Genomic DNA, 144179 nt, shown 5'->3' on the forward strand with positions numbered 1-144179 from the left:
CCCCTTCTCTCCTGACCTTCCGAAAGGCCCTGAAGACCTGGTTCTGCCATCTCATCCGGGGTGGGAAAGGGAATAACCATTCTTGGGGATGGCTCGCACCCTAGAGTCCCTCCCACCAGCCTGGATTTTATACCTTTCTTGGATTTTATTTATTTACTGTATTTTATTATAACTGTTTTATGTGATTTTAATGTTTATATTTTGTGCTGGATTTTACTGTAAACCGCCCAGAGTCCCTCTTTTGGGGGAGATGGGCGGTGGCTAAATTTGAGCAATAAATAAATAAATAAATAAATAAATAAATAAATAAATAAAAAGGGGTCAAATCCTCTTTTATTAGACATCACATTCCATTGACACAATTATTGTAATTGTCACAATTGTTTCCATAGATGCTAGAGTTCTAGTGTATTTTGATCCTAATACTGTCCATCCAACCAAAAGTTGCCCAAACTGGAAGATTAACACCAGTTTTTGATTTCCAGTATTTAATACTTGACAATAGATAAGCATGATGATATAGCTCCAGATGCAGAAAACTGAATCCTCCCCCATTAATTGGTAATTGCATTTTCTCTAAAGATATTCTCGGAATCAAAGAACCCCATAGAAAATTTCTAAACAAAGAATTTATTTTCTGAAAATATTTTCCAGATATATTAACTGGGATTCCTCTCAGAATATAAATTAATCTGGGAATAATACTCATTTTGAGACCATTCCCCTTTCCCCAAAGGGTGAGGTTTAATTACTCCCATCTATCTATATCTAAAGAAACCTCTTTACATATTTTATTTATATTAGATGGTACTGAGTTATATCTTTGGCATGCACATACCTAAATATTTAATGGATTTGGTACAAATATGGAATTAATATTCCTTAAATGGATGGGTAACTAGATTTTCACCTACTGGCATCCAGTTAATAAAATATCCTGCTATTATACTAAATTATGATCAACACTGGAATAGTAGTACAAGGTTTAGTAATGAACAAAAGAATGTCATCTGCAAATAAAACCAATTTGTGTTCAACTGAATTATGTACTACTCTGTAAATCTCCTTATGTTGTCTAACAGCGCAAGCCAAGGGTTCCATGCAAATATTGAAAAGGAGTGTCATGACCTCGTTGCAAGGCACAAAGAGCCTCACAACGTGGATCATGATTATTAAGGAAAAGGGGGAAGAAGATAATCCAATCAGGGATTAACACAAGCACCCAAAGACACCCACACCCATGATCCCATAAACAACTGAAAAGAAAGACGTCAGAGGAGTAAAGATAAGGAGCACATGGTGCCCCGGAGAACACAACCGTTGCAGGGAGACAAAGAAGACACCGGGGAAAACGCCCACGCAGCCATCAAGGATCCCATCAAGAGGGATCAGGGCACTGAGGGGTGGGGAAGCCCGGGGCAATACAGGAGGGTATAAAAGGGGCACCCCCACACTACCTACCCCGTTCCCGTTTTTCGTTCTGTCAGCTATCATTCCAATAAACCAGAAATCCTTAATATCCATTAAGTGAGTCTGTGTCTTATTGCGAAGCGAGGCTGGCCCTGACATAAAAACGGGAACCCCAAAAAAATTTTTTTCCACCTGGTACCTATCCAACAAGTTTGTGAGGGACCCAGCCAGGCATGGAGAACCAGGAACCGAGGAGGCGCAACCCTTCGGCGCCCGGCGACGAAGCCCCGCTCTCGCAGGGCGGGATGCAGCTGAGGTCCGGGCGATGCAACGCCCCGGTAAGTATGGGACCCAGCTGGGGGGAAGCAGCGGGGGAGGGACCCACCCCGGCGCCCCGGAGCCCGCGAGGCACCGGGGGCGAGACGAGGGGACCCTCTCCAAGCCTACAGGCAACCCCGGAGGAAGCGCGAGACGAACCGCCACCCTGGGCGCTCGAAGGCGAGGGCGCGCCTGGCACCGCGGCGGGATCGAGGGACGATCCGTCCTCTACCACGGCCAACGGCGAGGGCGAGCGGAGCGGCGAAAACCTCGGCGGGAAGCCGGGGACGGCGGAGAGGCTCGACGCGTTGGAGGAAGGGATGCAGGCGGTGCGGCAGATGCTCCAACAGCTGACGGCGGCACAGGGACTCCGCGACGGAGGCGGCGCAGAGGCACCCCCGGTCGAAAGGAGGCAGGGCGAGCGGGGTGGCGGTGACGGCGGAACCCGACCCAAGGAGCCCAACCGACGACCTGAGGCGCACCGGGAGGCGAGACGGGGTGGAGACCCAGCGGACGGCGGCGACCACGGCGGGACCCGACCCCAGGAGGCCACCCAACGAGCGGAGGCGCGCCCGGACGTGAGACGGAGGGACGACCCGGCGGGCGGCGACGGCGACGGCGGAGCCTGGATCCAGGAGCCCGACCGAGGGAGAACACCCCGCCCTCCCCCCCGAGCGACGGGACGACGACCTTGCGAGGAGACCCAGAGAGAGGCACCAATGCCGCAAGAGAACCGGAGACACCCCGACCCGCAGCAGCTCCTGCAGAGCCCGAGGCACGACGCAGAGGGGGCCAGGAGCCAGACCAGGACACCCGCCAAAGACTTTGGCATAAAGTTCGATGGGGACCCCTCGAAACTTTCCTTCTTTTTGACTAACGCGAGGTACTACCTCGAAGAATGGGGTCCCTGCTTCAGAACTGAGCGGGGCAAAATCAATGCCCTGGCCATAAAATTAAAAGGGCGGGCCGCCGATTGGTACGTCCAATTGTGCCAATCAGGCGCCCGGGCGCTGCAGGACAGCACTGAATTCCTGCAGGCACTAGAAAGGCACTTCAGGGACCCCCTGGAGCAAGAAAAGGCAAAAAGGGCGCTAGAGACACTTAGACAAAGCCCGCGCTCTGTGGCTGAGTATGCCATGGAGTTCCAAGCCCTAGCCGGAAAAGTGGACACTTGGTCTCAATCGACACTGATTGAGAAGTTCAAACATGGACTCAACTTAAACGTCCTCCGGTGGGCACTTGGCCGCGACAACCCCAGCTCCCTCACGGGGTGGATCCAGCTGGCAGCGGAAGCGGAGAACGCCCACGACACGTTCCTCCACGCAAGGAGGGAAACGCAACAGATGGAGACAGTGAGACCCCCACGCACCAACGCAAGGCAGGTGAGGGCGAGACCCCAACCCTGGAAGGAGGAACGGGACAGACGCTTCGCTAAAGGGCAATGTTTCACGTGCGGCAGGGAAGATCACAAAGCAGCCGCATGCCCCAAAACGACGCCCAGAGAGAGCCCAAGGAGGGCACAAACAGCACCAACCCCAGCGCCAAGAAAGCGACCAGCAGCAAAGGGGGAGTACCGATGCAGACACGGCCCCTACAGTTCAGAGGAGGAGGAAAGCAACCCCGATGAGGCGGCGGGAAACGACAACCACCTGGCCTAAGGGGCGCCGAAGGACAGGTGGAGGACACTGACAGGCGCTTCGACAAAGGGGTGAGTGAGGAATGCCCCACCCTCTACGTCCGTGTCACCCTCACCCATCGAAATAAAACCGAAAAGGTCTGGGCACTCATTGATTCGGGTTGCTCCAAAAGCCTCATGCACCCTGACCTGGCAGCCGCACTCGACCTCCGCTGCTATCCACTTCAGCACCACCTGGTGTTCTCGCAGCTCGATGGATCTGCAGCGGGAGGGGGCCCGGTCACCCAATACACCGGAGAAACCGCGCTACGGCTCGGCAGCCACGAGGAAAAATTGGCTTTCATCGTGGCACCGGTGGGGCAACCCCGACTCATACTGGGGATCCCATGGCTCGTGCAGCAAAACCCAGTCATCAACTGGAGAACCAGAGAGATTAAGTTTGCTGACGGGCGCTACCAAGCACCTTCAGGGAACAGGGTTCCCCGAGCAGCCATGGGGGGGGCGACGACGACTGTGGAACACAGAGAGACAGCACTGCCAGAGGGACTGCCAACCAAATACGGGGATTTCGCCGACGTTTTCGGTGAGAAAGAGGCGGACAAACTCCCCCCCCACAGAAAGACGGACTGCACCATTGAACTGGTCCCGGGGGTACCCCTACCCAAACCAAAAATATATGCTATGACCCAGCGAGAGCTAGCTGCATTAAGGGACTTCATAGACAAAAATCTGGCGAGAGGTTTTATCGAGCCAGCAAACTCTCCAGTGGGAGCGCCAGTCCTCTTTCACGAGAAAAAGGACGGGTCATTGCGGCTCTGTACAGACTACCGCGGATTAAACGCAGCAAGCATTTCAAATAAATACCCCTTACCCTTAATAAAGGACATTTTGTCCCACTTGGTAAAGGGTAAGGTATTCTCCAAACTGGACATAAGGGAAGCCTACTACCGCATACGGATACGGGAGGGGGATGAGTGGAAGACTGCTTTTAATTGCCCATTGGGGGCGTTTCAATATAAAGTACTCCCATTCGGATTGGCAGGAGCACCGGGGGTATTCATGCAGTTAATTAATGAGGTCCTGCGTGACCACCTTTTTAAGGGGGTTTTGGTTTACCTGGATGATGTATTGATCTACACAGAAACAGAACGTGAGCACGAACGCTTAGTAAAAGACGTGCTCAAGAAACTTCGCAAGGCAGAGCTGTTTGTAAAGCTCTCCAAGTGCGAGTTTCACAAAAAACAAATTGACTACCTAGGGTATAGGATTTCTGCTAAAGGGATAGAAATGGACCCCAGCAAGGTCCAAGCCATCCTGGCGTGGGAACGCCCACGCACGAGGAGACAGCTGCAAAGCCTCCTGGGATTCACTAATTTCTACAGGGGGTTCACGCCCAGGCTGGCAGAGACTATATTGCCCCTAACTAACCTGCTAAAGACTAAGGGCTTGGGGGACACGCGCAAATCGAGGAACCCGGGGGCACTACTGAATTGGACAGCTGACTGTCAAACGGCTTTCGAGAGACTGAAAACCCTCTTCACAGCTGAGCCAGTGTTACAACACCCCGACCCCACCAAGCCTTTTGTGGTGCAGGCAGATGCCTCCGACTTTTCCATCGGAGCCATCCTGCTCCAAAAGGACTCCGACAACCACCTAAAGCCCTGCGCCTACCTTTCCCGCAAATTCTCCGAAACGGAGCGGAGATGGCACGTATGGGAAAAGGAGGCGTTTGCAGTGAAGACAGCCTTGGAAACGTGGCGACACCTGCTGGAGGGGGCCTCCTGCCCCTTCGAGGTCTGGACGGACCACAAGAACCTGGAGGCACTCAGCACACCAAAACGACTCAGCCCGAAGCAGGTGCGATGGGCTCAGTTTTTCAGCCGGTTCAATTTCACGCTGAAATTCATACCGGGCAAGAAAAACTTCTTGGCAGACGCCCTTTCCCGACGACCACAGGACGACACGCAAGCCTCCGACATCGTAGGAACAGTATGGACCGAGAAACAGCTCGGCTGCCCAGCTGTCACGCGGAGCCAGACAAGGAATCAGCGCACGCCAGCACAAACGGCGGGGAGCGATCGGAGCCGACGCTCAATTTCACCGAACTGGCAACAAAGACTCACACAAGCACTACAGCAAGATACATGGTTGCAGAATAACCAACAACATGTATCTTTCAAAGACAACATCGCCTGGAAAGAGAAAGCCTTGTACGTGCCCGAATCACTGCGGGGGGAAATCTTACACAGAGCGCACGATGACAAATCTGCAGGGCATTTTGGGTTTGTAAAAACCCTCCACCTAACGAGGAGGCAATTTTGGTGGCCAAACCTCAGAAAGGACGTAAAAGACTACGTAGGCAACTGCCCCATATGTGCCACCACCAAACGTAAAGGAGGAAAACCCCACGGGCTGCTACAGGCGGTAGCCAGCCCCTCCCGGCCATGGGAAGAAATTTCCATGGATTTCATTGTGGACCTCCCACCCAGCCAAAGAAAAACTGTGATATGGGTGGTAAAAGACTATTTCTCGAAACAAGCACACTTCATCCCGTGCGCGACTATCCCCTCCGCACAACAGCTGGCACGTTTATTCCTAACACACATATACAGGATCCACGGCGCCCCCTACAGGTTGGTGACCGACAGAGGCACACAATTCACGTCAAAGTTTTGGCGGGAATTTTTAAAACTAATCGGAACCAAGCAAGCACTGTCCACTGCGTGGCATCCAAACACGGACGGATCAACAGAGATCCTAAACTCAACACTTGAACAGTTCCTGAGGGCATTCATAAATTATCAACAGGACAACTGGGTAGACCTACTACCTTTTGCAGAGGTGGCCTATAATAACGCGGTACACCAGAGCACTGGCCACACCCCTTTTAAGGTGGTCTATGGAAGGGACTTTGTACCGATACCAGAATTGCCGCAACCTGAAACCCTGCCCTGCTCACCAGACGATTGGGCGGCACAGCTGGCAACAACCTGGCCAATCATCCAAACGGCCCTAGCAGACGCACAAACAACGTACAAAAATTATGCGGACAACCACAGGGCGGAGGCACCGAACTACAAAGTGGGAGATAGGGTCTACCTCTCCACTAAGTTCATAAAGACCTCGCAACCCTCAAAGAAATTGGCACCGAAATTCATCGGACCTTTTACAATCATACAGGTAATCAACCCAGTTACGTTCAAACTGGAACTGCCTTACAATTTGAGACGGGTCCACCCAGTGTTTCATTGTGCACTACTGAAACCAACGAGCACATCCAAATGGCATACGGAAGAACCTCCACCCCCACCCATAATGATAGACAACCAACAACATTTTGAAGTAAAAGAAATACTGGACTCAAGAAAGCAAAGAGGAACACTACAATACCTCGTGAGATGGAAACATTTCTCACACCCAGAGTGGGTCCAGGCACGACACGTCATGGCTAGACAACTAACAAGACAGTTCCATGAGGCATACCCAGAGAAACCAGCACCATAGAACATCTTTGGGGGGGCAGCATGTCATGACCTCGTTGCAAGGCACAAAGAGCCTCACAACGTGGATCATGATTATTAAGGAAAAGGGGGAAGAAGATAATCCAATCAGGGATTAACACAAGCACCCAAAGACACCCACACCCATGATCCCATAAACAACTGAAAAGAAAGACGTCAGAGGAGTAAAGATAAGGAGCACATGGTGCCCCGGAGAACACAACCGTTGCAGGGAGACAAAGAAGACACCGGGGAAAACGCCCACGCAGCCATCAAGGATCCCATCAAGAGGGATCAGGGCACTGAGGGGTGGGGAAGCCCGGGGCAATACAGGAGGGTATAAAAGGGGCACCCCCACACTACCTACCCCGTTCCCGTTTTTCGTTCTGTCAGCTATCATTCCAATAAACCAGAAATCCTTAATATCCATTAAGTGAGTCTGTGTCTTATTGCGAAGCGAGGCTGGCCCTGACAAGGAGTAAAAGTGGACATTCTTGTCTAGTTCCTCTAAATAATGGGAAAGTGGCAGAAAACATACCATTTTTACTTTAGATGTGAGTGACTCATATAATATCTTGATCCATTTTATGAATTCCAAAGGAAATCCAAATCTATTTAATATGGCAAACATGTACTATTATACTTAGCATTCTTTTATCTATAAGACCTCAAACCTTTCTAGGCAATATAAACTCTTATTTCTCCTCTGCAGTTTATCCTGTTACTGAGGGAACTGGATCAGCTAACCAATACAGCTGAGGGCCCTCTTCAACACTGTAGAAGGAATAACATCTGCAACAGAGACATGGCTCCTTGCTTACCTATGTTATATTTGCATCCTCAATCAAGGAATGAGGTCACTGTTTCTATTGGCTGAGTGTGTCCTGCATTTGTGATGGAATACCTGAAGGTTTCTTGGGGCAAAGGGGACTGGTTACTAATCAACATTTCCCTGACACTGCCAATGTTGTCCTGTTGTTGTTGTTGTTGTTGTTGTTATTGGATTGTGGGTCAAATTGTTATTTCATCATGGCTTCCATCACAATATGTTCAAATGTTCAGTTGTATGCACTGTTCTTTAGCTCTTCTTTTATTTCAGTGAATTCATATCATTCAAATACTTTATTAGTATTTCTAGGGTTTCTTACATTAAAACAATATAAACAAATTAAATTATTAAACATATTAAATACATATAGAACAAAACATGTATCAAAAACAGCCATCAATAAAAGAAAATACAAATGGGAATATATACATTTATATTATAACTATCTGTTACTCTCAAGGAATGATTATAACTTAACAATAGTGCATAAAAGTTTGAAATTTGAACTGTTTTGAATTTGAAATACCCTGCTTCAAGTTCAAAGCAGTTGTTCCAAGTTTGAAAGAGTTGCTTTGCCTTCTGTTTTGACCTTGACACACTTCCAGAATAGGAGAGCCAGCCTGTTTCAATGGGAAACAACTGGTTCAGCCCTTCCCAAAGCAGGGCAGAGCCCTCCAGAGCTCTGGAGCAGGGTCTCCAAGAGTAAACACAGCAATGTCTGCTGAAAAAAGAAAGTTCAGGATTCTAAATAAAGCCAGATAGTGAAAATGGGATATGAGGTTGGCCTCTAAAAGAAAATCTGGAATTTAGTTTCTATAATGAATAAGACTTATTAATGTTTGGGTTAATTTTTTAAAAATTATCCATTCTAATGTTTTTATGTATCTTTGTATAATCTTGCAGTTTGCAGTTTTGGTCTATTTTATATTTCTGGCCTTTGGCCATAATATAAAAAAGCTTACTTGTAACAGTTTTTAAAAATATGTTTTAAAGGGAATAGTTACATTCCCTTTAGAAATACTATCTAACAAAGAAGTCTTCTGTCTACATGTTATTTGTTTACTTCCTTTGTTTGCTCTGTCATAATTACAAACATGTAAATAAATAAATTTGTTCATTGAGCATATTTTTGTTTGGTCTCGTGGTTAAGGCACCGGGCTAGAGACCATGCGACTGTGAGTTCTAGTCCCACCTTAGGCATGAAAGCCGGCTGGGTGACCTTGGGCCAGTCACTCCCTCTCAGCCCAAGAGCCAGTCAGGCATTGTAGGAGACTTCTAGTCCCACCTTGGGCACAAAAGCTGGCTGGGTGACCCTGGGCCAGTCATTCCCTCTCAGCCCAGCTCACCTCACAGGGTTGTTGTTGTGGGGAAAATAGGAGGAGGAAGGCATATTAGGTATGTTCCCCACCTTGAGTTATTTATAAAAGTAATAAAGGCGGGATAGAAAACAAATTAAATAAATAAACAAACAAACAAACTTCTAAACCGCTAGCTAAGAACTTAACATAAGTTCTTAACATTTTGACACCTCTTTAATGTATTTCTTTGCATAGTCAAATTCATGAAATATTTTTAAAAACACTATCTTTATAAAGCACATTTGATAAAACAGGACAGAAAATTTAATAATAAAGCAATAAATATTTACCAACGTTATAGAATGCTGTAAAATCGCACATGCTATTTTGATGAAGCTTCTTGTCTCTTTCTCCCTCTGACTAGCAAAACAGAAACACCAAAGGCTGGCTGAAAGGTGGCAGGGTGAACTGTTTTATATATACTGCTTTCCACTGTAAACGACTACGTTTATAATTATGCTCTTTCTGACATCTGGGGGACTCCTGGGAAAACAAATGTCACCTCTCCAAGGAATATTCTCCATTTTTATATAAATAAACAAGTTAGGCCAAACTGCAGCTTTGTCCTAGAGTTCTCTTATAGATTCTGGAATTTGTGTTTTTTATCTCATGTACATTTTCCCTTCCTCATCTGCAGTTTCTTCAGAGTCCCTCAAGGGCTAGTAAAGTTTTACAAAAGCAACACAAGAATCTTTTGGAACTCTCAAAGAAGACAAGCGTGTTTTATGTCGACCTGCAGTGGAAAAGGAGATTGTAAGCAGAAAATGTTAATCACTGGAGAAGACATGGACAGGCACTGGAGAAGACATGGACAGGCATTAGATGAAGGCTTGTCCAAAGAAAGTCCAGGGTCAACTGGGACAGGGTCAACCCAAGAGTCCTGCACCCAAGCTGCCCTGATGCCCCCAACATGGATGATGTCCTGCTCAGGCCCACAACTAGGGTCTGTGTCACCCAGGGCAAACATAGATTCCAAACCCATTTTGGTGCCCCCCCCAGCACTCATTTTGGTGCCCTCCCAGTGCTCATTTTGGCATCCCCCCAGAGCGGCACCCGGGGCATATGCCCTGCTTGCCCCCCCGCCCCCCAGTTGCAGCCCTGGTCCAGCTAACACAGAGAGAGACACCAACGCCAGTGTTCAAAATGATACAGAACCCTAAAGAGCCATCTTTCTCCCTGCCCTTATGCCCAGAATAGTTGGTGAACCAAGTTCTTGAATCATCACTGCAGCACAAATCAGCAAATGTCTCTTTTTTAAAAAAGTAAAAGAAGTGGATGAGCAAAATAATTTCCTCATGCTGAACATAATGTGCAAAGGAGAAATCACATTTGAACATTTGGAACACACTTTGGATGTAGATGGTTTTGGGCTCAGCTCCTAACATCTTCAACTAAATATGTGGCAGGCTAGAGAAGAGAGCACAAGAGGTCCATAGTGTTTGCTGAAGGTCCATTTGTCTAAAGTCAAGTCCAGCTTTACTCACAGTTAATTGCCAAAGCCAATGGGACAATCCAAACAAACAACATCATTTGAGGAGTTTAGATCTTCAGAAATCCATGCTGACGACAGACTTCAGATTCCATTTTGACTACAATATGGACAGGTTGGACAAAAAGACCCTTGAGCAAGATACTGAAGGTACTATGCTGCTGAGAACTCAGGAAGAAACAGATTATCTAGACCCATTCCATCTCATTTCAGGCTGAGATTTAGTGCTGAGTCAGCTTTGGTCACACTTGTAGATGATCTGTGGTAGAGCCAGGGTGGAATTGGTACCTATAATCCTTGTGCTCCTTGATCTCCCAGTGGGCTTTTGATACCATTTTATGTGGTTCTCTTCCTTTCTCTGGGGCCAGTTTCAGTTGATGTTAGTTGTGGGAGACAAATTGCTCCATAGGTCCTCCTTTGTGGGGTTCCATTTACTCTTCCCACCTTTTGAACTTCTACATGAAACCATCAGTTTGGGGCTTGGGATCATCAGTTTGCTGATGATACCCAATTATATACTTTGACCCGAGGTTGGCCAAATGAGGTCAAGGTTCTGTCCCAATGCCTGTGCAGGTTTGGATGGGGAGGAATAATCTCTGACTCAATCCTACCAAGATTGAGGTGTTTAGGCCACCCACATCTGGATATATTCCATCTTTGACCTTGGATAGGTAGCACTTCCCCATTCAAGAGTGGTGCTCCATCTGGGGTCTTCCTGGACTTACAGCTTCTGCCTTTTAAGCAGGTGGCAGCTGTGGCACAGCTTCATCTGGTGTGCCCATTGTGCCCTTTCCTAATCAGAGGGCCCTTCAGACAGTCACTCACACTCTGTTCACTTCACTATTTCTTTTGTTCCTGAACAGTTTTTTGTCACTCTTTGCATCTTCACTGTTTACTTTTATCTACTGTTGGGGGGGGGGGGTTCCCTTTTACTTTAACGTTTTTATTCATAACCACCCAGAGTCGTTGGGAGCTGGGTGGCATATAAATTAAGTAAATGAATGCTCTAACCCTCCATGCCAGGGACTTCTAAGGCCTGTTTTTGGTATAGGATACACCAAGTTGACAGACAGGGGGAAAGGCATTGAGTATTACTCTGTCTCAAGAGTTCTTTGCTCCACATGGTCACAGAAGCAGAAACCAATCTCACAAATCTGCTGTCCTTCTGAGAAGTATCCTGGCAATTGCTTTCACCATGCAAAGTTTATTTGGTATGGGACAGTCACACTCTTTGGGCACCATAAAGTTAACTAAATTCCTCCATTTTGTTACACAATACTGTAAAGCAGGGTGGTTATTATCTGTGAAAATTATGGGAATTGGTGTTCAGCTGTCACATTGGCTATCTGCTTCCAATGAAAATGATTGCATTTGATTTTATGGGAAGCAAAATGAAAATCATGTCTGTGGCTTTATATCATAGATGACCTACTGAAATTCATAGGTTAGTGGAAAACCAGCAGAAGTTATCAAGCTTTTATATTTTCTGCATTTTTAAGTAGTCACAGATGGAGTTTTATTTATTTTATTTATTTATTTATCTATTAAATTTTTATCACCGCCCATCTCCCCCCACAAGGAGGGACTCTGGGCGGTTAAATCAAGGAGACAGCTGGATTGCACATTAAATCAACCTCGTCAAGCAAACCCAGATGAAAAATCAAATATTTCTACTTTTCATAGAAATCTACATTGATATTATTTCTTTAAATATTATAGGATTATAATTAAAAGATCACTTAAGATATCTGCTTTTCCCCTTTTGCGACAACAACAACAACAAAAATCAGCTGCTTGTTCTCTGCTGTCCGCTTGTTACATCTAGGACTATCTGCTGAGCAAAACAAAATACAGAAACACCAAACGGCAATTGGCAGTATAGAACGACATTCCTTCTTTGCTTTGCTCAGGCATGGTGCCATAACATTGAAAATGATTCTTCCACGAATTACATTTGAGCAGAGCTTATAAATCAGGACAGTTTCGTGTGTAATGAATAAGAATGTATGTTTTTCCAAAATGTCCAAATTAAATCCTTTGAAATACACTAAAAGAACTTCACAGTTCTCCTGACAGCCATAAATGAAGTTAGTAACACTTGTTTTGATGGAGAAAAGTCTTTGACATCTTGCCTATTTTTAAATAAAATCATCCTATAATTATCATCTGGTGCTTAAAAAAAAGTCAGAGCGATGAATTCAGGCATTATGTCACCCTAAACCATTCTGAATGGGAAAAAGTGCACAGACTCACAGACTATGGTGTTCATCTCCCAGCCACAAAGAATTAAACTGAGATTAATTAAAGAATTAAAGTGAGGGAACCTTTGGATCTTCTTCCTTTTTCTTTCATCACACAGCTCTGGTGACCACAGGCCCATGGCGGGGATGCTACTGTTACACCGTGTGTCTTTATCGCAGGGGCTGGAAATATTTAAAACCCAAATAAAGCACTTTTTCAATTATTGCTTGATTTTAAGTGGCCTTATGACAATGGAATCAGATACTTTTATTATGTCTTTTCTGTGATACATTTTAATGTATGTTATTATTTCTACTGCTTTTAATGCTTTAAATAATGTAATCTCCCTAGAGAACTCTGATTATTGGGGAGAAAAGAAATTTAATTTAAGAAATGGGATCTGCAAAGACTGCCCAGTCATCTTCAAGAGCAAATCTGGACCTCTCGGGATTGAGGCTCAGTCCCTAGATCCAGGGCGTAGCTCAGAGGGCTGCCTGGTCAAAAGGTCTGGGTGGAGGATAGGCCACTCATGTTGCTGGCTTGAATCTTCTTCCTCCTTTTAATCCCCCTCAGGGTGTTTTAGGCAAGCCCTGATTTCTCTTTCTGTTTTTGATATGGGTATTTCAGATTGGCAATTTGCAATCTATTGAAGCTCTGGAACAATAGCATCTGAACCAGATCTCTACAGAGAGTTTCGATTTGTAATAGCACAGTTGTGCCTGGGATGAGCAACAATCTAGCCTGCATTACCTTAAGCTGCCTTAGAATTCAAACTTCATTCAAACCTGGAGCACATTCAAGGAGAAAAAGAAGTAGAAGAAGGACCAGGAGGAAGAGAGGAAGAAGAAATCTGCATTTTGCTCTCAACAAGATGTTTGTCCCAACAGTTATTTTTAACCCACAACATTCCAGTGTCTGCAACTATCTAGGAGAAAATGGGTACAGTATTTCTATTGCTCATACTTCCAGTTCCTAGAAAAATAAAATTTGTGTTTATTTTTCAAAATTCCAAGGGCAGTTATAAAACAATTATTGGGTATTGTCCATATAGATAGCAATGAAATTTAAAAAAATTGCTTGCCCAGTTTTGTGTTAGCTTCACTTAATAGCAGCTAAACAACTTGTTGCCATCATATAAATACTAATTAAAATTTGACAGCAAATAAGTAACTGAAGGGATTCTATTTATTTATTTAAATCATCCAAGAATGTGCTTTTGCCAAGCACAACTTCCTGTGAAAGCAGAGGAGGATGGAAAAATGAGGCTATGCTGGCAGAAGATAGTGCTCAAGGGACAAGCCAAGTCCAGATCAAGACTCAGTCTTGTCCTTTCCTTCAGGCCATTTTATTTCTGCTTACTGCCTGCTCATCCCTCTGATTCAAGGCCAAACTAGGTGAGGATTGGGCAGGGGTCTAATTTTTAGGAATGTGTTACTTGGAAACCCTGTATTATTCCATGTAGATCAGCCTCAGGTTTTTACACTTGGAGGGATCAAACAATAGCTCTTGTCTGAGGCTAACCTTAAAGATCTGTGGCCAAAAACTGACTCCTCAAATGCTGTAACAAATAACAAGGCCATGACCATTCTTCTGCATAAATCTGAGAGTTCACTGCTCTCTAGGTCACCTCAGCCTTCCCTGTTTAGTAGGAAAATAGACGTCTTCTTGACCAACTGCAGCTCTGAGAGACGTTGGCAGGCCAGGAAGGCATCTCCTCGATGGCCTTGGCTTCATATGATCGTAGGAGGAGAGCCAAAGTTTGCTACAACTTAAAGGGTCAGCAAGGGAGGACAGCCTGCCAGGTTTGGGGGTCCTTCTGGTTTTAATAATATTTTGATGATGTTTTTATTGCTGCTACAGCAACCCTAAAGTACTTTATTGTTCATTTTGTATCTGCTGAGATTTGTTTTCCCGTAAGTTTGATTTTCATTACATTTTATTGTTTTCAGCAGCCTTTGAACTGTACAGGGAAAAAAGCAGTTTACTTTTTTGTAACACATTACAGGTACTGGTTCTAAGTTAGGTATTTCTTTTCAGCATTTACAGTAGATTGTTCTAACAGTTTCTAACTTTATCAATAGATGATACCAGACGCTTTGGATAGACAAATGAGAATTTGGAAACCAAATCTTATTCTTGACTTTTCCCAAGCTGGAATGTCATCCCACAATAACAGTCTCAACTTCTTCCAAAAGAAGAAGAATTTATATTGGGGATTTCCTGGATAATATACATAATTGAAGTGCAATGAGAAACTGACCTAACTTGGCCCAAACTAGTAATTATAAGGTAATATAATTTGGGTGTACCAAAAGCCAGGCCCACAGGCCAATCAAAATAGGTTTTATTAATTATTTTTCCCAGAAAATATGTTATTGTACTTAGGAATGTTCAAAGATCATGCATCAAATGAGTAAGGAAGTATTTGGAAGAAAATGGCAGCCAATTTGAATTTTTAATGTCATTTACAGTATATAATAAATTGTCCTGGGGAGCTGACTTTTGCTACACCCGGTATAGTATATAACATAATAAGGTACAATAAAAATGCTACTGTTTCCTCTCAGGAAGAGCTCAATGGTTTTCAAGAACATGCAGTAATTAAGACCAAACAACAAACGAACAAACAAAAGAATCGATTTCCCCCAATTTAAAATGAGCTGCAAAACGGTCTCACTGTCATCCTTGCCATTCACTGGAAGGAACGGGACCAGAGAAAAAATCAACTATTAGGCATCTGTCAGTCTTACTGTACTAGCATCTTGCCCTAAAACCAGTGAGAATGCTCAGCTCCTACTTTCCACGAAGGAGACTGTTTTATACATGCTGCTTTTCTCCATTTTCCAAGCGTCTCTACCCATCTTCAATCTTCACATTGTTGCTGAAGACTTTGATTACTCCTGCCAGCATGTCTACCCCCAAAAGATCTGTTAATTAATAATATAAAATAATAAAGAACCTAATAAATTCCAAAGGGTGAACACTGCCTGGACAGTTCAGATAGAGAGAGCTTCTGAGGGAGAATGCCCTGAGTTTTCCCATTACAAAAGTCACTTTTTCTTAGTGTTTCAAAGATCAAATCAAACAGATGGGAAAGAAGGCTTGTAACACAAATTAATTACTTTTGCAGAATCCAGTAATGATTTCCATGCATATATCTATATACCCATCATGCTATTCCCTTTTGGGTTAAGCAGTGTGATGGAGAGAGCAGAAAAGGAGTAAAAAATAATAAGACAAAGAAATGAGTCATGAAATGAGAAAAAGAAAAGGAAACATTTTTAAAGATTAGTTCACACCAGCACCATTCTCTGTATCTTTTCCACATCTTGCTCTCTTTGCAGACCATCCTTGTTGCCACCCCATCCATAAACCACTTAATATCTTGCCCTTTGTTCTTTAAACTTTTCACCTCTCTCTTTTTCAGGATCTCTCAGCTCCACCCAACCATGACTTAACCTTGGACTTCCTCTTCTTGTTGACCCTTTCACTGCTCCTTCATTTTTTTTAGTGATCCAGACCTCATAAATTCTTTCTATATCATCAGGCCACCTCAATGTGCTTCTTTCATACTGGCCATTCATTTTGGATTCAGTCCACTTGAACACCTTATTGCATCTTCTATACCACACATACTTCTTAACTATCCCATTCCCACTGCATTCAATGTAGTTTTATTTATTTTTTATTTTATTTATTATTCCAATTTCTATCACTGCCCATCTCCCCCTGAAAAGGGGGACTCTGGGTGGTTTACAATAAAATTAACCATTTAAAAGCATCAACGTATAAAATTACAAAGTAAGCAACTGAGATAAGCAACTCTCACCTCCAGGGGCAGAATGTTCCACAGGGTGGGCGCCACTGAAGAGGAGACTATGGTTCTTCTGACATACCCAATGCTTACTTTCAAAAATAAAGTGGGTAAAGCACCATTTTCTCTTCTTTCAACAAACATTCATTCCTCATAACAGACCACCTACTACTGTACATTTCTACCACCATTTGCATGTCTTAAATTTCTCTATCCCGTTTCCCATCGCTAATAAACTTTCTACAAAGCTGCATAATCTATTTGCTCTAATCTAGTTTTTCACCACATATATATAAGTGGCAATTATTTACTTCATTTTCTGACATTCTTTCAGACATACTCCTTGTTGCGTCATACCCCACATTCACTGCAAACCATTTGGGTTCTCACCCAACAACACAGCATCGTCCATGTACAGAAGAACATGTCCATTCATGTCCCAAACCAACACATATCTAACACTACAAGGATTCCTTATATATTTTTCCATTCATACATTAAACAACAGTCTTTCAACCTTTCCCCTTGCATAAAGACACACTGGACTTCCCAAACTTCACTCATTGTCACCTCTTGTATCCTTTCAATCAGAATTGGCCAGATACCTTTCCAGGGACGCTTAAGACACACTAAACAATCCCCCAGTAGTTTGGGATTCAGATTTGTTATCTTTTCCTTTGCACAAAGGAACAATAACAGCATTCTTCCAATCATCAGACATAGTTGCAGTTTTCACACACACACTGAACAAGCTGCACAGTCACTCCATAGACAAGCCACCCTTGGAGATAAACTATTAAAACAACTATTTAATTTGCATCGACTAAAGACCGGTCAGAGCCCATATTTATTCTTCCTGAGAATCTGTGTTTTTGTTTTGTACCTGTCTAATATGCATGTCTATAAGGCCCACAGACCTAGATGGAAAATTCCCTTAACTTTCATACGGAAGCACTGTAAGAACATGAAGATGCAGCATATTGAGAATAAGACTTTTCTTAACTCTAACAAGAGTTTACTTAGTAGTTTCACTAATGCACATGGGATGATAAGGTGGTTTCGGAAAGATTAATAATTTGCAAATTGTCCTTTCTTGTCAGCCCCATCAGGTAGACCAGACCAGGAAACGATCTCCACAGGATGGCTAAAACTACTTTTATTGAGACTGGCTCTCATAATAGAATCTTGCAAGTTTGATTGTGCTGAACCTCCTCCTCCTTCTTATAATCCCTAAGCAATTTTCTGAATCCCTTTGTAACAAAATAGCCCCAATAGAGGAGTCAGAAGCATCAACTTGGACCACAAAGGGGCATTCAGGATCAGGGTGCTGTAGAATAGGCTCAGCAGTGAAAAGGGTTTTTAATTTCTCAAATGCTGCCTGGCATTCAGGCATCCAATTCAGCACTGCCCCAGGGTTTTTTACTTTGTGTGTCTCCCCCAAGCCCTTGGTACCGAGTAAATCAGTGAGGGGCAGAGCAATCTCAGCGAACCTCTGGATAAATTGCCAATAGAAATTCCTGAACCCTAGGAAACTTTGTAATTGCCTCCGGGTGCAGGGACATTCCCAACTTAGAATCGTCTGAATTTTTGCAGGGTCCATTTCTATACCCCAGTCAGACACTCGATAGCCCAGATAGTCAATTTGGGTTTTGTGAAACTCACATTTGGAAAATTTGGCATAGAGTTTGTCATCTCTAAGTTTGCGTAACACCTGTCTGAGGAGGGGTTCGTGTTCCTCCTCGGTTTCAGTGTAAATGAGAACATCATCTAAATAAACCAGGACCCCTTTAAATAAATGATCATGTAATACTTCATTAATCAATTGCATGAACACTCTGGGTGCCCCTGCCAACCCAAAAGGGAGGACTTTGTACCCCCCCCCCCACTGTTGAACCATCCAACTGTGTGAAGATCAAAGGATGCAGGAGGGGGAAAGTAGGCAGTTCCAAAGCAGCAACCAGATCAGGGTGAATTAAACACCTGGAACACCCAGAGTCAACTAAAGCCCATACCTCTGTAGTCTTTGTGCGGGAGCCCAATATCACTTTTACTGCTAAAGTGGGACAGTCAGCACTCACCATAGCATCTTTGCGCCCATCCTCTTCCACCTGCCCACTGGCACCCTTCATGGCAGGTGGCTGGTGTTTCCCAGGCTCCTTACAGTCATCTTCCCCCTCTCCAGAGAAGTAGATTACTTCTTCAGCATCGGCTGTTCCTTTGGCTGCTGTCATTCGCCACGAGGGGGGGGGGGGTGATTTGGCCAGCAGCTTCCCTGCTTGTCTCCGGCCTTGGCTTTTGGGCAATCAGCTGCTTGGTGGCCCTCCTTTCCACATCGGAGACACTGACCCCTCGCGTAGCACCGATCTCTCTCCTCATCCCAGGCTCTATAGCTTGGCCGGGCAGCAGTCACAGCACTTCGGGGTCTTCTCATGGTGGCGGGTGGTTTTTCAGATTTTCTAGTTTGCATGAAGGTATGCTGAGCATGCTCAGCCTTTCCTGCCAGACAGATCCAGTCGTACAATGACTCGGGGTTGTCTCTACACAACGCACAACGCAGGACATCTCGGTTGAGTCCCTCTTTAAAACGCTCTATTAGAGTTGACTCAGACCAGTCAGTGATTTTCCCAGGCAGAGCTTTAAACTCTAGGGCGTAATCAGCTACTGACATTTGGCCCTGGGTAAGATCCTTCAGCACCTTCTTAGCTCTTGCCTTGGCCAGAGGATCTTCAAAATGCAGCTTTAACGCCCAGATGAAATCATCGAAATAATCAAGTGCAGGGGGTCAGCATCACTTAATTGAACATACCAGTCAGCTGCTCAACCCTTCAACTTGGTGGCAATGGCAGTTATTTTAGCCTCTTCGGAAGGGAAGCATGCCCCAAACTGTCTCATATAATTCTTAGCATTAGTTAAAAAGAAAGATAATTTTGTTGGATCCCCATCAAATTTGACAGAAAAGTCTCTCACTCTGCCTCCGGTTGGAGTGGAACCAACAGGCGCTTGAGTGGTTTGGCCCCAGGTTACAGTAGCTTTCCCTTTATGGGGTGGGGATACTGATGGTCAGGTTCTGCGGGGTGGAGATTCATCCCGGAGTCGTCTCTGGCCCCGTTCTGCCGGCGGTCTAGGTGGGAGGATGGGGGAGGATTGTGGGAAGCTGGGATCTCCTCCATGTCTCCCCTGCCCCTCCAGTGACAAAGACAGGTTTTTCAACGTGTACTCCATCGATTCTATTTTGGCTTCCACCACTCTTAGTCTGTCAGGGGTTCGAGAGTCCCCTCTCCTTCACGTGCCCAGTTTCCTCTCAGTCGACACCATAGTAGATTCTTTGTCTGGGGTTAGTGGGAACAGATACTTCCATGACGTCCTCGATGTCCCTGGCTGGGGTTTCCCCACTTCATCCAAGGTGATCAACTCTGTGAGCAATTTGCTGGGTGCCAGTTGCTTTGATTCTTCCCCGTTGTCAGATTCCTCTGAATCAGAATTGGAATTCGATTCGTCCCTTGATAGGTCTCGGGATTCTGAAGGTTCTGGGGTGAGATTCAGTTCTCCACTCTTGACCGTCGGCTCGGGCATCAAGCTAGCCATCTCCTCAAGTCCCCCGGTCATGGATTTCAACTCAGCCATCGTTAACTATTTTCCCTCACAAGAAATTGATCTTGGTAGGAGCTAACGGTACAACTTTGGGGATTCTCAGCTTTATGTAATGGTTGCCTATTCTAAAACACCATCAGACTCATAAGTAGGAATTCAAAGATATCTGATTTATTAAAAGAACAGCATGCAGGATCACAAAGAAAGCTGAGAATGATGAAAGTGCGCCAAATTCAAACTAAAAACCCTCGGTGCAAATGAAATCCCTCCCCCCGTAGAATCTTCTCAAGTCCACAATCCCAGGTGCTCCTAACAGTTTCTGATGGTCTGCAGGAAAAGGCCTTGAGCAGAGAAAATAACCCAAACACATTCCATTGTCCTGATTTCACATACAGAGCTTGGTACAAGATTTCACAGCAGCTCCCTCCCAGACAGAAACGCGCGTCAGCGCCATAGCATGTGAAACGTTACAATGTTAGAATTATATTGAAGCAGTGAACATGACAGCTGGGTGAAGAGCCAGGTCTTCACAGCTTCTAAACAGCAGCAGAATGGGGGCCATCCAGATCTCGGGGGGAACCTCATTCCAGAGGGCAGGTGCTGCTACAGAGAAGGCATGTTTCCGGGGTCCTGTGAGATGACATTGTTTAATCGAAGGACCCCGGAGCATGCCAACCCTGAAGGACCAAATTGGTGGGGAAATGTTATGGGAGACAGGCAGTCCCTCAAGTAACCAGACCCTATGCCATGTTAGTTAGTTAGTCAGTTAGTTAGACAGCATTGTATCTCCAAGTAAAATGTGTAGATTAACAGAAATGCTTGCTATGTTTATGTATGTACTTCTATGTATGTCTATGTAGTGTTTTGGAATAGCTAAAATTAATATTATTTGATTTTTCAGCACTTAATGACTGGGTCCAAAGCACATATTTCAGGCACGTAATAAGCATAAATATGTGCTAGCTCATTCACATGAAGCAGTAACCACAGTGCTACAATCATCAAATGATAATGTGTTTGTATGAAACAGACACAGAGTTTGAGTCTGTTTGATTTCTGTTCCTGTCCTAGCCAATCACGAACATTGCTTTAATCCCTACGGCTCTAGTTCATTAAAGTGGATGTCAGTGTTATCGAAAGAACGAAAAGTAACTTCATCAAACCACTTCATTCAAAAGACCACATGCTTAAAAAACACGATAGACACATTTCTTCTCAATGCTCAGTTTCGTTGGTTTTCTGTTATAGATCTTCCAGGCAAAATCTTTAAAATCTAATCGGACGGAAGAGCAATACTGTAGTCCTCTTAGTATTTTGTTTAGGAAAAGGTCTCTGGTATAAAACAGATGGCAAGAGCATGATGTCAGGGGGAGGCCTGGGGTTAGGGATTCTGTTGGGATTCCTTGGCATGGGCAAAACTCCTCAAATTGAAGCTTCCATCCCACTCAGCTGAGTCTTATGAGCTCAGAGGTTTCGTTTGTTTCTCATATTATTCGTAGGTCTATGTAACCGTGAGATCAGAAGACTTCTGCCTTTTCCTTTTAAACATGTCCAATAAGAGGTCTGTTATATTTCTGTTGGTGGTAGCATATTAAGTTACCTTTCAAGTCTGTGCCAACTGGGAGCTCCTTCAGTGAAAGAGGAACCTAGAATTTGCTGCAGGCTACAACTTAGCCCTAATCATGTTGTTTTAAGAATCTCATTTAGACTTTCTGTAAATTCAAAGTGTTGAGTTAGCCACACTCTGTTTATTTGTAGAATATTTTCTGGCACCTTGTTACACAATTAATCTACAACCTCTTTAATGACCTTGCTCCTAAGATCGGAGGTCTAACAGACAGATCCCTTGCCACCTGTAGAATCACACAGTTTTTACATCAGACGGAGGGTCTTTTTACTGTATTAGACCCACTGCTTTTTGTCCTAGACTCAGTGAATAAATTGAACAATAGCCATCACTCTTCTTCTGAGTGGCTTTGAAAATTGAACAGGATCAATGCAGAAGTCCTTAATATTTCTTAGACTTAAAGATCCTCAGTTCTTTTGTCTTTTGGCCAACTGATTTCCCTTGTAGACTTTTTAAGAACCTGACAGGGATGCTATAACATCCCTCTTTTGGGGGGTCCCTCTTTTGGGGGACAGGGGCAGTAATTAAATTTGAATAATAAATAATAAATAAATAAATGCTTATCTACATCCTGTCAGGTATGGCCACACCAGAAACTAGAGTGGGTGCCTTCCAGCCAGACACCCCTGCAGTTTCATGCTGAAGGAAGATTCTGCTCCATCAACCAGAAAGATTGGAAGCCACTTCATTTGATTAATTCTGGGCCAATCCAGCCTAGTGGTTTTGAATTTCCTAATAATCACATTATTGTTTCTGCTCCTGAATCAAACCCCATAGGTAGTTTTTTAACTCTGGGATCCAGAGCTTCTAGGAGCAGTGAAGAATGGGGTGCTGTAGCACAACAACCAGAAATGGGGAAACATACATTAAGTACTTAAAAGAGCATGGCTTCCTTTAAAAAAAAATAGTGCTTGCAAAAATGACTTGTAGAGATATTCAGTATGGATGGCTGATAACTGTCAGTTATACAGAAAGTTGACTTTTGTGGAAAAATGATTATTTTTTCAAACAAGAAGAATTTTATTTATTTAAATACAAATGAAACACATAACTCACAGACAAAATAATTAACTAGACTGTAATAGGCATTAGTCAGAAACCACTGACCTTTTCAGATGATGGTAGAGCAAGGAAAAAAGAAGTCAGTATTCCAGGATTTTTTACAACAGTATGTCAAAGTTCTGGTGGCTTTGACAGGAAATTAGCCCTTTTATGTCTAATTGCCAGTGTTTTTAGCTTATCTAAGTATACAGTGAAACTGTGATCCTTCAACTGTGATGTCAAATCCTTGACTTCACCTTTAAATTTTTCCCAGGAAAGTTTAAGTGCACTGCAGAAACTCTATAATTTTAATTTCAATCCAAAGTGAAATAGCTCAGCTGAGACCAGTTGGTGTGTACATAAAAGGGAAATCAGGTTGAAGCATAATATATAAGACCATATGAGGAAATTTCATACAATTGCCAAAACTGTCTCTAAAACTCAAGAAGCTATACAGCTGAGGTTGTATTTATTACATTATTTATTACATTTATAACATGTCTTTTCTCTTTCCCATCACAAAACTGAACTGACAGTTTTAACTGTCAATTGCCAATCTAAACTAAGAAGCATCTCAAAAGACAGGAAGCAACCAGGAGGTCCATCGGGTTTGGTTAAAAAGGTCAAGATGGCGGCCACAGCAGTTTTTATGTACCCAAATGCAGAGCTTCAGTTGCACCATCACAGCAGTCAACCTGACATTTTTCCCTTTCTCTGTGGACATCCATGAAAGCAACGTAACACACACACCCATGGGGCACACACTCTTTTATATAACAGCTTAGTTCAAAACATTAAAGTGCATACTATACATAGAATATTTGCAAATGTATTCAGTAAAAGCATGCAACTATTATAATATTGTCTTTTCTTATTTTGAGCAGATTTATTCATAATATGGGAATTTCCCAGGTTTTATGTCCACTGCTTATATGAAACTGTTTATGCTCCAGAGAGACTGAATCTGCCTTATAGTTTGGTCTCGTGGTTAAGGTGCTGGGCTAGAAGCCTGGAGGCTGTGAGTTCTAGTCCCGCCTTAGGCACGAAAGCCAGCTGGGTGACCTTGGGCCAGTCCCTCCCTCTCAGCCCAGCCCACCTTACAGGGTTGTTGTTCTGGGGAAAATAGGAGGAGGAAGGAGTAGTAGGGATGTTCGCTGCCTTGGGTTATTTATAAAAATAATAAAGGTGGGATAAAAATTAAATAAATAAATAAATAAATAATTTCCCACATGTCTAGAAGGAAAATGATTCAAGCACATAATTGTATTGATCTTCATACTGTACAGGTATACAACATTTTCACATTTTTCCAATATTCATTTGCTTTAGATACTCCCACCACATATATTAAAAAAATAGCTGTCTCACACTCACTGTCTCTGTCTTGATATTTGCAGCAAACAGGCTTGTCATTATTATTTATTTTGTATGGATTTACTTTAAAATTAGGATTATATTTTAACTGTATTTACTTTTAATGTGTCATTTTGTCAGAATATCTTAATAATTCTTCATTAATACCATGTTTCTAGAGAATGTGTTCTACAATTTCACCCAAATCTCATAAGACTAAGGGGCTTCCCCCCCGCTCCCAATCTATACGATCAGTAAATCTGAACATTATCAGAAATCATGCCATTTATACACTTATTGTGGAAGGAACAATCAACAAAGTTAGCAGATTCTGAGGTCTTCAAAATGTAACTGAAATGAAAATTGACTTGTAGGCAATCAGGTATGTTGTTGTTGTTTATTCGTTTAGTCGCTTCCGACTCTTCGTGACTTCATGGACCAGCCCACGCCAGAGCTTCCTGTCGGTCGTCAACACCCCCAGCTCCCCCAGGGACGAGTCCGTCACCTCTAGAATATCATCCATCCATCTTGCCCTTGGTCGGCCCCTCTTCCTTTTGCCTTCCACTCTCCCTAGCATCAGCATCTTCTCCAGGGTGTCCTGTCTTCTCATGATGTGGCCAAAGTATTTCAGTTTGGCCTTTAATATCATTCCCTCAAGTGAGCAGTCTGGCTTTATTTCCTGGAGGATGGACTGGTTGGATCTTCTTGCAGTCCAAGGCACTCTCAGAATTTTCCTCCAACACCACAGTTCAAAAGCATCGATCTTCCTTCGCTCAGCCTTCCTTATGGTCCAGCTCTCGCAGCCATATGTTACTGCAGGGAACACCATTGCTTTAACTATGCGGGCCTTTGTTGTCAGTGTGATGTCTCTGCTCTTAACTATTTTATCGAGATTTGTCATTGCTCTTCTTCCAAGGATTAAGCGTCTTCTGATTTCCTGACTGCAGTCAGCATCTGCAGTAATCTTTGCACCTAGGAATACAAAGTCTTTCACTGCTTCTACATTTTCTCCCTCTATTTGCCAGTTATCAATCAAGCTGGTTGCCATAATCTTGGTTTTTTTGAGGTTTAGCTGCAAACCAGCTTTTGCACTTTCTTCTTTCACCTTCATCATAAGGCTCCTCAGTTCCTCTTCACTTTCAGCCATCAAAGTGGTATCATCTGCATATCTGAGATTGTTAATGTTTCTTCCAGAGATTTTAACTCCAGCCTTGGATTCCTCAAGCCCAGCTTGTCGCATGATGTGTTCTGCATACAAGTTGAATAGGTAGGGTGAGAGTATACAGCCCTGCCGTACTCTTTGCCCAATCTTAAACCAGTCCGTTGTTCCGTGGTCTGTTCTTACTGTTGCTACTTGGTCGTTATACAGATTCTTCAGGAGGCAGACAAGATGACTTGGTATCCCCATACCACTAAGAACTTGCCACAATTTGTTATGGTCCACACAGTCAAAGGCTTTAGAATAGTCAATAAAACAGAAATAGATGTTTTTCTGAAACTCCCTGGCTTTTTCCATTATCCAGCGGATATTGGCAATTTGGTCTCTAGTTCCTCTGCCTTTTCTAAACCCAGCTTGTACGTCTGGCAATTCTCGCTCCATGAACTGCTGAAGTCTACCTTGCAGGATCTTGAGCATTACCTTACTGGCAGGTGAAATGAGTGCCACTGTTCGATAGTTTGAACATTCTTTAGTGTTTCCCTTTTTTGGTATGGGGATATAAGTTGATTTTTTCCAGTCTGATGGCCATTCTTGTGTTTTCCAAATTTGCTGGCATATAGCATGCATTACCTTGACAGCATCATCTTGCAAGATTTTGAACAGTTCAGCTGGGATGCCGTCGTCTCCTGCTGCCTTGTTATTAGCAATGCTTCTCAAGGCCCACTCAACTTCACTCTTCAGGATGTCTGGCTCTAGCTCACTGACCACACCGTCAAAGCTATCCCCGATATTGTTATCCTTCCTATACAGGTCTTCTGTATATTCTTGCCACCTTTTCTTGATCTCTTCTTCTTCTGTTAGGTCCTTGCCATCTTTGTTTTTGATCATACCCATTTTTGCCTGGAATTTACCTCCGATGTTTCTAATTTTCTGGAAGAGGTCTCTCGTCCTTCCTATTCTATTGTCTTCTTCCACTTCCGCGCATTGCTTGTTTAAAAATAATTCCTTATCTCTTCTGGCTAACCTCTGGAATTTTGCATTTAATTGGGCATATCTCCCCCTATCACTGTTGCCTTTTGCTTTCCTTCTTTCCTGGGCTACTTCTAGTGTCTCAGCAGACAGCCATTTTGCCTTCTTGGTTTTCTCTTTCTTTGGGATGTATTTTGTTGCTGCCTCCTGAACAATTGTGCGAACTTCTGTCCAGAGTTCTTCCGGGACCCTATCTACTAAGTCCAGTCCCTTAAATCTATTCTTCACCTCCACTGCATATTCCTTAGGAATATGAGTGAGCTCATATCTAGCTGATCTGTGGGTCTTCCCTAATCTCTTTAGTCTGATCCTAAATTGTGCAAGAAGAAGTTCGTGATCTGAACTACAGTCAGCTCCAGGCCTTGTTTTTACCGACTGTACAGATGTCCGCCACCTTTGGCTGCAAAGGATGTAATCAATCTGATTTCGGTGTTGTCCATCTGGTGAAGTCCATGTATAAAGCCGTCTCTTAGGTTGTTGGAAGAGAGTGTTTGTTATGCAGAGTGAATTGTCTTGGCAAAATTCTATCAGCCTGTGTCCTGCTTCGTTTTGTTCTCCCAGGCCATGCTTACCTGTAATTCCAGGTGTCATTTGACTGCCCACCTTATACCTGCAATCAGGTATAGGCAGAGTCATTTCTGCAGCATTTACAGTTTTTGTATGTATATAACCCCTTATGAATAAAAAACCGTAATAAGACTATCTAGGGAAGTGGAACTAAGGTTTTCATTTCTAGTGTTAAGTTCATGAGCCAAAAGATGAAGGATAAATTGGAATCACAATTCCAAAAATCCTACCTTTCAGCAACAGTTGTATGTATCCTGTGACCATGTAGTCTCCTTCCACCAGCTCTATTGCACCATAATAGCCCAAGGAGAAAAAACAGGAGTCATCTACAACGTACAGTGCAAGGACTGCAACAGCCACTACGTAGGACAGACAGGCAGGAGACTAGCAGAGCGCATCCATGAACACCAACTAGCAGTCAGAAGACACGATGAGAACTCCTTAATCTTACACACGTGGACAGACTCAACCACAGTCTCAACTGGGAAACTGGAAGCATCCTAGACCAAGCTAAATCCAAAAGCACTAGGGAATTCCTGGAAGCCTGGCACTCAGACAAAGCAGCCATCAACAGACACGTAGAGATAAACTACAGTTACAGACCATTCAAAAGACACAATTAAAAAAAACTAAGAAGGGAACAAAAAGACCAGAACACAGCACCCTACGCTCAGATAAAGAGGAATTAACACCAGACAATCAAGCAGAAGACAACAGCCCAATCAAGGAACCACCAAGGGGAAAACCACACCCCACCAACACTGGCAGGGCAAGCGACTGCATACGAACAGGGAGAAACCCCCACCTTCACTAGCACTGATGATGTTCCCTAGTTGGGTAATGAAGCGTCTGCAAGCAAGCAACAAGGCTCAGAGAACACCAAGGACTCCACAAAAAAGGATAATCTTACCAGCAAAGAAAGATCAGAGGGCTTAGAAAGAAAATAATGAAAATAACAATGTTCAATGCAAAGCTTAAGACTACTTTTTAAACTTCAGATTCCCAAAAGAAACAATGGTTGCTTTCCTGAGAAAGCAACATGAATTTTCAGAAGTAAATTTCAGTTCAGTTTTGGTGGATTTATCTGACAGCAGTCAGAAATTTCATTTACATTGGTTATTAAATGGTTGAAACTACAACTATGCTTAATTTTTGCAGTCGGTCACCTGCTGTCCCATAAAATCAATATAAAATTTCCCCTGCTCTCCACAATTCTTTTTGTTTTGTGCCTTTGACTCAGGCTTGACTCCTGGTGACTATATAGACGAGTCCATGTAATTTTCTGGGAAGCATTTTGTTTGAAGAGTGACTGGCCCAAGGTCCCCCAGCTGGCTTTGTGCCTCAGGGGGGACTAGAACTCACCGTCTCTGTGTTTCTAGCCTGGTGCCTTCACCATGATACCAGACTGGCTCACCACAAGACTGATGAGGAAAAACTGGAGGATGAGTTCTTGGCGGTGTGCTTCAAGCAAAGGATGGCAGGTCTGGCCTGCAAACCTCCAAGCAACCATGAGATGGCACCCTGCGTCTGCCTCTGCTGCTGTCTTGGGGTCATCCAGATCTTTGCAGACCAAATGTGGCAGCCTTTGTTCCAGAAGAGCTGCATCCTGCCTCTGCCGTGGTGGGAAGCTGGCACCCCGCGCAGTAACAGGGAGCTTACTGTGGTAACAGACCCCAGAGCATTACTTCCCCCACTCCACCCCCACTCTTTTTGTTCCTTAGGAAAACAGGTAATCAAAGCTAATAATAATAATAAAAAAATAAAAAAACAGATGTGCCCAGCAATTATTTTCCTTCATGCTAAAAGTCTCCTGTAACTATGCCATTATATATTTAAAAACCACGGTACAGTATTTGAATCCAGCTGAATGGATAACACATCACTAAGAGCAGAGCATACTCTTTAAAATACATTTTAAGCCTCTGCAGTGTCAATGGGGGAGAGGTAAAGCTACATTTAACTGGTCATTGAAATCTCTTGGACATCTCCCCAAGTTAAAATAATGCAATGCAATTATACACAGTAAAAGTGAATAAAACCATATTATTATTTTTTATGCTTTCATTTTAGCATTTTACTGTTTATATATTGTATGAATTACAGCCAGTTGTATAAACAGGCTCTTCTGTTTCTGCTATCAGTGACAAATCCCAAACAGATCATGGGTGTTTTTTAGATTTTGTTATTGAAACTAAGTGAGCAATATTTGCCGCAGTGAATTTTCCACCCCTGACTGTTCGCCTGTTACAGTATACACTGTAACAGCTGTAAGATTTACCACCCTCTGTGTTATAAACCACCAGAACATGGAGCCTAATGCAATTTCCTATGGTAATTTCCTGTGGTTTGATTCATCCAAAGAATAAGATGATGTGTGCATTTTTCCAGTTAGCAGATTAATAAGCACCATTCAACACACATATACAACTGCAACATTTCAAGTTGGTTGCTTTAGCTCTAGTTACACTTCTATTCAGCTCTATGCAGCATTCTGAATAAATGCCACTCAGACAACACACTGCACTCAAAACCTCCAAGTGCTGAGCCCTTCATCGTCGTAATTATACCGCAAGAGGAAAACTCCATTTTTCTTGCCAATTTTATTTGCGGACTTCAAAAGAAGAAATCATTTTTCATACAATTATCAGCCAATAGTGCTGGTTGCCTTGTTGTTCTGAACAAGTTAGCAGATGCAGTTTGAATCTTTGGCTTAAAAGAACCTCACTTCAGCTACTCTGGAGTAGCAGAAAATGCAGGGAAGGAAGGAAGGAAGGAAGGAAGGAAGGAAGGAAGGAAGGAAGGAAGGAAGGAAGGAAGGAAGGAAGGAAGGAAGGAAGGAAGGAAGGAAGAAGGAAGGATACTTCAGAGGGATGGGTGACAAATTCAATTCATTCCAATTTTTATAATCAATTGCCCTATTGTACCTCTGTGTTTACCTACATTGTTGTATTCACACCTCCTTTAGATATCTAAATATAAAACAAAAAGCGTACTGCACATAAAAATATTTCTATGCAATATACAAATAAATTTATATTACATTCAGAGAAAATGTTTTCAGAAAACTTACCAGGAAAAGTGTGTGCCTGCATAGGTTGGTATGTATATGATTTTTTTCCAACCAAAATTTATATAGAGGTGTAGAAAAGCAACCAGCAGAACTGCAATATTGTAATGAGAAACCGTAAAACTGAAAGCAGCACATTTCCTAGTCCTGAACTGCATTCCCTTCTGCGTGAGCACAGAAAAAGTGCAAACTGAGAAACCCAAAACAAAATTTAACATGAAACCCAGTTCTAGATTTGAAACTACTTTTCCATCATGGCTAGTAGGGTTATGTTAAAAGTGTGCAGGTGGGCTGGATAAGGTGGTCACTCTGAGGCTTCCATGCGTGTATATGTTTTTAAAAAATAATAACACAGCCTAGAAATTTATATTAAGACCTTTAAAAAAGTGACAGATTAATTGTGCGCCTTCTTCCTTAGCCCTGTTGCAGATGTTGGGACTGCTCAACACTGAATTCGAATTCAAAACGCACCCGGCCCTTTGCTTGGGCAACAGTCTTGTTCCTTGGAAGGCTGATGGCTCTGGATGATCTAAACAGCCCGACATTTGCTGTCTTTGCTGTCAGAAGAGGAGAAAAGGCAATAGGAACCACAGTGACCTCTGAATAGGGCATGTCCAGCAGTCAGAGTAGAGTTAAAGCACCCTGAGAGTCAAATGTGAAGTTTAAAGGCTGGATTTTTTTCTCCACAGGCACATTTATTTGAACACTCAACACTTTGTCAGTTTGCTGCATGAGCAATCCTTTTACGCTGGCAGGAATATCATGAAACGGGGGAAAGATTCAGCTGCATGCTGAGAAACATCGTGGGGAAAGCAAGGAGGTCATAAGAACTGAGGGCATAAATCTTGGGACCAGCTTGGCTTCCCTCCGTTGGCTTGACCGGCTCTTGCATGATGGGGGAGCCCGCCTGCCTCCTCCATCTGCGCTGAAATCATGGCAGTCCCACCTCCGTGGGGTAAGAGCATAGCTTGGGCAGAGGCAAAGTTGTTCTTTCCTGTTGATGCTCCGTGCCAGGGCCCATCACATCCTGCAGAAGAGCTGCTTTTCCTGCAGGGGGGACCTAGAAGGATTCGATCCTCCTGAAGCCACAAATGAACTCCGTTATATTTTGGAGGGAGTAAATGTTCTTTTTCATCACTTAAAAATCCAAAAGCAGGGTATAATTCGTTGATTACAAAAGTTCATCTGAATGGATTTTGTCACTAAATTAGATGCAAAAGAATCAGGCTGATAATTTTGGAAGTCATGAAAAGTGCAACAAGTTTTAACGGGTATTATTGCTGCAGTTGCCCAGCGAAGGAGAGGATGTTGTGTTAATTTCTCTCTTGAGATGTTGCAACTTTGGCACTAGGTACTTTGATTAGGAGTTCCCTGAACAGGGTTTCTGCTTAGGAAGCAAGAATATTGGACCAGACCAGTTCAGATCTCCTTCTCGGGATCCCTTCAGCCTGGGCTTCATCAGCCTGAAGGGCCAGATCCAGCACTCAGAGAGCAGCCGGAGTCACCCTGCCGGGCCCATGCAGGGAGCCGGAAAGAGCAAGACCCCCTGTTCTTTCTCGGAGGAGTCAGACGCTTGCACTTCATTCTTCTGCTCTTCAGCTAAGGGTTGGCCATGCCCCTTTTCATACTTCTTCTCTGGGCAGCCAACTGCCCACAATTTCTCCAGAGGCATTCCCTGCAGATAGGCTCAGCTGCCTTCATAACAGATCAATACTCAAAGCGGGGTCTAACCAAGGCAGAATAAAATGGAATAGTTAATTCACATGAGTTGGAAATCCTACTTCTGTCAATGCTGCCCACAATGGCGTTTGCCTTTCTTGCAGTCCTATCGCACTGCTGGCTCATACTCAGATTCCCCATTATGCAGACCTATTATCCCCCAGTCCCTAGAGAGATGAAGAAAGGCCTCTTGTTAGCTAACCAGCAGAAGGGAGAGAGGCATTTTCTGGCCACCTTTACAGGTAAGAACAACCCCACACACCCACACACCCCACCATGTCTCCCAAGCAGCATTGCAATCCTTCCATGTTCATAAAATAAACTAGCTTTTCTACACATGGATTTTCTCTCTTTGCCAATCCATTCTGCTGGGCATTTGGTTGGGTATTTTAGACTATGAAGGAAGAAGATAGCTGATCTCTCTGAGGTTTGAAGTCCACTTACATTCTGGTTGGGAGAGTCAGCTCCCAATTGTCTTACTAAGGGGTTCTGCCTTGATAGCCTTCAAAAACACTATAAAAATAAATTTTGCCCTGGGATTGCCCTGTTATTCTGGAGTGTGCCTCTTTGAACACATAGATAGGCATACAACTATGCATATTTGATTGCTAAAGTAGCATATATAATAATTAAGTCTACAATTACTTAATACTCCCCATTCTAGGGTTGGCATGTGGCTTTTCTTCCACAGAGAAAATCTTCCATTTTCCCCTATGTTTACACCATTTCTTTTGAACACTGAAATCTCATGGTGAGGACTTAAATTCTTGCCACATGACTGAAATGTAATCGTATCTTCTAAGAGGCTGCAAATTTGTTACTCTGCTTCAGTCTGAAGACGTGGGTCATCCACCAGCTGTGATGCCGCAGAGGTTTACGCTCCTGAAGCATTTGGTGGAATGTTTCAAGGTGGGAAATTTATATGAACCAGATGTGAAAAGTAATCTGTCTCTTATGTAAGTGGAGAATTAATCTTCAGCCTGGGGATAAGGTGGACCTTGCCAATAGCCCAGGAATCAACCACAGCCCCTTCTGAGATCTGCCCACCATCTAAAACCAGAAATCCACCAAATGCCATTGTTTAGTCCCAAGCTGGCAAGGCAGCCTAACAGCAAGAAAAAAATGAAGTAGGAATTATTCTTTAATCACAAAGAAGGCCAATTCATATAACTGTGTAGCAGCGTCTAAGCATCCATGTCCATATTTGTAGCACAGAGAATAAAATGGGTTAAATGGGTTTGAGCGGTATCATACTGCAAGAGGGCATAACAATATCTACTGTTTCCTACTGATATCCAGCAGTCCCATCCACGTCCACTTGGTTTATTTTCTGTGGCACGTATCATGAACAGAGTGGGAGTAATGCCTCCTTGTATGGTCGGCCTACAGACACACTCCTGGCCTCTTTCTTGTCTGTATGGCTGAGAAACAGAAACCAGGAACTTGGCCACACACATACTTCCACCTGGCTTGTAATAGCATAAGAAAGACCTATAAGAGTTAAAGCCATAAACACCTACTTTCAAGTATTGGAAGGGTAATTTCTGCTCAGTTGGTTCTCTTGAAATGAGTTGTCATGAATTTTTGAGCAGCTCCAAACTCCACCAGTTCACGTTACTGTCAAAATCTGGCAGCGTGAAGAGCTCAGGACACATATGGAGCTGGGGAGGCAGCTGGGCAGGAATGACCAGGCTGATGTGGTTCAATAGGTTAGAGAGAGATGAAATGGCCTGGATGGCTGTTTTTGTAATCTCGGGAAAGCTATAACCATCATTCAGCACAGCTGACAGTCCTGAAGGCACGAGGAAGGGAAGGGGGTTTCCAAGTGGTCTGTATCTGAAAATAGACATTTTCAGATTTGCTGTATCTGTTGACCAAATATATTCACAATTCACACAACCAAACATTAAACCCTTATGAAGTTAAGCATGTGTTTTCAAGAACTAGCCTCTTTGATATCACATGCATAGTATATAGAGTATACATTTTTCAGAAGCATACATGCATGACTAGCAAAAATAAGATTTCAATGGTATTTCTTTTCTATAGTGTTATAATGAGATTGAGTGGTGAATCAGTTTTGTTCAAAAGTGGTCTCTCCCTGAACTTCCTAGATGACTTCAAGCAAACCACTAATTTAAAATTAAACTATAATCTGTAATTCTAATAAAACTACTTTGCAGAATTATTACAAGGATTTTGAGATAGTGTATTGAACACTTCAAAGTATTAAGTATAAAATAATAATTTTAATATGAACTGCTTTATTTTGCTATCTGTAACTTCTGGGCTTTTTAGTCTGGCCATAGAGGTTGGTCTACTTGAGAAATATTTGCAGTAAGAGGCAAAATTCTTTCTTATGTATTCCTGTTTAGCCCCTCAACAAATTAAATTGGTCGTTTTGAAGTTTTTCTGTCTAGATCTCTAAACAGAGCCTCTATGGTCTTTTCTGATACACCCCATCTTTGTGTTTATAAAGTGGCAGAACTTGGGGAGCGCATCAGCCAGCTTGCCAAGGGCAGCGTATAAGTATTTCCCTGTTTTATTAGAATTTGGAAACGTTCTCCTTTGGAGGTACGTTTTCAACTGCAAAAACCTCACTTGGTATAAAATACCACAACCTTCCAGCAACTTCTGAAGCGGGCTTGCCCTCGCCTTGGCCATCCCTCTCAATCCAATGGCTCTATTCTGGCCTTCAACCCTCAGTGCTGAACTGACATTCCTGGGACGGGGCTGAATTCCTCCTCCCAAGGAGTTTACTTCTGCATCAAGACTAGAGAGGCCACTTCTACCTTTTGGAGGCTGCCAGGAAAAAAAAAACTGAAAGCTTATTTTTTTATTTGTTTATTTACAACCCAAGACCAAGTCACAAAATTTGAAGTACAGCATACCATTAATGCATACATATACAGTATAAAACGAAGGAACCCTCTGAAAGTTAATTTGAAAAATAACGCTTGACAGAAACGAGTTTCTCAGGGGTTTTTTTTAGTTTTCATGTCTAACTGGAAGCCTAATATCTCAATGTTACACATGTTTGCTTAGATGTGGTCCCATTAAGTTCAATGGAGCTTATTCCCAAGCAACGGATATGGAATTGTAGCCTAAGAATATTTTTTATAAGTCTCTTTTTTCTCCAGCAGCTCAAGGCAGTATGCATAGTACTTCCTCCTCCAAATTTTCCCCACAACTGAAACCCTGCGAAGTGGGCTGGGCTGAGAAAGAGCAATGGCCTACAGTTGTCCCCTAAGCTTCTGTGGCTGAGGGAGAGGGCTGGGCCTTCTCACACCTGGTCTAACACCTTCATCACTACACCACCTTGGCTGTTCAGCTGAGAGGAAAATCAGTGGCCCCAAATCACCAGGGAGCTTCTGTTCTTCTGGGGGAACAGAACCTGGATCTCCTCAGTCCTAGTCCAACATCAGCTGAATACGTAAGACCAGAACGTGCCATTAACCACAAGCACATTTTAGACTAAAGCACATTTGGTCCAGGAAACACTGGGATGATGTGAGTTAAAGCATTGCATACCTTTTGATAGAGTAATTTATTGGTAAAGACAGAAGTGCAGATAAAGTTGGTCATCTTTTACCTTGAATGCTTGGCAACAAGCACTGGTGCTACGAACACTTTTTCCACAAGTGGAAACAGAAAGGAGATGTTACTTTAATCAGCACTGATGGTTGGCATCTCCAACGACTGCTTGTTACTATTAATAATAAAACATTTTTATCCCAACTCTTCATATTTTTTCCTAATAAATAGAACTTTGAGGCACTGAAGAACTGGACGTCTTGGCTTGCTATCTCCACCTCTCTCTCAAGTTGTGATCTCCAGAAGAGCATCCCATGAGGCCCAGGGGCCTGGCATGAAAAGGAGATTCTTCTGCCCCAGCCCTCCTGCTTTGCACTCACAAAGGACCAGCACTGGGGTGAAGACATAGTGCTTGAACTGGTGCTGAACTGCACCAGGACTGTCCATGCCAAATGTGTCCCTTGTGTTTTGCATGAAACGGGAGGTAACTAAATGTCTCCAAAGACATTCAAAAGAATTGCTTGTTTGGGTTTTTAAAAAATTATTCTATTGGATTATTCCAAATAAATGGTGTACAAATATATATGACAGTATTAAAGGATCAACAGCTTCAGAATCAACAAGCAATCATATCATATTTTAAAGGAGAAAATGAGGAGAGAAACAGCCTAAAAAAGTATCTTCCATCAGATGCTATTGCTAAAGTAGCAATGTGGCAGATGGAATTTTGTGAGGAGAGGGTCAATTGGAAATCTCTCTCTCTCTCTCTCTCTCTCTCTCACACACACACACACACACAGTGGGTGGAGAGGTGGGCAAGGGAGAACACAGGGCCCACAGATCCCCAAGGGTGCATCTCCCCCAAAGCAGAAGAATTCATTTCCAACTGATGTACTCTTAAAAATTACATTATAATTCACCAAATCAAATCAAATAGTTGCAATCTTACATAATACTGTGATGATAAAGCCTCCCATGATGGCTCCTGAGTGAGATCTTAGGCAGAAGGAGCCACAGCTGCACAATACTGTATTTAGTGGCTGTCGGTCACCCATCCACTCACGAGGTGTTTCTCCTGGGTCCCTCAGCCTGTCACAGGCAACAGCAGGTTCTGCTGTTCCCCATAAGATGTTCCTTTACTTCAGAGTAGAGAACCTTTTCTGGCCTGGGGTGCCATTGCATGGTTCTCTTTCCTAGCACCACCACTCCCCTCCATTACCCAAACTCTTGAGAAATCATTAAATCAGCTATATGGAAAGCACTCAAACTAAAAACACATTTTCATGGATCTTCCAGCTTTAAGCACTTTTGGAAGTGAAGACATTAGCAGTAACAGTGGTCTTGAATTAAGAATATCCCAAATGATTTCAAGCAAATGTATGGTTGCTATGGCTCACAATACTGAAGCTGATATTCTTGGAGCAGATACCAACAAATCCAGCTATATATAGGATCTCAGCACCTGCTTCTGCATTTGCTTGCATACAGGGTGAACAGTGTTAAGCAGGATCACCAGGTTTGGAAAGAGGAAAGGCAGACACTGGGGTCATCAGGGTATCGTCAAAAATGTCAAGGTGGTGGCCACAAGGGCATGTTCAAAGCTTAATCTGGTTTTTAAGTGTGTTGCTGCCATCTTGACTTTTTTGGGCCATATCCTGCAGATACTTAATGAGACCATAGCCATCTGGATTTTATTATATTTGGTAGCTCTGCGAAATTGTTTTATAATGTGTTTTATATTGAAATTTATTGTGTATTTATTGCTTTATATTGTAAACCGCCCAGAGTTCCTCCACTCGGAGGAGATGGGCAGTGACAAATTTGACAAATAAATACCTCTAAATGCAATGATGCAGCAGCCAGACCCCCAAAATCAAGATAATTCCATTGCATTTCTTTCCTACATACTTGAAGAATCAAAGAATACATTATTACCCACCTTCACCAGAGACCAGTCGAAAGGAAAAGAATCCAGGGCACCAAAACATGCAGATGCGATGGGCAGCCTCTTTGGAGGTCCTCTAATCCCTCATGAGTGTTTGATTAATTTGTTTTATTGAACGGTGCCTGGTTTGGTTTGTTTGCGTGTTCGTTTGTTTTTGCAAGTTGCTGTCCTAATCTCTTCCTCTTATTCTCTCCTGCATGCTTACACTCTTTCCTTACTCCAGAAGTCAAAACGCGGGTCAACAAGCTTGCCCTTGTATGCTCAGCCTGGCCCCCTTTCCAGCCGGTTACTGTACGATCAGGTTTGTTGGCACAGCCTGGGCTTCACGGAGCTTTGCTGGCAAACTCTCACTGGGTTTCTCTGTTCCTTCTGTCTACAAATAAACAAAAGTCAATCTATGGGGTCTGTTTTCAAGAGATAATTCTCCCAGGACCAGTTCTTCTCAGACGGCGGTCAGCAAAGCCAGCCTGAATTTCAAAATTGTTCCTGCAGTACTTACAGCAAGCTAAACTCTTCTGAAAGAACCAGTCATGACTCTGGAGGACTCTGGGGACAGGTTATTAGGAGACGGGGGGCATCATGAGCTACGTGGTAATTAGAAGAGCCTGCAAAGAACTCATGATTTTATTAGAGAATGATGAAACAGAGGGGAAAACAAGAAGCACACGATTAGAATAATATGAACTTCTGTCTCTGCTATGGCCCCATGGAAGGCACACAGCCTTGGAGCAGAAAATCATGCACAGAATCATAGAGTAGGATGGTACCCAAGAGGTCATCAAGTCCAACCCCCTGTACACTGCAGGATTCACTACACCATCCCTGATAGAGAACTATCCAGCCTCTGTTAGAAAACCTCCAGTGCAGGGGAATAAACCACTCCACACAGTAATCTAACTGGCCACTCTTACTGTCAAGAAGTTCTTCCTAATGTCTACTGTGTATTGACATCCTTGAAATTTCATCCCATTCGTTCTAGTCTAATCCTCTGGAGCAAGTGAGAACAAGTCAAAACCCTCAACAATGCGAGTCTTTCAGATATGTTGTCATCCAAGAGTCTCTTGTGGCCTTCAGGGGCCCTGCTCCACAAGTGGCCGGCTGTGAGACCCTGTTCTTCAAGTTGGGCCCCTGAGAACAGTTGGGAGTGTTGCTGCTGTACCAGCCTCCCTGCCGCGTGGCAACCTCCCTGCCTGAGCAGCTCAAGGCCATCTCAGGGCTGGCGGTGGAGTTCCCCAGGCTCATGGTTCTGGGGGACTTCAACCTGCCATCCCTGGGGCGGACCTCAGAGGTGGATCGGGAGTTCATGGCTACCATGGCAGCCATGGGCCTGTCCAGATAATTCGGGACCCGACTTGAGACAGTGGCCTCACCCCGGACTTGGTTTTCTTGTCGGAGAAGTGGCAATGTGAGCTGAGGGGAGAGTTACAGCTGTCCCCTTTGTCATGGTCAGACCACGCCCTGGTGGCCCTGAGATTCTCTTATGCCACCCCCCTCTGCAGGGAGGCAGGACCCATTCAATTGGTCCGCCCCTGGCAACTGATGGACCCAGTAGGGTTTCAGAGGGAGCTGGGGGTTATACCCAGTGATCTGCTGCATGGTCCAGCAGAGGCCCTGGATGCTGCCTGGAATAGGGAAGCAGCCAGGGCCTTGGACAGGATCGCGCCTGTGAGGCCTCTCTTGTCCCATCAAACCCGGCACTCCCCATGGTTTATGGAGGAATTGAGGGTTCTGAAGAGGGTTAAGAGACACCTAGAATGCTGCTGGAGGAAGACAAAGACTGAATTCGACCAAACACCAGTTAGAGCCACTATTAAGGCCTACCTTGTGGCGATAAAAGCGGCGAAACGTCAATACTTCTCCACTCTTATTGCGTCTGCAGAATGCTGCCCAATGGCCTGTTTAAGACCACTCGATCTCTTTTGGGGAAGGTGGGCTCAGTGACCCACCTACAGGGCCATGCAGAGGAATTTGCTGAGCATCTGCAGGACAAAGTCGCTCAGATCCGCTCCAAGTTGGACACCAGGAATGAGGCTTGGTCTGGAGAGATACCAGGGGAATGGGCTTACCCAGTTATCTGGGAGCAGTTTGATCCTGTTGGACCTGAGGAAGTGGATAGGATCCTATGGACAGTAAATGCCACCACATGCCATCTAGACCCGTGCCCCTCCTGGCTATTAAAAGCAGCCGGGGAGGTGACATGTGGTTGGGTCCATGCGATGGTTAATACATCCTTGGGAGAGGGGGTGTTTCTGGCTACCTTTAAAGAGGCATTGGTGCACCCCCTCCTCAAGAAGCCATCGCTGTTCTGGACAATTTTCGTCCAGTCTCCCACCTTCCCTTTTTGGGAAAGGTGGTTGAGAAAGTGGTGGCTTTGCAGCTCCAGGGGGTCCTGGAGGAAGTGGATTATCTAGACCCCTTTCAGTGTGGTTTCAGGCCCTGTTATGGGACAGAAACTGCATTGGCTGCACTTACAGATGATCTCTGGCAGGAGCGGGATGGAGGCAGTGCATCCATCCTGGCTCTTCTTGACCTCTCAGCGGCTTTTGATACCATCGACCACGGTATCCTTTTGGGGCGGCTCAGGGAGTTGGGGGTGGGCGGCGTAGTTTTATGCTGGTTCACCTCCTTCCTCCAGGGCTGATCCCAGTCAGTGTTGATAGGGGAGGAGATATCGGCCCCACGGCCCCTTCTTTGTGGGGTGCCGCAGGGATCAGTACTCTCCCCTCTCCTTTTTAACATCTACATGAAACCGCTGGGCGAGATCATCCGTCACCATGGGATGAGGTATCATCAGTACGCTGATGATACTCAATTGTCCATCTCCATCCCAGGTGAAGTAAGTGATGCCGTGACTACCCTCTCCAAGTGTCTGGGGGCTGTGGGGGCCTGGATGGGGAACAACAGGCTTCAACTGAACCCTGGTAAGACCAAGTGGCTGTGGGTTAATGGTTCTTCTGTATCCGGGACATTAACATCTCTGGTTCTGGATGGGGTTGCACTGCCCCAGACAGACCCGGTGCGTAACTTGGGGGTCCTCCTGGACTCATGGCTCCTGCTCGAAGAGCAGGTGGCAGCCGTGGCCAGGAGAGCCTTTGTGCAGCTATGTGCTGTGCACCAGTTATGCCCCTTCCTGGATCAGAAGGCCCTTCAGACAATCACTCATACCCTTGTTATCTCTCATATGGACTATTGCAATGCACTCTACATGGGGCTACCCTTGAAAAGTATCCAGAAGCTCCAGCTGGTCCAGAATGCAGCTGCGCAAGCTGTTTTTGGTGCCCCCAGAAGGGCACATGTAACACCGCTGCTGTGCGAGCTGCATTGGGTACCAGTTTGCTTCCAGGTCCAATTCAAGGTGTTGGTTATCACCTTTAAAGCCGTACATGGCATGGGGCCAGGCTACCCAAGGGACCGCCTCTTCCCCATTACATCAACCCGTCCCACCCGATCATGCAGAGAGGGCATGCTGTGGACCCCGTCTGTAAGAGAATTCCATCTGGTGGGGTCCAGGAAGCAGGCCTTCTCCGCAGTAGCTCCCGCCCTGTGGAACATGCTGCCCCCGGATGTGAGATTGGCCCCATCGCTCCTGGCCTTTCGGAGGAGTCTGAAGACCTGGTTCTACCGCCTCACTTGGGGTGGAGAGGGGAATAGATCTACATGGGGATGGTTGCTATAGACCACTCCTCCCACACTTGGACTGTTTTAGATTCTTTCACCACCTGGATTCTTTATTTTTACTTTTATTTATATTATTTATTATTGTATTTTTATACTGTGTATTTTATGGTTGTTGTTTTTAATCGATTGTTGTAAACCACCCAATGTCCCCCGATGGGAGGAGATGGGCGGGGACAAATTAGATAGATAGATAGATAGATAGATAGATAGATAGATAGATAGATAGATAGATAGATAGGTGATAGATAGATAGATAGATAGATAGATAGATAGATAGATAGATAGATAGATAGATAGATGGATAAAATATTTGAAGACAGCTATCCTGTCCCGCTCAACCAGCTCTTCTGCAGGCTAAACACACCCAGGTCTTTTCACCGTTCCTCGTGGGACTTTGTTTCCAGTCCTTCTCTGGACTGGCTCCTGTTTTTTGATGTCTTTTTAAAACTGGGGTGTGCAGAACTGCACACAATGCTCCAAATGAGGCCTGAACAAGGCAGACAAGAACAAGATAATTATTTCCCACAATCTGGACTCCATGCCTTTCTTGATGCTCCTCAAGATGTCGTCGGCCTTTTTTGCAGCTGCATTACAGAATTGGGACATGTTGAGCTTGTGATCCACTAGTCCACGGAGTCCTTCTCCTACATGCTGCTCTTGATTTTCCCCATTCTATACATGTTTCTTTCATTTTTCTTATCTAGATTCATGACTTTACATTTATCCCTGTTAAATTTCATTCTATTTGTTTCTGCCCGCTGTTCCAGCCTAAGCTTTTTTTATTTTTTCTCCTCTCCTCCCAGTATTAGCCACCTCTCCTAGCTTTGTATCCTCTGCAGATTGGCATGCATTCCCTCAATGCCCTCGTCCATACCATTTATAAAAACACTAAATGGCACCTGGCGCAGGACAGACCGCTTGGGTAACTCATTCGAGATGTCTCTCCAGGGAAGTTTGATGCCATTTAGAACTACCTTCTGAGTATGGTCCTTGAGCAGATTGTGGATCCACCTAACAGTTGAGTTGTCAGATCAGATTCAGCATGACTTTGACTTCCACAAGGACAGGTTTGCACGGCAGAGCTCAAACCGGCAAAGATTTCACCCACTGCTCATCAGGGCAAGGTGGACATCTCCTCGGAAGTGCGTCAGTCCATGGGAGGGCAGGGGGAGGGAGGGAAGCTGTTTCTGGGTGCCCAAGAGCTTATAAAGGAGTCTATTGTGATTTATTTAGTCCGTGGTCCCTGACCTAATGTTTGCCTCTTCGGGTAAAACCTGAAGGCCAAGAGAGCATTCCCCAATGCACACACGGAAGCACAGAGTCTTCCTCCCAGTGCACCTCCCCTCCGTTGCATTTCTAGACAATGGAATTGCCCTTGAAACCAAGATGACAGCTTTTACATTAAGCAAGCTCTTCCCCCACCCCCTCCCCTCCTCTTACTTTTCTCTCTCTTGTTTATTCAATGCTTGAACTCCAGGAAACCAATTCCTAAGCTGCAATATCTCAATCCCCCAAACTGACTGAACTGGGGAAATGATTAAACTGAGAAAATATTTGCAGGATTGTTTAAAACTCTAGTTTTACCTTTACTAAAAACATCCCATTAAAAAAAATCTAAATAACATCCGCCAGAAGTATATATTGTCAAATGTAAAATGTTGCCTCGAAATGAAGTCCAGTCCAAGTTCAAACCCAGACTGCAGTTCTCTCCTTCAGACAACACTGTACAAACACACTAGTTAGATGACATCTAAACATGATTAATGACAGCAGGAGATCAAATGTTAATAGCTTAAGAATCTCCTTTGCTCTCTGTGCATAAGGAGTCCTTTAACAGGCACTATAATTTCATGTAATAAACAAGAGCTCTCACCTAAATTATCCAAGCATCATCCTTTAGTAGCCACTGAAGGGCTTTTCCAGCCTGGAGTTCTACTGCGGGGCAGTTTGGCAGAAGATTCCCATATATGGGCTCCGAGAGCAGCAGAGGGCCGAGGATGCCCTTTGCCGGGACATTTAATCCCAGCTCCTGCTCTGCTTCCTGCACGGCTTCAGAGTTAGGACAGCCCTACCTCTCGGTTCCCCTTTGCCCGAGGGAAGGCGCGCCCTGCGTCTTGCTGTAGTGAAGGATACGGAACGCCTGCTTCAACCTAGCCTAGCCTCAGTAGGATGGTTTTAATGGTGGAGCAGCGAAAGAAGTTGCATTTTATTATGTCCCTCAGATTTAAAGGTCTAGAGACAGAAAGGGGAAAGAGGGGCACCTCGGTATTTAAAACTGGAGTTGAAATGAAAGTTACAGTTAAAGTCAGAGTTATCACACAGCTGATGGATTCCTGGGGTTTCCCCATGGCTTGGTCAAAAAGGTCAAGATTATGATGGTGCAATCAAACCTCCACCTGTTTTTTAGGTGTATTATATGTGCAACATGCATAAATAAAAGTGGAGCTTTGATCACACTGATGATTCAGTATTTTTGATTTTTGTATTTTGTTTATTGGTTGTGTTGTTTGGTTGTTTTTAATTATGTGAGCCACCTAGAGTCACAAATGTGAGATGAGCAGCTATACAAATTGAATAAATAAGTAAAAAATAAATTAAAATATACTGATTTGTCCAGCTTCATCATTTTCATTGTGAATTTAATGCTATTTCTCTCAGAAATCCTTTGGCTATGCAGAAGTTACGTGTCTCATCAACTTTTCAGATGTCTTTGAATGACAACAAGCATGTGGGGAATGTCTGACCAATATTGCACTGTTGGACTTTCAAAGGGCCCTTTTTGTTGGTGTAAACAAAAATGTGGTGGCTTGATTGAGGTTGATGCCATGACTGACAGAGTTGGAAACCACATCCACTTGCCACCCCCAAAATGACTGCTTTGTCCACACTCAACTGATCATGTTTTCCCTTCCGCATGAAAGGAACTAACTAGCACCTGTGGTCCAGCTAAGTATACATAGAATCCTTGGGAAAATATGGCCTGTTATATCCCAGTTGCCTTCCACATACTTACAGAAACAATTTCAGGAATCACCAAATCACAACTTTGGAGGGGTCCCATTGAGGGTGACCCGCACTCACTGCAGGAATCCAAATGAAAACTTCCCCAGCAGATGGCAACCCAGCTTCCACTTGAACACATCCAGGTCAGAATGCTCAAGAACAAGCCAACATTCAATAGAAATCTTGTCTATGACAACCTCACCCATGGTTTTCAGTTGCACTCATGATAATACAAATAGAAAAAGTAGAAATGTAGGCAGGAAAAAATATCTCATATTTGCAAAATTTTCAATACCCATCTGATTTTTAATTTAAGTTTTTAAAATTTATTTGCCAAAATTGGTGATATCTAAGACCTTTTTTCTTTTTACCTGCTAGAGATGATTATGGTAGTGAGATGGAGCACTGAGGAAGCTTGAATTCCAAGGCCACCTTTCAACCAGAGACAGCAGCTGAGTAAGTCTCTTGCTGGTTCATGAAACGTTTTCATTATGTTGAAAGAGAAGCCCCCTGAGTGATCTCATCTGGACTGTGACCTTTCTTTTCAGCACCTCCATGACTTTCCATGTTTGAAAATGTTTTAATTTCTCACTGTTTCCTCCGTCAAAATGACTGTTTTCCTAAGACTGGGGTCTGGAGGCTGCACCACAACAGCGGAGCTGCACTCCTCCTCCAACAAAGGGACTGTCTGGGGGGTAGGGGGAGAGTGACTGCAGGAGCTGGCTATTAATGACCCTGGGATGGATTGGAATGCCCCTTTTTCACCCTTTTTTGCTTCTCCAGGCGTTTAGTGGTGGGGATGGCAGCTGCCCACTAAGCATGGACATTCTCCATCTTTAAAACTGCTCAAAAGTAGGCTGAAATTGTGCCTCTGAATCCAGCCATTTTTCCACAGCACTGCCCCGGTGTAAAGTTTTTGTATATGAAGAAAAACAGATCTGCACTTTTAAAAAAAAAATCTGGTAGGATTTTAATGACGAAAAGGGGAAAAAGGAGGGGGATTGGTCTGGATCATTTGTAATTAAGAGAATAATTAACTCCACCCTCCAAGTATGATAAATAGGGTACTTTAGAAGTCCCCTTGCAATTGTCTAAATTTTTACTGCATACTGATGTAGGAGGGCACTCACAGTGGGGTGCTTAGACAGTCTGCCCTTAATGGTTGTGATATTCAGTAACATCCCTATCAAGAGTGTTTATGTGTATAGGCAGACATTAAAACAGTGTGCTTCTTAAACAACTAGGACTGCAACTTGTCTAGAAAGATGGCCAAATTCTGTACTGTAGCAATGGTGGTCAGAAGTAATTGGATCTGAACATAAACTGGGTGAGCTGTGAATGGGCCCCTTAACTTTGTTCTTCTGTTGGTCTGTGACTGTACATTCTGCAATAAATAAGTTTCATAAACATTCCCTCATGTGCCCTGCTGTCTGATGTGGTACAATTCAATTTCATATCTACAGTGCAACTAAAGAAAATCTGCATATTGCATTTTCCACAATCCAGTTCCTTTTGATGGGAAGACATGTAACTCTCAGGGAAAGTGAACCAGGAACAAACTGGACATTCTTACAACTGAGGAAAGACTCCCGCAGCTTCCAAATATGTTGTTCAGGCAGTCCCAGGTAAAGTTCATTGCTGTGTTTGCACAGTAATTGAACAGTAGTGGTACAGTCTTGAAATGGGTCGTTCCAGAACAGTGTTGTTTTGAAATCAGACCATTTGTGGTATACTCAGAAGAGCCTATTTCAAGGTCAATGTGGTTTTTGTTTTTTTTTTAAGATTGGGCATTCTGAAGTTGGAACGCTTTGACCCCTAAAACTTTTGAACCAAAATGCCTACAGACATCTCCCTTGGTGCCAACCAGGTTTCCTGCCCCATCTGATGCTAAATTTCCTTTACTTGAAAATAAATAGATTTGTTGGGAGGCCAGCATGCTGCAAATCAAAGCACTAGCTTCAGGTATCTCCCCCAAGGCCACTGGGCCCCATATAGACCCCAAAGCATTCCTAGAAAATAAAATGATAGGTGAATATAGTCCAGTGTGTTCACTTGCTCAGGAAAGGGAGGGAGGGATTAAGCACTAGAGAACATCGTGGGAGACTAGTGGTGGTGGTGTGAATCAGTCTTATCAGTTTCCTTCTGGTAAATAGATGTCAGACATACCCATCATGGCAGCCATTTTGTGACCATGTCTATAATAGGAGGAGGAGGGAGTATCAGGTATGTTCACCGCCTTATTTATAAAAAATAATAAAGGCAGGATAGAAAATAAATGAAAAAAAAAATAAAATAAAAATGATTACAAGTTTTCAGATGTGACCAACAACTCAAAAATGTTGGTATGCAGGTCAAGCATCATTGGGGAAACACTGAACCCCATTTTTTAGACAGATAAATGAGTTGTGGAAAGCTCCAAATGAGGTAGCTGATGGAAACCAGTTGTTGGGTATACAGTATGTTGCTCCAGTAGCCAGCAGAATCAGAAGTTGGACTATCTTTAATGTAGGAGCTCTAAATGAAGCCTTCTTCTTTAAAAGAGCTTCCTGCTCTGTAAAAGCTTTTGGTGTGATGCCATCAGTTAATGTAGAATTGAGTATTCCTTTGTTGTGGTTTCAGTGCCAGAAATATTGGTCAGTCCAAGATAATCTGAACTCCTTGGAAAATAGGGGATTGGTCCAGTGGCTCATTGTTATGAAACATACATACATACATTTATATTTATATTTGTGTGTGTGTGTGTGTATCAATTTTTATCACCGCCCATCTCCCTCCCAAGGAGGGACTCTGGGTAGTTTACAATAAAATAGAATTAAAAACCAAAACAGTTATAAATACAATAAAAGTAAGAATGTGATGGAATCAAGATGGGCAAGAGTTCTTTATCAGGCCGTGAGTATAGTAGGTTCATCAGAAGTCACACTACGGCGCTGGCCATCCCCAAGTACGGCTATTCCCCCTTCCATTCCAAGCCTGCTGGCAAAACCAGGTCTTTAATCTTTTTTGAAAGTCCAGGAGAGAGGAAACCTGTCTCACCTCTGGGGGAAGGATGTTCCAGAGGGAGGGAGCTACTGCAGAGAAGGCCCGCTTCCGAGACCCCACTAGGTGGAATTCTTTTATGGATGGGGTCCGTAACATGCCCTCCCTGCATGACCGGGTGGGGCAGATCGATGTAATTGGGACGAGACGGTCCCTCAGATATCTTGGCCCCATGCCATGTAGGGCTTTAAAGGTAATAAGCAATACCTTGAACTGGACCCAGAAGCAGACCGGGACCCAGCGCAGCTCATGCAACAAAGGTGTTACATGCAAACCTTGGCACACCCAGGATTGCCCGCGCAGCTGCATTCTGAACCAGTTGAAGCTTCCAGATACTCTTCAAGGGTAGCCCCATGTAGAGCATGTATTACTTCTCACTGTAGAAGTACATTACAGTAGTCTATATGGGAGATGACCAGGGCATGAGTGACTGTTCGAAGGACCTCTCGGTCCAGGAAAGGGCATAACTGGCGCACACTAAGTTCCGCAAAGGCCCTCCTGGCCATGACTGCCACCTGCTCCTCAAGCAGAAGTCATGAGACCAGGAAGTCCCCCAAGTTACACACCAGGTCTATCTGGGGCAGCGCAGCCCCATCCAGCACTAAAGATGACAATTTCCCAGAACCCGAGGTGCCGTTAATCCACAGCCACTCCATCTTACTAGGGTTCAGTCAAAGCCTGTTCTTCCCCATCCAGACCCCTACAGCACCCAAGCACCTGGAGCGGGTGGTCACGGCATCACTTACTTCACCCGGGATGGATATATATAATTGAGTATCATCTGCATATTGATGATACCTCATCCCGTGGTGACGGATGATCTCGCCAAGACGTTTCATCTAGATGTTAAATAGGAGAGGAGAGAGAACCAAACCTTGCGGCACCCCACGAAGAAGGGGCCGTGGGCTGGATCTTTCGCTCCCTATCAACACCAATTGGGACCAGCCCTGGAGGAAGGAGGTGAACCAGCGCAAGACTACGCTGCCCACCACCAACTCCCTGAGCTGACCCAAAAGGATACCATGGTCGATGGCATCGAAAGCCGCTGAGAGGTCAAGAGGAGCCAGGATGGCTCTTGACCAGCATTCCCTCCATCCTGCTCCCGCCAGAGATCATCCATAAGTGCAACCAATGCTGTTTCCGTTCCATAACTAGACCTGAAACCTGACTGAAAGGGGTCTAGATAATCCGTTCCATCCAGGATCCTCTGGAGCTGCAACGCCACTTTCTCGACCACCTTTCCCAAAAAGGGAAGGAGACTGGACGAAAATTGTCCAATATACTGTAGTAGGGTCTAGCGATGCTTTCTTGAGGAGGGGGCACACCAGCGCCTCCTTAAAGGCTGCCAGAAATACCCTCTCTCTCAAGGATGCATTTACCATTGCCTGGACCCAACAACACGTCCCCTCCCAAGCTGCCTTCACTAGCCAGGAGGGGCTTAGGTCTAATTGGCAAGTGGTGGCATTTACAGTCCAGAGAATCCTGTCCCCTTCCTCAGGTTCAACAGGATCAAACTGTTCCCAGATAACTGAGTAAGAACGTTCCCTGGGCATCTCCACAGACCCTGCCTCATGCTCAGAGTCCAACTTGGAACGGATCTGAGCGATTTTATCCTGCAGATGCCCAGAAAACTCCTCAGCATGGCCCTGTAGGTGGACCTCCGAATCCCCTTTCCCCACAAGGGATCGGGTAATTTTAAACAGGGCCGCCAGGCGACATTCTGCGGATGCAATAAGAGCAGAGAAATATTGATGTTTCACCGCTCTTCCCGCCACAAGGTAGGCCTTAATAGTGGCTCTAGCTTGTGCTCCGTCAAGTTCAGTCAGATTTAGATTTAGAAATTATGAAACATGGATAAAGGATGAAATTAATGAGGAACAAGTACTGAAAATTAATAGAATAAATACACTTTTGTTGCCCTAATTCCACACAATTGTCAGTAACATTCGGTTTAACACCTCAGCAGCAAAACAAAAACTCAGTGTTGAAAATATAGAACGAGACAAAGGACTACTCAAGAATTTTGTGCAAGGTACATGAAGCTGAACGGAGAGTTTTGAAGCAGACTCGTGGTTCTTGATGTCACAGTAGAAGGCAATAACTTGATAATGATGTGCGTGAAAGCAGAGTAGGAGAATCCCGAATTTAATGAAAACTAGAGAGGAAGTCAATTGGAGGAATGAGATTTATTCTTAGTCAGCATGGATATTGATAGGGCTGGCCAGGAATTAAGGCAGAAGTAGGTCCAGATACCTGGAGGAAATTAATCCAAAGCTGAGTCTTTTTTTGCAAAGGGGAAGAGCAACAACCATTCTGTAATTCATAACTCAGATTAAAAGAGGACTGGAATGAAGATGCCACCACTTCTCTTTGAAATCCTTACTTCCAAAGGAAAAAGACGTAACTGACAAAGACAGAAGATTGTTTCCCTGAAAACATCCGGCAAAGAGGGTTCCCTTTCTGAAACATTACACCTCGGAGCTCAGGGTTCTTCCAGCTGCAGGACAAGAACAAAAGCCTCCATTCTCATTACAGAGGGGCCTCGGGACAAGCATCTCTTCTTACGTGTTCCAACAGTTTCTTTACTCAGATAGATTCTCACGTGGAAAACACCCCTTCAGTGAAACGTATTTGAGCCCCTCAGGGATAAGTAGGACTTGCATGCAGGTGAAAGATGATGCAGCTTGTCTGAGTGGCATAATTTCAATGGCGACTTAAAGCATTGGGTTCAAGGGAAGTGGCCCTTTGGGGTGATGGAGAGAACAATGTTGGGGCTTTACTTAAATAACTTTGATGGTTAACAAAGCCATTGAACAGGAACTCACTTCAGGGACTCCATTTTAAGCTTTATTACAAGTTAACCAAAAGTGCTCAGGCACTGAAGCTATTTAGCACCTCAGTATACAAGACACATGCACATCATGCCTTTCACTTTCAGAGAAAGCAATTTTATGCAAAGCAATAAGCAGAGTATTTTAAAGGATTTGTTGTAGTTACTTTCTTGTATCTTAGAGGTGGTACTGAAGATGACTGCACAATCTGTGAAACCTTGAAATGATGCCGAGTCTAATATTCTTGCAAGCCCTGAAGACAGATAGAGCGAGCGAGCAAAGGGCATCCAGGCAACTGCTAACTGGTCAGACGGGGGTTGCCTGAAAAGGTTCTAGAGTCAGTTCTAGAAGCAATCAGTTGGCTAGATTGAGGAAAATAAGATTGCATGGGTTTCATATTCATACCCAAACTATTTTTTTTCCTCCTTTTTGGGAAATGCCTCCTAGCTACTTAAATCAGAGGTTTGTTCTAGATGAAGTACAGTATATTCGGATTTCACTAGTCTTTTAAAGAGATCTATTATATTCTTGCTGCTAAGATGATGTAATGTAGGCTAAATACTGTTAGGTGGATTTGTAGCTCCATGATTCTTTAACAACTGAAGTAAATGTCATATCCTAAAAATCCATGGATTAAATGTTCATCATATTTATAAATGAGAACTACAAGGCCTATAGGAGAATCTATCAATCCTGCAAATAATCCAAAACTGAGAGAGCCAGTGAATACTTTAGAAGGCAAAAAAACAGAATTTAAGATTATCTTGACAGCATGGAATCTTGGACTAAAACTAACATTGTGAATTTCAAGTGATACAAAGTTGTTTTGAGTAATTATATGCAAGGAAACAGCTAAAAAGCTACCAAAATTCTAGTCTTAATTCAACAGAAGTAAGACTCCAAACTACAAATGATGATGATAATTTATTAAATCTATGTCACCCAATTCCCAGTGATTCTAGTGGTTTACAAATTGTTAAAAACATTTAAAAACAAGGAACAATACAAAAAAACCCCACAAAAATAATACAAAACAAAGGAACAGAGATGGCAGGAAAAAAAGCCCAGTTGGAAACAAGGAAAAGGAAGAAAGGGGCATCAATCACCCTCGCCAAGTGCCTGGGCAAGGAGCAATGTCTTCAGGGCCCTTGAAATACCAGTAGGGTGGGGGCCATTCAAACCTCAGGGGGAACCTCATTCCAGAGGGCAGGTGCTGCAATGGAGAAGGTGCACTTCCGGGATCCTGTTAGGTGAAATTGTTTAATTGAGGGAAACCAGAACGTGCCAACCCTGCCAGATCGAACTGGCCAGGCAGATACAAAGGGAGACAGGCAGTCCCTCAAGTACCAGGCCCTATGCCATGCGAAGCTTTACAGGTAGTGACCAGCAGCTTGAATCACACCCGGAAGCAAACTCCAACCGGTGCAGCTTGCGAAGCAGAGGTGTTAAACAGGCATACTGAGGCATGTCCATCACCGCCCACACCATTGCATTCTGGACCAGCTAAAGCTTCCAGATGGTCTTCAAGGGCAGCCCCATGTAGAGCACACTGCAGTAGTCAACCCATGAGACAACCAAGATGTGATTGTCTGAAGGGCCCCCCAATCTAGAAGAGGGCTCAACTGGTGCAGCAGAGGAGGTTGGGCAAAGGCCTTCCTGGCCACAGCTGCCACGTGCTCATCAAGCAGGAGCTGTTATTTATTTATTTATCAATCAACCAACCAATCAATCGATCAATCATATTTCTTTACTGCCCATCTCATAACGACGACTCTGGGTGGTTATCCAAGTTAGTTAGTTATCAAAGACCACTGGGTCCAAGGACGACTTCTTGAGGAGGGGACAAACCACCACCTCTTTCGAGGCTGGGGTCCATCAATCGCTGGGCCAGCTAATCGAACAGGCCCTGTCTCCCTGCAGGGAGGGGTGACACCAGTGAGCTGAAAGGCAGTAACAGCGGTGTATTCTGCCTTGGTGGGATTTCTACTGGAGTGTTTGGTCCAATTCTGGGCAACAGAGTTTAAAAAGACATTAATCCATTTGAAAATGTCAGAGGAGGCTTCCAAAATAAAATCCGTGACTTAGTATGACATAGAAACAGAAATACTTTTTAAAATGTGAATCTTTTCACCAAAATAATTGGTTACCTTTTGCACTAACAGAACTGATGTCTGAGTTTATGATTTCTAAGTAACATTTATATATGCAGAAATTCCAAAATTGTATTTGGCACTGTGTGTATTTTTTTACCCAAGCCAGCTAAACAAACATTCTAAATAGCCTTTGGAAGTTAGTGTTCTTAAATTAAATCAAGCCAAACATTTCTGCTCACCCCACTACCCCCAGTGGCTTAGCATCTACCTGTCTTCTTTAGAGCCTCTGTGGCCTCCGAGCCCATGGAAAGTCATGTTGGCCCAGTGAGGGGCAGAAGCCCCCCTCCCCAATCATAAAAGTATGGTCTTTCCCAGACTGACTGCTGGAAAGCACTTTCAGAAAGAACAGTTATGGGATATCTGTCCACAGGGGCCTAAGATTTGTCTTATAAACATACTGATATATTTATTTTTTATTTTATTTCTTTAAATTTGTATCACTGCCCATCTCCCCCAACGGGGGACTATAAATTTTATTGCAGCTAGTGACCAACCCTATGTGACCACAATACATAAAACCTCATAAAAGGTGTATACGTAGTTCTATAACTGTAGAATTAAGCAAAGATCGATGGCAACTGTAAGAAATTTTGCCACTCTTCTGGAGATGTTACGGTTGCAGTCCAGTAATATAAAACCAACAACATCGTCCTCTGAACAAATGGAACTTTTGAGCCATTCAGTTAGAAAGAACAGTGTAGGGACATGCAGGCTGGATGTAACGTTTTTGAAACCCCAGCATTAGCCTATTACTTTAAAAAAAAAAATCCTGCAATCTCCTACCAAAAGACAAAGGTCCAAGTGATAGAAAATTGGCTGCATTCAAAGGGGGGGTGGGTGGAGGGCTTTGTCTTTCACGGAACCGCAAGTTCTCACGGAACGCTCAGATTCTGCGGAACGGTTTGAGAAACCTGGGCCGGAGTCCCGGGTTCCTCCGGTACTGCAGGTGGCAAGACATGAAGGGGGGCCACCTACAGAGCTCTACCGCGGTCGGGACAGGAGACAGGGAACAGGACGTCTGCCGGTGTGAAGGGCTCCTCACTGTGTCCCCCCCAAGTTGCCCTGATTGGCCGCGGCTCCGGCTCTTCACAGCCCAGCCCCAACAGAACCCTCCCTCTCCCCACAGCCTGGCGGAGAGCACATTCTGATTCTGCATCAGCACAGATAGATAGATATTAGGAGTATTTTTATGGTCTGGAACTTCAGAGTGGGAAGAACCAGCAACCAGCAAGGAATGGTCATTTATTCTGTTTTAACAAGTGCATAATCACAGGCCAGTTTGACTAGATTTTTTTTAAAATTTTCCCTTCAAAGTTATGTTCCATGAATAAAAGTGCTAGTCGTGGGAGATGCTGTATTTCTTCAGGATGACCTGAGGTGCTTCGAGGACAGGACTGAAAACAGCTGATCCTCAACGGCAGCCCACAATAAACAGCACAAGGGTTAAAGTGAGGCTCGGCTCGGCTCTGCTGGTTATAGCACGAGAGAGGACGAAAGGGACAAAAGCGAAGCGCAAGGGCCGATATATTGTCACTGCATTGCTTTATTTCACACACCTCTTCCCATCCTGTTTAATTTACACGTGTTGCACTCACCCTTCAGACATTCTGACAATATATGTAAAAGTATCTCTATACACAATCACCCTCCTTTATTGAAGTATATGTATGAATAAGAATATGTATGTTTTCAAAGTGTGTGGTCCCAACATTTGAATCTTGGCTATTCAAAGCTGCCTGGGTAGTGAGTGAGTTTTTGAAGCTGCTAAATGCACTGCAGCCCTGTTCCCTGTTGAATCAACATTCCGGCAGCCCCACTGCCTGCGCGGGGGCAGCAGCCAAAGGAGCGCCACAGAGAAAAAGAGAGAACGCTCACTGAACTGCACACATGGAGCTCCGAGGGGAGTTAACGGTTCTTGTCGCAGGCTCCTGGCTATAGTTCACAATGTCCGCCTTCACGACGCTCTGGAGAGAGAGAGAGAGAGAAGAAAAACAGAAGAGCTTGCACAGCAAGCAAATCCAAAGGGGGAAAAACCTGCTCCAAAGTGCTAATAAAACATTTCACACAAATGACCATGCTATGAAACGTAGAGCATTGAAACAAGTCAGAATGAACACACGCTGCAGCACTTTTCTCTCAGAAAAAGTGCATAAAGATTGTGACAAAGGACAAAAATAAGAGTGACTGGAACACTTTTAGAAGTGAGCAATGGTGACATTGTGTCCTAATTCTAAGCCCTGGCCTCGTGATTCCAACTGAGGGGACAAGGGGTTCCAGCTCACACAACTTGTCCGTTTCTCAAGAGTTTTCTCCCCAAATGTTTATGAATTTTGGATTTAATCACCCAAAAAGTACTCATGGATAGTCAGAGATACCCCAGTCCTCCTGCCCTCAATTAGAGATCTTCTGTTGTTGTTCTTCAGAAACTGCAGTACCAAATTACGTCTCTTTTCCCCCCATCAGTGAGGTACCGGAATGAGGCTTCCTCTGAATTAAGGGCCAGGCCAGCAAGTTCTCACCTGCTTCGGGGCTTATGAAGCCTTCTTCCAAAAGTGATTTCCCCACGTCTCTTGTGAAGCTCCCTCTGAAACTTCAAAAGCAGGGTCCAAGTTTTCATGACCAGACTGTGAGAGCGTGCAAGTGGCCCCCAAGTTCATTCTACCTAAGTACCACTGAATTATGAATTCACTGGGATTTAAGCACATCTGATACTGGAATCAAGTACTAGGTTGCAAATCTACAGATCAGAATGGCATAGTCTTACAGTTCCTACTTCATGTGAATGAAACAGTAATAGTAATTTTCAAAAGCAGAGTCTTTTTTACTATACTACCTGAACTATTGCACTGCACAGACTTTACTTTGAGAGTTGGCAGTGCTGTGCTGCTGATTATCTTCTTCAGGATACTTCACTAGTTCTGCCCTGACAACGTGCTGCAGCAGGAGACAGAGCAAGGAGGTGAGTGAAAAAACAAAGAAAAAAAAACACACAGATCAAATACTGGCCATGGAGAAACAATACACACAAACGAACAGAGCAACAGGCAAAAGTGATCGTGCAAAGGAGCTGATGTCCCAGAGGGTGGGAAGAACCTTTGGGTGACTCTTTCCTCTGGAAAGGGGCGAGGAAGAGCCACCATACCCCAGATGCTAAGAACAGGAATTCCAATTGGAGCCTTCAGAAAAGCACTAGACGCACTTCAAAGTCTTCATGCAATTAAGTCTTCAGAAAAAGTAACTCATAACCTCCAAGTGAATCAAACCCATCTACACAAATTAAGTTCAGGTGGGAAAAGAGGAAAACGGTAGGAAAATGTAAAATAATGCTTCGCTCCTCTTTATCAGACTCAAATGATGGATTTCAAATATGATTGTACATTTTATAAGTGAGAGAGGGATTGTATTGCAATAGTATTGAATGTATTTTATTTTAAAACAATTACCAACAAAACTGCAACAGTGATTCCCGGAAACTTCTAAAAATTTAATTGTAATTCTAGGTATGACAGAAGAAAAATATCAAATACACAACTGGAGAGTAATCACGTTGATTTAAATTACATTTATTTCTAATTAATTTTAAATGTATGTTCAATTAGCCAGAATTGCATTTAGTTTTTGCAAAGCCGCATCACTTGTCTTTGGGAGTACAGCTCTCAATATACCTCTTGAAGCCCTCAACCCAGAAGTTAGGAGAAAACTGTGTGCAAAAGGAAACTGAAAATAGTTTTCGTTGGTAGTGGTACAGAGGAAACAGCTATACATCAACTCCTTTTAATTCGACTTTTCTCAAACAATCCACAGAGCATTCTTGACCTGCTTTGGGATTTAAAATATTTTAACTTCTTAATACTCCAATGGCATGGAGAAGATCAAGGAGGAAAATGATAGAGTAAATGGGCTTAGAATTTCAGCTTTAAGTCAACTTCTTTAATTGACTTCACTAGCCAATTCCAAGTGTTTCTGATGCATGAAACATCGATACATATTTTAAAGGCAATTTTTAAGCACATTTTTCAATTTGTGCACAAGTTCACCCATTCAAAGTATACCAGTGGCAGAATGTGGAGTAAATGAAAAGAAAATGTGCTAGAACAGTCTTGGAAAGTAGCTAGCTACTAAACTAGTAAAAGAATGCTAATAGAAAAGTAATTTTTCACATAGTTCTTAAAAAGCAACTTTCAATTACCTTTTAGACGAAAAATTAAATGTTTAACTTAGGATCATGGGGTTGGAAGGGACTTTGGAGGTCTCTAGTCCAACCCCCTGTCCAGCGCAGGAATCCTCTGACCATCCCAGACAAATAGCTGTCCAATATTTTCTTGAAAACTTCCAGTGATGGAGCACCCACCACTTCAGGAGGCAGGCATAACAGCTATTAAGACTGCTTAATAGCTCTCACAGTCAGGAAGCACCTCCTTATGTCAAGTCTGGCTCTCTCACTATAAAGTGTCTACCCCCTGGAACTTGTCTGACACTCAGGTGTCCTCGAGAATAAATCCACACCCTCTTCCCTTCAAGGACTGGAAGACTGCTATCCTGTCTTCCCTCAGCCTTCTCTTCTTTAGGCTGAAAACACCAAGTCCCTTTAACCGTTCTTCGTAGAATTTATCCACCAAGTCCCTCACCATATTTGTCACTCTTCTCTCTGCTCTTTCTAGTTCCTCAGCATCCTTTGTCTATTGTGGCAACCAGAACTGGACACAGGATTCCAGGCGTGGTCTGATCGGTGCAGCACAGGGCAGTACCATCACTTCCCATGATCCTGACACTAAAACTTGAAAACTAAAACTCATGTTAGTGTAATAAAAGCTACTAACTTTTAGTTTCAGTTAAGGTTTTCCTTAACTTTCTCCCTGATTGTGCTAGAGCAATAAACCAAGTAATGGGCTTAATTTCTGATTATGTAAATTGTCCACGGAAACCAGATCAATTTCAAAATTGTCAGCTTTAGCTAGATGATGTCCTATTTTTAAAATAAACAGAAATCAGTATACATTATTTGATTACTAATTATTCCTTGTGAAAGACAACCTCACTATATATTGTTCAAGATACGATCTAAAGGTAGAAGGCAAGGGGTTAGGATCTGCCCAGCTTGACTTCCAACTGAGCAGCATCATATCATCTTATCAGGGAGACAAGAGTCACAGTATGCTTTCTAGCCTAAGGTCTCTGGGTGTTGGAACAAGCAGTCAAACCCACGAAGAAGAGCATGTTATCTGCTTTGAATGCTGCCATCTAACCTTGTAATTTCTGATCTGCTTGCTGGTTCTTGCAGTTGAGGGAGGGTTTTTAGGCGCTTTGGAGAAATTATTCTTCAAAATGTTGTACACACTTGGTAGACTGGTGAGCTATGTTTAAGCCATTGCATGGCATAAGATTAAAACAATTTGGACTTTTCAGTTGAGTTCAATTAGTAAAGCACAAGCATTGCCCTTTTAATGCACAAATCATTTATACTTATTTTAGGGTTATCACAAAGATTTTGTCCAAAGCTCTAGTTTCTGTCACTTACCAGAAAGTGATCTGTACAAAAATTATACAGATGAAAGTATTAATGATTTGGGAGATTGTTTATTTGTTTGTTTATTTTAATCCATTCAATTGTGTCTGATTCTCGGAGACTGTCTGGACAAGTCCCTGCAGTTTTCTTGGCAGGGCAAGATTTTTCAGAAGTGGTTTGCTATTGCCTCCTTCCTAGGGCTGTGTGTGTGTGACTGGCCCAAGGTCACCCAGCTGGCTTTGTGCCTAAGGTGGAACTAGAATTCACGGTCTCCCAGTTTCTAGCCTGATGCCTTTAACTACTACACCAAACTGGCTCTCAATTACTCTATTTAACTTCCAACAAACAATTATATAAATTTAGGGGCTTTTATTATCATTGTTACTATATTTCAATTCTATCGATTTTATATTGGACCTAATTCTGAAAATAAGAACAGGGAAAATTATGTAAAAATTCTGTATAAATGAATACGTAAGTTAACCATATAATCACCAACAATGCACAGGAGGAGTGGTAGAAAAATGAGAAATTCCTATTTTCTATGTTAGTTTTTTTCTTTTAAATCCTAGGGAAATTCAAGATGGCACAGAGGAGGTCTGCTGATGAAAGGAGAAAGGTCTAAAATTTCACGGGGCATCCCCAAGCCTTTTGGCCACAACAGAAATGGAAGGAAGGAAGGAAGGAAGGAAGGAAGGAAGGAAGGAAGGGAGGGAGGGAGGGAGGGAAGGAAGGAAGGAGGGAGGGAGGGAAGGAAGGAGGGAGGGAGGGAGGGAGGGAGGGAGGGAGGAAGGAAGGAAGGAAGGAAGGAAGGAAGGAAGGAAGGGTCTTTTGATGGATCTGACCAAAAGCCCACACAGCCCCAAAGCCCATTTCGCCCAAGAATCCAAGTGGGCTGTCTTCTCCATTTGACCCTCCCAGCAACTCTTTTCAGAACTAAGTAGCCTGTGGAGTTGAAGGTGCCATATAAGCATCAGTCACTGAGGGTCTTCTCTGCCAGGGACTTGTCTAGGTTTTTTGGAACTCACGTGCGTCAGTGCCCTCAATTGATTCTGTGTTACGTTAAGTATATCCTTGGATGCTACCAAGTTATCTTTTAGTGACGGTCTGAAACCGAGTGCCCGTCAGCAATTCCTCATGAATGTTATTGACATTCAAAATATTCAGCTGCATGTTAGTGAACTTGGCTATTCACCCTAAGGACTCCAACACAGGGGAACTGTTTAATATGTGACTCTTTACCTGAAGTAAAAGGATACACTGTGTAGTCAGTCTTCCAACTGTGCAACAACAAAAATGCTGAATCTTTGAGTAAAATATACGCTAGTAATTAATTAGGAATATCACCTGTGATTGCTCTATTTCTGCTTTGTTTAATTTGACATCAAGAAGGTCGGCTGCAATTCTTTGAAAACACAGGAAGACCTATTTTAAAAAATGAAAGGCTTAGATGATTAGAAACAGACATCCTAAAGGTATTTCGAACATAGCACAAAATCTCTTTTGAATGATAAACAGTGAGATATGATGGGGAAATTATCTGTATAAGATATTTCTGAAACGCCTCTTTAGTCAATTGTATGCCAAATTTGTAATAATGTTTTCTTTCATTGTTCAGTTGTTTTAGAATAAATAGTGATCTGAATTATAAATTGGTATTTAATTCAGCCTCAGAATATTTGGTAAAATAATAACTTTTGCACATTTTCTACACAAATGATGCATAGAAAAACTGGACACATGCATTGGTTACTTAAAACCCTATAAAATATCAAGGAATTTAGTTTTCAGCAAATCAGGACAATTTTACAATGCTCACAGATCTATTTGTAAAGTGCTTGTGTCAGATGACTTTCTGTATTACTTTATCAAATGTAAAGTGCAATTCTCTGTGCTGTTAGTTCGGCCACCTGTTTCTTGGACTCAGGCCCCTCCTGGATCATTAAGGGGGAATGGAATGATAGTAGTTCCAGTCAGATGGGAAATGGGCTGAGTTATTCATATGAGTAAATAAAGCAACCAAAACAGGGCCCCACCAATCCTTATTCTCCCTTAATAATTCTGGGGGAATGAATTTATTTATTTATTTATTTAATATTTCAAATTTCCATCACCGCCCATCTCCCCTGAAAAGGGGACTCTAGGCGGTTTACAATCAAAATTAAAATACATAAAATTCTTGTCCAGATGCTTTCCAGGTTTTGAGTAGGGGTCTTTAAATTAATAATAATCAGATACAGGGTACTGTAAGTGAAAGAAGGCAGGAAAGGGGAAAAAATCTGAAAGAACACATAGAAGAAACAATTTGCCAGTAGAATAAAAAAATGGAAAATGGAAAAATAGTAAATTATATAGGGCCAGGTTGGGGGCCATATGAATCGCGGGGGGGGGGGGGGGATAGCATTCCAGAGGGCAGGTGCCATGACAGAGAAAGCTCACTTCCTGGGACCCACCAGCTGGCACTGTTGAATTGAGGGGACCCAGATCATGCGGACTCTGACAGACTGGGTGGAATGGGGAAACAAAACAAACAAGCAATGGGGCAGGCGGCCCCTCATGCCAGAAGGGGCTTATATAACCAGCAACTTGAATTGTACCTGAGAAAGAAATGGCAAAGAGAAGAGGCCCGCTGAAGAATTAGAAAAACAGTTAAATTCCCCAGGCAGCTTCTCCTAAGCAGCAGCTAAACTTCAAAGACATCTAATTTTGCATTAGGAAAGTTGTGGGAATTCTTTTGTTTTCATCAATTTTGTCTATTCTTACCATCTACTGTAAGATAATTCCCATCACAACCGACAGGTTTGAGGAAACTTTTTATCTTCCTATCAAAATATGGTATAAAAAAAGATATGAAATGAAGATCAATAGACTACAATTGTGCTAGCCTGATTCTGGCAATCTTCAGAAGTTTGGAGTTACAGTAATGCTATAAAATTAGTGTTCTTTTAAAATTGCATGAATAAATGTGGTTTGGAAAATGCGGATATTGTAACCCGTATCCAAAAATCTGTTTGCGTTGATAGTCAACACACCGATTGCAGAAGAAAACTTAAAATTGTAAAAATAACAAAGAAACAGTATTTTAAAATGTTCAAATGTCACCTTTGGAGAAGTATAACATTTTAAATATCTAAAATAAACAGCCCAGTTTTAAAAGTCAATACTGAATATACAATATACGTACCCAGCTCTGAAGATTCACAAAAAGGCACAATGACAATACTGCTAAAATAACAATATTTGTAGTACTTACAGAATCGCCTGTCTTTGCTGACACAAAATGGCTGCTAGAATGATTTTCCTGGCAAAATCGAAGATGTTTATCAACCTTTACGGTCCGTAGATGTTCCAAATCAACTAAAAAAATCAGTGGGAAGAAAAAAAAAATAGTATAATGAAACTCACCTACTTAACATAAGCTAAAATAGTTTTCCATTTGTTATCAACAGTGGGTTGCATTTTCTCCTAAGAGTTATCATCATTATCGTAATCATCAACATCCATCAGCAGCAGCAGCAGCTGGGACAATCTTCCATTATGTACATAAACTGTAATCAGCTGCTTCACTTATTCCTTTATGATAAAAACTGACCCATACAGCTATTAAGAAATAAGTATAAGAAACAAACTATTATTCCAGTACAAATATTCCACCTAGCTATCTGACAATAACCTGTAGCTCACCAAAAATAAATTTTTAACACAAAGAATAATTTTTCTGTGAATTGTCTCATAAAGGTTTTGGGTTAATTAAAAGTTTTAGACTACAATTTTATGCACAATTATAAGAGAGCAAATCCCACTGAAAACACGTTTACTCTGCGACTTACTGAAATGGAAGGATTAATCAGTTGTTCTCTTTGTTCTACTCAGGCATAATTTGGAAGGTCAGAACCAAAAGGGAATTGTGAAGGAATGTTTTGTGTGAACCCAGGATGGTCAAACATTTCATTTATTATTTTTAGATCATTCTTTATGTATAGGTATTTGCTGGAGTAAATATTTCTTGTGATCTGTAGACAACTGTCCTTTTATTCTCACTTGATCCTAAATCTTTCCCTGTATTTATCTTGGCTGCTTCTAAAACAGGATAGTAACTAGTTAATGATACTGACATATATTTCATATGTTTATTTTCAAACTTTTTTGAAAAGAAATTCATTTTGAGAACTGGTAAGTGCTGGTGCCAAAAAGAACAACAGTAGAAGTTGTTCAAATCTTATCTTGATCATCAGAAGAGTTCACAATAACATAGACTTTATTCACTCTTGTCTCAAGCTCCAAGATTCTAACCTTCTAGGAAACTCATATATACACATTTACCTAATACTTACATATTTGGAATATGTTACAATGAATATAATATTAATAATATATAATGTTAATGTATAATGGGTTATTGTTTGTTTATAATATTTATAATGCACTCAACTCATAGTGACTCTGGGCAATGCACATGAAAAAAAACAATGCAATACAATCCAAACCAAATGCAATGACCCAGAGATTAACATACGAAACACATTAATTAAATTCCCACAGCAGCACACACTTCCTAGCCCAACACTTGTGGTAAAAGGTCCATTTAAAGGACAGCAGAGACTGGTCAACTCGAACCTTGGATCAATGTCCTGCCGAAACACAACAGGATCTTTCTGATTCGACAACCAACCACAGGTAGCATTATAACAGCAAGACTGTTCAACTCTTAGGGCAGTAGGCTTCCTCCCTCCCTCCTTCCTGCCCTCCTTCCTTTAGTAGTGACTTCACTACAGTCAAGATCAGCAACATCAGTATCGATACACAACGTGCAAGAAGTGTAGAAAGAGTAAGCAAATCTGCAATGATACTTTGGTTAACTTCAAACACTACCACATAAAATTTGTTTTGTGAGTGACATCTGACTGTTTATTTGACAAAAAGTAAGGTTCATAAAATCATCTGAATGACCAGGAAGAAGCAACAAGAGGTAAAACTAACTTGTTAATGTACTTTGCCTACTTTACTAGTTTGGCCAAATGGCACAGGACTGAAGTAGCCCAACACATCCAACCTGAGCATTATGATCAGTGGGGAGGCCTGTTGGGGGTCTCACCGGTGGGTTTGGCTCACAGGGCAGGGAGCAGAATAGGCCCTTCTCGGGGGCAACACTCCATTGACAGAACTCTTCCACAAGAGATGTTAGAATCCTTCAGAAAACAGCTGAGGACCTTCCTGTTCCCTGGGCACCAGACTGTCTTTATGTTGCTTCTGTTTTTTAAAATGAATGTTTATTTTTGTATTTAATGCTTTTAAGTATTAGTGGCTCTCTTGCCAGTTTTATTTAATACTGCTTTGATAACTGTTCTCTTGCAAACTGGACTCCTCTGGAAGAAAGGGCAGTGTAGAAATAAAATAATCTGCTATTATGAAATTCAAATGTATTCCCAACATTTTCGCACTGTGACATTGCGTACCCACCGAGGATAGAGAAGAGTTACTGCAGAGCAGCACTTAAACTGAAACCCAACAGAACCTGTGTATGGGTTGTACTGCACCCATTCAATACCTTCAAACTGAGTCCCAAAGCGAAGGGGACACTATACTGAACAGTTCTCTTTGTACAGCGTTCCACGGCCCGTAAGGGCAAAGCTGTCAAACTATAACGCGAGAACATTTGCAAGGCTTTAAGGACAACCACGTTCTTTATGTCAACACAGGAAAAAACCCTTCGAGTGATTTCCTGAGGAAGGGACCCAGCTGACTTGTGAAAACTTGTAAATTTGCAAATCTAGTAAGTCAGAGTAATAGCGTCGCTTGATTATCAACTGGAGAAGGTCACATAAAAATGCTTTACTTAAAAATGATGCTGGAGTATTTAATTTGTAAATTCTGGAGAGTCAGTCTGCAGGATTTGAGGTTTCACTAGATTCCACAGTCCATTTATACGATATACCTAACTATGTGGGACGTTTTAGCTTTTTCTGCAAAGGGACTAAAATGCCAAAGGACTGGTGCAGAATATACAGTATGTGAAAAAAAACTGTGCTAGAACTATATTTTCTGATTCATTTTTATTGACCAATTTTACCATGAAGGCTGATCTCCAGATGATGCCTCAACTTGGACATCATTGCTAAAAATATTTCATTATCACTGCTATGGTCCATATCCAGCAAAAGATGATTAAAATTTTATCTAGAAGGGCTTTTAAGTAAAATATACTGTATATTCTAACTGGACCCCAGAGAGGAAAAAGTAATGTTCAAACATTATTCAGGCAAAGCAGTTCCTTATTAATGATCTTCTTGGCAAAGAGGTAGGCTTGTGGTGTGGAAGTGGAGAAGGTGGGCACGAACACAGAGCAGTGGAAGACAGACGGGCTACAAGTACTGCAAAAAAGGAATGAGTGCTATTTACCATACTGTACTATATACAGTTGTAATCGAAATTATTCAACCCCCATTGCAAATCAGGTTGATTGTCAAAATGTACAGACTTTCAGCTGTTTGCAATGAACAAATCAAAAGCAACTGAAATTGCTCAACACAACGAATGCTTCAAGTGGTGTCCCCAAATTCAACTGAAAATGCAACTTATCATGACTTCTCCAGTCTCAAAATTAGTCAACCCCCTGAATAGAATCTGTCACAACAGCACACATACAGTATGCAAAACAGGTGTTGTCTCAAGCACACCTGATGCGACTAATCAGGGGCTTCATTAGTTGCACCAGGTGGGCTTGAGCAGGAACACATGAAATTCCTGAACTGGCTATGGATTTGTTGAGTGTCACGTTTGACTGCATGTTAGAAATACAGTCTGGCTAAGTCAACAGGATGGTCCAAAAAGGTAAGAGAAGAGATCATCGCCCTTCGCAAACAAGGAACAGGATACAAAAAGATAGCAAAGGCACTGAATGTTCCTAGAGACACCGTTGGAAGCACAGTTCGCAAGTTCACAGTTGAAGGAACAGTGGTGACACTACCAGGACGGGGCAGAAGAAGGAAGCTGTCAGTGGCTGCAACCAGATTTCTGAGAAGGCAGGTGGAGAGAAACCCTCGAGTGACTGCAAAAGACCTGCAGCAAGACTTGGTGGCAACAGGCACTGAGGTTTCAGTAAGCACAGTAAGGCGCGTACTAAACACAGAAGGTTCCCATGCCGGAACTCCAAGACGTACACCACTGCTGACCCAAAAGCATAAGAAAAGTTGGCTCCAATATGCTCAAAATCATATAAACAAGCCACAGAAATTTGGGGATTCTGTTCTGTGGAGCGATGAAACAAAACCGGAACTTTTCGGCCCGATGGATCAGCGGTATGTCTGGAGGAAGAAGAATGAAGCATACGCTGAAAAGAACACTCTGCCTACAGTTAAGCATGGTGGTGGCTTGGTGATGCTCTGGGGCTGCTTTGCATCCTCTGGCACTGGAAGCCTGCAGCGTGTGGATGGCAAGATGGATTCATTAAAATACCAGGAAATCCAGGAGAAAACGTCATGCCATCTGTAAGGAAGCTGAAGCTTGGGCGTCCTCGGACCTTCCAACAGGACAATGATCCCAAGCATACCTCAAATTCCACTAAGACTTGGATGCAGAAGAAGTCCTGGAAGATTCTACAGTGGCCATCACAGTCACCTGACTTGAACCCCACAGAAAATCTCTGGTGGGATTTGAAGGAGGCGGTTGCAGCACGCAAACCCAAGCATATTACTGAACTGGAGGCCATTGCTCATGGGGAATGGGCTAAGATTCCTCAGGAACGCTGCCAGAAGCTGGTGTCTGGCTATGCACCTCGTTTGCAGCAGGACATAACAGCAAAAGGGTGCTCTACTAAGTGGTATCTTTGGGGATACCACTTGAAGCATTTGTTGTGTTGAACTATTTCAATTGCTTTTGGTTTGTTCATTGCAAACAGCTGAAAGTCTGTAAATTTTGACGATCAACCTGTTTTGCAATGGGGGTTGAATAATTTTTATTACAACTGTACTTCCAACTGGAAGCCTCATCTGTATAATATGTAGATTAAGTGTTAATCATGCAGGTCAGCTGTGGGCTAGGAAAGGGCCAACTAATCCTCCCTGCTAATTTTCCACTCTTAAGTCATGCCTTGCAAAATTGAAATAGAAAGCTGGGTTTGATTTTCTCACATACGGTATATATTTGGACCCTCAAAAGGTAGGGTACAATTTCATTGTCTTATCTGGGTATCTCAGTGTTAATCAGAAATTACACCTCTCCTACGCCGTGAGCAAAGACAAAGGTCTACCCATTGAGACTGAAGTCCCACTTTAACAGTCATCCCTTGGCTGGTAGTAGAAAACTTCACTGCTGTGGTTGTCCCAATGGATGAAGCTTTGCACCTTCTGGATTAAAAGCTCTACCGGTGCACAAGTGCGCCTAAGGATAGGGGGAAACTGTGTCAGCTGGCACATTTCTTTTTCCTCCAGCTGATTGCAAGGGAAGGAGTGCAAACCACAGAACCTGGACAGGAGTGCTCCACCCTCATGGACTATACACTCCTGCTCTGTGGAACTGCTGTGCTCCTCATAGTAAGAAACCTAGGGCTGCAATCCAGTGCACACTTTTCTGGATGCACAATGGGTAAACATTTTGTATTTTTATGAAATGAATTTATTATTATTAAGAAACACATGAAAGGGGTATGAAATCACAATATATCACCACAGCAAGAACTTGCCAGCTGCTGCAAAGAAAGTGCAGGTGGCACAGTGGAGAAGATGTTGGACTGGCACCAGTGAGACCCAGGTTCAAATACGAAGCTCCCTGGATTACTTTGATCCAGTTACTCTCTCTCAACCCAATCTGCCTCAACCGTTGTTATTTTGGGGGGAAATAGGAGGAGGGAACTCTATGTATACTGCTGTTGAATGAAAGGCACGCTGTAAGTCTTATAAATAAAACAAATGAATACAGTTTGAAGAAATATATGTATATATTTAATCTTCTTCAACCAAATCTTCATGATCCAACAAGTAGGCTCTTCAGAGATCAAGTCTTGGATTTTTTTTTAGATTTTTTATCCTACCTCTATTATTTTTATAAATGACAACGTGGGGAACATACCTAATACTCCTTCTTCCTCCTATTTTGCTGTTACCTTCTCATTCTCCAGCTGCCATTCAACAGTAAAAACTTTTACCCAAAGACCTATGCCAGTTACCACAACTGATAAATTCAGCAGCTACTAAACATTTTCAAAGGTTACATTATATTTCAGAATCCACTCTTCCTTTTCTTATGCACTGAACAAAAATTCCTCTCTGTATTTCCTCTCTCCTTGTTCTTCATTAAGAGCTAAGGAAGGAAATCTAATTTAACATTATTGTAAGATGGGCTGCGTATGTACCAATTTGGTTCTTCAGTTACCTTAAAACACTGAGCACTTTTACAAATACAAAAGCAGAGTGGGAGGGTCTGTGTGAAACAAACATCACATACTTCCAAACTATATACAGTTTCTAGAATTTAACCAGTTGCATCCCTAACACGCTCTGATTAAGTCAAACAGAGCAACACCACAGGGATGGAGTATGAATGGCCACTCTATACAGAACAGAATGACCCACGGCTCTGACAGAAATCAAATGTGTACGCAGACAAGTTAAGAAGCATGAAGCTTCTATGCACTGACTGGAAAGTAAGGAGTACTTCAGTTAAATTCATCCCCAACACTAGAGGTGTGCTTTAGCAGGAAAAATAAGCCGGCCATTGGCAAGTGGGGAAAAAAAAAAGATGAATTTCAAGAATAGTTGTAAATTTTTCTTTTGCCAAATTTTAAGATGCTGTTTAACAACTCCATGAATCAATTTTATGGTCATTACAAGATACAATTTTGGTTAAAGAAAAATAAAGGGGGAGAGGTTGCAAAAGTGATTTCAGAAACAGAACTGTAATTAGGTGTTTAACAGTTCAGTTAAACTGTAAAATTCACCTGCCCCAAGCATTCCTGGATTTCTTCCTACAAATGAACAAGAAATTAAGTCCTGCTGGACCTACATAGGCCCATGGGTGCAAGCCTCTAACACATTTTATTCGGTGCCCTGGGTCTATTTTTCAGAACACTTAATGTCCATTACAACCAACTGACGTTGTTACTAGTACTACCACCGCTGTAAACTTAATGGTCATTTTGCAAAAAGGGAACAGGGCCATAACTAGAGTCCTGAAGAGTTTAATTCACCCCTCTCACTTTGTCACAAAAGCCCTGGAAATTAATCCTGCTTCATAGCAATTAAGAAAAAAAAGTCTTCCCACTGAATTTATTTCCCAGTTATTCAGAGGAAGGAAGTAATGTTTCCATCTTCCTAACCTGAATCTTCCCTTTTTTCATTTATATTGATTAAGAATTTTCATATACTAAAAGATGAATCAAAAGGAAAAAAGAAAAGAAAAACAAAAAATGCAAGAAGAGAAAAAGGAAAAGGAAATAGCAAAAGGTCCACATAAGGTTTCCAGTCTTTTTTTAAAATGTTGTTTGTTCTCTGACCAAACAGGTGAGTTTTGCCATTTCTGCAAATTCTGAGGTTTTCACAATCCATGCCTCCACTGTGGGAATTTCATCATTCTTCCATTGTTGTGCATTCAATAATCTTCCTACAGTCACCATATTCAGTATCACTCTACCATGAGTTTTTCTAATTCATTTTCCATAAGTCCCAATAAAAAGGTTTCTTAGCAATATTAATATTTAAGATCCTTTGCATCGTTATATCGAGGAATTCATCGTATGAATTTGTATCCAAAATTTCTTAAGCTTTCTCACAAGTCCACCATGCATGATAAAATGTCCCCTCATGCTTTTCACATTTTCAACTTTAGTTTGAAATGCCTTTGTATGTTTTTGATAGTTTCTCTGGTATCACATACCAACAATACATCATTTTAAAATTTTCTTTCTTAAATTATGACACTGTGTAAATTTAATGCCGGTTACCGACATTCTCTCCCAAGTGTCCATCTCTATGTTACATCCAAAACTAGTAGCCCATTTATCATGCAATCTTTAATCTCTTACTCTGTTTCAAATCTTAACGAAGTTTATACATTTTTGCCATTACCTGTTCATCATTTGTACATAATTTAATTTCAAATTCCATTTTGTATTTTTTATCCATATTAAATCTTTCTTTTAACTGTGTATATGGAAACCATTGAAAACTCTTGACTAATTTTTAGCTGCACCAAAGAATATCTGATGAAAATACAGAAACATTTCGATTGAACGAGTATTTGCTTTTAAGATACTATGTGAGAAAGAAGAAATAAGGGCAACCTTGAAAACAACTTCAAATACTTTTGGTAATGCAGGTGAGAGTGCGCCAATAATCAATTACTGCTGTTGGAATGCAAAAAGAATTATGCTCTAGATTGCTACCAATTTCCCAAAAACAAAGATAATTAGTAACAATAAGAGAAGAGAAAGAATTTCTGACATGGAGCAAGACAAGACAAGACAAATTGTACTCTGGTCTTTTAAAACACAGCTATTTCACTGTTGTGAGTTCACTTTCGTAATGAGAAGTGAAAAATTTAAAGGTTAAAATTAAAGGCCTTAATGAATCTTGTACAAGTAGTCCTCACTTACTGATGGTAATTGGGACCGGGAACTCTATCACTAAGTGATGCGGTCGTAAGGCATGAGATCACATGACTGTGCCAACTTACGGCAATTAAGAGAATCCCATGCTGTCGCAGCGTCCCACAGTCACATGATCACCATTTGCAACTTCCTGCCAGCTTCCCCACTGACCTTGCTTGTCAGAAGCTGGCAGTGAAGGTTGCAAATGGCAATCACATGACCGCAGGATGCTGCAACACCACAATTGCAAGCCAGTCGCCAGGCACCCAAATCGCAATTACATGACCGCGGGGATGCTGCAATGGCCTCAACTACAAGGACCCATCCTAAGTCCCCCTTGTTCAAGCACTGTTGTAACTTTGAATGGTCACTGAATGAGTGGGTGTTAAGGACTACCTATACTTGCAAATTCACAACAGTAAAATAGCTGTGTTTTAAAAGACCAGAGTACAATTTGTCTTGTCTTGATCCTTGTTAGAAATTCTTTCTCTTCTCTTATTGTTACTAATTAACTTTGTTTATTGGAAATCGGTTGGAATCTGAATGATTTTAGGCAGAAACTAAATTCAAGCACCTCTAACCAAAAGAACTAGCCAAGTCTGCAAAGAAATACCATACAATATTTCCTAGCTTTCATCCAGTAAAAACTTCCAAATGACTTAAGAAACATGGGGATTCTGGTGTCATTGCCCCTTTTGAGACAGCAACATCTTTCCTGCTTCACTCCAGCCATAATCTCCCTGTTGCATCCGGTCTTCCCACAGCTTGGCAGATGCTGAATTTCTTATTTAACATACTCTTTGGAAGCTGCCTTTTAGAGATGTCTCAGATGTTGCAACTGGTAGAGAATGTGGTAACCAGACTACTGATGGGACAACCCTGCCATTACCAAATAATACCAATTTTAAGGTTGCTGCATTAGAAATCAATAGGCTTGCAAGCCAACTAACCATTACTTATATGATGCAGCACCAATATACTGTTTTGTTCAAATTGAATCTGCTCAGTCTGAACATCTGGAAAGGGCCTGCTGAGAGTCCCCACCCCGTGACAGTTCAGCTTGGGATAGATGGCAGCCTTCTTGGTAGTACCTCCAAACTCTGGAACATGCTTCCCCAGGACGCATCGGGCTCCCTCTCATTGCATTCAGTTAATGTGTACCATTCCAGAATGCCTTACACCCTAAGCTGATTGTGAACATACCTTAGGTATGGGTGTGTTATTAGCACAGTTGTCTATTTTGTATCTTCTTACTTTGCTTGCTTTATCCTCACATTACTGTACACTGGCCAAAGCATTAATTGGCTGGGACAGTCTACAAATACTGTAATAATAAATAAATTTTGCACTTTGATTCTACTCTCTCTTATGACCAAACTACCTTGACATACTTCTTCTTACTCATGCGCACTCTTTCTCTTTCTCACACACACACACACTCAGAGAACAACTTTTTTGCAACTAATCAGTGCAAAGATTAGTCTCACTTAATCCAAAGGCAATGCTGCTATGTTTTATATACATATTACTTAAGATTGATACTAGTGAAGGCTGCAGACTGAGATTTAGGAAAATCTAATAATGAAAACAAAACAGCTGTTATAAGGCACCCACTTAATTTTTATGAAACAATTGTATGCATTTTTAGCTCATTTCTCTCCTTGCATTGAAACAGCTGCATCACCCATTGCAGTCCTTCTGTTAACCTTTACTTTTAATTAAGAAATGTGAAAACTTTTTTTTAAAAAAAGCATCCAGCATCATTCTGGAAAAATAAGACTTCACATCTAGTCCAGAGGCTGATAAACAGCTGTCCAGGAGCCACAAGCAAAAACTTGTTTAAAGGAGAGAATGTTTAAAATATGAAATTTTCATCTATGTTTTCTCTATCCAAAACTATTTTAGCTTCACTTAATTCTTTTTAAATTATGTTTTCTCTCCCTAAAAGATGATGTTTAAGTAATGGAAAGAACAAAACCCTTGGGTTTTTTAATCTTTTTGTGATAATACAAATGATGCAGAGAAAAGAGTATCATATTCTTAATACTTTGGGGAGATGGGCAAGGACTTTAAATAAGAAACTAAGGAAATAATATTGGTACTTAATTAAAATGGATTTAACAGACAGGTAGATCATGGATCATAAAAAAATCTATCCATGATTTATTAGCCACATCTGCATTCTGCCAAATATTTTTAAGGAGTCAAAATCCTTAATGTTTTCAGTGGGCTGTATCCAAATTTAGTCATGCTTTAAAAAGAGCCCTTGAAATCAATTGGATATGTAGTTATGACTGATTTTTCATGTAGTGTAGGGGCTTTTTAAAACATGATTAGGTCTGGATTCCCCATCACCTATCCCATGTTTTTACCTTCTTGAAATGAGTTCAGGTGTTGAAAATCTATCAAGTTTTTAAAGAAATGTTATGTTTACATCTTTTATTGAACATAACCTTTATTTGTTCAGGTATTCTTAAATGTAGAGAAATTGCTGCATGGGAAAAAGAATTCACAAGAATTGACCAAAAGTTACAGTGATGAAAGCCTTCTCTGCAAGCAAAAGGAGGCGATTTTGAGGGAGGGGAGGGCAAGCGAGGGCAGGGGAGGGCAGGGGAGGGGAGGGGGTGTTTGACGCCTTCCACCCTGATCCATCTATTAATGGAACCTACCCTCAGCCATGGAAGTTCACAGGGTGAGTCTGAGTCAGCCACCTTTCTCAGACCAACATCCCTCACAGGTTTGTGTTGCAGAGAAAAAACGGGAGAGGGGAGTGCTGCATATGCCGTCTTACTCCTAAACGAACAGCAGCATATAAATGTAACAAACAAACATATAAGTTTCCCCTCTCCCCAGCTGCAATTTCAGATGTGCTTCCTTAACTGTAGAGGAAGTGACCATAGTGGAAAGTACTGTCTCCAATCTAATGCTTGTTTGCTCAAATATTTCAGCACCTGTTCTGGAGTTTTACTACCTGGCAGTTTGACAAAAGTATTAGTAAAACCAAAGAACAGCTTGTAAATACTGGGCTTCCTGAATGCGCGTCAGTACGCTGCACATGCTGTACATCTGAGCAGGCAGGCAGCAGTCCCAAGCACGAGCATGTCTGAGGCAAGGCGGCGCTCCGGCTGTGCTCAAGGCACACTGCCCTGAACATGCTAAAACTCGGTGCTGACTGCTGCCAATGGCAGAGGTGCGACTGTGGCTGGTAGCTTGATCCACACCTTGGCTATTTCAGTAGAGTGCTATATGGCCTGCAGAAGGCTGCCTCTTGGGTGTCAAGGGGACAGTGAGATCAGTTAGGCAGGGCAAAGTAATGGGTGGCTTGCCACACGTAGCAGAAGGCAACCACCAGCTGCATTGCCCCATGCCCTCCCAAGTAGGCACCGAGGGGCAGCAGATTCTGCCTGCCCCCTTCAACAGTGGGAGTGGAAGAGGCTTCTCTGTCCCAGGCCATGCCCAAACTGCCTCTTTTTAACTGAATTCCCACCTGGGAGATTGTGCCAGGTCTTTCCCCCCAGGCAGTGGTCCGCAACCTGCCCTTGCTGGGGCAGCTGCAGGTCTTGGTCCTTCAGGCTACCTTGCATCTGAGGGCTGAAATTGTCTAGGCCCCCCAACAAGCCCTCCTGACTTGGGGCATGCTCAGAGGAGGTGCACCTGCTCCCCCTGCTGCAGCTCAGCTGGGTGAGCAAACCACAAATTTGTTTTTTATCCCGCCTTTATTATTTTTATAAATAACTCAAGGTGGGGAACATCCCTATTACTCCTTCCTCCTCCTATTTTCCCCACAACAGCAACCGTGTGAGGTGGGCTGGGCTGAGAGCGAGGGACTGGCCCAAGGTCACCCAGCCAGCTTTCGTGCCTGAGGCGGGACTAGAACTCTCAGTCTCCTGGTTTCTAGCCCGTTTTATATATGGGGAGCTCACACGTCATTCCTCATTTTATCACAGCATCACAAATTTGCAGAATCCCTGAATTAATGATAGGAGTGAAACAAAAGTAAGTATCCTGCGTTTCTGTGAAATTATGAGAAAGGGAAATAATATAGTAAGTAAATGAAGATGTTCTGACTTGGTAGATTGCAGTTTATGACCACACAGAGGCAACTGAAAGTGGAGGTCAAATGAAATGGATAAAATAAAGGCAGTCCTCAGTTAATGATCACTTGTTCAGCGACCATTCAGAATTGCAACAGCGCTGAATGAGTGGTACTTACAACCAGACCTTGAAGTTCCGGCATCCCAGCACCCCCGTGGTCACATGATCACGATTCAAGCACTTGGCAACCCACTTGCACTTACAAAGGCTGCAGCGTCCTCCGGTCACGTGGTCGCCTTCTGCAACTTTCCCTGCTGGCTTCCCATAAGCAAAGTAAACGGGGAAGCCAGCAGGAAAGGTTGCAAGTTGCTCTGGAAAGTGCCCATGGCCTTCCTGCACTCGCAACATCTATCTCCAACCTTCCTGTGCTCACGCCGCGTTGCACCATCCATCCCACAGCCTTCCTGCACCTCTGCCACAACGTTCCCCCCACAGCCTTCCTGCCCTCATGCACAGCCTGCACCAGGCCTCCCAAGGCCTCCCACCCCCACACGTCTTACCTGGGACTCCTGCCGCTTCCCGCTTAACAACCCGAAGATCTTGAGATTACAATGGCAACCGAGATGGCCAGGATTGTCGTCACTAAGCGATGCTGTCATGACTACATCACTTAGCAATGGCAATCCTGGTCCCCATTCCTGTTGTAACCCAAGGATTACCTGTATACATAAGAAAGTAAGTTATTTTGAGTGCATTTGAAAGCAGGAATTTACAGTTCTTTGGAGAACAGAGATCATGGGGTGAGATATTTAAAAAATTGGTGTGGCAAAACCAGAGAATGAATGGGTACTGAATCAACATGAATCGAAGGGTGTGTGTGTGTGCGCACACATATGTAAAAGGATATGTACTTCCAGAAGCTCCACTGAGACCTTTCACAACATGTAAAACCATAGCATCCACAGCTGTATCAGTGGACAATTTCATAATTTCAGTATCAGTATAGTTTTGGAAAGAGAAATGTAAAACTACGGCTCAAATTCTTTTTGCAGTAAATGACCATAAGCTCTCCACCAATCCATGCTTATTTGTGTGTTGGTAGGATAGAATGTTTCTTTTTCCTTGTTTTGGCAAATTACAGAATAACTGTATTAATAAATATACAAAGGGGCCAGGTGGGGCAGTTTCTGAACTACAGAAAGGCACAATTACTATGAAAAAGAAGAAAGACAAAAATATTATACATTTTTATTATGAAGACACTGGTACTTTCTTTACCAAAATAGATATTAACATTAATAAATTTGGTTCTTAGCTTGGAACTCTTTCCAATTTCACTTCAAAATTACATCCAATGCTCTGTATAAACTGCAACTTTCAGATTAACATAATACTTTTATTTAAATTACAGTATATTAATTCCATTTAAGTTACATTAGTCGCAGTGCCAATTGTTCCAGTTTGATTTACTAACTGAGCCTGCTTTAATATAAAGCGGCTTTTGCAATACAGTTGTCCCAATTACATCTTGGGATTTCAAAGTATCACTCTAAACAAACTGGAGAAAGCACTGACTGTGACCAACCTCCTTGCAGCTACTCAAAATTTCTGAAAAATCTTTAGCTTGGCCTTGTCTTTATCTTGGAAGCTATAAACGCCAGAACAAGCCCACTGACTCTGCAGTTCTACTAGAAAGACAGAAAATTATTTTTCTGTGTTTTCTGAGCACTGATTGACTCAGCAGGTGGCAGCACCTAGCCGGCTGTAGCTGAACTCAGAAAGAAAGAAAAAAATAAGCAAGCTCAGCTGGTCCTGGGAAGTTGAAAAAACATACCAGAAGGCGTTGCCAAAGAACACAGACGTGTCCCTGTCGTCACCAAGAGTTGAGCATGACTCAAGGAAAGTCTTTACATCTAATGAGAAAACTGCCAGGTTGTTTGAAGTTCTGTTTACAAAGAATACTTTAAGCCACATTTTATTCCTTAAAAAAAATCTCCAAAATTCTACTCAGCTTGCTATTCCCATTACCAATCAGGTCTTCAGGTTGCATATTAGCCCAGTTTTTTGTTCCATTTCTCTCTCTATTTGCTTATAAAAGGTTTACAGGGCCTTGATCTATACAAGTTTTGCTTTGCTTATCTTCCCCAAAGATACCACTGGGGGTATCTGGAGTTATTTCTCCCAAGGGCTTCTCTGTCTGTCTGTAAACGTATCTCTGAGCTTAAAAAAAAAAGGTAAAACTGTGGAGTTCATTTAATTTCATCAGAAGTACTGCAGACAAATATTGACGGCTAGGCCCCAATACTGCCTAATTGGTTACATACAGTATATTGACTGCATACTACTCCAGTTATCAGCAGACATGTGCAAATCTATTACTATCTCACTATTCAAAAGAAGTGACAAAAATAGGTAATCAAACTACCACCTGCCTGTTGAGTCTCTTAAGTAAGCTGTTTGCTAGAAACCTTTAATATTAAATTGGTGGACTGGGTGTTGCAGGTAACTTTTATTTATTTACTTATTTATATAAAGCTTATGGCCATCTACCTCATAGCAATGACTCTGAATGGCACATGGGAAGTTAAAACTAAACAACTATAAAACTGAACAACCAATAATCCACGTAACCAAGTCTTGGGCCAAGAAAAATCATTCCCAATTTACCACAAAAAAGCAGCTATAAAACCTATTAATCAGCCAACCAACAGAATAATTTTAACATCCTGGCCCAAATGCCTGATGGAATTGCAAGCATTTAAGTACCTTATGAAAGGCTAACAGGGTGGGGAGCACCCAAATCTCTGGGGAGGATGCTGTTTAACAGGGCAGGGGCTGTGGCAGACAGAGCTTGACTCCTGGGTCCAAGAAGATGACATTGCTTGATGGAAGGGATCAGGAACATGCCCTGACAGATCTAGCAGGGCGAACAGAAACAATTAGAGACAGGTGGTCCTGCAGGAAGTCTGGATCTATGCCACACAGGGCTTTATAAGTAATAACCAGCACCTTGAGTTGCGCCCAGAAGCCCACAAATTAAGTGTGAGTTAGCAGGGCAATGTCATCATTTTAAAAAATCTAATACAATTTGATAATTCTAATGCATCAGCAAAAGCACAGATGCCAGATTATGAGAACTGATTGTATCACTTTCTCATCAGACCTCGTCTGGAGTAGTGCCTTTCTAGATACGCACTTTTAAAAAGGCACTTGGCAAAATGGAACAAGTCCAGAGAATTTTAGCAAAGCTGTTAAACCACAAAGTTCAAATTACTGGAAAGGATTCTGAATAAACATTAGGAAGAACTTCCTGATGGTATGAAGCTGTTCAACAGGGACTAGGCTGCCTCCAAAAGTAATTGACTTTTCTTGTTAGAACATTTTAAGCAGCAGTGAACAACTTCCTATCAGGGAAGTTGTAGAGGTGGATTTCCTGAATTCCACCTACTGTCTTAGCTAATAAGGATCCACATCTGTTGCAGACAGATGGCATGACTCTTCTTTCTATATCCTTAGTAAATTGACAAGATCCCTCAAGACTCTTGTCTCATACTCTATAAAATTGGTCTCAACATCAACTATGCCAAAACTAAAGATATTGTGTTTTCTAGAAACAGTGTGCCATGCACTCCTGGAACACCGATGACATCAGTACATGACAGGTTAAAGACATTTAAGTATCTCATGATTTCCTTTCCAGTCTCAAAGTTCCATAAGGATCAGACAAAGATAGCATCCACAACATCCCAAAGAATCAGAAACTCCATTCTGGATTTTGTACAATGAAGTAGCAACAACCACATCTTGGAAGCAAGTGAAGTTATAAAGCAAAACCTATATATGAGTCACCTAACTTATGGAGCTTAAGTCTGTAAACACTGCTCTGAGACCCCCTTTGAAACTGTTTACTGTGAACTGCCCTGAAGTGTGCCCAATCCTCTATTAAAGCTGGTAGTTGTGTGATTCCACAGAAGCCTGTGCATGATGGCTTAGCCACTTAAATTTATCTTCAGACCCCCTTGGCTTCCCTGTCTGAGTCAACATCACATTTCATGGTCTAAAGGAGTAACTGGGGATCTAAAGTCCTAAGGCTAACTGTTAGAATATCTGAAAATACTGGGTTCCAACTAAACCCAATCAGAGGTGAAAGAACAATGTAAAAATGGCTAATAAAATACTGAACTAATATAGAATATATAATACAGTCAAATTATCCTGATAAGCCAATTAGTAAGTATCCTAAAATGTTTTCTAATTTGCCCTCTCAAGGAGCAAGGTTATTTGGGAGTATCAGTTTAATGTGCAGATTTCAAAAGGAAAAAGCTTTGCTTCATTTCCAAAACTTGGCACCAACAAGAATCTTTAAAATTATGCCGTTAAATAGTTCCACTAGAACACTTACCCGTAATAACAACCTGAAATATGTTCCACAGTGCTGGCTTTAATTCTTTCTGAATCCTAAAATTCTCAATTCTCTTCCAAACTGTTAAAACTATCACCTTTTAAAGTAACCTGAAAATAGGGTTCGAGCACAAAATTATTCCATGTCAGCAGTCCCCTGAGCTGAGCCAAGACAGCACTGCTGAACATGTCATGGCTGTTAAAATCAGCCCCATGTGGCATTCCAGGAACATGTGGCAATCATCCAGGACAGATTGCAGTTTTTACAAAATAATAAAATAAACAGAAAGACTGATTTTTGTTAATCTATGCCACATTTAGATTCAGAAAGTTCCCAAAATAGCTTACATAAAATAATAAAGCTGGATACTTACACTATTTCTAATATTTAGTTTTCCCCCGGACAGCCCTTTTCATATAACAACATAAAAATTCCAGTTCTTATTAAGTTACCATGGTGATTATTGCAGCTGGAAATTGGAAAGGCTTTGTGGATCTTCGTACCTCCCGCCTCAGCTACAAGTCCTTTTTCAGCCAGGTGTTACAGCAGGGCCTCAGCTGAGTTGCTAATGCTGGTTGTTGCATACTGACAGCAGGATGTACTAAACCAGTATGGTTCTGCTCATACTACCCTGATATTTTCAAAATGTTGCAAGGAAGTTCCCATTCAAATGTGTATTTTAAAATGTATTTTCTCTGCAAACAAGTAATTTACCTCAGTTTTAACCAAGAACTGCACTGAAACATTTGCATCTGCAAAAACCAGGGGACACGTACACTCCAATTAAGAAAGCAGTTTAAAAGATCAGGTCAGATGATATCCAAATTTGCAGAGTAAGTTCCTGAAAAGTAAATCCTTGAAGTTCAAGTAATAAGGATTGTTAAACGAAGATGACTTTATCATCTAAAGAAAGTTTGAAAGAATTGATCACATGAACTCAAATCTCTCACATGCTTGAGACAAAGTCCTCCATGAAAATTATCCTTCTAACAACACAATCAATTCAATCAATTCTCTGAGAAATTATGTAACGAATTATTTTACTTATGAATTTCAATCAGTATTGGCCAACTGATATCAATATCTTTTACTAGTTTATTACATTTTATTGTAATTCAGTCATGGATCAAGCTATGTCATGAGAATAAATCAATTTGAAACAGGACAGACTACTGAAATATGGGATAAGCGAACAATGAAAATCTATTGTAATATAAACAAACACCCATGAGCCTAGGAGAAAGTACAATATAAAATTAAATGAACTGCCAATAATTTTCCACAAATTAAGTTCTAGATACAAGCATGCAGTGACAGATGTGTCAAACAAAATACTCTGCAAAACCTCTACAAAGCATTATTATTTCAAATCATTAAATAATAGGATATTAAGGCTTTTAATTTAGTGGTTATATAGCTTTGGAAAATAAATTATCTTCTTGTTTAAAGGTTTCAATAAAAATTATATATCTAAAAAAGGAAAATAAATGAACTCACATTCAACTCACCACAGATTTGAACAAAAACTCCTCTTTTTAATTTTATTTTTATTTGGGTTTTGGTTGTTTGTTTTTTCCTTTTTCTGAATCTATAATTAAAAAGGACTAAGGTTTGTTGTGTGTATAATACTGTTTTTTGCTTATAACTAACCAGGGTAAAACAACATGAATCCCACCAATTGTTCTGGACAAACCCCATCAATCCTGACCAACATGGCTCCCTAAGCAATAGTTTGCATTAAATATATGAAAGGTGCTAAAATGCCTGCTCTGAAAAACATTCCCGGGGTTAAACCTAAAAATAGCTGAACCATGTGTATGGCAGGAATTCTGCATTTGTGATAAATGTAAAATACAGTTGCAATGAGCATGTGCAGAAGAAAAATAGTGGGCAGGAGAATGCATTATTTAAATATTTTTTTCACTTAATACTCTTGTTTTTCTTTAACATCTTTGGCCATTTTTCCCCTGTCAGAATGGTGGCTAAAAAGAAAGGCTATTCGGGCAAGGATAAAAAAGCCATGAGCACTAAAGGATTAAATACATAATGAAAAATGTAATTACCCATGTGCCTACACACATGTGCAAACAAATAATCAAGTCAAAATGAAGCTATTTTCATTACCACTGGAATCAGTGAATCCTAAAACTGCTCAATTTCAGATAGCTTATGCTCTTAATATTTATTTATTCATTCCCTTGTATCCCTGTTTAACAGATGGAAACAAGGTAGAAATGGAATGAACTACAATTTAAACTACAATTTTAGTGAAGCCTTAAATTTATAAAATTGTTAAAATTACATTGCTATTGCAACATTGCATATAATACAGCTCATCTTTCAGCAACCTTATTAGTTTTTCTTTAAAATGGAACATTAAGACATTGTCAAGGAAAGCTATAAAATGTTTTTATAAGACCATCAGGGAGGAGTGTGCTTTGTTTCAGTTTTTTTGTCTAGCAGAAATGAAACTGTGACGCCTGATTTTAATTTGCCTGAGCAGACTGTGGTGTCTTCCTCAACCTCCAGCCACATGCATAAAAACTTATGTACAGACACCCCCACCGCACCCCACCAAATCAATAAATAAGCATTATGTTTGGTGAATGTACAGATCAGATGAATTTCCAGGATAAACAAAGCACTACACATTGGCTGTCAAAGTTTTTACTATTCTTTCTAATTTGACTCTTTTCAGTGAAAGAAACCAATTGTAAAGATCCTTAATGGCATATACCAAACAAAATTTATAAACATTCTTAAACACATTTTCATTCTTATTTCTAAATCCTACCTCAAAGCACGACATTAACATCCTTCCCACAATCATCCATTCGTTATCCTCTATCATCAGCTTCCTTTGGTGACGATATATTTCCACAGTAGCTAATGGAGACATTCCTCCAAATCAATGTACTGCAGTGATACAGAAATAAAAGCTCATTTCACTGTAATGATGCTTCCAGACTTCCCTCAAGTCAGGTGGTTACTTGCAGTTAATGATCTGTGACATGCCACACAAGTAGTCCTAAAAAGACTTATTATCCACTGCATGTGCAACAATATTTGCTTTATGGATGGCTAAATGAATGAAGACATTCAATGTAACTGTAAAAGTAGAATCAAAAGAAAACTTACAAGTAACATGTTTTCTTTGAGTAAAAGAGCTGTGAACATTTTCCATTAATACTTAACCTTTTGCTGCAACAGCACAGCCACATATAATGCTTGAATCCATAAGCCAAAGACACTATCCAGGGTTAATGCTAGTTATCTATAACCAGGCAATATGTATTTGGCTAAAATTGGAATTTATGCTGAGTTTGACTAGTAATAACCAGAACTTTTATTTATACCATGATGACAAACTTCACAAAAAAAGAGCTGTAGAATCTCTCTCTTTTACTTGATGAGTAACACTGCACCATCCTATTTTAAAGCCAAACGTTACAATCATTTTAACACAGTTTAGTCAGGCAGAGGCAAACAATACTTACACCTATCTGAAGTTGCATTCCTAAGTGTTCTGTTACAGATTTGTTTCATTTACCTCTATCATATGCCCACTCCAGATTAACTTAACAGAAAGAGCTCTTTAATTGTTCTAAAGCATCAGTAACGTTGACAGAACACACTTCTACTTAAATGCAGAAGTGTGGTTCTTTATCATGCCGGCGTCTTTTCTAAAAGGCACAATCTACTGGGAATTCTCCTGTGTGTGCCTCGCTAAATGAATGGGAAATCTGTGCGAGACTTCTTCAGTGCAGTTCACAAAAAAGCTTCCTGAAGTCTGAACCCTTCACTGGCAAACTAACACCAATATAAGAAGCTGTATTTTCTATTAGTGTTTGTCATTTTGCATGATTCTTCATCTGTGTTTTTCACTTTTCATTACCAAGCTTCTGGTTTTCCAAAAACCCAATACTCCATTATCCAGGTTCTGACTGAACTATCACTACAAATAGCTACTACTATCTCATATCCAGAATCAAACCAGAAAAGAAAGAAAATTTGCTTTGTGAAGCAGGGAAAAAGGGGAATCTGGACAGCTCCCACTTGCCCATGGGAGTTCTCTCTTCCCTTAACCGTATTATTTATTTTATTTATAAACAGCTCTTCCTCCCAAGGGAGCTCTTCAAATCTCTTCCTCTTCCTGCCATCCCAACATCTGCTCACATGTTCTGGTGTAAAATATAGGGGAAATGAAAGTATAGACACAAAGGCAAGCAAACCTCCATTTGAAACTGAATTGATGCTGATGTTGCTTTTTAAAAATGTGTATTGATTGCATTTTGAAACATGCACATTACATTTTGCTCTAATAAAAATTAAAAAATCAGCTCTTTGCTAAAGTCTCATCCAAATGAAACTGACTACATTTCACTAATATTCCTCTACTACAAAAACAAGAACCTTGAGAAACTATGAAAAGAAATACTGGGAGGCTATGAACCAGAATTTTCTTATTTTCCTCACCAAGGATATTTTTACACATTCTTCTACCAAAGAAAGGTTGGACACTTAGGAAAAACAGAAAGAAACTCCTTCAGAATTAGCATTTTTTTTTCTTCAGAGTGAGTAGCAGCTTTCTAAGGTCCAGTTTTACTCGTTCTGAATATAAAAATGAAGATTTTATGAAAAGCTATTTATATTATTACACAAGAGTATTTCTTGTCCATTTTTATATCCATATTCTTCTTTCTTTTAATATTGAGACTTGTTGTCTGTTGTGAAAGCCAAGATACATCCACCATACTGCAGCCAACCAACAGCTGCATGCCAGACAGGCTCAGATGGTCAATCCATGTCTTCATGGACAGGATGTCCTTTGACACATAGACAGAATCAGATCCTCCAGCCCTCTTCCCTTTGTTAGACAAAGCAGGCAAATGGCTTTTGCGAGGCTGGAAAGGCAGCATCATGGCCAGGGAAGTGGGAAGGGCCAAATAGTTGGAGTCTTGGAGCCTACAGATGTTGGGGCCCAGGAGAGGTATTGATAATGTTGTCAGAACATCTGTCCAAAGCCTGCTTGGTCAATTTTCTGGCCAGCTGAGACTAGCTGTGGCCTGGTGCCCTTGTTCAGGACTGTTTGGAGTTTCAATTTGGTGGAAAAATTAGCAAAGAGAACAACCAGGGCAGTAGAAGAAGAAAAGAGAGTTGGAGAACTGAGGGAAAGGGTCCCTCTCTGGAATGAAAGAACTGGAAGATATGAGCTATGGTGATTTCAACTGGATGAGAGCCAGGTAGGGGCTAGTAAGAAGGAGATGCTGAAGGGGAAACAGTAAGTGTTGGCTGCTCTGTTCTTAGAATGGTGGAAAGTGAATGTGGGTGGTTAGATTATGATGACCATTTTTATTGGGGGCTTTTATCCAACTCTGGGTGACTGGGGGGGTGCTGGGTAGCTGAAAAAATCAGAGGTGGAAGGTAGAATAACAGTAGTGGTAGGCAGGAGGCAGTATGGCAGGATTACTAGCCTCAACCTCAAGGCATGGGAGGTACAGCGAAAACTGTTTATTGGGAGACACCAGACATCGAGAAGAGATTCAGCCAAAGAGACACGATGGGGAATGCTGCTACTCTATGGTTCTCCCAACTGCATGACAGTATCTCTTCCTGAAGGGATGGTTATGGACTCACCCAGACTGTTAGTTCTGGGTAATTTTAACTTCCCTCTTTGGTTTCAGAGATGGTTCATGAATTCATGCCTCCCCAAAGAACACGGCCTTGTCCCAGGACATCACTGGCCCAACCTACAAAGCTGGCCAAACATTAGATCTGGAGCAGTTCCTTGTAGGCAAATCACTTCCTCTTAACTATGGGTTAACTGGAGCCACCAGCCTCTGCAGAAAGGTTGGCAGCCTGGTTAAGATGACTCACCCCAGATGCCCGACATCTCCAAGCAGCATTTGGAAATCTTGCCAGCAATCAGAAGCACAGTTCTTAGGCACTTCGTTAGCCTGCTGAACACAGAGATGACAGGACTGAATATTTAACAGGATTGCTCCTGAGTAGCTTCTCTCCATGCACTGGTCCCAGCCAGCTGCTTAGTTTTCTGAGGAGCTTCAGGAAATGAAATGGGCAAAGAGATACCTGGAGAGATGGCGATCGAAATCAAGAAATATGACTAGTCATAGATAAGAGCTCAAGTTCAAGGTTTCCACCTCATGCCTAGGCCTGAATCCCAACTGCAGGTCCAGATAATCTCTATCCTCCTGAGCCCTCTGTAATTACAGATCATCATGTTCTCAACAATCTTTCCCAGTAAGTGAGGCTGGAGATAAAATGTAGTTATTCATTTCCATTGGATCAAGGCCTAGCTTCCTAAGGAACATACCAACCAGCACTCCTTTCAGAGCTTCTGGAACCTCCCCTCCCTCCAGTCTAGATCCAAACCCCAGTGCTTCTCCTTGACTGCTTTCACCAGCCAATTGGGGTAGGACCTGAGTAAAATCCAAAGAACTTGGTCAATTTTTCTCAAGATCCACAGGCTCAAAAAAATTAGAGAGCCAGTTTGGTGTAATGGCTAAGGCAGTGGTTAAGAAACCATGGGTTCTAGTTCCACCTTAGGGAGAGTGAGCTGGGTGACCTTGGGCCAGTCACTCTCTCAGCCCTAGGAATCAGGCAATGGCAAACCACTTCTGAAATCTTGCCAAGAAAACTGCAGCGACTTGTCCCGCCAGAAGACAATACTGACTTGAAGGCACACACAGATGAATAACATTACTAGAGATCATTTAGTGTCATTTCAGTAGATTCTGTCAACCCAGTTGCCAATGCAGAGTGAATGCAAACTACTTTATTCTTGAAATGCTCAACCAGATTATCACAATTTATACTAATGGTTCTTCTGAGCTATCAGCTAAAGGATCTGTGACACTGAATACAGTATGCAGTTGTTGTTTTTTTATCACCCTTCTCGTCAAGAGTCCTTTGCATGATAACTGTTAATTACAATATTGTCAGCATGCAATTTCAGTTTGCATTTTTGGTTTGCTAATTTTTTTCCTGAAATTTTACTTTGTCGTATCTTCTTTACCAATTGTTGTGAAGCCAGTAAAATTCAGAAAAACAGAGGGGACTGTGTTATCTTTTTCCTACTCTACAGTATATTTTTGTGAATGGAGACCATTTACTATTATCTTAGCTTCTCCTTTATAAACACTGAATCTACATAAGCAAGTTCAGAACACAGTTCATCTCCAAAGCAGTAAGCTGATTCCAAGATTATCAAAAACTTTCTCCATATCAAGAAATAGCACAGTTGCCTTCTTTTTTTTCTGGTTTTATATTGTCAATAGCATTCAAAGTATACAGTATTACTGATATTATTATCAGTATTATATTATTACTGATACAGCTATTTGGAACAAATTCAGTTTGATCAGAATGGCTAGGAGTTGAGGCATTCCACCCAAGCTCACAGCCATAACGTAGCCTTATGCACATAAAGTTCGCTGAGCCTCATTTCTTAATCACTTTCAGAAATTGCTTTTTAACTGCTTTTTAGTTATTAGCTACCTTCGCAATGGCAAGTTTTTTAGAGCACCCTAACCCTTCAATCCCTAGAGAAAGTAGTTTTAATTACAAATTTAAGGACTTTAAATTTTTTATTATTATTATTATTTTGAATAAACAGCAAAAGGATGATTAGAACATTGATTTTGGAAAGTTACAAATGGAGTAAGGGTCCATATGGATTTGAAAAAGATTTTGAAATTAATTATCCTTCCCGTGGGAAAATACTCTTCCTTTGAATTCTTAACAAAAAACATGATAGGATGAGACTTTGAAGATTGGACACTAGAGGGAACCAGAAGAAACTAAAGATTACAATTAAAGAAGAATACTTACATTTGACTTACTAATATAGAATGGAACAAAATACTTTAACATCAAGTGTAATGAAGGAAATTTGTGAACAATGGACCCAGAAATTAATTCTAGAAATGTCTGCCATTATAGTGTTTAAAAGATGTTATGGAAAAGGAACAAGTTTTACCAGACAAAACTGAGACTGATTTGAAAAGTGGATTTAAAAATGACAGGCTACAAGAATGATATGGAAAAAGATGCTACACTGGATATATAAATGAAACTGGCTGATGTCATAATAATTAAAAGGGATATACAAATAACAAACCAAAAGAGAAATCTGGATAACTTATTTTGCTAAAGTGTCTTGTTCAAGTTGTGAAGGATTTTGTGAGAAGGGACAAAGAAAAAATGAAAAGAAGTCAAGTTCTAGGATGGTATTTGAAGGGATTAAAGATTAAGACTGCTAAAAGTAAAAGGAAGGAATATAAAGTTGGTTTATTTGATCAAGGTTAAAATAGTTATCTCTGGTAACCCTTAATGGGCTGATGCTGACCAGGATTGAACAATGAGGCTTTAAAGATTCATTTATAGATAAGAGGTGGGATAGGGAAAGAAGAAATCATTTGTTGTATTTTAGGAGAAGGTGATGTTACTAAAACTGTTTATACTTGTTGTTCTGAAGGGGGAACTCATTTCTTTATATATTTCTTTTCTTTTTCTCTATTATATTCTTATTTTTTTTCTTTTTTTTCTTTTTTTTTCTGCACTTCTCTTTTTCTTTTTTTAGTTTAGTTTGTATTAGTTTTTACCATGTTTATTAAAAACTTTAATAAAATTATTATAAAAAATAAATGCTTTACCAAAATGTCCTACTTTAGATCAAGAAGCATCAAGAGTTAAATTGATATGGAAGAAGCCCTTTAATTCCTGCTTACAGTTCGATCTGATACCTTCTTGCAGTAATAACAGTCCATTCACTTTCCACCTCTTAGGTCTAGATATTCTCTGCTTAATTTTACAATTACTGGATTATGATCTGCTACTGACCACTCTTCTATCCTTGGGTCCAATAAGTATCACTTTAAAAGATCACAGTTTTTCTTAAAAAGACTAATAGCCCATCACTAATCACTTCCAGGAAACAGGCCTTCAGAACAAATCTATAATTAGCCAAACCAAATAAGGATCAAATATACAAATGGTTGAACAGAGAGATCCAAAGACTTAGTCTGTGTTTTCAGGCCTCATCCACAGAAAGTCATCCAATAAAACTGGTCAAGGCACTACATTGGACACCTCTACTACCTGGTTTCTATCAGCCAGGGATGACAGATTCTAACGAATCCGTACAATATTATCCTCGGGTTGCAGGACAGCACAGCAGGCTTTTCAGGAATTAATGAGGTCTTTCTTCTGATCAGCCTATAAATAGGCACAAACTATCAGAAAAATATTTCAAAGATAACACTATGATGGTGGGATAAAAATTACCTGCACCAGTTTCATCCATTACCAGTTTTGGGTAAAGTACAGCTTCATACACCTTCTGTCACAGATCTTATTAATTGTCTAATAAGTAAGCAAAATTATTTAAAAAAAACTAGGACATCAAGATGTGAATAGTACCCAAAAGAAGTGATTTATTAGATACTTCAATTAAGCAAGAAATTTACAGTACCTTAAAAATAAAATAACCAATTAAATGAAACAATTAAATGAAACAATTAAATATGATTAAAGGCTGAAAGGTTAATGTGCCCTAGTTTAATGCCTTCTATTACTGTTCACTTCATTTTAAATTCTCATTAAATTATGGCCAACTCCAAAAATACAATATAGTCATTAACTTTCAAAAATGGGGAAGAGCTATGGATTCCCCATTCCCCTATTTTATGCCTTCTAACGGATCCTCAAGTGACTCATATAGGTAATAGAATAAATATATTAACTATACAGATAATAAGGCTGTGCACTCATCACAAAACTTGGTTGAGTCACCACAGAAATCAAGCCCAGCTGTTTAATTTAAATACTCCTCAATTCAACTAAAATCAATGAATGGCTATTTTTTTTTTCTGATTGCAAAGAATATTAACAATGCATCATGGATTAAACTTGCAAAACTCCAAGTACAGAGTTTTTTGTTCTAGATGCCTTTGAAGTAACTTTTTTAACAGAAAACTGATAATACATATTTAAAATTCATAGCAGGATTGGATACAAGAAAACTGGCAGAATCGAAAATGCCAAGTCTCAGATATCAGAGCTTTTTCTGAAAGAACAGCATTTTAATTTATAAACATCTACAGTTTTCCAGGTTTTACTATTGGGAAGGAGCAATTCACTCCCTCCTCATTCACTGAGTAGGTATCTTTGGGAGGCTGTGGCAGTTCTACAATGATACATATATCAAGACATTTGCTCAGATAAAAGATCTGCAAACATTAAGAAAATTGGGTATAGCAGTTAGTTAGGATGAAGGAAAAAGTTTCAGGCTATTTGCACATTATGCAGCAAAGTCACAGAAAATGCAATAGGATAACACTGGATAGCAGACGCACAGTAAAGAACAAATACCTGATGTCATATTATGTAGGTCCCACCAACCACACATACAATACCCACACATTCTTTTTTAGCAAATTATTGAGCAATTGAATCTCTGAAACACAACAAAGCTTTGCAAAAATCCAGATTCTGGCTGCCATAGAGGAACTGTATATAAAGGTAACACCTACCTTAATCCAAATCAGCATGATTCAGTTCAGAATCTGGTTGAATCTGAAGCACGCTTGTAAGAGTTAGCTACAAATCTTCTGGTCAACTAAGAGAAAGCTTTTCATAGACTTCCTGTGTAAGAACTATGTACCTTTATTTGTAAGGGTGGATAGAACCCTTCTTCATCAGTTGAATTGTGTATTTTTTATATTCTATATAAATCTCAACCACTCAAGGCTTTTTTTTTTAAATTGTTCAAAACTTTTTTTCTCTCTAAGATAGGTGCAGAGCCAACAGATGGAGTCATTACCCTTTTGAAGGTCACTTTCATATCACAAAAATCAATTGCGTATTAAACATTATTTTAAAAAGTAAATTTGAAAAATAATGAAAAGTTGCTTTGCTACTTTGTTTTAATAGTAATCACCATTCCAAAAAATATTTGTACTATCGAAGTGTTTAACAGAGTAACTTTCAAGAAACAAACTGCAGCACTACTATTTATGGCATTTATCATGTTATTTTTTAGAAGAAAAATATCTCATAGCTGACTGGCTAGGATGGCATAACATCTTTCTGCTTCTGAACTATTCAAAATAATTTAATAAAAACTGAAATATATTTTATTACTTTGCAGCCAGAGGCCAAGAAAACCCCATACAATAATGCTAAACTAACAGCCTGACCTTGCAAGAAGGTGCTGTGAAACATTACAAGTGTTATATCGAGCATAATGGTCTCAGGTTTCATTGCAGGAATTTATAGAAGTTTGCTTAATTTGTTAAAGCAGCAGAAGGAAAAGCAGTAATGGATTCCCATTCCCCTGTAACCACTGCTCCTCCAGCCCCTCATTCCCCTCTCCCTCCCACTGTATTCTTGTTATAGCAAATAAGGCAATTGACAAATTACGTTTATTTCAAGTAATTTTACCTGTTTTCAGTCAAAATAAGTCATAAAAGGAGGAAGAGGAAAAGTTTCCAAAGTTCCAAATTCTTACAAGGAGCAGCTAGTACAGAAACAGCTCAGGGAGAGGAGGAGCCAAGAAGAGCTGATGTGTCATGGTTGGGAACAGTCAAAAGCAGCTACTCTTCACAACAATTAGTCTCCCAACAGATTTATATACCTCTATTAACAGGAAACAGTCTTTTAAAAAGTGGATTGGAACAATTTTTCTATGCCAAGTCTCTTCATTTTCCTAACATACCATGTAAACTAGAAACTTCGTATTAATCCTTGCTATTTTATCTATTTAGTTTCTTTGAATAAAGCATATTTTTATAGGTGCTATTTTTGTAATCAAGGTTTAGGATATTCTGTTCATTTTAACTTTTTTTGGCATCGTGTTTTAACCCAGTAAATAGTGTGGACAGAAAAGTAGAAATCTCTAGCTATGCTAAGAATGAATTACCAATGTTAAACAAATTCTCAGGTATTTCCATGACATAAAATAAAATCACTGCATAAAAATGACACCAGATATGTTGCAGGAGGTAGCAGAACCTAGCTGACCTAGGCTGTCCCTGCCTCCACCAACTAAGCCAGGCTGGACCTAGTTCATCCTTGCAAGGGACTCTACCAGGAAATTCCAAGGATGTCAGCTAACCTTATAAGCTGAAAAGCACTTTGGAAGAAGGCTGGGGCAAGGCATGTCCACATTTTTGTCAAGAAACCTATTTGGGCATTTCCATAAATCACCAGAAGTTGTCTTTATATTTTTAATATTTGATATACTAGGTAGAATCAATACTGCAAAACCTGTGTGAAAGCTACAAGGTTAGAAATGAATGGTGGAGCCTTAGAAAATGAATATACAATGTAACTAAAGCAAGATTCAAAGTATCAAAAGAGTCAGTTGATGTTTCTGTTATAGGAGATACACACAAATATGTAGCTTTGGATCATTCCTCAATAAATCAGTGAACAAATATAATGGTTTTGATTCATTTGTTTAACTGGATTCTCTTTATCTAGTTTTAGGACATGTGGAGAACATATCCATTTTAGGCAGAAATACTGAAAATTCAAAAGGGTTCAGAAACTTTTAAGCAACACTGTATGTAAACAGAATAGAAAGCAATTTGTTTTCTATTTTTGAACTCTTGAACCAGTGAAGAGATTGAAGACCAAGAGAATAGTAATGAAACAAGTCTTAGTTTATCCAAGATGAAGAAAAAATACTTTTCCATATTAGACTTGGCAGAAATAAATCTGTTCTTATTTTTTAAGGCAAAATTAATGTTGTGCTCTCACAAAAAAGGCTGCCATGGGGGATGCAGCTTGCCATGAAGCATCCATTCACGTAGAACAGCAGGAATTCTGGTAGTTGAAGTCCACCTATCTTAAAGTTGCCAAGGCTGAGAAATGCTAACCTATAATGAACCTGACGAGGGCGCTCTCTAGTCGCCTTTAGTCCCCCAGAAGGCTCTACCACCACCACAGTCCCAACCTGCCATTGTAGTTCTTCCTTGTACCCAGGAACAGTCATGTTTTATTTTCTAACAATGCCATATAGAATCCATGTAGGGTTAGGAGTTTTTGTAAATTAAGATGATAATGGAGGTTGGGATTTTGCAGCACAGTGTTAATTAGCAAAAGCACAGAACGGTTATATATTTAATATCTGATACCCATTCTGGCTCTGTGAAAGACATTATTAGGATTACTGATACAGGCAGGGCTGCTACTGAATTCCCACTGGAATGTAAGCTGAATCAAAATCAGAGGGAACATTTTGTTCACAGCTAGTTAAGAGGAGATAATATACAACAGAACCACAGTTCTTCTGTGATTGGAACTAACATTAAAACTTTCATACATTCTCTAAATCAGAGGCAGGCAACATTCTGCAGCCACAAGCAATTTTGCCCCCCAGCAGCTGAAGACCAGGTTGCAGCAAGGCAAGAGAGACAGCAGGCACAAGTTTTGGCCCACTTTTGATGGGGAGAGACAGTGAGTTATACAGGCATGTTAAACTTAACATACCTACTTCTTTTTTTATCAAAAATTGACAGGAAACCACAGTGCCAATATCCTGCATATTAGCACCAAATTTCAGTGGAGGATAAGCTAAGTGGGTTGCTCCTCTCTACTCTAGATGAACATAGAAGTTGCAACAGAAACAAATGTAAGCCAATCCACTTTGCCTAAACATTTCCAAGGGTTTGGGTATAAATGAGGTTAAATTTTGAAGTACTGAGAGTTCGAGGGAGTTGAATGAAGGACATAATTGAGGACTATATTCCCAATGTACCTAAATGAGGGTGTTGATTGTAGCCATTATTAGTTTGAATACTGGGGTTTCTATAAAATAATGTGTGTGCATTTATTGTCTGTATGTTTTAAATTTTAATCTATTAAATATAACCTAATTTATTTTTAACCATTTTTTAAAAAATCTGACCATCCGATCCAGCCCACATCCTGAAAAAGATTATAAATCCAGGTTTTTAGATGTTTAATCTAGAACACTGACTGGCCTAAGAAGTGAGAGCAGTCAAAATATGTCTTGCCATTATCTGAATTATTTACAAAGAATCTTTTATGTAACTAGAGCAGAAGATACCATTTTTCCACATTCCCTTTTTGGGCCGTGGTTCAGTTCCACCCGCACGTGGTCTGCTGAGAGCCACAGCAGAGCAGCTGCTCAGCCAGAAGGGCACCACAGTTGCGTTTGTCCTTGGAGAAGCACAGGAGATGGACTGACTCTCTTGGGAAAAGTCTTCAGTGCCCAGGGGGAGCACCACGAGAATAGAACTTTCTGAGTCCTCAGGAAAAAACCAAGATTGGCAGTCTCAAGTGCAATTCTGTTGCTCCAGCAGTTCAGACAGTTCAATGCATTAACCTTGCTTGTTACTTTAAAATGTAACCTTTAAACTTCACACTACAGCAGTACATTTCCTGCTCCCAGACCGCACTCCAACATCAATTAATCATCACTCAGGCAAATATACCATCAACATTTTTAATTAGCGCTGATGCACTCTCTTTTCAGATCCATCTGTCACAAAGACTGTTTAAAAACCTGACTTATTGAGCTTTGCTTAGAAAAAGATCTGGTTAATATCGATGTGAAAAGACATCACTCATTCATCTACCATACACTGCTGCCTGATAATCCCTACCCTTTCTATAAATTGCTGATAAGAACTGCCCTCAGGACTTCCAGCCAGTTGTAAATCAAGTAACAGCAGCTCCCATGCAGCAAGGTTAATTTTAGGTCACTGTTTATCCAGCAGGAATGTTGACTTGGCACTTACGTGTGTTGCTTATAAATGTGATAAACGGAGAAAACACCAGTTGAGTTTGTCAGGAAGAAGAAAAAAGTAAAGCAGGTCCCTTTATTGCAAAAATATTTTGTTAATTCATAGTAGTGGTTAACTAAATTTAAATTTAAAACTAAAGGTCTTAAACCAAAGTTAATATAATTTCAACCTTGCTCTCACTAAAGATATTGGAAAGCCTAAGTGGGCAGGTGGATGTGAAGGAAGTTATTACGATTAGCTATAGACTACTGGATAATGATGACCCAACTATTACTATCTCCTAAAGTGCTACAGCAACATTGCAACAGAATGTAATGCAATTATTTATTGCACTGATTCGTTTTTTAAAAAAAATAACCAATAGGAGATGAATTACTGCCATGCTCATGAGCTGAAAAGGTTCCACCTGACTCTCTCTGGATCTGGCTTCCTCTGGGTTACTCAAGTGCCATGGGCGTGGGATGGAGAATGATAAAACATGCACTGCAATGCAGCAGTGCAAGCTCTGCCATTTTTGAATTTACATTGTGATGATGATGAGCAGTAGTAGTAGATTTTGTAAGGAAGAAAACTTTGCAAGGGACAGAGCTTCCACTGTGATGCCACAATGCACATTTCATCATTTGGACAAAAATTCCAACTGCTGAGGACATCCATGCCTTCTGCATGGATCAGCACATTACATCACTTGACCTACTCTTTTAGTCTTGGACTTACAGAGCTCTTGGCTCCTGCTGCATGATGAGGGCCACTTCACATCAGAACAATTTCTGTGCTCATCAGTTTCTGCAGCATGGCTGACTGGTTTCTGTGGTAACATGGACTCTAAGGGGAACCAATAAGAAGTACTTCTTTCAACAAGTGCACCTGTATCAGCCACCACTATAAAGCTGGCTCACTTTTTTAATTTCCTTCAATCAATGTTGCAACCCACTGACAATGTGAGTGAAAATTACTGCAGGGACTGTGAATGAAAAGAAATCAGTGGGACTGTAATACCTATATTTTTAATCTTGCTCACCTTTTCTTGCAAAAGAAAGCTTTTGTTTCACTGTGTCAATCAGGATCACCAAGAGTAGTACCTGCTTGGAGATTGAGCTGTTGGCCCAATTCACAATTAAACTATTCCTCTAAGCATGCACTATTGGCTGTAGCTTTGTCCATAAATGGGGCCCTCATTTAAGTATGCATATGCATGCATGTCTTGGTTTTTAAATGACCTACCAGTAGTGCTGTCATTCTGATGAGTCTCTGGACTGATAATACCAAGTGAGAGAGGTGTGCCTTGAACTGAAATTGGTTGCTGTTGTAGGTAAACCTGAGACAACTTGACTGTACTGATATATGATATGATATGATGGATAGCTCCACTGATATCAACAAATCACCTAGTACAATGGCCTCTGCAAAGGATCATAGGGTCTTCACCCTCATCCTTAATTATGTGATGAACCTCTTTAGGGATTTGAGGTTCAGCACCACTTTCTAATGGGATTCATCCTATGACATAAATGGCTTGAACATTCTATGGAATTTTTTTTTCCAATGAAAATTGATGGTGCAAGGACTCTGTCTCTGGGTATTCTTTGAGTCCAGGCCACATCCTAGCTGAACTGTTTCCTAGCACCCATCAGTTGGTGGCACTGGGTTTCCAGGTGCACCAAAAACATTGCAAGCTGCTGCTCACCTGGAGCTTTGCAACATCATGCTAAAATTCATCTGTCCTGGGCTCAGGGAGGGTGAGTTTTCTTGATTGCTGTGGTGGGGCCACAGGAACCACCCTGTCTGGTTCCTGATCAAGAGGTATAATTTCTTTGGTCTCTACTGTGAAAACTCAATGAGGCTACGTTCCTTGATCAAATGTCATCCTTCCTACATGCTGCAGGCCAGGCCTTCTAATGACCTTGTTCTCCATCAGCGCTGATGCGAATGGTTCGCTCCTGTTCTCAAAAGATAGTCAGGATTTTGAACCAGCCGTTCTCTTCCCAGTGTAAGTCACAGTCCCCAGCAGGGCTCTGTAGTTTTACAGAGCCACAGGTTGGAACTCAGGTTTAAAGAGCTTGTACAGAAAGGTACTCAGTGGTGCTTCCCCTCCTAATAATGGAGTCTAAGAGGGAAAAGGGTAAACTAATGAGTATCTGAGGGTGCTTCTGGTTCCCCTCCATGAGATCCTAAAAAGAGAGTGAAGTATTCTGCTTCACTAGGGAATGGAGGATGCCAGTACTGCCGCTATGATTATGCACAACTAGCTACTATGTTTGTTTTGTCTTTCCTGATATGATTAATATCTAATATTATTACATATTTCAGTTTCACCATTCTGCAATGTCGTTAAATCTGCTTTTATGAAGGGAGGAATAAAAATTTTTAAGATAAAGAAACAATGCTATAAAGCAACTTAATATTTTTTGTAATTAGCACAAATATCTCATTTACTGTAAAGTGAACCTCTTTATTGTTCTAATAAAATCAATGCTTTAAAAATATTTGGCCAATATTTTACTATTCACCATTTTGGAGGAGGAGGAGGAGGAGGATACATACACATCCTATTACTTTAATTTTTTTTTCTTGTTTCCACAATACTGCCAAAACCTAGATCCTAAGCTTTTTGAGATTTAAACCTATTTGTGTAATAAGATCGCAGTACAATTAAGCTTCTCTCAAGAGAAGTTTTATTATTTGTTACTTATTAACAAAGATAGGAAAAAAATCAGGCACAATGTGTTGATCAGTCATGGCTTAAAAATAGGGACTCTAAATAATAAGGAGCCATTTTGTATTACAAACAAAATAAGGAAAACAAATTGGCAAAATTTCCCAAGTTTTACGGGTAATGTCATGCTGCTAATCACCGAAGCAGGTTATTTCCATGAAGTGATATCCCCCAGCAGACTAAACATTGTGATTGCTGTCACAACACAGCACTCCCCATTTGGTCTAATGCATGAAATATTACATTCTACAGTTCTGGAGCCTGCCAAAACCAATGCACCATGGTGCCAGTAAAATGAAAGGGACCACACATGTACCGATGTCTGCAAGATTGGGGCTCACACCGCTGTACTGCAGAGCTGTGAACAGAGAGCGTACTGCTGATCTGCATTTTAGCTAGGTCAAAGGATTCCAGCTAAATAACAATTTAACAACTTACTTTTATTGCCTACAAGGGCCACATGTGGTTGAGTTTCTGACTCTTCATTGACCTTCTTTACAACATTATACCAATCTTCTAAGTTTTCAAAGCTCTGTTGGTTGGTTATATCATATACCAAAAGGACAGCCTGGAAAGAAAAGGCTTATGTGAAGGACAATATTAATAACAAAAATCTGACAACTAAATTGCATAAACTTAACATAAGGGTTGATGCATTAAAAAAAAAACCCCTCAATACACAGATTCTTCACAAGAGGAAAGATAAGCTTCCAAGTTCATATATGCTACACAATACAAACAAGACAAATAGCATATTCTATACAAAATCTAGTGGTTGAAAAAATTATATTGTTTTAAAAAATGGTCTTGGATTCTTGACCGAAACTGAGCTATAGCAAAAATTGTATTTATTTTTTGTTTTTGCTTATAGACTGCTTCAACTGCATCATACTGAGAATTTTATCTAGTTATTACATTACTAAACCACCACAATCAAGCAACTCTCAGTGGTGTACAAAAAAACTCACAAACATATATAACTATAAAATATCCACGGTATAATACCACCATTACCAGTTTCTTTTAAAATCTTAAGCAATATAAACATACATATAGGATTAAATAAACAAACAAACAAACAAATTTTGGAAGAGCTCCTTTTTAACCCAGTTCCAGAAGGACATCCAGGGTTAATCCAACTTCTTGGATAATAAATGAGAATAACTGAGATATTCATACTGATACTGATAGTTAAACTCAATTTAGCTTGTAGAATATCATAATCAACATTACATTTACTGCACATTCAAACCAGTATAATCTCCTGGGGCACCTTGATTAAAATAGCAGCAACTACATCTAATATGGATGATTAAGCAGATTACACAGAAGATGTCAAAGAAATGCCATACATTTCTAAATGCACTTCGTCCTTCATTTTCCTTTATGCTTCAGAATTTCATCTTAGATGGAGAAAGCAAGACCAGAGACCATACTTGAGTTATGGAACACAGAGGTGAGGAAACAGCCCTTCAGATATCACTAAAAGTGTCCTTTTCTTTGGTCATGATGGCTAAGGTTGCTGTAAGTTGCACTTCAGCAGGATTTGGAGGGCAACTGTCTAGAACACATATATCCACAAAGTTGCTAGAAATGCTGTTTTCGTGAAAACAGTGTTCACAAAATAAGTAGCAGGAAACAGGGATGGGGCGCCTGGTTGCTCCCTACATTAAAATCTTAACAAAATTAATATAAAATATGGTTAAAACTGAATCAGACTATAGTTCAAATAGTGGTTATCATTAAATTACTAGGTGGGTTTAGATAAGCAAGTATTCCCTGTTCTCAGCCTCAAATCTGCAATAGAAAGACAATTAAAACGACCTGCTTTATCACACAATTCCAAGAATCACTATAATGATTTGTATTAGATGCTATGAACCCTCAAAAACTATTTTATCAACACATTTATGCATTCAAATGAAAATAAATTCCACTAAAATTACTATTGCCAAGAAAATATTTTAGTACTGATTACATGGATAATAGACTTTTTACAATCTCACATTCTAGTATGCTCTAAACATCATGCATATAATTTATTTCCCATATAGAGAAATCCCCATGTTATTATGAGATTTAATTTTATTTTAGAGCTTCCCCATTGTATGTCAGAAATCTTGATTTGTTTCCTCAGCTACAATGCAGTTGACTTAGATTTGTTAAACATTGTGTGCAATTTCCAGTTTCCTTCATCAACAATTTTTCTTTTACATTTACTTATTACCATCCCACAGATTCATCTGGTACTGAACTATTTTCTTCATTACTCTGGAGGAAACAAAATATTTCAAAAATTGATGTCTGTGTATGTCTGTGTGTATACACATAGACATATTTATAACTCAAATTGTCTAAAACTTTGTTCTAAAAATCATGCACTGGTTATGTATGTGTTAACTACTATTATTAATTTAAGTTTCCTTACTTGTAAAAGTACTGTTTATTTCCACTATTTTGTAAAAAGATTTAGCTACTTGGTCACCTTCTGTATACTCCCCCAGAAATTCAGCTAGCTGAACAAATTTAATGGCAACAGATTGCCCTTAATTCCCTCCTTTCTCTCACCAGGAAGCATCTGTACTCAAACAGCAAGTATGCCTATTTGTATATCCATGGGGATATCTAGATAAATGTGATGAAAACTGCTATTTTTGACTGAGCCCACAATATAAAGCAAGCAACATCTGTTTCAGAGAGCTGTTAGAGATATAATAATTAATATATCTCATTCATAGAAGAAAGCATTGTCCAAGCACCCTGTCCAAAATAACTGTCTGCAAAACCAATGTTCAAGTAAGTTTCTTTCATGTTTACATTTTAATACTCATTTAAAATTATGCTGTAAACTATCATTTTTATAGTAAACATTCTAAGAAGACCACCAGTAAGAAACTGCAGTAGTTTATAATTCTTTAACCATACCTGTGCACCATAGATATATTTATCCAACATCTTGCCTCCTATTGTTTGGCCTCCGATATCCCATACTTGAAGAGTAACATTTACATTTCCTGAAAAGGGGAAGGGGGAACAAAAGGCTGATGCATGTGACATACTGAGTTATAGAATCAGATATAAATAATCTTTACAGTTCAATACTGAAACTAAGACACTATGCAATATACTTATATAAGATGTGTTCACCACTAAGTATTTCTCTTGTAAAAGATGAGTAAGATTAACAACAAGGTTTTCCAGTGCTTACAACACATGGTTGGCTGTAATACATTAAATTTAAAAGAATATTGAAGTTCATTAAGAAACTTCTCTCTTGTGTTTCTCAAGCAGCAGTTGTACATAATGCATTGACAAATTGTTTTTAAACAGAATGGTAATTTCAAATGCAGATTTATTTGGTTGCTCAGCTAATGTTTTCTAACCTACACAACTAAAATAAACTATAATATTGAAATACAAAATAATAATTAATTAAAACATTTTAAATGTTATAAAATGCAGCATAAAATTTTGCTCTTGCGATAAAAATCCCTGGTAGAACAATCCTACATATACCTACTCAGAAGTAAGCGCCAGTGAAATCAATGTGGCTTATTTCCAGAGTAAAGTGTACAGTACTGCAGTCTTAGTAACTTGAATTACCAAACACAGGTTTCATCAAAGAACTAGTAGTTTATTTGTTTAAAAGGTGAGCTATTTAAGAGACCAAGGTGAATAGCAGTATCTTCATCAAGTCCCCAAAGGATGACAAAGACTTTGGGGGGCTTTTTTGTATTCTACAACAAAGGCACCATCACAAAGAAAACCCTCTTCTCGAGATCCCACCCCCCCTCACTGCACCTGCTGGTAGCATGAGGGGCAGGGCAAGAGGATCTTCAGATCCAGCACAGTATCCACAGAAGACAATTGTTCTGATAAACTGGCCCCAAATGATTTAAAAGACTACTTTAACTGGGCCCAAAAATGAACTAGCAGCTAGGTTTGGGTTTTTTAAGTTGTTGGAGGCAGAAAAGAAGTGCTCCTAACTGTAGCTACTTCATCTGAAATAACACCCACCTCTTAAGATGCTAATATAATTAAAGGCATGGCCTGCCATACAAGCAAAAAAACCAACAGCGCACGGAGCCCCGCCAGCCTCTGTCAATGCTACAGTGAGTAATGTATGGGGGATTCCAAGGAGGACTGGCCTGCCTAACAACTCATTAGCTCAGGGGAGATTCCTGACTTTGGACAGCAATTTACACTCCGTCCTCAGCCATATCACAAATTGCTCTGCAGTGTGGTCTGATGGGCTGGTGCTCTAAAAACAAAAAAGTAAAACCCCAAATTGGCAGATGTAAAGTAGATTTTGGACCCAAGCCTATAAACAAAATATAACACAATTTTGTGAAAGTTACTGTGTCACAAAAGTATTTTCACTGTTAAAAGTCATCCAGCAAATATTCCTTGTGGGTGAAATAGTTTTCCTTTGTTAGTAATGCAATTCAAAAAAGGGATAAGCATGCATATTGTCAAGAGCAGCATTTTATTTCACTTTTCTCCACGGCATTTCTTCCTGTTGAAGTATTTTTAACAATGAAAAAGAAAGGCTTTTTTTTATTTAAAAGAAAGAAAAGCTGCACAGAAACTCTTCTTTGGAATTTCACTGTTCTCTGGAGCTACAGAAACAGTCTAAAATCCATTTGGGTTTCTTCAGCTAAAGAAACAAGCCTTCAGTCAGTGTACTGAAATTTCTTGGTATTCCACTACAGCTGAAATATATCTGTACCTGCAGCGATCAACTTAATATAGTGCAGATGCTAAAACATTTTTCCTTTATTATACATTCTAAAAACAAAAACTTTTGAATCTTCTTATGCATTAATTTTGCAACGAATTTTTAAGGACAAATCCTACTTATTTTAATTTTAACATAATTTTATGTTAATTGTAAGATTTTTATACCTGATCAAACATGACTTATCTATATACTTGATCAATCAGCCTAATATATCTGATCAATCAACATGACTCCCCCACATTTAAATTTATAATCTTCTCAACTGTGTTCGAAAGTTAACTCAAGCTGAAATCAGGGAAGTTCAGTTTTGGCTGGATTGTGCCTTAAGCTTTTTTTACAGCAGTTAAAAACCAACTATGCCGACAGAATCTTCAGACAGACAATAACAAAGTGATCCCATTAACACAGAATTAAATGTTATTGAATTCAGTGGAACTTAATGCTCAAATGTATTTAAGAATGAATATGAACCCCAAGTATTTCCCAACTGAAGCTAAATCTAACAAAACAGAAGAAAACAAAATATACTTTTTACTGCTTGCGAGAGAGAGAGAGAGAAACAATACGTATGTGATATTTATGCCCTATGCCAACTTTTATATCCTGATTTAATATACTGCCAGCATATGCCACATTTTAGCCACATTTTAGCACAGTTCAGTGAAATAAATTTGTCTATAAAACCAATTCACTGTTCTGTGCTGAAAATCTTTGAACATTAACATAAATGTATCCTGAAAAAAATCCCCAAAGGGATTCTTGAAGTCAAGGCCTCACATTACAGGACTGCCCTTTTTAATATTTTTTGTTAGTGGCTTGCAAAATATTTCAAGTTTAAAGCACTCTATTTCAAATGTGAAACAGCAGCTCCAACCTTACCAGAAGCATTCCAACACCATTCTGCCATTTTGGAACTGTTCCAAGCTCAAAACGGGCCCATTCTGAGCTCCCAATAAAACCTCTCTGGACTTTGAAAGACGCTGAATTTGAAATGCTTTGCGCACCACTGCTGTTTATATCCTTCACAAATGAAGGACCTTATACAAATAGAATTTAAACAAAATAGCATTTTTCCCATTACACTGATGTAGAAGTACAATCCTCTCACCCCCCTCAAAAGCCCTAATCACACATTCAACACCAATATAGTCTTCCTCTCAAATGTAGCACTGAGAGGAAGGAAAAAGATTTTGTCTCACTAAGAAAACGTCTCTTAACTTGAGACTGAATTGTATATTTTCTAACACAAATGCATAGCAAAACCTATTAATTTATTAGACTTTTTTAAAAAAAACACATGATTTCATTTCATTCACCTTCTTTGCAAGTTTTCAAACAACAAAGCACATAACTGACCTATCTGGTATTATTTATACTGTATGATCAACTTCTCTTTTTGATATTGATAATTTTTAATTAAGTTCACATATGTTGCTAATTGCCCTTGCATCTTTAGTCAGACTAATTTACAAAAACAGAGAGACAGTTCACAACAAACAAATTAGGCTCTTTAATCGTCCTGTAAAATTGCTGCACGGGGGGGATTTTAGTTCCTCTAGAAGAGGGTGGCAAGGCAAATGGCCCCGGCAGTTCTAGCTGCAGAAGAAAGTGGCCTAATTTTAATACTGCTAAATGCCTATTAAAAAGACAGCGGTAGCCGGTGTATTCAGACACAGAATCATCACTATTTCAGCCATGCCTCTAAGTAAATGTATTGCCTTATAGCATCTCTGATGCAAGCCAGCACACACCCGTGCCCATGGGCCTTGCTCAGCAGCATTTCCCCAGGGATGGCAGATGAGGGCGATAAATAAATACATCTGTGGAGCTGGGCTCCAAAGAGGCACTAATGGCTCTGACAACTGCAGGACACACAATCTCTTTTGAGCGTGGCTCTCCCCCAGCCCCAAATACATAAAAAAGAGAATATACACCTACATTTTCTTCAGGTACGTTTTCCTGTATTTTTTTATCTGAAGCTTATTACTCATTTGGGACATAATAGCAATAACTCACACAAATGTACTGGATTCCAAAATTAAGCCCCAGGTACAACTAACAAGCCATTGAAGTAGAACACAAAACTAAATATTTTTAATAACTAACCTACATTTTAAAGAATTTTACAATTAAAACTTGCAAGTGAACTATTTTAAAATCTATTTTTAAAAGGTTGCCGGAACTTTCATTTTGTTGTACTACATAGGAAATAAAGTTCAACCAAGTGTGAAGCTGAGTTTATTAAGAATACAGGCTAAATATCCAAACGTTTTCAGTCACTAGCAAGATTCAATAACAACCTTTGAAAAGTATACTCATCATGCTGGTTAACCTTAGTTAAGTTCTACATTATCAAGATGGAACTAAAAACACTTTTGTTCATTTCTTTTGCTGAAGCCTTTTAAAACCTCCTCACAGTAAAACCCTGTTTAGTGGGTTATATCTGCAATTTTCCTGCAAGTATTTTGACTATGACTCTTAAGAGCTATATCTGTAAAGCCTCTGGCTAACAGCAACACTATTTTAAGCCCAGAAATCTGTACTATGGTTACATCTAGCGTATACCTACATGTACATACTTACACTACATCATAACATTATTCTAAACAAAGAAAATTGGGTTAGTTTAATATGGATATGGTCCACCCTTGTGATATTTTTAATATTGATACTACGTGTTAAAAGATATACTCAATTTAAGATAAATTATTTTATCTAAATTACTTGAATTCCTACAGTGTAGTCTCTAATAATACTGTGCTTAATTTTGCATGTTATAGCTTAATAATCTTATAGCAAATCCTATCTGATCTCAGAAGCCAAACAGAGGCAGCCTAGTTAGTATTCATGGGGAAACTTGCAGAGGGCTCCTCTAAGACGACGACAAAGGCATACTACTCCAGTAACACTGCCAAGAAAAGGCATGAATGTAGTTGCGAGCAGTTCAGCAGGGAATCTTTATCTTTCATTTTGCTTTATGTAATTTGATTTAGTGTTTGATTAAATGTAACAGCTAGAGAAATTATTTTATGAAATGTCTAAATAATGCATGCATATATACTGTACGAGCTTATGCTCCAATCCTAAATACAAGAATCCCAATTCAGAGAGCCTTTTCTACACAGCATTTGAGCATGAAGGGTCTGTGTGGTAAGTAAAGTCTCCTCTTTGCAGAAAATAATTTGATTCAGTAGGTTCTCCACTAAGAGTACCGTTTTGCTAATTTTCCCTTCCACTGGCAACTCCTTAACAACTTGCACTTTTAGCCAAGGCATCTACTCAATAAGCAGCAGCTCCAGGACTGAAATAAAAATCACTTGATACTGTCCCAACAGAGAAGTGCAAAAAACCTAATTCCAAGACTTACCACTGAAACTTCAACACAACCAAATTCCTTCTGTTTGTCTATCTAGGGAAATCTCAACGTAGCCAATTTCTTGTCTGTCTGTCTATCGATTGCCTGGCAGGCTGAAAAAAACTAAAATAATTCCTAGAAAATCAAAATGTCAGGCCGCAGCAGCAGCCTGAACTTCACTTCTAAATTAACTGAGTCATTCCTCCCCCTTTCACCACTAACAAAAAAACAAAAACAGCCACCGTCCTGAACTGCTGGAGGAAGAAGGGAGCAAAGGGATTTTTTTTCCTCCATGCTAAATGTCTATATCATAAGTTTTTTGCTTTCTTTTGTTTTGGTGTGAATTTATTTCTCTAGCTTCTTGTTTTGTTTCACTGTATTTTGCCTGACCTGAATGAGCACATAGATATCTTCCTGCCTCTCTTCCTTCTTTATTTTATGTGGACCGTGTGCACATTTGGAGAGGGGCGAAGTTCCAAACGCCTCATCCGCCAACTAAGAAGAGTTTGGGAAGCCTTTCTTATCTTGAGTGGAAGAAGCTTCATAAACAAACCTCACTAACTTCTGCCAAATTTAACAATGCATAAACGTGCTTGGGGTTCTCCCTCCTACAAACCCATTTTTGAATCTCATGTTATTCACTGAATTCAATAATGTCAAAAAATGGCTACCAAATATAAATTGCAATCAATATTCAACCTGATAAGCAAACGGAGATTAAAGGGGAAAAAGTATAATCAACATATATGATAGAGTAATAAACTCAAGACTCAAACTATGCAGCTGTAATTAAATATGCCATAACTCTAAAGAATTTTTTTCCTTTGTATTTGCTGTATTAAATACACTTTTAATTTTAAGCAGTACGATTCTTAAAATTAATATTCTAAAAATGTATTCATTTGCGCCATACAGTACATTTTAAACTGAACCCTAAAAAGATCGTTCTTCCAAAAATGAGGTTTGCGTAGCTGTACAGCTGACTATCAATCAAGTTTGTGAAACACTCTAGAGAAATAACTGAATATCCACCAATTGCCCTTACAGTTTGTGAGAAAAGTAAGTCTAATAACTGAAAATGAAAAGTTTTCTCATTTCATAGTTCTGAAATGGCCTGCAATGTCTCAAACATATCAAAATTCACATTTCTAGTTTATGTTCCCATGTGTAGAGGATACACTTTTCATTTGCTAATGCCTCTATAAATATTACGAATATTTATACTTCTAGAAGAACAAGGTTAGTATCCTTTGATTATTCTATTCTGTTCACAGAGAAATAACCATTCAAACTTAGAATTCAGTACCATAGCAATGAATCTATTCTTGGCCTAGCCAAAAAAGTCTGGATAACTAAGTCCCAGCTTCAATTTGAGCAAGTTATCAGAATTATTTATTTAAGCCTGCACAAACTTATACCTAAACATCTGATAGTTTTTTTAAAAAAAACTAAAATATTTTTGAGACTTAATTATTGATGCTCTAATTTCTCAACTTTTTGACCCTGGAGGAACCCTTGAAATATTTTTTAGGCCTCGGGGAACCCCTGCACATTCAGGCTCAGATATAGGCCAGAAGTTACAAAATCATTATATTTGTTTCACGTGTAGGCCTGTATTTATACATTAACAGTGTTCTTAAACTGAAAATAAAGAATGAAACTTACTTCTTTAATGTGAAGTTGCCTAAATTTGAAATAATTTCTTCAATAAATTGTGCTCTCCTGGGGAACCCCTTGTGACTTCTCACGGAACCCTAGGGTTCCATGGAACCCTGGTTGAGAAACCCTGCTCTAATTTAATTTATTGTTCAGAAGAGACCATCTTGGTTTTACTTCGGTGAAAAGTACAAGCCCATGCATTATTAATTCAACTTTGCTTTGTTTGTTTTATACTAATGCAGCCTGTAATAACAGCAAGATTTTCACTGTGAGACTGCAAGGAGAATCAACTTTTCACTTCAGTTTGTTAATGCATTAGAAACAACATCAACTACGTAGTTTTATGCTTGCAAATTGAATTATGAATGAACAACTCCTTTCAGACTGCCAATTGTTTAGAAACAAACTTTTAAGATCTTGCCTGTCCTTCTGAATTAATTCTTTACATTTTCCTTGTAGCATAGTACAACTGGCATCTAAATAGTTCCTTTGCACCATGAAATGGGATATTTTGAATGCTCAAATTGTGTTTTTATGACTGCCTGGGGAACCTGAATTTTAGTGGTCTATTAAATGCCAGCAATTTCATGTTGCCTAGCATAAGACACCATTCACATAACAGAACCTAAAGGGTCCAAAAGGGTCATTTTAGTTGTTTTTCCTATATTTTACATATGCATATCAGAGATGTAAGAATCTCAGACAAACAGTACACACATAATATAAAATCATGTAACTATAAATACAGACTTATTTAGCACTGAACTATCCCTTGTTAGTAACCAAAATTTTGTTCACATTCTTAAAGTGCTACATTACATCTTCTTATACCTTCCTCAATGCTTTACGCTTACTCCCAATTTTTATATAGTGCATTCTAATTTCATCTTACCTGGAAGTGTTATTCGTTTCAAAAAGAAATCAAGTCCTATGGTTTGCCTGTATTGCTTTCCAAAAGCTTCTTGAGCAAAACGTGTAGCTAAGGAGGTCTAAAAAGAAAATCACATCAAATTCAGGAGCAATGACTTATAGTACATAAAAATAAAATCTAAATTGGAAGCCTATTATTTCTAATACTTTATTTTTTATATTTAAAGCAGTAATAAAGCAATTTTGTACACTGTAAAATTTTTACCCATCATCATAGCTCTTAGGATCACTCATATATTAACTATTCAATTATACTATATATTCTTAGCTATATCATAAATACTAACAATAAATAAAAATACTGTAACTGAGAACATTATGCTGAGGCATTGCCATCTCCTGAAGCTCTGGCTACTCAGTCAAAATATAGTGAATAAGGAAGGGGGAATGCAAACCTGTTCCTGGTTTTTTTAAGCAATACTTCTGGCACAGCCAGCAAAACACAAAGGAAAGCAATACATGCCATTGCTGAAAAGGAGTTAAATCACTTTCCAGCAACAGTATCCAGACAAGCTTCTCCTCACCATTCTTTCTTTTAGGAAAAGGCACTCCCTGGAAACAACATGGAGCTGGACCGAAAGTAGAGCCACCTCTCACCTCCAGGCCACAAGTTCTAAAACAAGGAACGGTTTCTTTGCATTCTCACACCAACCCTTCTATTCCTGCCCTTCAGGTAACTAACAGATCGACAATCACTATCCACTCCCTTTACCTGCCCACAGTAAAATATTTCCAATTAAATCTGTTCTGAATTTCAGAACAGATTTAATTGGAAATATTTTACTGTGGGAAGGTAAAGGGATTTCCAGTTCAGAACAGTGAGAAGGTAAGGAGAAGGTTGTCAGGATGTATGTATACATATGTACATGTTTGATATGTATATCCAGAAATACACCCATGTATACTACACAGAAAAAAATTATCTTACATATTATTACAAAACCAAACCACTGTAAAGGCATTATTTCCTGTCATAATTCCAAATAAGTGAAACGAGAGATGAGTTTTGCAGGTAATAACATTTCCTGAATTGCTCCCAAGCTAAGGAATCTACCAGTGGGAACTGTGCTTACCTTTTCCACCTTTAAAAAAGGAGTTCAGACTTTCTTCTTCAGCAATGAGTGTTATGAGTTTTACTAATAATAATTTGCCTTCCCAGAGGACCTCTGCTTAGACTAGGTGGGAGGGCTGAATGATGATGGGAGTCAGAGTTGTTGCTAAGGTCACCCTTGCCAGTTAAGAGGGACCCACAATGGGGAGGAGGGCAGGTGGGACACAGCAGGTATGCAGAAAGCAAACCAGGTCAACAAGAGAAACGTCTAATCAAACTTGGAAGAAGGCAATGGCAGGTCAGTACTGTATGATCAAGAGCACTTAATGGACACAGCTGAAACAGCAAATCTGGATACCAAATGGTGAGAACCCACTTCAGGACCTAGTGGGAAGATACCAAACTTTCCTGAGTGGATCTGGAGGCGGTGATGTAAACAGACAAGAGGGGCAAAGACACCCATTCTCTGATGGTATGAGTACTGAAAGAAGAGTTCCTAGTTTTATAAGGACATTTGCAATCAGTACATAAAATGTAGTATAAAATGTAGAACAGGCTCAGTTAATAAACAATTAGAAAGGAAAAGAGCTTTGTATTTTAGAAACTGACAAAATATCAACCCATATTTTAGTCTTAAAACAAAAATACAATAATAACCCAAGATTATTGGCAAATAAGTTTTAAAAAGTGAAAGAAAGGAGATATCTAAAGGCAATAAAAGGTACTAAAGGTCACACTATCACGAATTCTAAAAATATTAGAATAAATTTTGTAGAGGTTTTTATGGAGCTGTACACTTCTAAAAACCCTGCAAAAAAACCAAAAAACTAGTATCTAGACAAACTGAATTTCCCAGAATTATTTTTAATGGATGCTCAATACTTGGATACTTCATTTTCACTGTCAAAAGTTGAAGATATTTTAAAAATTTTGGATATAATATGCTTGATCAGTGGGAGAATATGTGGAACAAAGGCTTGAAATGTACAATGAACTATAATCTGAAAAAGAATTTTTATAAGATGATGTACCATTGGTATTGAACATCTGATAAGTTGTCAAAGATGTCTAAAGGGGTATCAAATATATGCTGGAAATGTTCCCAAGGTAAAGGTACTTTTTTACCAACTTTGGTGGACTTGTGAGAAAGCTAAGAAATATTGGCAGCAGATATGTATTATAATTCAAAAGATTCTTAAAATTAATGTATAACTGAAACCAGAACTTTTTTCTTTTGGGTTTGATGGATGAACTTGAAACTAAATTTGGGACTTTGTTTTTGTATATGACAACAGCAGCAAGACTTCTGTATGTGCAAAGGTGGATGGATACACAAATTCCCATGGTAGAAGAACGGATGGTGAAATTAATGGAACTGGCAGAGATGGCGAAACTGACAGCACTTGATAAGAGTAAACGATTCGGTTGCATTTGTTTCTACGTGGAAACTGCTTCCGGACATTTTGCTTGTATCTGAAAACAATGAAGTTTTGATTTTGGGTTTTGATGATTAGGTTGTTATAGTTTATAGAATAATGTTTATTATGGTTTGAATTAGAGTAAGGTTAATGTATTATGTATTTGTACTTGTATCTGTGCTGAAAAAGGTCGGAAGTCATTCTTTTTGTATCTTTCTATTTCCACACTTTTTAAGTTTTTCTCTTTTTTTTAGTCTTTTCTCCAATCTTTTCTATATTTTGTATTTTATCTGTGTTTTGAAAGTTTAATAAAGTCTTTTAAAAAAACAGTTGAAGATATTTAAAAAAACATTAGTAATGGAAAATCTCCAGGCCCTGATGGGTTAACAGCCAAATTCTGTAAGGCATTTGGATATTCTTATACCAGAATTTTTGTTCATTAAGAAATGCATGATATCAGGGAAATCTTCCCTTATCCTGGCACTGTTCTAATTCCTAAACCAGTTAAAGACCAGTTAGAAGTGCCTTCTTACAGACCCATCTCTTTTAATCTTGATTATGAATTGTTTACTAACCTATTTTATAATTTATATTTATTTATCTATCACATTTTTAACACCACCTATCTCCCCCCCACAAGGAGAATAATTATATCTTTAAATTATATCATATCATCTTAAATTAACTGTAGGAAAGATTATTCATCCCAATCAATCAGATTTTATTCCAAAAAGAAATATCTGGTCTGATCAGAATATTATTAAGTATTATTCATTTTTATAAAATTAAAATATCTTCCTTATCAATATGCTCATTAGATATCTTTAAAGCTTTTATCTGGACAGACAATTTTTAAAACAAACTTTTAAAAGATTTAAATTTGGTAATTCCTTTTTCAACATGATAGATCAAATATATATTGCCAGTGCCCAAATTAGAATTAATAAATATGTTTCTGAGCAATTCACAGTCTCAAGAGGTACCAAGCAGGGCTGTGCATTCTCCCCTTATTATTTTACCTCATTATAGAAATATTAGCAGTAGCTCTTTGGAGCAATAAAGAAATTAAAAGGATAAAAATAGGAGATAAAAACTATTAAATTTACTTGCAGATAATGTATTATCTTTTACAAATCCTAGTAATACAGAAAAATACATTAAGATGGAATTGAAAGAATTTGCAGAACCTGATGCATTAACTGTAAATTTTCGAACATCACAAGTGCTGTTCTTCCATACACCTCCTAAAATCCAAAATGAGATAGCATCCTTCCGAGGTCGGTAAAATGAGCACCCAGCTTGCTGGGGAAGGTGACGGCTGGGAAGGCAGTGGCAAACCTCCCCGCTCTACAGTCTGCCAAGAGAACGTCGCGAAAGCGGCGTCCCCCCAAAGGGCCAGACATGACTCGGTGCTTGCACAGGGGACCTTTCACCTTTTTTTTTTCAGTATCGTAAATATACCATTTGAAAGAAAATCCTTCAAATATTACAAACATTAACAAGCTAATAATACTTTTAAACCAATGTGGAAAAAATAAAAAATAAATGAAATTCTGGCATTAAAAAAAATTAAATATTCTGGGTAAAATTGTGGCAGTAAAAATGATGGCTCTTATAAAATTATTTTTTTAAATTTCAAACTCCTCCAGTAGACTGATTGATTACATGCCATCAAGTCATTGTTGACTCTTAACCACATAGATTTTCTCCAAAATATTAACATTGTGGCAAAAAAATTGAACACTTTTGTTTCAATGCTAAAGAATTAAGAATAGGAACAATATATAGAGACATCAGAAATAAGGAGGATGGGGAATTCCATTTTTAAAATTTTATTAACAGGCAGTACATCTGGCGCATATTATTCCCTTTATATTGGAAAATCCAACAAGGCAATGTATACGGCTAGAAAATAAATAGGAGGCAAATAAAACCATAAGCCAGAAGTTTTTTCTTCCAAAAGACTTCATAATAATACACAATATAAATAATATGTTTACAAAAGCTGCACTTCAGGTCTGGGGGGAAATGATATTCAGCTTTGATAGAGGAAATCTCCCTTCTAACACCTTTTCTAGCAAATGCAGGATTCTATAATCAGGACAGTCACCAAAATTGAAGCCTTGGAGAGTTTTCAGTGGCAATATAGAGTAAGAGACTTCTACAATTATAAGCCACTAGGCTGTAAAGAGACAGAGTTACAAATAGGCTCCTATCTACCTTAGCTAACGTAGCTCCAATTTAGGGTTAGGGTTAAGGTTACACGTACTGTTTGCAGAAAAGCCCATAAATTGGTGTTTTAAATAAGCAGTTAAACACAGAAAATTAAAGGCAATAGGTGTGCCAACAAGATCTAGCCTTATTGCCAAAATGTAAGATCAGTGTAAGCATTAGGTTCTATATGTTTAACCAGTATAAAAGAAAACCTGAGTTGCTATGAAAACAAGAGAGATCTAGAAATCTGATGTGGAAAAAAATATTTCCCAAATGTCAAAGAATAAAAGATCCAAGTGACTTTCAAAACAAGCTAACAGTCAAAGAGAGAGAGCAGATGGAATTGTTATGATAATTGAGTAGAGACAAAGGACCGACTTTTCTGCCCTTACTGCACTGGCAGGACTGTGCCCTAGCAATCTTACTTAGAGTGACCTGCTCCCTTGTAGGTAGCAAGAATCAGAAAGATCTGCCCACAGTTTGCAGTAAGACTTTTGGCCATTTTGCCAACAAAACTCCTCAAACATGCTCAGATCTGGATTCTGAGTGGGCAGCATCTGTGAAGGTGACTAAGGTACAATCTTCTGCCATCTGGGATTTCTTTCGTCCTGTGGGGTCTGGAGAAGTGTATATGATGCTGTGAACCAAACCCATGCCTTACGTTCAGGAGGTGGGTGGGATGTGATCAGCTAGATCAAGGGAAATTATAAATGCCATGTTTGGAGAGGGGATGATGCCACCTGCCTTGAAAGAGGCAGTGCTGCATTTCCTTTAGATGAGGCTGTCCTTAGATCTGGCCATGTTAAATCAACTATGATTGCCCTTTTAGAGATGGTTATAGAGACTGTGGTGGGGCTTCAACTGCAAAGCATCCCAAAGGAGGCAGATTACATGGATCCTTTTTAGTCAGCATTCAGACCTACAGTCAGGACCAGAAATATTGGAACAAGGATAACTGTTTTGGCATTTGGCATCTGTACACCACCACATTGAAGTTGAAAGGAAACACACCCAGACGGGAGCGAACTGTCATTCAAGGGGTTTGACAAAAGTGGGGCACTAACCATTCAGGGAGTACAGCCAGTGGCATACACACACACACATCATTGGTGGCTCATAAGTAAGGGAACGAATGGCTGACAAGCAGCTGCATGGTCAGGTGTGGCCTGTTTCCTGGGTACCCCATGACCAATCAAGCAGATAAAAGGCCTGGGGGTGGTTCTGAGTGTTACATTTGCATTTGGTAGCTGTTCACTGGAACCCTCAACATGAGGTCCAAAGATGTGTCCATGCGAGTGAAGGAGGCCGTCATTAGGCTGAGAAAACAAACTAAACCCATCAGACAGATAGCAAAAACATTTGAGAGTGGCTAATACAACAGTTTGAAACATCCTGAAAAAGAAGGAATTAACTGGCAAGCTCAGCAACAGCAAAAGGCCTGGAAGACCACTGAAGACAACTAAAGTGGATGACCACAGAATTCTGTTCATGGTGAAGAGGAACCCTTTCACAACATCTAGCCAGGTCAAAAATGCTGTTGAGGAGGTAGGCATGTCATTGTCAACATCTACAGTCAAGAGATGGCTTTATGAATGTAAATACAGAGGCTTCACAACAAGGTGCAAACCATTGGTAACGCTCAAGAACGGAAAGGCCAGATTAGACTTGGCCAGCAAACACCTAAAAAAAGCCTGCCCGGTTCTGGAATAAGATTCTTTGGACTGATGAAACCAAGATTAACTTGCACCAGAATGATGGGAAGAGAAGATTATGGAGAAGGAAAGGAACAGCTCATGATCCAAAGCATGATCCAAAAGTCATCTGTCAAACATGGTGGAGGCAGCGTTCTGGCATGGGCATGTATGGCTGCCAATGGAACTGGATCACTGCTGTTTATTGATGACCTGACTGCTGATCAAAGCAGCAGGATGAATTCTGAAGTGTATAGGGCTATACTTTCTGCTCAGATTCAGCCACATGATGCCAAACTGATAGGACGCCGCTTCATACTGCAGATGGATAATGACCCAAAACATACAGCAAAAGCTACCCAAGGGTTTCTCAAGGCAAAGAAGTGGGATGTTCTTCAATGGCCAAGTCAGTCACCTGATCTCAACCCAATAGAGCATGCTTTTCACTTACTGAACACAAGACTCAAGGCAGAAAGACCCACAAACAAGCAGCAGCTGAAGGCAGCTGCAGTAAAGGCCTGGCAAAACATCTCAAGGGAGGAAACTCAGCATTTGGTCATGTCTATGGGTTCCAGACTTCAGGCAGTCATTGAATGCAAAGGATTTTCATCCAGTTATTATAAGGCAATCCTTATGTTTGTAATGATGTTGGTTTGTTCCATCACTTATGAGCCATGTGGGTGTGTATGCCACTGGCTGTACTTCCTAAATGGTTAGTGCTCCGCTTTTGTCAAAACTCTTGAATTACAGCTGAAAGTCCTGACTTCACTCCCATCTGGGTGTGTTTACTTTTAACTTCAATGTGGTGGTGTACAGAGGCCAAATGCCAAAACAGTTATCCTTGTTCCAATATTTCTGGTCCTGACTGTAGTCATGGAACAGAAACCATATGGGGAGTTGCCAACACTGGGACCACTGATCTCTCAGTAGCATTTGATACCATCAATCATGGGAGCATCTATAAGACTTGGGAGTCAGAGATAATGCTTTTCAGTAGTTCTACTCCTTTCTAAGTGGACAATTAATGGGGAGAGAGGGGGGAAGAGGATTACCTGTTGAACACTCCAGTTTGAGATACTACAGGGTTCTTCTCTCTCTCTGCTGTTTACATGAAGACACTAAGAGAGTCAGCCATCAGTTTAGGAGAAGATATCATGAGTATGCTGATGATACCCTGATATACATCATTACCCCAGGGCAAACCAGTGATGCTGTGGAAGTCTTGGCCTAGTTTCTGGAAGCTGTAAGGATCTTAGCAGTTGTAAGGATTGAGACCAGGAGGAACAAGTTGAAGTTGAACCACAGCACCAGAAGCCATCTCCCACTCTATCTGTTCCAGAGGTGACTCTGGATGAGGTAGCCCTCCCCAAGAAGGAACTGGAGACCCTCTAGGCCAATGGTTTTCAAACTTTTTCAGGCCACAGAACCTGTTAGCTAAAAAAACTGAACATTATTGCTGCCTGCCTCTCAGACACATGCATAGGTCTCCATGTCCGCATAGTTAAAGCAATGGTATTCCCAGTAGTAACATATGGCTGCGAGAGCTGGACCATAAGGAAGGCTGAGAGAAGGAAGATAGATGCTTTTGAACTGTGGTGTTGGAGGAAAATTCTGAGAGTGCCTTGGACTGCAAGAAGATCAAACCAGTCCATCCTCCAGGAAATAAAGCCAGACTTGAGGGAATGATATTAAAGGCAAAGCTGAAATACTTTGGCCACATCATGAGAAGACAGGACAGCCTGGAGAAGATGCTGATGCTAGGGAGAGTGGAGGGCAAAAGGAAGAGGGGCCGACCAAGGGCAAGGTGGATGGATGATATTCTAGAGGTGATGGACTCATCCCTGGGGGAGCTGGGGGTGTTGACTACCGACAGGAAGCTCTGGCGTGGGCTGGTCCATGAAGTCACGAAGAGTCGGAAGCGACTGAACAAATAAACAACAAATGAGCACAAATGCCCCCCCCGGGGGGGGGACTTCTGAATGTCAGCTGACAAGTCCTGCTTTTTCTGCTGTACACACCACTGCTATGGCCTCCCCCACTACATGCAGTTAACTTTTTAAAAACCTTATGCTCTCGTGGAACCCATTCGAGCTCTCAATAGGTACAAAATGCAGCACAGCCTCTTATGGGCTCTGCATTGGCTGGTAATAAACTTCTGGATACAAAGTGCTGGTTTTAACCTATAAAGCTCTATATGGTTTGGCACCCAGGACTGGGTGGGACCCTGCCTGAAAGTGATTCTATCCATCCAGGACACAAGTTCAAGGTTTAAATAATTAGTCTCTTCCCTGTGGGAGAGCAAGAGAGCTATGTTTTTCAACTGTGGCATTGATCCTCTGGAATAGCCTTTCACTTGTGATCCAGGTGGCATAATTGCTCCTAACCTTTAGGAAGGTTATGAAAACGTAGTTGTTCAAAAGACCTTTTGGAGGTTAAGATCTGAATATCAGGACACCTAATAATAATGTAATGAGTACAGTAATGATTTTTACTGTAACAATGATTTTATGGCTATTAATGAATGTATTAATTTATATTTATTGATGGTGTTTGATTATTTCATTATTAACTATAAACCACCACAAATCTTTGTGTAAGTAACAATTTAAAAATATAATAAATAAATATTTAAATCAAGACTGTCAACGAAGTAGGAAAATATGAAAAAAGAGATTTTTTAAAATCTGAAAATTCACAGGAAAACGTACGGCTAAAGTAGTACAGTCCAGATAACCCATGGAAGAAGAGCTGTAGTATAAGCAAGTGGGACTAAAGGAAGAGGGAACAATTATAGCGAAACCCTTTATAAACAAAATTAGAAAAAAACATTTATACAAAGAAAATATATTCAGGGACCACTTTTCCCTAGAAAGTGTGATGTATTAGGCAACAGACAAGCTGTGACAGAAAGGGACCGAGTACAGATGAAATAAGCACTGAACTGTTTAAAGCTGCAGGAGAAAAGGTCATTAAAGTGCTAATACTTCTGTGGTAGCAAATATGGAACTCTGTGGCCTAGGGGCTGCAAAAATCAGTGTATGTACAAAGCCAAGTAACTAGTTAGCTCAGTAAACCAGAGGTACTACAGAATACGCCTGCCAGAATTTTAACTGGTGCAAGCCAGGTTGTTCAAAGGACACCGATTTTGGAAAAACTGCACTGGGTATTTCATTCTGGGCCCAGTTCAAGCTACTGATACTTATATACAAATTTCTAAACTGTTTGGGGCTCCAGTATCTGCAGTAGTGCCTCTTTCCTGACTACAGTTTTAGTTTAGCAGTCCTCCTCCAGCGCATTCCTTACCAGAAGTATGTTATGAAAGAGAAGGTTTGTTTGGTGGTGGCAATTTAATGGTTACTATTAGAAAACATTCTTCTCAAAAAGTACCCCCAGTGCCTACAATACCTTTTATTTTCAGAATCACATTAAGGCATTTTTATTTTCCATGCATTTAATTCAAAGTATCGAGCTTAACCTATAAACCACTTGATATCTTGAAAGCAGGCTCTCTGAAGAAATTTTTTCACCTCTGCAATGTCGCTGTAAGTTCTGTTTTACCAGCCTTTCTCAAAGGCCCATTCAGAACATTGAGGCTGGTGTGCACAGAGATAAAGTCTTCTCCACACTGGCCCCCAAACTATGAAACGGTCTTCCTGCTGCCTTACTCTTTCTACACGGCATAAGGCAAGCTTTAAGAATCATCTTAATGCTGCCTCTTAACCGACTTCTTAATCAATGTGTGTTACTGACAGCTTCTCAATGTTTTTCATAAGCTTATAAGGGTGTGCACATGGGCCCAGTACCCAATCACTATTCATCACAGACCTGTCATGTTATGACAAGCCCAGTCTTCTCCCTTGGAGGCATGGCATCAGCCTCATTTCACTCCAAGCCTGTGAGAGAAACAGCCTTCAGTTATCACCAGTGCACTCAAATAAATGTAATTTTTCCCCCTTAAGGCAATGCTATCCTGCCACAACCTCAAGGTGAACAAATCTGTACTACTTGGTCATCCAACATCTTGGAGACAGTCAGGTAGCCTGTTCTTGATGAGTGTTATCAGATGAGTAGTCTGCAAGTAAGTATAGAAAATGCTCAGCAGCCATTTTCCACCACAGTCAGTTTTCCCCCACTATCTGCCCTCATTGTTTCCCCAATTCCTTTTAAACCCACTGCCCCCTTTTTGAAACCAACTTCTCTCCCGGTTTTAACATGGTAGAGGAGAGGAGACCTCTGTTATTCTAGAAGAATAGGACCTATTTGTATATACCATGCTGATGCACACAGATTTTTGTTATTAAAATTATGGTAACTGTTGAAATAAATGTGCTAAAGAATGCAAATATGCCATGCCATGTTGAGAGTCAACCTTTATTCATGGTGCTTTTATGCTGCCTAATAACAAGAGTTCTTTGTTGTGGGTGATAGCAAAGCCCAAGTTTAATACTTGCTGAAACAAGGGCTTCTTTCGCAAGCAATGTATGGCATCCCTATGGCTCCTCTAAGGTCAGGCTGGGCACTGCCTCCCTCCCTCAGCATCTGACGCACTTACAAATCAGGGCAACCCTATTCAGCAGGTACTTGAAACAGAGCCAGAAAAGTAAAGCCAATTGGGACAGCAAATATTATGCCAACAAAGATTTATTCCATCTCAGGTAATAATTTGCAACACCTCCCTATTTGCACATTTCTAATCCAGAATAATAGCAACAGCAGTTATTTCTTTTCACTGAAAAAGCCATTCTATTGCAAAATAAATGAGCACAGCATTTATGTCACAGGCCCAGTTCTCACTGAGCATATGTTTTAATTACTATAGAACTGGGGGGGGGGGTTCCCCTTAATTTCCTTAGGGGAGGTGGGATACTTCATCCTGAGCTCCACAACATCCCTTCAAAGCAGATTCTGTATCTAGCAAAAACAAATCCGAGTTCATTCTCTTTTAATGCACAGGAACTAACAACTGAATCGTCCCTCCAAGGTGTTTATGAGATGAGCCTTTTTTCCCCCACACCGAGGCCCCTCTACGCAGCCCGATCCCTGCGCCAATATGCAGCAGTCCCCATTCGGGGGTCCCCTCTGCAGCCACCGCGGAGCCTCCGCGCAGCCGGGGAGGGCCGGAGGGCCCCGGGCGAGAGTCCTGCGGGAGCCCGCCGCAGGCTCGCCCCCCGGGCCCGAGGACCGGCGCGCTTGGGAAGCCCTTGAAGCGCCCCCGGGGGCCCCGCAGCCTCCTCGCCGTTCCGGACTGACCTTGCCGGAGGCGCCGTCGCCCAACACCACGAACTTCAGCTGCCGGTCGGCGCCTTCCTCCTCCGCCTCCGAGTCCGACATCGCCCGCCGCCCCGCGCGGGGAGCCGCCCTCAGAGCGGCCCCAAAAGCCTCCGCACCGCCACCGCTGCCGCCATCTTGTCGCTCCTGTCGCCCAGGAGGCGCTGGACTGGACCACTGCGCCAGCGAGCCCGTGGAGAGGGGGGAGGCCCCCTCTGCGGGAGGGGAAGCCGACCCCTCCGGGAGAAGGGGCGACCACGGAACGCGGAGTGCGGAGGAAGCAGTTTCGGGGAGGGGAAGAAAAGCGAACCGCGGCCCGCCGCGCTCCCCGCATTGGCCCAGGCCCCCCTGCCTGCATCGATGGTTCCTCCCAAAGCCGGGCCTGGCTGCCAGACGCCGCCGGCGCGGTTCCTACGGCCGAGGGGCGGGGAAACAGGTGGCAAAGACACGCCCCCTCACCTGCACAGTGTGGGCGGGGCCTCCGGGCGGGCATCCGCGGGCCTTTGTCGCTTAGCCTCGCCGGTCCGAAGGGAGAGCCGATGTCGCGACCAGGAGGACGGGTGGAAGAAGCCACCAGCCCTCGGGAGGAATTATTCCTTTGCGTATTTATTTCTTTTAAAGACGTGTCCAGCCGCCCATCTCATGCACCGTAACCCTGGGAAGCCCGCGAACTATTGGGAATCGTTTGTATTTTAATTGTATCAATTTTAATAAGAATTAAACGTGCTTGATCACCCCTCCACTCCCTGAAACAACGGAACTGATCGGCGGCGGATGACCGCTTCCGCCGCAAGCGTTCGCAGCTGCTTTCGGCGCTCTCCGGGGCCAGGCGGCGGCGGCGGCAGCCCCGGCTGGCTTCCGGGGGAGCGGGGCTGGGATGCTCTGCCTCCCTCCTGATTAGATGGGAGGCCACCAGGAGACCTCAGGCTGGGAGCTGGTCCGAAACGAGTGTCCAGAAGGAGACAGTGGCCGACCGCTTCTGCGTTCTGGATCGGATTAGCCCAGAGACGTGTTCACGGAGAGCCCGGGGGCTGAACTTGATTTTTGGTGTGTTTATAACAGCATCCAGCCCTCTCGTGGCCACGTAATTGTTAAAGAAGGGAGCTCCTTTAACAGCTAAATGACAGTCGCAACTCAGAGCTCTTTGCAAGTTCCAGCAGACCCCTCGTCGTAGAAGCCCCTGTATGCGATCCTTGATGGCAAAAGAGAGGGACTCTCTTGTAAATGCTAGTGGTTGGGTCTACAGATCCTGTGCCCATGAAGTATAATTTAAACCACGTTGAGTTCTAAATTCAATAAAATGTTCAGAGCCCCACACGTGGGCAAGGGAGAGGAATGTCTGGGTTGAGCAGGTGCCTTCAAAGCCAAACCTCCATTCACTTGAAAAAAGGGGAGTAAAAGGCCTGGGGGGGGCGGTTCTGTTTGCAGTGGATGGTCTGGGAGAGGCCCAGGGCCCAAGTTTCTTTCATATGCATAGACTGATTGGTTCCCAGGAGGTATGTGCTGATGCAATCAGTTTTCTTGACTGCAACTATAACATTTAATTTCAGGCTATGTTGTATAATGATACTGTATGGTTTGAGAGAGAGAAGGAATAAAATAAAAATCAATCATACAGTTCGGGAGGCTTGTTTTCCACATAACAATATTGTCATCAGGATCTGCATGTTGCCAAAACACATGTGTTGTTCGCTCTTACAGGTCTGTTTGACCAGTAGCATCTATTGTTCTGTTCTGCTTTTATGTATAACCAGTTTGTCATATAACAATCTTCTCTCTGTCTACATTTACCATTGGACCTTTCCTGTTATTGTTTTCAATTATTTTTATATCTTTAAATATCCTACTTTCATCCTGATATTTGTTGTTTAATACTGTACATTGAGTGGCATTTATAATGCTCTGCATTTAATTCCCTTCTGACAAGAATTCCAAGAGAATAACTCCTTCCGATTTTATGAATATCTACCAGCAGAGAGACAATTATAGCTGTAGCCTTTGCTTTTTAGATCAAATGAACAGCAACTCTCAGTAGCAGATCTGAGTTTAGTATTTGTGGACAGATCTTCCAAATAATTCAGCACCAAAATCTGAGGATTTTAACAAAAATATTACATTATAAAACTATGCAATGCCTCTTTTATTTCTACATTTCCCTTCCTTTTTGAGCTTTGGGGATTATTTTGAGATAGGGTATATGGAGACAAAGAATTATGCAAAAAAAAAAAAACACCTCTGCACACAAGCTGAGTTTTCATCAAGTTCCTCTCAAGTAAAACTAGGAGGAGTGGCTAACACTTTAGAAGACAAAGAGAAGATTCATAAAGATCCAGGACAAGCTTGTACAGTAGGCCAAAGCAAACAGGATGAAATTTAACAGGGAGAAATGTAAAATTCTGCATCTGGGGAAATCTCACAGTTACTTGAATACAGTATAGTGTGTGTGATTAATCTGGAGTAGCACCTATATTTGGTACTGAAAACTACTGTATAGATTAGCCGTTGTATAGCGTTCATCTGTTCAATTTTTTTTCATATCTATAAACAACTGTTTCATAAAATAGTAAAATTCAGGAACTTATCCATAAAACAGACTTGATTGCTGACATATCTATCATTAATTCCCTAAAGAATCTCGCAAATGTTGATGGGAATGCTCTTAGGTTTTTGCTGAAAGTCTTGATGATCTGCCACAGAATTGTAGTTAATAGGGTTCTATTGGGAAACTACTTGAAGCCTCTTACAGAAATATGGTCTTGTTCACACAATACATTACCATACATTAACTGAACTGTTGTTTATTAAAGTAGCCCAGAAGGCTACCACACACTGAACTACAACTAGCCAACCACATTTTAATGTGATTAAGAAGTTGTGCAAAAACAACTTTTATACATCCAAGGTTTTGCTCCAAATTTCCCACAACAGGAAGCACATACAGTATTGATCCAAAAAATACCTTTCTTGTTGTTCAGACATCATTTCACCAGGATTGTCTGCCAGTAACTGCATCTCTGGGTTCTTGTAAGCTCATGCTTGTTTATAAGTGATAGTATCTGGCCATCTTGGCTTTGATTGCCTCTTTCAATAGCTTTTGATTTTTCCAAGAATCAGGGCCTTCTTCCATGACTCTTGCTTTCATATTATGTGTCCAAAATATCTATGCTCTCAGTTTTATGATTAGTGTTCCTAATGAACAGACCAGTTTTACTTCATGTAATATTGAATGAGCTGTTCTTCTTGTGGTCCAAGGCATTCTCAACGATTATCTACAGCACCACAAACCAAAGGCTCAATTTTTCTTTGTTTCTGATGTTGTTACGAATGATACGATGAAAAACTATGGCCTGCATTATACATACCTCGGTTGCCAGTGCGATGGCTCTGCACTTCAATATCTTGTCTAGATCTGGCATATACTATCTCCCAAGTAGCAGGCATCTCTATTTAATTGCTACGGTCACCACCCCTGTGAATTTTTAAGCCTCAGAATATAAAAGTCTGTTATTACTTCAATTTCTTCTTTGCCTATTTGCAGTTGGGTTGGCATTGCCAGTTGACATAGTCTTTGTTGTTGTTGTTTATTCGTTTAGTCGCTTCCGACTCTTCGTGACTTCATGGACCAGCCCACGCCAGAGCTTCCTGTCGGTCGTCAACACCCCCAGCTCCCCCAGGGACGAGTCCGTCACCTCTAGAATATCATCCATCCATCTTGCCCTTGGTCGGCCCCTCTTCCTTTTGCCTTCCACTCTCCCTAGCATCAGAAGTTTTTTAAAATTATGTAGCAGACCAGCTTTTGCACTCTCTTCTTTCCCCTCAATGAGAGATTAAATCTTCTGTTCCTCCAGCTGTCTTAGTGGCATTATTAGTATATCTGAGGTTCTTGAGGTTTCTCCCAGCAATTTTAATACCACTTCCTAGTTCTTCCAGTTCAGCATTTCTCGTGTGTGTGTGTGTACATGTCCACATGTACAGTATCACTGTAAACTGAATCACTGTAAATAAATAAGGGAGGCCTTGACATGCTGCTTTCTCAACTTTGAACCATTTAGTTGCTCCTTCTTTGGTTATCACTTCTGTTGACTTCCTGGTCATCATACACATTCTTCAGTAGGCAGGTGAGCTAACCCCATACACCTAGAATTTAAAAGCTGTCCACAATCTCCTGTGGTCTACACAGTCAAAAGTCTTTCCATAATCAAAAAGCAAGACTTTTTGGAACTCTCTTGTCTTCTCCATTACCCATCAGATATTACCAATGTGATCTCAGGTGTACCTGTCTCTGCTGAATCCAGCTTGTACGTTTGGCAGTTCTCATTCCGTGTCTTGTTGAAGTCTCAGTTGCAAAATCTTGAGTATTACCTTACTAGCATGAGAGATGTGCAGTTATTTAGTAGTTTGCACATCTTTAGCCCTTTTTGTTATTGGAATATAAATTAACCTTTTCCAGGCCATTGGCCACTGCTGTCTTTCCATAACTGCTTACAAATTGCAAGTAGCACTTTCACTGGGCCTTCTTGTGAGATTTTAAGCAGTTCTACTGGTACTTCATCCGCTCAGTTTGCAATATTTTCTAGGTCCAATTTATCTTCACTTTCCAGAATGTCTGGTCCTAATTCAGTGATCCACTTTTGTACATACCGATTTTGGGATATTTGTTGTACAGATTCACCCTATCTCTTCATCTTCTCTCTCCAGTACTGAAGCCCAGTCTGCTTTTCAACAATATTAACTGATAGCTTGTAAAAGTCAATTTTATTAAATGCACAGGAGTACAAATTTGTACTCAAAAAAACCCAAGATTATGGCAACCAGCTTGATTGATAACTGGCAAATAGAGGGAGAAAATGTAGAGGCAGTGAAAGGCTTTGTATTTCTAGGTGCGAAGATTACTGCAGATGCTGACTGCAGTCAGGAAATCAGAAGACGCTTAATCCTTGGGAGAAGAGCAACGACCAATCTCGATAAAATAGTCAAGAGCAGAGACATCACACTGACAACAAAGGCCCGCATAGTTAAAGCAGTGGCGTTCCCCGTAGTAACATATGGCTGCGAGAGCTGGACCATAAGGAAGGCTGAGAGAAGGAAGGTAGATGCTTTTGAACTGTGGTGCTGGAGGAAAATTCTGAGAGCGCCTTGGACTGCAAGAAGATCCAACCAGTCCATCCTCCAGGAAATAAAGCCAGACTGCTCACTTGAGGGAATGATATGAAAGGCCAAACTGAAATACTTTGGCCACATAATGAGAAGACAGGACACCCTGGAGAAGATGCTGATGCTGGGGAGAGTGGAGGGCAAAAGGAAGAGGGGCCGACCAAGGGCAAGGTGGATGGATGGATGATATTCTAGAGGGGACGGACCCGTCCCTGGGGGAGCTGGGGGTGTTGACGACCGACAGGAAGCTCTGGCGTGGGCTGGTCCATGAAGTCACGAAGAGTCGGAAGCGACTAAACGAATAAACAACAAATTTGTAGGTTTCTGTCACTTTAAATAAAAGCTCACCCTTTAAATTATAACTTGTACACCCACAACCCAGAAGTAGGCAACATTTGTGAACTACAGCTCTGAAAATCCTCATCATTGAGCTGCACTATACATGTCATATGCTTTGCAAGATCCAGAGACGTAGTTAACCTATAATACAACATGGTGAATTGTTGTTTAATCTTTTTGTGAGACAATGTTCTTTCAAAGAAATATAGTTCCCCATCCTAACCTGGAGGACAGAGAAGTAAAATCAAGAAATTCCATATTCCATGTTGACATTTTGGGAATGAGCAAACTGAAATGGTTACTTCTCATCAGAGGAACAGCTGAACTTCCATTGCAGACAAGAAAATCATACCTGAACTGGAGTAGCCATTGTTTTTAACAAAAATCTGTTGATGTCAGAGCTTGGCTATGACCCCCCAAATGATGCAATAATTTAAACTCAATTCAGGGCAGTTCAATCAATATTGCAATGCTCCAAGCACAGATATAGACAAAGCAGAACAACTGACCACTTCTATGGTGACTTGCAATGTCCTGTCAACACCACTCTCCTAAAAGACATCATACTAATTGCAGGAGACGGAGATGCTCAAATTGGAAGTCAAATAGCATCTGAAGTAATAGGAAAAGGTGGTCGCAGTGGCTGAAGCAAAGCAGGAGACAGACTACTAAAGAGTTCTGCCAAGAAAATTCAAGTTTATTAAATATAGTAATAACCTAAAGATGACTGTACACACAGACAGATGGATACACCAAAATCAGATTGATTGTATGTTTTGCAAGCAAAGGCAGAGAGACTCTATTCAGTCAGCAAAAACAAGACACGGTACTGACGGTGTCTCTTTAACTCCCTTTTGCAAAATTACAACTTCAACTAAAGAAAAGTACCAAACAAAACAGACTGACAAGATACAACCTCAGTGATATCCCATAGGATTATGTGACCATGCCCTCCTCATATCTCGAAAGTTGATTTTGTAAGCTCCCTGTCAAACAATGCCTTACCCATTATGTCTTCCACTGCCCGATTTACAATGAGATCAGGGCCAAATTATTAATGGCAGATGAACTCAAGGGCTGTAACCATGAAAAATCGAACTATCTTCTTGCAGATGTGTTTCCAACTGTCAGCAACCAAATTGCTATTTTGGGTCTGCTGTCATTTAAACTTAGAAAGTAATATTTAAGTTCTTAGTTGTAACGTTGGCTTTATTTTGTTGTAACCTTTTTACATCTAATACTTCTTCTTCTATTACTTTATTTTATATTTCACTATTTTATCATTAAGGGCCCTGTTTCTTGGCTATACTGATAATTATGGGGATAATTTTTCTCAGCTGTCTATACACACACACACACAGTATGTATGTGTGTATGTATGTATATGTGTGTGTGTATAGTACTGTATTGCAATTGTTTTAATTTTTTTATAATTGTTCACCACTCAAAGTCAGTTAAGATGGGCGGCTATAGAAATTAAAAATAGATAAATAAATTTTATTGTATTTTATGGCATTACTATGTTACTATATGATTATTTGATGAAAGTAAATTATAAATTTAATGGATTACATTTGACAAAGTGTTTGCCTTAACTCTGGACTGAAGTTGCTGACATCATTAGGAATGAAGCAACCAAAATCTTCCCAAATGCAAAGAGCATATGAAAACGAACGGGCTGCCTGCTGACGTGCTGAAAAAAGCTGAAAAGGGCAGAAAGCAAAAGACAAGAAGACAGAGGAAAATGTGCCCAATGAAAATGGGACAGCAAGAATTGACTAAGTAAATAATGCATAACAATAATTGGGAAGGTCGAGAGATTCATTTAAGAAGATTACAGAAATCAAGGGAAATCTTTATGCAAACATGGGCACGATAAAAAGAAAGCAAAGCATTACTGGGCTACTGTACACCTGTACATCTACAGTAATGATTTTCAGCACACGAAAGAATCTTTCAGTCCAAAGAGCTTTGCAAAGGGGGGTATCTCTGTCATTCATCAATGACACAAGTACATTTATTGGCACTGCAAACAGGCCAGGAAAAGGAATTCATCCTGCTTTCATAAAATAATCTGCTTGTTTAACCTGCTACTACGAGGACATTATGGTCAACATCCCATCACTTTAATAACTCTTTTATATGCACCTTGAATAGCAGTTTCTTGAGAACAGAATCAAAGATTATGATTTTAGGATTTCTCCAGGTGGGAATAAATTTATCATATTGAGGCATGCCTAAAAAGTATAGATTGGTCAAAATCCCTTGCAATCTGCAGTTAGTTCAGAAGCAAAATGTTAAGCCAGATATTTGGCTTTCAATTAAAAAATGCAGCAATGTGCAGCTGAAATTGCCACATTTAGATTCCATTTATATCAGCACAAAAGTCAGGAACGTTCTTAAATCGCCACCACTTGGAAAAATATGAGAAAAGATGTTTTTAATTTTGACTGGACAATGCCCATGTTATCCAAAGCTTTCAAAAGGAAGTGTGTGAAAGTCTATTAATGAGTAGTTGTCAACCACACACACTTTGTTTTCAACCCCACTGATTTGTTGGGAGACATTCAAGCATATGTGCAACTTGGAGAGCAAAGTACCTTTCTTGAGCATGAGGGTCAGACTGTCTCCACAACCGCAGGATGGCCCTAAGTCTTGCCACCCCCACCTCCAGGGCTACTTCTCCTTGCATATCACTTGCTTTTCAAGCGGGGGGGGGGGGGCAACCACCATCCCAGGGGAGAGTCCACCAGAGGGACAGGAGCTCGCAGAGGCATCCCCACATCGGTCTCAGAAGCCTTGCAGAAGATCTCAGCCCTGGTTCTGCAACTACTTGAAGCTATTCAAAGGACAGAAATATTTCTAGTAACAGAAATATTACTGTTACTAGACATAACATAATGTTAAGGCATCCTATATTTCTAGTGCCCAAAGTTAGCAAACTCTAACCAGTTCACATCACAGTTGTCCAAGAGATCTCAGAATCCTCCTTCGGTATCAGACTTCCTGGGATCCTGCATTGCTGAGATGGGATCAACAGCTCTCTGGCCCTGCTAAGCTACAACTCATTTCTTGGAATCTGCCCACCATTTCACCAGCTCATCTCTTCTGCAATCAGCATCTGCCTTTGCATTGAAAGGCTCTTGATCTCCATTCCCACCAAAGGACAGTCAACTTCAGTCCCTTTGACTTGTGCTTCCTTTGGGACCAGAAAAGAAGAAAAGAAAAACTGAAATAGTATGAACGCTGAGCTTCTGGGTGTAAGATCTAATCCTCAGGTGCTCAGAATACCAACACCTTCAACCCCTACTACACTGGCTCCCTTCTGCAACTTACTCCCAGGTAAATATACAAACAACCCTTTTTATGTCTGGTGGCTCTGTGTCAGGTCTGGTTCACATGAGTAACACACTAAACCACTGTTAAGCAGCACATGTTTTAGTATGATATCTAAATCCAGTCAGGTTCACATAACACCATAGTTTATTTAATACAGTGCATTGACTAAGTATCTAAACTATCACTCTAAGCCATCTTTAACCACAGTTTACAGATAATCCGCAGGCCTAGCCGGCAAGCCACGTTCTGGCTTAGTGCAATGCGACTAATCATGGCTTAGCCTTCGCCCGAGCTCAGCCGGTCCGGCGGCGCCCCGCGGAGGAGAGAGCGGGAGGGCCCGGGGAAAATGCCGGAAGCCCCCGGAGGAACCTTCCGGGCTGCCCGCTCCGGAAGACGCCCCGTGGGGTCCGCCAGGCCGCCGGTCCCGAGCAAAGCTGCCGCCCAAGGAAGAGCGGGCCGCCGCACCGCCGGGCCCCGGGCTCCTCCGCGCGGCGCTTCCCGCAAGAGCCTCTGCTCGCCGCCCGGCGACGGGAGGCGCTGCTCCCCGGCGCTCCCGCGTAGCTCCAGCCCTTGGCCCGGGAAGGGAGGCGGCGGCCCCGAGCCTCTCCGCCGGCCCGGACCGCGCAGGGCGACGTCGGGCCGCCCCTGGGCGCTTGCTGGACGGCTGGCGAGGCTCTGCGGCGCCCGGCGACGGCAGAAAGAGGGCACGAGGGGCCCGCTGGCAGCGCGCGGACGCAGCAGGTGCGCGAACTCCGCCCGCCGCGCTGGGAAGCGCTGAGCGGGCGACAGTGCCTCCCGCCTGGGTGCAACGTCCCGGCGGACTTGGCAGCCGCATGCCCACCGCTCGCTTAACCTCTTCCTGAGAGGGTCCATTTTCTAGGTCCGCACGTTCACCGATCAAAAGAGCTGAGTTCACACGGTATATTAACTGTCCCATCACCTCAACGCAGGTTAACGCGAACTGAGCCGGGGCAGCTGTTCCGACGCCGGGCCTTCACCCTGGCCCTTTTGGAGCCCTTCCCCTTTGGGCCCGGAAGAGGAGCTGCGTTTTGGGGACGGAGCTCAAAGGTTGCCCTCGAGAAAACGAAAAAGGCCAGGCTCGCTTCCCCGCGTCCGCCAGGACTCAGACAGCAAAATGGATCCTACGTTATTAGGGTCTGCCTCCCCCGCCCCCCCCCCCCGCCGCCATTGTCTCGTTTCTTCCAGGGGTGTTCTAGCAAAAAAGATCAGGAGGATCCTCCAGTGGGAGGGAGACTTCCTTTGATTTCTTTGCTCAGTTATTTCTTCCTTCCTCCTTTCCTTTTTAAAATCAAGTTTAGGGGTGATCAGAACCACCCCGACCGTGCTTGCCGCGAAGAAACCAGCCAGGGTAAGCAGGCCGAGTGAGGCGCTTCGTCCTCCTCCATCCGGGGCCAGATCGCAGCCCGAGCTGCCCCTTCTTTCGTGGCGCCTGTGACAGTGCTAGGACGCAAAGTCTAATCTGCTATTACCACACTGATTTGGGAATCGGGGATTCGGTCCCATTGCACTCAGTGGGATTTCCTCCTGCGGGCAGGACTGCTCTGTTAGGGTGGACCATTCTGCTGAAGCCCTGGAGGCGGGCGCGACGAGGCCAAGGACATTCTGGAGGAGTCTGGAGTGGGGGACACGGAGACCGATTGGCTGCGTTCACGCAGCAGCTTAAATCAAGTTGTAGCGCTGCATCCGCGCAACCGGGAGCTTTGCTAGTCTGCACGGGATGGGCACTTCGTTAGTTTGTGGCCCAGAAAGTTCAGTGCTCCGCTGGCCTCGGAGCTGAGCCCCGCACAGCCGAGTTCAGGGCGCTCCGCGAGCTCCACCTCAGACTAGCCGCGCGAAAACGGGCCCGGGGCAGGAGGGCAAAGTGGAAGGACTCCTTCCCTCCTGCCCCGGGCCTAGCTCAGCGAGGTGGAGGGAAGGAAGGGGCCCGCGGAGGGTCGGGAAGCCGCGGGCTTTAAGCGGCGCTTAACTCCGCTTCGGCCACGGAATGGCTCGCGGGTGCTCGCAAGCCGGGTTCAACGAAGGCGGGGGTCTCCGGGGGCCTGGATGAGCCAGAGGAGGGGGAGCATTCCCCCTCCAGCCCAGCGCCCCGCTCCCTATCCTGCCCCGAGCTCGAGGGGAGGAGACCTATCCGCAACGGGGACTCCGACCCGCCTGGCTCATCGCCCGGATTCCTTGGGGCGGCTGGGCAGGTCCGCCGCAGGGCTTACCGGGCAGGACGGGCTGCTCAGGGGCAAGTAGGCGCCCAGCCGGCGGGCCTTCCCCTCCGCCGCCTTCTCCCTTCTGGCCTGGCGAGGGGGGACTCGCACCTGCGCAAAGCCGCGGAGGACAAGCCGAGGCGACCTCGGCCCGGGGCCACAAGGCGGGCCGCAACTGGGTAGGGGGAGCAAGCGGGGCATGTGCCCCGGGCGCCGCGCTGGAGGCGCGCCAAAATGTGCGCGGAATCCATGTTTACAGCGGGTGACACAGACCCTAGTTGCGGGCCTGCCCCCAGGCGGCCTGGGCACCCGGCGACGGCCGAAGCCACCCCTCTCCTCTCTTCCCCACCGTGGCCCGGCCTTCGGGACTGGGCGGCGGCCTCGCCTGCTGCATCGCGCCGGCCTGGCGGGACGGGAGAGGCCCCCGCCCCTTCCGCTTTTCTGGGGTCGGGTAGGCGCCGGGCGCTTCCCTGGTTTTCCTCCCCGGAAAGCAACGGCAAAAGAGGGAAGCGGACGCTGGGCTCCCACTCTTCGCGGCACCCCGACGGCCGACAGCGGCGCTCCGGGTCTCCGGGCTGGGCCTCCGCTGCAGCGGCAACCTGAGAAGGCCAGCTGGGGGTTCACTCGACCCGCCGGGCCAGGTCAACGGGCGCCACTGTGGGCGCGGCCTTGGCTGGTTGGCGGTTCAGGGCGCTGCGCGGCCGGACCGGAGGCATTCTGTCCCCCATTGAGCCAGCTGTGTGAACGCGGCCACCCCGTGGAAAAAGCCCCTGCTCTCAGGAGGGTTTCCCAGACGGAAGAGAGGCTTCACACGGGGGGGGGTCCAGTTTGGGAGCCAAAGGCACCTCAAATCTGCGCCTTCTCTCCCCAGGACGGCGTGGACAGATGGCGCCCGGCTTTCGGTGTCCACGGGCGGCGGCGGCGGCGGCGTCGAATTAGAGCCGGTAATTGTCCATCATTAGCGGGCCTGAAACGCGAGCTGTCACAACAACTGGAACACGTCTGGGCGGCCGCGAAAATAACCGGAATGATTGGCCTCATTATGGATGTCAAGGCGCGTCGGAGAAGCCGGAGGTGCAAATTGGCCTTGACGGGCGAAATCCAACGCCAGGAAAGAGCCGGGCGTCCGCGGGGAAGGGGCCCGCGCGGGGGGGGCAGAGATCCCGGCACTGACGGTCGGGAGGGGGCGAGGACAGAGCTTCTAGCCCCGTCCCCGGCCCTCGAAGCCCCGCCCTGTCCCGCCCCGCGCAGGGAGATCCCCTTGTCCCGCGAGCACTTCCGTCAGGGCGGGGTTCGGAGGCGTCACCCCGGCAAGAATAGAGGGATTGCTGGCGGTCCTGCGCCGGGAGCAGCGAAGGGCTTCGTGCCCCTTGGTTCCCCTTAGCCCAACTTGTCTTCAGGTTCTCCCTGCGCGCAGTTGGAACAACCCTGCCAGGGATGAATTGGGCCGAAAGAACCTCCCAGTCTTTCCCCTCCTCCTTAGTCGCCGCTGCGCCTCCCTTCTCTCTCCCTCTGTGTCCACCCCGCCGGGCCGTTAAGGTGTTGGGGTAGGGCGGCGAGGCCCCCCGGACACGGACGTTCAGTCAGTGCGCGACTTTGGGCAGTCAGCCTCTCAGAGCAGCCTGCTCTGCAGGGTTGTCGTGGGGAACCATCGAAGGTGGAAGTCCTTGTCCTGAACGCCTGAGAGCCAGGCAGCATACGCCTTTCACGAACGCCTGGTTGCCTTCTTCCTTCTTTCTCTCCCTGCCTGCCTTTCCAGGCCCGACAGGGTGGGCTCTCCGTGAGAGCGCGCCCGATCCTCAGGGGCCCTCAGGGAGAAGGCCGGGGCTGCTCCTCTGGGAAGGCAGGCAGTGGCGCCCTTGAGGGGCCGCCAAGGGCAGCTTTCTCCCCGCCTCCGGGCTCTTGGGTCCGCAGGCAGCGAAAGGGAAGGACGGGCGCCGCAGCCGCAGCCGGAGAAAGGTCGCCCGGCTGCCGAACTTGGACCCCGGGCTGCTACTTGGGCCCGCGAACGTGCAGGCCGAGGCCGAGGCCGAGGCACAGCCTCCCTGGGGTTTGCTGCCCGCCCCCCGCCTTGCCAGAAGCACAAAGGCCGCGCAGCCTTTCAGCGCCCCCTCGGAAAGTCACTCAGCTCAGGGGCACTCAAGGGCATGCTGGGGTACAATCCTGCTGCCCCCCCCCCCCGCTCCAGTCGCACGGCGACAAGCCCGGGGTCCTCGCTCCCCCCTAAATCCCGGGCCGGTTTATTTCGGAGCTCCCCTCCGAGAAGCGCCAGAGGATCTGCAGCTCCTCCAGCCCGGTCCAATTCGCCGGTTCGAGGAGGACCCCCGTTCCTCTGAACGCAGCCGGACTTATCTGCTGCGGCTAGCCCGTCCCCAAGCCGCTCCCCAGCCCCGGGACTCGCGGGCAGGGAGAGGGCGGTTCTCAAGCAAGGGCGGCTTCTGAGACTGCGCCCCGCGAACTCGCACTGCGGGGCAGAGCAAGCCCTGCTGGCCTGAGAGCGTCGGGAGAGGCTGATGCCTTGGCCTGGAGTTCGATGCCGCGCCTTCTTCATCCCGCTTTTTAAAATTCAGCTGAAGTCCTTAATTCGGTTTCCATTCAAAGTCTTTCTGCCTCATCAGTCAGTTGTAGGGCTGAAATCAGCGGCTGCGCCTTCCTTAAGTCAACCGCCTGCCCCACCGATAAGTGGAGGCGTTACTTCCGAGGAGACGTGCCCAAAACTGCGTTGGGCAGAGCGGTGGCCCCTCTGACCCAGAAGTGGCGGAGACCGACTTCTGGGGGCCTGAAGAGGGGAGCGAGAGGCTCGCAAGGGCCTCCCAGAGCTGCTCCAGACGGGCTCCCAAGCTACGTTTCTGCTCCCGCCTTTCAGTGGAGGCCAACGAAGACCCGTTTGCCGTCCAAGCCGGGGACTGGAGGCGGGCAAGGCCAGCATCGCCGTCTTTCGAGCACGGCTCTCGGAACGCCGAGAGGCTTCTGCCTAATGCTCCAGTCGGCGATGAAAGCCGGGCAAGGGAGTTTAGAAATGATGATCTCCTTCAGCCCCGATTTTCGAATCCAAGGAAAGTCATCCCCCTTCAGTTCTGCGGCGTAGAGAGCGTGGATTATTCCCCAATTATAGGTATCGGCGGGCTCCTGGGGCAAACCCAGAGGCCCAGAGGCAGACACAGCAAAAGGCAGGAGAAAAACGCGACGGAGTTCCCTGGTCGCCAGCCCGCGCTCCAAGTCGCCCCTCCAGAAAGACAGCGTGGTGGTTTCTACAGGCTTCTTCCCATCCACCGCACTGATGCCAACTTGCGGGCACCAGAGCACCCGGGAATCACTTCTCAGGGTCCTCTGGGCCTGATGTCCGCCCAGTCTCGTAGTTTGGAGGAAAGCCCCAGCAGCCTCGTGGCGGAAGGCGTAGGAAGCTGGACCTGCGGGCAGGAAGGAGCCCATCGGGAGCCGCTCCTCTGTCCTTTTTTAAATTGTGGCTTGATCCAAAGCGGCCTTGAAACACAGATTTCAAAAGGCGACAGCCGTAAATCAGTGGGCACAAGTGCTGAAACTCCTAGGCGAAAAAGGGCAGCAACTTGGGGGGGGGGGGGGACGAGGGAGAAAGAACAAAACGCAATGAAGTTCATTTCCGAAAGGCCGCCTCTCTTTCAAACTTGGATCGAGGATGCTGAAAGGAAGGGACCGAAATCGAATAGGCTCTGGCCGCCAGCCCATCCCTTGCACAAAGAAGGGGAGCTCAACCAGCAGCTGCCCAGCATCATCCTGCAGAGCTGCTTGCGCGGGAGCAGGTCGCCCGGCTTGGCCCAAGGCTACTCTGCTCCCTCGCCCCAGGATGAGCCGGCGCTTCCTTCCTTCGCTGGGCCAGCTGGGCCTGCCTCTGAAGTCGAGCTGCAGCGCCCCTGGCTCTCCCGCCTCCAGGGCCCAGGGCAGGGCAGGGGTCCTGCCCTGCTCTGGGAGGCATCAGAGCCGCCAAGGCTCTGCCCTTCAAAGACTGCAGAGAAGAGGCTCGCCTCGGGAACGGCGCTTTTTGCTTTTCCGGGCGCCGGAAAGCTCCCTCCTGCCCTTGGCCCGCGCCTTCTGCTCCGTCGTGGATCAAACCAAAGATCTGTTGGATCTGTTGGATCAAACGCCTGGCGGCGACAGCTTGTGCGCCCATCCCAAGAGCAGGTCCCGGCGGGCACAAGAGGGGAACCGCTTCGTTGCGGCCCTAGGCGATGTGGCTCGGGGCTTATGGCCCTGGAGAGCTTTGGGACAAAGATGGCTGAAATTTCTCTTATGCTTTCTCGGTGGAGCCAGCCCGGGGAAGATTTCCACAGGCTGGCCGGACTTCTGCAGAGCTGAAGGGCGACGGAAACAAGGGGCTGGCCTGAAGCTCTGGAAACGGGCCTCAGGGCGCCCTCGGGGCCTTCTCTTATCCCACAGCGAGGTGAGGTGGCCGCGGAAAGCCTTCCTGGGCGCCCCTGCGGAAGAGATGGGCTTAGCAGTGCCAGTTCCCCGGGCTCAGTGGGACGCTTCCAAAGGTCACCCTTTTTTGCGCCTGTGCAGCTTGTCCGCACAGTAGCCCAAACCTTAACTGAGCCGTAGCCAAGCGCAGCGGCTGAGCGAGTGCGGCTGCTGCTGCTGGGCCTTCGCCTGGCCCGGCTGCTGCTGCTGCTGCTGCTGCTGCTGCTGCTGCTGCTGCTGCTGCTCAAAAGCTCCAGGCAAAGGTCCGGCGCTGGAGTGGGGTGCCCAGTTAGCCGGGTCCTCCTCCGGGAAGCCCCGGGTTCGCGCTGGCCGAGCCGAGGAACCGCGGCAGAGCCGGAGACGTCCGCCTCGTGGGGGAAGCGCCTTGGGTGCCTGGCTTGGGATCGCCCTTGACCCCACGGCGCGGAGGCCTCGGAGAAGTCCTGCTCGGCAGCCGAGGGCCGGGCTTTCGCAGCCCGCTCTCTCGCGCAGCCGAAGCAGCGCCAGGTTTCTCCGGGCTCCTGACTTCGGAGCCATCGTCGAGCCCCGCCCACCGAAACGGGCCCTCGGAGTCAGGTGAACGGCGTCCAGGCTTGGCGCGCCCTGCAGATGACAAATGGAGCTGCCGGGCCTTTGCGTGGGTCGGCGAGGGCCGGAAGGGTAGCGAGCTTTCCACATTAATGCCGCCGTCGGAGAAGGAGCGTTGCCGGCCACCGCTCCAACCGCAGCCCGGCGCAGGCAGGGCGCCGAGCAGGCCCCGGGGCAGTGGGCTTGGGTTCGTGTAGGTCCGGCCACGAGGGCTTGTTGCGGAGGGTGCAGGGATCGCCGCGGTGGAGTCAGCTGCGATCCCAGCTCGGAACACGGTCCCACGGAGCATCGCCGCGGGAGCTTGGCTGGGGGCGGGGTGAGGAGGGAGCGCTCCGTCTCCTGGGATTCCTGGCAGGGCAGCCAGCCAAAAGGCCCGGAGGTGCGCCGTCCCTGACCGAGACTGCCTGCCCCCGCCGCCATTGTCACCTCGCGGCAGATTCCCATCGAGCTGCCTGGCAACGACTGATGGTTGGTGCAATCCGCGAGACCAACCCGCTCTTGGGCATTTAGGCCCGGGCTTTCAACCATCGCGTGACGTACTCGTGCCGTGGGAATCCAGCAATTGTGTTGGGCGAACTCGTTTTTTTTTTTATCAAGCCAGGTTAAAGGAGCTTAATGCACGGAAGAGGGAGAATCCCGCGTCTGTCAGGGAGGGGCCGGGCGGGCAGTAGGCAGTAGTAGCCTTTGTATATTTCCTCTGCTGAAGAAAGAGGATTCGTGGCTAAATCGCTCTATTTAAAATGTCTCATTCTAAAAAGAGAGTGACCCGAAGCTTCCTCCTGCGTAGGCTTCACTCTAGGTGCTCTGAAAACCACCGATCCTAAACTCTGGGGACTGATCCTGAAATGGGAGTGGAGGGGCGCTCTGTAGCTGCTCAGAGACTCTTGCTCAGAAGGGGGCAGTGTCTGTAAACAGGGCGTGGTTAAAGAAGGGGAAAGGCCGCAATAACTATTCCTGCGAGATGTTCGCTTGTTTGCACAAGATGAGTTGGTGAATCCGTTCAAAAAGAAAAAGGGGGTGTCCCCCTTGATGTACCTTTCTTTGACAGACTCTGACGGTAATCGATCAGGTTCAAGAGGCAGACAAACTCCACACCTTCCCCCCCACACACACTTTTTTCCCCCTCTGCAAAAAGGATAAATGGATTTTCTGGGACACAGCCAGGCTAGGCGGCCTCACCCAGCCATTCCTGCAATGATGCTTATTTTGTTTAGTTGCTAGACTTCCGTCCCGGTCTATTTGCTTGCACGTTGCAACTGACCTGCAAAACAAAAGAGGCCCCCAGATCCGCGGGTCTGCCGAGCGGGCCGGGCCTTGGCCCCATCAGCTCCAGGCCGATGGAGGCCAACGGAGAATGTGCGGGCCCTGCTCCTGACCACGTTTTTCATTTTAGTAGCTCTGTTCTTTTGGCCTCTCTTCCAAGGGCCCTCCGGGCGAAACTCCCAGGCCCGCTTCCAGGCCCAACCCACCGGGGAGCCCTGAAAGAGCCGCCGCCACTCGGCCTTGCCCGGCAGCGCAGAGAGCGCAACGGTCCCTTCTTTTCCTTTCCCCGCAGCCTCGACCCCTCCTCCAGCCGCCCTTGACAAGCCCCGCTAAGCGGAGAGAACTGTCCCGATCCTGGGCACCACCCGAGCGCCCTCCTTCCGGCAGTTCCTGGCTAAAGGGTGCGGGCCCAGTGCGCTCCTTTCCCGGCAGCTTTGCAAGTTGGCCGGGGAGGTGGGGCGGGGGGGGGGGGGCGCGGAGGTCCGCTCTGCTCTTGGGTTGCCAGTGCGGAGCCGCTGGCCCCTGCCGGCCCCTGCCTGTCTCTTGAGCAGCCGGCCGAAGCTTGAGGCCGTCGAGGCCTCTGCCGGCGAGCTGGGAGCAGCAGCTCTCTCGGAGGGCTTTTCCGCCCGCGCCCTCTGCTCTTCCTGCCAGGACTCCGAGTGGCCGCACAGCAGCCCTGGGCCCCTCCCTTGCCAAGTCCCAGGGCGGAGTTTTGCCCACCCAGCCGGGCAGCGTCTTTGTCCGAAGGAGCAGCCGGAGCTCTCTCCCCCGCGCGGCCCAGCTCGTTAAGCGGAGACGGGAAGCGCGGCTGCTCTCCGAGACGGGTCGGCCAGAGAGCCTGAACTTGGCTGGGCCGGGGACCCACCTGCCCCCAGAGCGAACCCATCGCCGGCCTCTGGCTGCTCCCCCGCCCCACAGCCAGCAGCCTTGGCCTCAGGGCCCTTGGCTCTCGGGAAGACTTTTCTACGTTGCCCTGGAACGAAGACGAGGCGGGCTGGCCCTCCTTCCTGCGCCCCCAGTTCCACTCTTGGCCGCAAGAGGACCCGGTTCCACGGAAGTAGGGATTTTGGTGGCCTGGGAACTTGGGGGCGGTGCTCCCCTGCTCGAATCCCCCCTCGGCCTTCTTTGTCCTTGCCCTCTTGCGGGCAGGCTGGGCCTCTCAAGCCGGAGCCTCCCGAGAGGCTGTTTTCACCGAACTGGCCGCAAACTTTGCCGGCGTTGCAACGCGCCCTTCCCAGCGGGGATCCCCTGGCTCCCAGGCCCTGCAGCCCCTGACTTCAGGACGACACCGAAACATATATCACAGCCTTGAGACTCCCCGATTGGGTGCGAGAATCTGGGGGAAGTTTTACCCTGGTGCAACGAAGGGAGACTTAAGCCTGCCTCACTGGTGGTGGTGGTGGGGCACGATAAAAAAAAGGGGCTCCTGTTCGTACCTCAGGTAGGTGCAGGCAAGGAGAAGTGGAAGGGAACAGCAAGGTCTAACCCTCTCATATGTTCTTTTGCCTGGAGGGAGGACACCAAGTTGCCAGGGGCTGCAAGAAAGCCAGCCCTGAAGACCTTAGTCCCGATGGAATTCAGGTGGGCTGGGTGTGCCCTCTTCCTTGCTCCCACTTGGCAGGGCCCGGCTCTTTTGGGTTCCCCTTGGCAGTTTAAAGGGTCTAGTGCGGGGGGGGGGGCGTGGAAGGTTGTCATTCCAGAGATCATGTCCCCAAAGCAGTTTTCTAAGGCTCCTTTTCACACCCAGACACTCCCCGAATTACACCCCCACCCCCAGGTCTGGCTTTGAAGGGACGTTGTTTTCCTGGGATCGAGCGCTGGGTGATGTCCCGCCGCCTCCAGTGAGGCAGTTCCTCTGCGCAGGCCCATCTTGCCTGGCTCCAGCTCCAGATCGAGGACCCAGAAACACCATCTGAAAGGGGCCAGCCTCTTCTGGGCCAGGAATGAAAAGGAACCTCACCCCGGAGGAGACCTGCTACTTTGCAACCCTTAGTTGTCCTCGGGCAGGAGTTAAAGAAGGGTGCGTCTTAAGGACACCTCCAACTGCTGCCTTTCCAGGATATGGGAAGGAAGCGTACAAAGAAATATGCCGCATGATTCTTTTATATTTTGAAATTATTCCTTTTACGGTTCCCACCCCCCTTTATTCAGGAACCAGGAATGCGCTTGAACCAACCTATTTACTCTGAAATCAAGGGCACACGAATTAAAGGTTCCCTTAACTGAAAGCCGGTGTCAGGGGTAGATGAGTTGCTGCTGTGCATTTTACAGAAAACCTGAATCCCAGGGAGTTTACTCCAAGGAAAATGGGTATGGGGTCATAGGTCTACTCGATAGAATGAACATCTGAGCACAGAATCTTGCTGCCTCTTGGCTAACTAGGAATCTGCTCTGATTGTTTTGCAGACAATCAAACCTTTATTTCTAAATTGTGCAGTTTCTACTACTAACGAATTATAGGCTATTAATGGAGGAATTGAAGTGCAACTTTGAGGAAAGGAGGAGAGGGGATGAGGGATGACTGTCCTAGATTCTCCAGCCCAAAGTCAGAGAACTAGCGAGCAAGACTTTATAATAATTGCCCCTTCGTAAAGCTGAGGTCGGGTTTGGCCAGGAAAAGTGATTCTTCCAACCTCGCCGGGCTGCCCGCTCAAAACTTGGTGGAGCATTTGAAAGGAAAGAAATGCAACATTTATGAGTTTGGGTCCCTTGGGATGCTTAGAGCTAGAATGCAGCTTTCCAGGTTTAAGAATTCCCCTGCTAGCCGGATGAAACGTTGCAGCCTTCTTAAGACTGAAGATGGAAAGAACAATTCATCGAAAAAAATGAAACCAGCCAAATGGGAGGAGGAGGGACAGCTGGCTACCCTCACTCAGCACATGGGGTTTGCTTTTTTTTTTTGTTTTTTTCCTGATGTCTGCACAAGCACTGAACCTCAATCTTACCAAACCCACCAAGCCTCCAGAAACAGGTCTCCTGCACTGGTTATAAATGGGTTGTGTGAAAGGGTTCAGAAACCTTCCAATTTGCATCAAGAGAAGAAAATAGGTGCCCTCCCCACTCAAAACCTCCCTTCCCCCACTTATTGGGGGATTGGGATGGTAATGTAACACCTTGACACAACAGCGGCTCCCCAAAGTCCTTGGTAGCTCCCTTCAAAAGACCCTAAATCGTGGGAGCGCCGAGAGGAGGTGCAGTCCGCTCAGAGCCTGTCTTTGGACGGCCGGGCACTCAGGAGCAATCAGGCCGATCCGCCGCGGCGCCCCGAGGGCAGCAGGACACCCAGTTCCTCCGGCGCTGGCTTAATTCAGCGTCTTGTGTAAACACAGCCATTTGCCTTATTCACCTCCTCTGCATCCAAACGCACTTCTCTGTGCAGCCGGGCTCAAAAGCAGAATTCCCCGGCTACTCTCGCAGGCCCGGCTGGCCGCAGAACTTTTCCTCCTACTCCGCGGCCAAGTGAAGGTGCACGAGAACCGGAGCCAGGCAAGGGTTTGGCCCGGAGGTCACGGGGAATCCCAGCGGCTTCTTGGGACTGAGCGGCTAAAAATCTTTCACCCCGTGAGCCCCGAGGGGGCAAAAGCTTCCAGGCAGCTAAAGTAGGCATACCGAAAGCCTTCCGGAAGGGAAACCGAGGCACCCGCAGGGTCCACGCTATTTCCACGGGCGCTGCGTCCCCCGGCGTGGCTTAGCCGGCTGTCTTAGCTCCCACGGCGCGTTTAATACAGTGCAGCCCTGAACACACCCCAGTTCGTTGACAGAGAGGCTGCTTAATCCACCGCTTTCATCTGCCATCTCCCGAGGAGTCCCCAGACTTCCTAAGAATGTTGGCTTGACGGGTTCTCCATTCACTCACTACTTTTATTTTTCCGGATTTCCAAGCATATTGCTCGCAACAATGTCTAACCTTCTCTTATTAAATACCTTGCCTCCGGAAGGATCACGATTCCTCCCGCAAGGGCCACACCGCTGCTCTTCCGTTTGTTTCTCCCCACTCCTGCCAACCCGTTTATTATTTCTTCAGAAATGAAAAAAACCGTTATTTTGATTTCGTTACAGTAAATACGAACGAGAGCAAGTCTTTGGCTGGTGAAAGAAGCTGCGGAGAGAAAGGGTGATTGCTGAAGACTTTTAACTATGGGCCCTCCTTAAATTGGGTCGACAATCCAGTTACCGGGTTCAGATTTAACTCAAAGCCTCCAAGCCACTCGGCCCAGGCATAACCCTCCAATCACACTTAACTGCCGAGGAAACTGAAGCGAATTTGCGCGGTGACCCGCAATCGGCTCATTGCTTTTCAGAGCAAAGGCCCCTTGGTTTGCTCCCCCGTGGCCACCAAGTCCAAGAGAGGGAAGCCCCGCGAGAGCGAGGCGGCCAGCGAACGATCAAGGCGTTCCTCGGCCGCGGCTGAAAAGTGTGTTTTTCTCTATGCCGAAACCAAAGTCTTCCTTCGCGTTGTTCCAAACAGCCCGGGAGAGTTCAGACCAACCGCACTTTTAGAATTAAGAAACAAAGCAATCGCCAAAAGTTAAATTGATTTTTATAAATTAGAGGGGGGGTACAGGGAAGGGATGGATGAACAAATATTCACAATTCAATGGAAGTAAATTGCCATAGTTGATTGCAGCTCTCCACCTAAAAATGGAGGACATTTACTGGGAAATGGGAGGAAGAAAGGCAAAAAAGGCACCGAATGGCATCAACATTCCTACCATAACGTTTTTTTCTCCAAAGGCCCGAGTATAAAATTCATACTGAATATAAAAATAATTATTATAATCACAACAACAATTTTAATACAACCAAAAAGTGCTAAAATCATATTATCTCCCAATTGCTCCCCAAAACTGCGAGAAAGTCAGATCACAGGGCAGGAAGCTGCCGGGAAGCTCTCCGGCGCAGCCCCGTTGGAGTGGACGGAAGACGCGGAGCGCACCGGCTCGGGCACTGCCCGATTCCTCGGAGGCGCCGGAGCAGGAGAACGGCCCGCTGGGGCGCCCTGAAGAAAGCTCCGCTGTTCAGCGGGGGCGGCGGGGGGTGACTGTGCTCTGGCGGCGTTTGGGCAGTTTCGAAGCATGAAAGGCGGAGCCAGAAGAGCAGAAGCGGCCGGAAGAACCGGGCCTTGTCTTCGCAGACAGGCTCCCGAGCTTTCCTCGACTGGCTTCCCTTCCTTCCTCGCCTCCCTCGCTTCCACCCGCTCGCCCACCGGCTTCGTGCACCTGGAGAGGCCTGGAGGCCGGAGCCGAGCCTCACTGGATGCCCCCGCCGGCAGCGGCGGCGGCAGCACAGGCGGAGAGGGCCCAGCCCGGCAGGCAGTAATAGGGGTAATAGTAGGAGGGCTGGAAGGAGAACAGCGGAGGCGGCCGGAGCACCTCGCCCGGGTGGTACTGCCGCTGATCGTCGCGGACTAGCACCTTGACCGCCACCTTTTTGGCCGCGGGCGCGGCGGAGAGCAGGTCCGCGGCCAGCTGGCGCCGCTTCGTCTTGTAGCGCCGGTTCTGGAACCAGATTTTCACCTGCGTCTCGGTGAGCTTAAGCGAGGCGGCCAGGTCGGCGCGCTCGGGCCCGGAGAGGTAGCGCTGGTGGTTGAAGCGCCGCTCCAGCTCGAAGACCTGCGCGTGGGAAAAGGCCGCCCGCGAGCGCTTTTTGCGCGGTTTCTGGGCCGCCGCCGCCGAGGCCGCCATCGGGCCCGGGGCGCCCGCCGACAGCGCCTCGTCTTCCTCGGAGAGGGCTTTGGAGCCCTGGCTGCCGCGCTTGCCCTCTTCGTCCTCGTCGCCGTCCTCCTCGTCCTCCTCCCCGTCCTCCGGGTGGCTGCCGGCTCCTGAGGAGGGAAGAGAAGAAAGGCAGAGTCAGTCAGCCGGCACCGGAGTTTGGGGTCGCCCCGGCGACACGCGCCCCGCCCCCCAGCTCCCGCCGCCTCGGCTCTCCCCGGGAACACTCGGCCTTGCGGGAGGGAGGCTCGGCCTGGCGTGGCCGTCGGGCGCTGCGTTTCTCCTGCTCCCCTCGAGGCAAGGCGCTGCTGCCGGAGGTTGCCATCGCCTCTCCTTCCCCGCCAGCACCGGGCCAGTCCTGCTCTGGGGCTTTTTGGCAGCGGCCCGCCGGGCTCCAGAGCCTTTCCGCTCCCCTGGGCTTCTCCCCCGCAGCCACGCGCGTAGCTCAGCCCTTCGGGAGCAGCGGCCTCTAGTTACGCGGACTACACGTGTAAAACAAGCGAGGTTGAACGGGGAGGGGGAGCCGCTTGGGACGGGCATTCGTCTGCCTCAGAGCAAACTCCAGGCGAGGTCGGAGCGCTTCCAAATTCTCCCTTTGCTTCCTCTCCAGCGTGGCAGGGCCGGGGGGGGGGGACGGGACCCCAAGGAAGACTCAGAGGCGTCAGCGCCTTCGCAACAGGGAGGGGGACGCTGGGTCGGGTCCAGCCCGCATTTGCTCGGGATTGCAGGGGCTGCCGCTGCTCTCTAGGCGTCCTCCGGCCCTTGAGTCCCCCTCAAATGCCTGACTGGGCGGCACCCTTTTGCAGGCGACTTGCGGACCTCGGTCTTCAAAGGCCGCGACGAGGGCCTGAGAGGAGGCGGCCCAGCATCCCGTCAAGGAAAGGGCGGCACAATCCCGCAGCCAAATCCGGGCGTCTGCCTGTCCCGCGAAGGGGTGGGGATGGGGGAGCGAAGCGCGCCGAAGGAGCAAAGAAGGGAAGGGCCCCCACCCAACTCCGACTCCCCAACGCAGGCATTTCTTGATTTCCGAGTGGCCAAACTCTCCTCGCAAACGCCGCAGGGGTGAGTTCTCCGTTATCACAGCCACGAAGCTCCAGTCTGTCCCGCTCCAGACAGACATTTTCCAATAAGCCGCAGTTCGTCAGATCCAACAGGTTTCAAGCTTAGTTCCGTACTTCCCAGACCCCAGGCGCCCTTTTGCTATAGAATCTCACCCTGGGGTAAAAGGATCTCCGGCCCAGCAGCATTCGAGCCTCCAGAGGCAGGAGCTCTGGACAGTGAGCTGGAGACCACCAAGAGTCCTTGCCAGGGTCCGAGCAGGGAGGCCCTTCCTCTCTCTAAGCGTCCTTGCAGCAGGTTTATTTGCACGGAACTGGCAAGGCGCCGTCGCTTCCACTAGCGAACGAGGTCTCCCCCGGGCTTGGCTCCGACAGGCGGACCGACACCCGCCGGGCCCAGCGCCTCCGGATCCCGTCGCAAAGCGCTTCGTCTGCGGGGAAAGGCTGCCGGAGGCCCCTCCATTCGGGCCCTCCGCTTCTGGGCCTCCTTGGAGCTTCTCCTCGGACCTGCCGGTGCCTCTTGGGAGGAGCGTCCTTGGTTCTCCCGCTGCCCGGCTCCCCAAACGGCAGGGCGGGCAGGGCCGAAAGCTCTTCGCGGTGGCCCAGAAAGACCGAAGAGGGGAGGGACGGGCCTCTCCCTCCTCGCGGGAGTCTCTGCCCCGCCACCAGGCTCAACCCGAGCGCGGCAGCTGCCAGGGAGGCGCCATCCAGCCCCCTCCCCGCTGCGCCTCGCACGCCGGGATTTCCCTAAGCTTCCGGCCGGAACCGCCCCGGGGATCCGCTCCAGAGGCCCGGAAAGCGCAATGGCCTCGCTCGGCTGGGGGCAGGCAAGCTTGTGAGGCTCGGGTGTCCCTGCGCGAGGCCCGGCGGCTGAGGGAGAGAGGCGGGGAGCGGAGTCGGCCCGGGGGCGCAGGGAGGAGGCCGAGGGCCTTCTTCGCCTCCTGTCTCAGGCTTCGCCGCGATCCGTTTCCTGCCAGAGAAGGGCTCCCTCGCGATCCGGTTTGGGCTCGCCTTCCCCGAGGAGAAGAGTCCGAAGGCTCGGCGAGAAGGCGTTTGTCCGTCGGAAGACGCTCGCGCGGGGGCGGCTGCGGGTCTTCGGGTCTCCGCTACCCCGGGAGCCGGTGCGGGCTCCGAAGTGCGCCGGGACCCACGAGAGCGGCCGGCAAGGACGCAAGTGGAGACGTGCCCAAGCCTACGGCCGGCCGGGCGGTCTAAAGATCCGGGCTCCCCCCGCGGAGACTTCCCAGGCCCGGTTGGGCAGCTGGGAGAACGCGGCCCCTTTCCCGGCTGGGGGAGGACGCTCCTTCCGACTCGAACGGGCTCCCTCCCTCGCGAGGGGAGGCGGGAAAGCAGCAGCGGCCGGAGCCAGAATGACTTCGGCGTGTCTGCAGTTGCTTCTTCCGCCAGGCCGGGCCTTTTAGCCTCGGGGGTCTGGGCCATGCAGACGTCCAGCCTCGGCCGAAGAAGACGCCGCTGCCCTCGGAAGGCGGACCAGAACCCAGAACGCTTCGGCCCCGGAGGATTCCCGGAACGCGGGGAAGGAGCGCGGCGTCCCCGGTGCCCAGCAGGACCATCTTCCCGCTGGGAGAAAAGCGCCCGAGCCTGCCGGGCACCCCCGCCCTCTCCCATCCGAGCTTGTTCGCCCCGGAGAGCTCTGGGAAAGCACGAGCGAGACCTCGGCCCCTTCCAGGCTGCCGCCCCCTCTCCCGGCGTCGAGTTCCGCCCCAGAGTCCTCCCTTGGAGGCTCCGAGGCCCCGGCTCACCTGCTGTCGGCGGCCCCGAGCCTCGGCCCGGGGGCTGGCTCTGCGGGGACGGCGGAGGGCCGCCTTGCTCTGGGCCGGCTTCTCCCGCGAGGGATCGGGCGCTGCCCTGGCCGGGCGGCCTCTCTCGGAACCTTCCGGCGTCCGCGGGCGCGTGGCTCTCCCCGCCGCCCCGCTCCTGCTCCTGCTCCTGCCGCTCGTCCTCCTCCCGGTCGCCGTCGTGCTCCTCGCTCAGGACCGAGTCCGAGTCCCAGAGGGGCGGCCGGGCGGCCGCGGGGCCGGAGCGCGGCTGCTCCCGGGGCGGCGGCGGCGGCTGGGGCGCGGGGCCCAGGGGGGCGGCGTCCGGGCCGAAGAGCCGCCAGCAGCAGGCGGGCGCGCCCTCGGGGCCGGGCAGGGGCATCGGCGGGCGGGGGCGGCCGGGAGCTGCAGCCCGCGCGGCGCCTCCATCCTTCTTGTTGAGGAGCGCTTGGATGGAGAAAGGCGTCGGGGCCGGGCTCGCGCCGCGCCCGGCCATGGCTGGGCCGGCTGCTCGGCGGGCGCGCCGGGCAGCAGCCGGGGGTCTGCCTTCAGCTGGGCGCTGCCCTCGGCGCCGCCGTCGGCGCTCCCGGGCCCGCCGCGCGCTCTTCCCATAAAGAGCCCGGCCGGCGCCGAACCTGCCGAGACGCCCCTCCGGCCGGGCAGCTCCCGGCTCCGGCCCGCCCCGCGCCTCTGCGGGCTCGCTGGCCTCCGGCCGCCCTTTTCTGCCCGCCCAGCTGTCAGTCCCGCGGCGGAGCGCCGGGCCTGGGCCGGCCTTTCTCCGGGGGCGGGACTCCTCCCGTGCGGTGGCTGATTGGCTGCGCCGCCTTTCCGGCCCGCGGGGAAGTCCAGTCCTGGAGCGTGCGCCTTAACCCTTTCCCGGCCGAGGCGCTGCCGGCGAAGGAGCCCCCGGCTGGGAAGAAAGGGCAGTTTCGCCGGCGCAGCCGTTCCCCGCTTTTGCGCCTCTGCAGTGCTGCGGGATGCATCTTCGGGGGCTTTCCAGGACAGG

At 43.8% G+C, this 144179-nt stretch overlaps 2 protein-coding genes and 1 long non-coding RNA gene across 3 annotated transcripts in view; all 3 read right to left on the bottom strand.

Moving 5' to 3' along the window:
* Nucleotides 1-7541, bottom strand: part of LOC134501992 (uncharacterized) — a 13472-nt gene extending 5931 nt beyond the window's left edge. The window contains exon 1 of the long non-coding RNA XR_010068404.1: nt 7403-7541. This is a non-coding gene — a long non-coding RNA (uncharacterized LOC134501992). The remainder of the gene's footprint in view (nt 1-7402) is intronic.
* Nucleotides 7542-53457: 45916 nt separating this feature from the next.
* Nucleotides 53458-117666, bottom strand: RAB28 (RAB28, member RAS oncogene family). Its single transcript, XM_063310066.1, is given in 8 exon segments — nt 53458-53895; nt 58785-58862; nt 60691-60794; nt 95405-95534; nt 97892-97980; nt 105614-105710; nt 117276-117371; nt 117373-117666. Coding segments are annotated over 8 exon segments (966 nt in total). The 5' UTR covers nt 117652-117666; the 3' UTR covers nt 53458-53802.
* A 22209-nt stretch (nt 117667-139875) lies between these two features.
* On the bottom strand, nt 139876-143669 carry NKX3-2 (NK3 homeobox 2). Its single transcript, XM_063310457.1, has 2 exons — nt 143159-143669; nt 139876-140447 (listed from the first exon to the last, which is right to left on the bottom strand). The coding sequence occupies exons 1-2, from the start codon at nt 143667-143669 to the stop codon at nt 139876-139878; spliced, it is 1083 nt and encodes a 360-aa protein (XP_063166527.1).
* Between the last annotated feature and the right edge of the window lie 510 nt (nt 143670-144179).

This window comes from Candoia aspera, chromosome 8 (assembly GCF_035149785.1).
Source record: "Candoia aspera isolate rCanAsp1 chromosome 8, rCanAsp1.hap2, whole genome shotgun sequence".
Lineage (NCBI taxonomy): Eukaryota > Metazoa > Chordata > Lepidosauria > Squamata > Boidae > Candoia > Candoia aspera.

Bases quoted from the DNA above. Each gene is read 5' to 3' on its own strand.
- NKX3-2 (XM_063310457.1), bottom strand. From the start codon at position 143,669: ATGGCCGGGCGCGGCGCGAGCCCGGCCCCGACGCCTTTCTCCATCCAA. The intron at 140,448-143,158 runs GTGAGCCGGGGC...TTCCCTCCTCAG, and splicing joins CTCGGGGCCGCCGACAGCAG to GAGCCGGCAGCCACCCGGAG.